The sequence below is a fragment of the Pygocentrus nattereri genome, chromosome 5, assembly GCF_015220715.1.
Source record: "Pygocentrus nattereri isolate fPygNat1 chromosome 5, fPygNat1.pri, whole genome shotgun sequence".
Lineage (NCBI taxonomy): Eukaryota > Metazoa > Chordata > Actinopteri > Characiformes > Serrasalmidae > Pygocentrus > Pygocentrus nattereri.
The window spans coordinates 37861965-37983860 of record NC_051215.1 but is presented as its reverse complement, the minus strand read 5'-3'; the positions used below and the strand labels follow the sequence as shown (position 1 = coordinate 37983860).

At 37.5% G+C, this 121896-nt stretch overlaps 7 protein-coding genes across 8 annotated transcripts; 2 read left to right on the top strand and 5 right to left on the bottom strand.

The window, feature by feature from the left end:
• Positions 1 to 389: 389 nt before the first annotated feature.
• zcchc24 (zinc finger, CCHC domain containing 24) lies at positions 390 to 42078 on the bottom strand. Its single transcript, XM_017723756.2, has 4 exons — positions 41558 to 42078; positions 36168 to 36368; positions 6729 to 6893; positions 390 to 4885 (listed from the first exon to the last, which is right to left on the bottom strand). The coding sequence occupies exons 1-4, from the start codon at positions 41792 to 41794 to the stop codon at positions 4772 to 4774; spliced, it is 717 nt and encodes a 238-aa protein (XP_017579245.1). The 5' UTR covers positions 41795 to 42078; the 3' UTR covers positions 390 to 4771.
• A 3740-nt stretch (positions 42079 to 45818) lies between these two features.
• wu:fj13e08 (putative zinc finger protein 66) lies at positions 45819 to 47676 on the bottom strand. The gene is made up of 2 exons (XM_017722276.2): positions 47506 to 47676; positions 45819 to 47343 (listed from the first exon to the last, which is right to left on the bottom strand). Exon 2 carries the CDS (start codon positions 47136 to 47138, stop codon positions 46170 to 46172), a length of 969 nt encoding a protein of 322 aa, XP_017577765.2. The 5' UTR covers positions 47139 to 47343; positions 47506 to 47676; the 3' UTR covers positions 45819 to 46169.
• Positions 47677 to 49592: 1916 nt separating this feature from the next.
• On the bottom strand, positions 49593 to 54729 carry si:dkey-275b16.2 (peroxisomal N(1)-acetyl-spermine/spermidine oxidase). The gene is made up of 7 exons (XM_017723772.2): positions 54441 to 54729; positions 52775 to 53267; positions 52464 to 52663; positions 52018 to 52273; positions 51826 to 51938; positions 51424 to 51578; positions 49593 to 51055 (listed from the first exon to the last, which is right to left on the bottom strand). Exons 1-7 carry the CDS (start codon positions 54661 to 54663, stop codon positions 50909 to 50911), a joined length of 1587 nt encoding a protein of 528 aa, XP_017579261.1. The 5' UTR covers positions 54664 to 54729; the 3' UTR covers positions 49593 to 50908.
• A 4249-nt stretch (positions 54730 to 58978) lies between these two features.
• Positions 58979 to 90192, bottom strand: rassf4a (Ras association domain family member 4a). Of its 2 annotated transcripts, XM_017723784.2 has the most exons (11): positions 90035 to 90192; positions 78938 to 79020; positions 78773 to 78848; positions 67984 to 68129; positions 65621 to 65700; positions 64878 to 65044; positions 60978 to 61079; positions 60841 to 60892; positions 60635 to 60756; positions 60261 to 60358; positions 58979 to 60047 (listed from the first exon to the last, which is right to left on the bottom strand). In XM_017723784.2, exons 2-11 carry the CDS (start codon positions 78991 to 78993, stop codon positions 59978 to 59980), a joined length of 969 nt encoding a protein of 322 aa, XP_017579273.1. In that variant the 5' UTR covers positions 78994 to 79020; positions 90035 to 90192; the 3' UTR covers positions 58979 to 59977. The 2 variants fall into 2 exon arrangements, with proteins under 2 accessions (XP_017579273.1, XP_017579281.1); XM_017723792.2 differs by lacking the exons at positions 78773 to 78848; positions 78938 to 79020 and having other exon boundaries at positions 90035 to 90189.
• Positions 79584 to 80845, top strand: LOC108443264 (C-X-C motif chemokine 11). The gene is made up of 4 exons (XM_017723817.2): positions 79584 to 79668; positions 79945 to 80074; positions 80170 to 80253; positions 80400 to 80845. The coding sequence occupies exons 1-4, from the start codon at positions 79605 to 79607 to the stop codon at positions 80482 to 80484; spliced, it is 363 nt and encodes a 120-aa protein (XP_017579306.1). The 5' UTR covers positions 79584 to 79604; the 3' UTR covers positions 80485 to 80845.
• On the top strand, positions 85124 to 88793 carry cxcl18a.1 (chemokine (C-X-C motif) ligand 18a, duplicate 1). Its single transcript, XM_017723805.2, has 4 exons — positions 85124 to 85270; positions 85369 to 85501; positions 87240 to 87317; positions 88201 to 88793. Exons 1-4 carry the CDS (start codon positions 85201 to 85203, stop codon positions 88295 to 88297), a joined length of 378 nt encoding a protein of 125 aa, XP_017579294.1. The 5' UTR covers positions 85124 to 85200; the 3' UTR covers positions 88298 to 88793.
• An 832-nt stretch (positions 90193 to 91024) lies between the features above and the next one.
• Positions 91025 to 97731, bottom strand: tmem72 (transmembrane protein 72). Its single transcript, XM_017722287.2, has 5 exons — positions 97526 to 97731; positions 95320 to 95386; positions 94444 to 94515; positions 94202 to 94341; positions 91025 to 92582 (listed from the first exon to the last, which is right to left on the bottom strand). Exons 1-5 carry the CDS (start codon positions 97593 to 97595, stop codon positions 92167 to 92169), a joined length of 765 nt encoding a protein of 254 aa, XP_017577776.2. The 5' UTR covers positions 97596 to 97731; the 3' UTR covers positions 91025 to 92166.
• Positions 97732 to 121896: the final 24165 nt, after the last annotated feature.

The window sequence follows — 121896 nt, the reverse complement described above, 5'->3', positions numbered from 1 at the left end:
AAAAAACCATACATCTGTCTTTTTCACTGTGTGGTGTACGGTAAAGATGAAAATGAATGTGCTTTAGTGAAGTGTGCTTGAAGTAAGATCTAAAGGAAAATCTCTTCCTCTGTATTTTTGGCGATAGAAGAACCTGATGTCAAAATGACAGCCATTCCTGAGGCTTTAAACTTGGATCTCTATTACACAAGCATCACTCCCTAGGACCATATCTAATTAATTAATCAGGACCATACCATACTGCCTCCCAAGCGGAAGATCTGAGATGGCAAAAGTTTCCCGAAACCCAAAGCACATATTGAAATCTTGAAACACCTATAGCTGGATTTAACAGAAAAGAAACACTGCTGTTTAATATAAAGACAATGAAAGAAGAGAAAGCCACTGGATTTAGTTTCAAAGTTTTAATCCAACAAACCCCTAAAAGCACAAAGTATTCGGTTTTCCTAACTAATAAGGCACATATCGGAATGCCGTTTCATGGACGTTGAGCAACAGAGTTGTTCTCTTTTTTATTTTCTAATACAGTCTTGTATCAACTCCTCTCTGTTGCTCTGTCCAATTCAATATGATCTCAGATATGTTACAGACATTACGAACAAGAACATAAACATGAGTATCTAACGTCACAAGAGAGATTCATCAATACATTCAGTAAATATGTATTAATTGGTATACCCTAGTAGTGAATAAAGGCATTTATTGTAACAATCAGTTATTAGTGAGGTGAACTCTATGAAAGATTTTTTTTAACCGAGACATTACATGAACTAATATTAAATAATACATTGCACAAAAGTATACTTCTTAAATCAGTTAAACCACATGCACATGCAAACTCAGCTACAGTTCTTTGTCTCACACAATTTTTAAAGTATATCTTAATTTCCAAAACATATTTTAGAATCATTATTTGCCTTGGCAGTAACTGGTGACATTGAAAAGCTCACAGTTTGATACAGTTTGACTTACAGTGGTGTGAGTCAGTCTTTGACATTAAACGTTTGCTGTTATGACATTATTGCTTTCCTAGAACTGCTATTCCTAACATTTGTGCTATTCAGCAGACACATATGGTGATTTTTTCCCCCCAAAGGCATATTAAAGCACTTGTAATGGGTAAAGTTAATGTATATACTGGTAACATCTATAATAACAAAACACAAATAAAATGGCTTGTAAGGGCATAATAATTATGTACCAACCAATAATATTCTAGTAGACATCAATATTTCCTTCATAGTGTAGTTCTGTTGCATTTTATACAAAAAAAAGAAGAAACCTTAGAAAGACCTTCCATAAATATTTCTGTAGGATACAACCTAAGATCATTGTAAAACAAGGTAAAAACTCCCAGCTCTTTTGTATCTCAGCAATCTGCCCTTTTTCGCATAAACAATTTTAATATTGCATCACATTTCAAAATAGCTAACTTGTAAATGATGGCCGTCGAATATATACACAAAACAAACATAAAATTGTATCTTTGAAAGGGAAAAAAAAAGTCGCATCCGATTTCAAATTGAAAAATTTCAACATCTATACTGGTTTCCAAAATACACATATCTTTCATAGAAAATAAGTTTACACTGAAAGTGAGCTATAAAAGTCAAGTATATGTAATTCAAGACAAACACATGCACGAAAGCACTGTATTGTAAATGCATGTACAATTTATCACTACCTCCGATCGCCCCAGCCTATTAGCCACACTAGCACATCACAGGGCTTACGTTAAAATACCTCCAAAGATGAGCAGAGAAAGCTAACAAGTAATTATCTCAGCTGTAGCAGTCTGTTTTTAAATCTTCTTTTAAATATTAGAAAATAGCAGAGCTCCTCATCAACGACATTACTCTAGTCTGAAAGAGTGCATAAGAGTAGACAATCACTATGTTAAGGAGCCAGGAAACAAGCATAAATGAAGGAACCAGGCAGTATAGCTTTTTCTTTCTCACTCTTAAGGCTACAAAGAATTAATTCAGTTGATCCCAGTGATGTAGGGAAACAGTTTTGTGTTAAGCTTTTAAGAATCGACAGCGGTTACACTTGAAGCCATTGCTTTTTACTGAGAAAAACAGCCTCTGGCTGATCTCCTGCAACGGTGTTAATCAAAACACAGAAGAGCTCCATCCTAAAAGAAGCTGGAAGAGAAGCTTGGCATGTATCATTGTGTGCACAGAGGAGTTATTAGCAACAACAGACCATATAAAACTATATTTATTGAGTAATGAGGGAGCTCTACTAAAAAGCTAACACTCACGAAAGAGGATGGCCTGTTTTGCGGAGAGCAGTTTTTTTTTTTTTTTTTTTTGTGAGACTGATCTCATTTATGTCTCACTGCTGATTCCACAGCAACAGGCTATAGTCTGACTTAATTTACCATCAGGAAATCAAACCTAATGCACCCACAACCCCTAATGCAGGGAGGGAAATATTAGTTGGTTCTCTGTTTTCAGTGCTAATGGGTTCGTTACATTGCCGCCCCATCAATTCACATCTTAGACCAGCATGAGACGCTACCTACCAAAAACCCCAATGCTTCACAACATCATCATCATCATCATCATCATCATCATCATCATCACCTAAAGCATGTTGGACTTATCCCTTCAGGCATGGTTTGCCTCTGAGAGCATCAAACAGTCTGCCTCTACAAATCAGAAAAATACAATTTCAGACAACATAAAATATATGAGGTTATGACTTCCAACGTTTAGTAAACAATTATACACACTCTATATACCAAAAAAATGTGTTTCACTTTATATGTACATCTAGGCTTACAACATGGACAAGACAATATTCTTCTCTCAATAACTTCTGCCAGAAAATGCTTACAAATCTGTCTACAAATGTCCTTCGTTTTACAAAATAAAGCTACATTTAATATCATAAAATATTAAATGCTCTTTGATCACAGTTACGTGTGACCAGTTAGTACTGCAATTTAATTGTATAAGAGCAAATCTTTCAGACCGAGAGGTAAATCCGTAAAACTGTATATCCTTCAGTAATCTTTATATCATCTAAATAATTGCTTTATATCCTTCTTCCATGATAAAATCTCTACACTATACGGCTCTCTTCACATACTTCCACCAATGTCCTGTATCCTATGGGCAAACGTTACCAAAACCACATCTTGTCAGAACTTTCGAAAAACTTTTCAACGTGACATACTTTATTCACTTTTCAGCCAAATGTTACCTTCCCACCTCCCAGTTAGGGCATTCTTCCCTAAAAATCACAGCTTTGATGGGAATAAATCCACCATTTGTCAGTAACGTTGGTAACTCAGAAATCTACATAAACAACAAAACTTTTATACAGCTGTGATGTGAAAAATTTTTCATGGAGAAGAAATATTCTTTTTGTGAGATCACAAAGATATGTAACATCTCTAAATACTCTATACATACCAACATACAGCCATATAAATTCAAAGGAATTGTTTAGACCAAGAAATCTGACAAATTAAATATTCTCAGAGCGGGAAGGCTGCTTTTTAGCGCATAATAGAAATAAATGCTTTTAGATCCACTAATAAATGCTACTCATGCACAATAAAGATCAAGCACTCGAGCTATTTTAAGATTAGGCCAATGTAGAATTGCATAGATAAACATAGGCCAGGAGCCTGCATTTAGCAGGCCTTAAACATCATGTCGTCTAAAGTATAGCGGCACACGTATTAGAAATAATGTAAGGAGAAGAAGAAAAATATATATAATTCCAATGCCGATTTTATCCTGAGGCAAATAAGGGTGTTTGTTCCAGCTGGCTGTGGTCTCATAGTCTTTTGATGGACTCAAATCTCTCATATTGTCATCTGATAGGCTACTGCTCAGTAAAATGACAAAGACTATTGCATAAGCTGTTGACATACTGCACTGTTGCCAACAAAACGAATATGATAACTTCCAGACTTACTTTTAGCCAGCTGTAGCCTTGTCTAAGGTTATCTAGCATGCAGATTATATGCATGTTAAACACACACACACACACACACAAATATATACACACACATATTTTATATATATATATATATATATATATATATATATATATATATATATATATAAACACATACACACACACAGACACACACACACTCACACCCATGTACGTCAAAAGTAGGAACTTGATATTGCTGAATTACATACAAGACAGTTCTAGCCTACAGTAGTTTCTAATGGCAAGAGGTGGAGTTATGCATTACCTGTGCATACAAACACAGGTGGAAATATCCCAGTTTAGTTCAATCAATTGCACGGATATAAAAACAATACAAATAAATATGCAACATAAAAGCTAGGGATGACAAGTACAATATCCCCTGTTAATTCACAGTTACAATGGTGTGCTGTTGCCCCAAAGAACTCTGCAAGGCACACTAAAGGCCCTGTCTAAATGAACTAATAATACCTTTACCATTCAGCACATCCACACAGTTCACTTGGCAGGGAAAATGAAGATAGAGTCTGTAAACACGCAGTCAAAGAGCACAATGTTGAGGTCAGCCATTGTGCCCGGTATGAATATCAATACTGTCAGTGACATACTTCTAAACACATAATAGTCAATTATACACATAAAACAAATACATGTGTTTTTATGATGTTGGTACACAAGGCCATTTTAGAATTAGCAATATTTACAATAATATTTTGGCACATCTTGCTTTTTTTCATGAAGCACTTGGTGGGTATGACAGAGGGGAAGGGGCAAAGGGACAGGAAGGCAGGAGTGGGCAGGGACCTGCTGGTCCTTATTGCACGCGGCGGCAGTAGTAGCCCAGGACTTTGCACTTCTCACACAGGTGCTGCGGGTGCTCCTTGCTCTGGTCAGAGACGTCCAGGCCATCAGGCTTCTCCAGAGGACGCTGTGAGAATGGAAGAAGTTGTCATTAGTACTCAGACCATATCAAAATACATGCTTTTAGTATGTATTTCAGTTTGGACATTTCGGCTCACCACAACATATTCTCAATGCTTGACTAAGGCGGAGAACGTTTGTGATGAGGCCTTGAAGGCTGATATTATTATAGATCATGTGAGTTCAGAGCTCAAACCACAGTCTGGCTCCAACAGCAGGGTGTGTCAAACATTTGTTTAGGACTAGTATCAGATATATACTCTGATCTCTGTAATGCTAAGAAAAAAAGTGTTTCAAAGCCATTGGAAATGCTTTCAGGATCCCATCTCTCTGGTATGCTTATTCCTACAAGGCTTCAAACCAGCGTGACAATCGAGGTGGTGAATCTTTTTCTTGGAAATTATGCAAAAGACCCAGAGAATGGGTGTGAGAGCCAGCACTTTTTGGCTGTTGATCACAAACAATACCTTCACAATCATTTGTTTTCCCACCCACTGTTGTTGCAGGATCTTTTTACAATCCTGTTATTCTTTCCAGTGTGTCTCAGCTGTACTTCATGAAATACGGAAAACTAGGTTAACACGGGCCATTGGGAGGAGACAATGTAGCATTAGGCTGGAGTGTTTACTCAAGAGCAAAGGGCTTTGTGAATGATAATATTAGGGAATATCGGATACCGCAGTGGATTAAGCATTTGGCTGATGTGCTCAATAACTGGAATTAATTCCTGCCAAGCAACAGAAAAGCTCAGTCAAGCAGGAACCTTAGGGGGGACTTTGTGTTGTACCTCTGCGTCTTGTCTGCTCATACTGTAAAGATGTCAGCCATGCTCCCAGAGCCAGGTGTTAAACTGGAGATTGCTGGAAATAGTGCTTACAGCAGTTACCCCTCTAATGCTCTTAGAGTGTGAGTTTCTGGCTGTTTGACTTGATAGCATGGCAAAGGCCACTGCTAAGACACAATCACTTAATCAACCAACAGGAAATACTGCAGACATATAGTATTTTGCAGTTCTAAGCAAAAGCGTTAACAGCTTTCTAGCATAGGAAAACTAATAAAACCATATGCATATACAGTATATTTTATATGATTGCTTGGGTTGCAGGAACAGGCGTCAGCTGCACATCCATAGAGACTCTTTGATATCCACACATCTGCACTACACATCTCAAATGCTGACTGGGGGAAATATGTTAAGTGGGTGATGCTGAAAAGGCAAAGAATTTGCCTGCAAGAGAAGAGCTAACCACAGCACACTCATGGAAAAGAGCATGCTTTTCCCACCAGCTGCCTCCAAACAAATGATGGTTTCTCATGAATTTTAAAGCCACATTTGATGACAATTAGTGTAATGAATGTTTCCCTCTTTTTGCTACTATATTTACCCTTTCATCTGATCCATCCTAAGATGCATGGAACTGAGACTAAACTTAACATTAAGGCTTTAGTGTACGAGGCATGTTTTTTTTTTTGCTTTTTGCAATCACAAAACCTGTAATGCTTCTTACGCTTGCATGAGCTTGTCTATGCAAGAGCATTTCTGTTTTCCGAGTCCATCTATTGCTTTGCTTACGTGTATTTCCTCAGAAAAGAAACACACGGTTCAGGCAGTATTTTGGTTAGGATGGGCCTGGGTTCAAGTATTGAGTTTCAAGGGTAAGCCCATGGGGCTTCAACCACCACAAACATTCCTCCAAAGAATGCACTGCCTATGTGTACATTATACAAGTATGCTTATGGCTGAACATTAGAATAACACACACATACAAATTTGATTCTGGACTTGCACAGTATATATAGAACTACAACATGCTCCAGTATACTAACATGTACTACTTTCTATATTGTACCTGTTTGTGAGGATACACGTTGATGTGACACTTGATACATTCCTGCCCCATGTTGGCCCAGGAGTTTCCACTCATCCACTTCCTTTTGCATTTGGGGCATTTGTACTCTCCGAAGCATCTCTTCTTCCCTTGATAGGGTGTCAGTCCTTCACCCTTGGGTCGGGCCTGAAATGGCATAACGGATACAGTTAGGCAAGCCTATTGCGAAAAAATCTGCAAGCAAACAATTCATCAAGCAGTGCTGATAAACAGTGGATGTGAAAGTAAGCCTGGACTGATGCACTGCCCGCAGTGGAAGAATTTATGTCAGCTGATTCTGTCCTCCCTCAAACGAATTAATATCACCTGTGCTCTTGGCAGGGTGCAGTTACAAACAAATAAGACTTGTCTAACAAGTTGCAAGCTCTCACAACTACAGCCAGTTTTCTTCCTCCAGGCCAGTCCATATGCTTCAACACCAAGGTAATTTTTGGAATACTGCCTAAGAAAAAATAATAAACAGCAAAGCCAGGCTAGGACTGATTTCAAGGTCTGTAAGTAAGCCTTTACAGATAATGCATTGTACTTGTCTTTAGATTTGTAACTACCTGTCATGCCTTCAAATGAGAAGATGTACAAACCTTTGCTTTATGAACCACTGTCAAGGCTTTGTTGGCATTGGAAGTATTGGTTTCATTTGCACTAAGGGGCTTTTTAACACAAGAATTAATTCTCAAACAGGCTTAGGCATGGGTTCTGCCTGGTGAGTCAATGCTGGCTTCAATATCTAGGCTACAATAACTGTGAAAGGGAAAGCTACAAAAAGGGGGATTTCCCTGGTGTGTCACAAACAAGCGTTTTATGTCACCATCATGGTAGATCTCCAAATTCCAAGAAAGTCCAAAACAAACAAATTTAGGAAACCTCTCAAAGTGATAAAACCCTGTCAAGTTGGATATAATTCAACAAGAATACATGATTCTGTCCACTGAAAAAGTAGTATTCCCTAAAACTGGTTAGTTAAGTTAGAATAGCTCTCCTGCTGTTACCACAGTGTTTATCTCACCACTTACTTGTGCTAACTTGAACTGCATACATTGTATGCTACAGCAATACTGTCAGGAGAAAACTGATGCAAGACTCTTTAGATTCCAAACAACGGCTCAAATTTGAGTGCTATGAATGAGGAATCTCAAAGATTTAAATATTTTAAATACAAATAAGGCTTTACAGATGAATGTGGTGTGGTCTCAGCATGTGTTCTGGTCATAAAGTTCAACATGTGTGCATTATTATGTTTCCTTTCAATCACTGTTTTAAAAAAGAGACTTGAAGAGTGGGAGCAAGACTGAGAAAGAGTCAGAAAGAGAAAGTGACAGGCTGAGAGAGAGAGAAAGTGGTAAAAATGCTCATAAGCAGAAAATATTTCACATCCTGAGTCCTTCTAAACAAGTGTGGCTTTTCAAACAGGTGAAAAAAGAGGTCTTCTGAGGCTTTGGTTTACCCATGCAAAATCTATCATATCGAAGTTCGTGTCCCTTGGGTTTGTGCCTCATTGTTGATGGGGAATGAAGCCTAAAGCTGGCTCCAGATTGCAGCGGGGATGAGCGGGGTGGATATGTAACTTTGGTCCCGCATGACTAATGAGAGGTGAAATCATCAGCATCTGCTCCAGTGTGTGTAAAGAGTCCGCAACATGCGTCACAACACACATGCTGCATGCGATAGGCTCTCCTCCTCAACCTTAAACAATATGACTCAACCACTGTCAACAAACCTCCCCAGTTGACGGCAGCTGGAAACCATGACATCTGAGCTTTTTGCTGGCTATGTTTCTAAACTTCAGAAATGGACTGACGCAAGGCTGTGCTAGCGACTGTGCCACTAGTCCACTTTAGGACTGGTGTGGGTGGGGAGCTCTACAATTGGGAAAATAATAAAACCCATAGCACAACTGACTCCATTCGATTCAAAGTTTCCATTGTTGAGCTTCATTAAGCATTAGGTATAACTACCCCCTAATAGAATGAATATACACTAGAAACTCTGGTTAATGTCTTATGTAATGTCCTGCAGCATTTCTGTACCATAAGGTAGTAACTAGTAAATAATGCTACCCAGTTTGGATGAGAAGATGCTGACAGGCTAACAGTTGCTTTTTTTGTGTGGAATGCACTTATTTTGGAACATTGAAATATTATCTGTTTATTGAAAAGTTATGTTTAATAAATGGTAATTAAAAAGGTTAAACCTCAATCATAATGTTCAATCTTTGGTGTTGTACCAATGACTTAAACCAGAGAACGCTCCACCTTCTTGCACACATAAGCAGTCAACATCCTGTAGCATTCTTCAAGCCCTAATAATCTAAACAGCATTTAGTACTGATGGTTTAAGAAACTATTAGTATCATTCTAATACATTTACACAGAAACATACATTTAATGATTCTTTGGCCCAGTATAAAACATCCAGATGCACATTCTTCTGATATGAATTAACTGACTACATACTCCTTATCATACAAAAGCACTTCACGAAAACAAATGTGTAGACAGTGTAAAACTTGGTGCGTTCACAAGTACAATCACTGTATTTTGTAAAACAATTCTGTGCCATGATATACCTTTGAAGGTTTACCACCCAACCTGAAAAAAGTCTAGGGGAAACAGTGCCCTGTGCAGGCCTGGCCTTATAGCTTTAACAATGTTACCGTTAAATAGCCAACTTCTGAGCTTTAACAATGTTAAAGTACCTTTCTAACAGGATATAGGCTCATGTCAATAGCAGTAAAACAGAAAGAACCGTTTTTCTTTCGTCCTCTTTCTTACAATAATAGATATCTGATGTAACAACATATTAAGACTTTAAACTCTGAGGATCCGTCATCGGGTTCAAACCTGCAATCCTCATTATTATAACTACATACTTTATAGTTTCACAGTAGTTACTGAATAACTGAGCTTGTCTTTGACCTTTTATGCATTATTACATTGTTAAGATGTAAACAAAGACCTTTAAAGTGGTTTAATGTAGTTTGTTCTTCATTCTAGAGAAACTTAACTAAGTCAGAACCAGATGTCTGAAGCGTTTTGTCTCTCTAAAGAACCCTCACAAAGTTTTTTTAGGCAAAATGGTTACAAATAAGTTTCCTCATGACCGAGACACTGTTTCAGAGTAGTTTTGAGATTTCTGTTTTTCTTCTTAGCAGAGACGTACATGCAGAGTATTCTAAGGCAAAACTGTCTCCATATAATTTTTATTTATTTAGTTTTTTTTTATGATTAATCACAATTTTGCCATTATCAACATACATATTGTCACAATACAAAAAATTCGTATATATATATATATATATATATATATATATATATATATATATATATATATATATATATATATATATATATGTGTGTGTTTTTTCTTAAAAAAAGATTTTTTTGGAAATCAACAGTAAAAAACTCAGAAGGCACATGTACATTTACAGTTTTTTCTAATAGTAAATAAAATAACTACATCAGCATTGTAGACACTGTGACCCCTGGTCCCTATCACCACCATAAAGAAATCTGATTAGTTTCTCTACACCATTTCACATTAAACCACTCTTGATGACTTTGTTTACATTGTTGTTTACCACTCTTGTTTACAACCATTGAATTATGCAGAAATAAAAAAAATCTGAATTGACAGAATTCCCCTTTAAGTTTGATAACTGAATAAGTCTAAAGTGTAAGTGTTTAAGTATGTATCTATGTATCTTCCACTAGACATGACCAGACAGGACTATTTAGGTTAGTAAGTTAGTGCCTCACTCTGGCAGATATCTAACCAGCAGTACTGGAAAATTCACAACTCTGTCTAATCACATTGCTAAGAATCTGAGGCACTGTGAAAAAAGCCTCTATCTATGCAGCAGCACTCTGCAGCACACCCTGGGCTTCTGCCAGAAGACACACATGATATTCTGTGTACAGCAGCTTGACCTATTTTGGCTGTGTTTTTAATAGATTTCAGACTAATTGAGTGTGGGAGAGGCCTGGTGTGATCAGCACGATGAGACACTGGACCTGTTAAATGAGGAAAGTTTTAAATTCAGAACCCAAATTAGTGACATGACACACTGCAGCAAATCACAAGAGCACATTCATCAGACAGTTACTTATTATGAGCAATAAACACACACCCATAAAAAATGTAACTACCCTTGGATAATATAAATGAAATAGCTCTGGTTAAAAAAAAAACACATTAATTTTAAATGTAAATTACTTTATTCTGTCTGGTTTTGTCTAAATAAAATCTGTCTTTATAAATGAGTAAATATCCTGGTCTTTTCAATCCAATTAGTCAGACAAAAACACGAAATTCTGTGCTCTTGAACTCATGAACTCATGTTCATTGTTTTATTGTTATTTTGGCAGTTTTGTCACAAAAAAAATATTACAACCATCCGAAGCACAACAGAACAGTCTGTTTTCCAAAGGCAAACATTTTAAATGAAATGGGCCTTTTCAGAACATACTTCACTAGCAAACACCACAAAGACTGAATTATAGACTGATGCCAGGGCCTCTGCACTTTAGTTGCACAATTGTTTACATAGTTTTACCCGGTGCATTGCTGTAATAGCAGAGTGACCACTTCAGCCAGAATCTCAGAGAGCTTAAATAGACAACAAGCTCCACAAAGCAGTCTTGGCCTTGCTGGTCAAATGAAAACAGTGCTTAAAGAAATAGAAGTAGTCGATAATGACAGTTCTGGATAAAGAGCTTCTGTTTGCTGCATCACATCTAGTTTGTTTGCATGTGTGTCAGGTCAATGTTTGTTTCTGTGTCAGCAGGCATTAAAGGCCCCATATCCTACATTTCTGCTGTGTTTTTTCCCTGAGGTCGATGTATGATGTTTGTGTAGGAGGTGGGGTCATTTTCCAAACTCTCGTTCTCGCTTAGATTTAAAAAGTCAGTTTTTACTGATATGGATACTTGTTTTTACTGAGACTGATATATTTGTATTTTATTTTATATATCATTTCAACATTGCAGGCACCTTTTATATTGTGTGAAAATTTCATGGCAAATAAACCAGAAAAAATGCTACAGAATTACTTACTTCTAATAATAAAATATCTCTAGTTATCTTGCATTAAAAGTTTAAAATGTTTTGCCTTCTTCTGTAAAGTTACCATTTTGGAGATAAATGTTTTTTGGACAGAAATGATATGTAAATAACCTTTGATCTGATTGCGTGCCCAGAATTGTACCTTGTTCAAGAATCAGTCCAGGCTAAAACACTCCTCATAACTTTAAAGTGAATGGGTGGAGCTAAACTGTAGGCTGAATAGTCAAAGTAAATGCATTCATTTTTGTGACATCACTAAAACACTAAATTCAAAAGAGGCTGTTTTTGTGGCCTATTTTCCAAATATGGAATTTATGGATCAGGGAGTAAATGTACATTCAAATATACATACCAAAGTACGTCAAACTATTTTCTCAAAAAAGTGAGAAACATCCAGTTTTCCAGCCCTTTAAAATAACAAGGAGGTTGCTTTGAAATGATCACAACCACCTCTAGGACAGGCCTATTCTGAGCCACAGAGTCTAGGCAGGACTGTCACACTTCAAAAACACTTTCATTTAAACACAAGCACACAAACACATTAAAAGACGTCATCACTGACTAAGACTAATCTGATGGACCAAACAGAGTCACTTTGTCTTCCTCTCTTGCAGTCAGTGCGCTTCAGCTTTCTCTGAGGCAAACTGCAGAAATAACAGCCAAAGTGCTCAGGAGATCTGCAGTGATGGCTGCTCAGGACATTAGAGATGTGTATCCAGTGACCGTAAGCCGCTGGAGAGGTAAGAGAGGGAACTGAATTTGAGCACCACTAACCCCCCTCCCCTCTCCCTCCAGCTGTGTTCCCTAAGGAGAAAGAAGGGGGCTGGGATCCAGCAGCAGAGCCAACCTCCCTGCAACAGGACAAATACCACAGCACGGCAGTCATCGCTCGCAGCTGGAGAGGGCCCTCCAATCAAGCCCTACAGGACTGAAAGCGGGGGGGAGGAAATCAGAAGCAGATGGGTTCCACACTGGTATAACATGAGAAAACACTAAACCCCCTCGTAAAACCACTGATCTGCTTTGAATTAGGCCTGTAGGTTAGCAAACGAGGGCCGGAGGAAAGTGCTAACCTGAAACATTCACTGTGAGCACAATCGATTCAGTGTATTATCATTGGAAGAGATCTGTCAGATGATTGATAAGTCTCTGGATCAAATGGCAGAGGAATGTTGGGTGTAAAGGGAAAAAAGGAGCTACATCAACCCTCCACCCCTCTAATGACCCCCCCCCCCCCCAAAAAAAAAAAGAAAATATAAGCTTTTTTTGAAAAGCTTTTTTTTAAAGCTTATAATAGCTTTTATTTAGTGTCCTCTTTTGATGAATGCATGCAGCTGATGATTAACAAACTATAGTACTTCAAAGACACATTCAGGAGTCTATCTGTTAGCATGTCGTGATATGACATAAATAATATAGAACAGTAGTCAGTTAAAACCTAATTTTTAAAAAATAATTACTCAATTACTTTTCATGATAACTCAAATATGTGATTACAAATAAGTCACAACAGAATTTTACCTTCTCTATGAGTCAGCATTGATTAGTTGGCAATTTGTACAATGATAATATATAGCACTGTGCAAATCTCCTAAGCAGCCAAGAAAAATACGTATCTTGTAAGTGTTTTGCCTGTAAAACAATTTACAATGTAAATTAGAATAAATACAAATAAACATAAATCCAGCAAAAAGTGTATTTTTTTGTGTAAAACTTTGTGTTTTATTATTAATTAGAAGAACATGCACACCAGTCATTGCAGGGGTTTGTGAGATTCCATCAGCAGTACATCTGATTTAATTTAATGAAGCATTGATTGGCTGAAGCAGGTGCTGGATGGTAACTGTAAATACTTGACTTTCTCAATGTGAGCTTAGGACACTGTTAATATAGCATGAATCAAATCACTATGTACTATCTATGTACCGTCTTTTTTATTTTATTCATTCTTTTATAAGTGCTTTTTTGAACAAATAAATACCTACTACCCAGATGCCCACAATGCTGACAAATTATTTAAGTGGTCCCTCTTACAGTAGCAAACAGAGCCTGATGGACAAATTTATTTGTGTTCCATTTTTGTCAGAAACACTGAAGTGTTCTTAGCTTACCTAATTCAATTGTATAGATTCATATAAAATACATCAACACAAATCCATCCTGTCTTTCTGTTTATTTATTTTGGCAATAATTGTCTTGACATATTTTACTTCTATTAAATTACAAAATATAAAGTACATTTTAATCAATGTTGTGATTTCAATTAAGCATAAGATACTTGATCAATTGGCACAATAATCAGTAGATTAAACGACTGACAGGTGAGGTTTTGTTCCAATAGCAGCGATAACTGTATATATATATATATATATATATATATATATATATATATATATATATATATATATATATATATATACACACACACAAACATCAATGTTTTCCAAAACCCAAGGAAATTGTCTTTATGCTGGCAGCCCTTAGTCTTCACTAATGAATGTTTTTAGCTGCTCCTGTTTAAAGCAATAAGCCTGCTCTGCTGAAGGAATTTTGTGGTTTTGACTAAAGACAACATTTTTGTGTGCAAACATGTTTAGCACATTTAAATATATAATGCAAAAATTGCCAGATGACTTGCATTTTTCATAGAGAAACATTTTTCCATAGTGCCAAAAACAAATGGCACATCTACAACTAAGAAGTTTCATGTTTTTTACAACTACAAAATGTCTTTTGTTCTTCTGTATCTTTATGTTTCTGCACCCCAAAAATATTTGATTTACTTGAGGTATTTATTGGAAGAACAACTGTGCCATTTAAGTGCATTCTTGGTGGTAATAGCAGAAAACCACTTCTCTGGTCCTGTCTGAGGACTTTGTTTTTGTTAGGAAATGCATGTCATCTTTTGAGGCTAAGGATGGAGAAAAGCCTACACAAATCAGAGCACTTTTTTGGCTTGGAGTTGCACAATACATGTGGTGAATGTGGAGTCAACAGAAAGAAGAGCACATATAATCTTTAACTAATCACAAAAACCACTCTTGGTAGCTCCAGACAATAGCTTGAATAGCATGTGTTGAAAATTCTCATGAAAATAATTAAGCTTGTTGATTAGAGGAGAACTGGTGTACAATTATGGTTCAAAGTTCTGCTCAAATTCATTCTGTTTTATTGGAAATAGCTCATAACTCATGCTTTATTGAAATACTTGTCTTACACTTGGACTACATGCTTAAATCTAACAATATAGAGGCGTACAGTAGAAAAAGCAAAGTCTTAGGCATCTGTAAAACTGTTAAAAAATCTCAGCAATGACTTTCTGCCTGTAAACATACTATATAACATTAGATTAAATGCAAATGAATATGAACTACAGTAAAATACAACAAGAACTGTTAGTTAGTATGTGTATATATGTGTTAGTATGTGTGTGTGTGTGTGTGTGTGTGTGTGTGTGTGTGTGTGTGTATATTATATATATATATATATATATATATATATATATATATATATATATATATATATATATATATATATATATATATATATATATATATATATATATCGCTGCTGTCGGAAGAAAACCTTGTATCTCCAAAATAGTAACTTTACAAGAGAAGGAAAAAACATTTTACTTTCAACGTAAGTAAATGGAACCAGAATTTTTCCCATGCCATTTTGGGTAATTTCTTTTAGGCCATTCATCATAAAATTTACAAACAATGTAAAGAGTAACAGATACTTTCAAATTATATATATATTTCAAATTATATATATGCTGTATATAAAAGAACCCAAGTTTTGTTCTCAGCACATTCTAGCCATATTAGATGGTCACTGTAAATACAGACTTCCTTGAGATGAGGTCTGGATATAATCAACACACAACACAAATGCCTGCTGCCCAGATAAACAGATTTACATATTATGTTCTCACACTTCCTTAGACTTTTGCACAGAACGGTATGGTATGGTTTCAGATCAGATAGTAACATTATAATTCACATGTTTAATTTGTGTAAATTCATGTTCAATGTAATTACATCCCTGTTCGCTTAATCCAGAGATCCACATGTGCTTTATACACGTAAACAGAGTGGGAGTACCAGTGTGTGCTCAACAACATGGCTCCATTAGCATCACAATGCGAGGGCCTGATCAAGCAGCGCTCTGTCTGGGCTGGATAGGGAGATTCAGCCAAGGCCAAGGCACAGCCTGCAGATGGCCTTTCCTGGAGTCTCACACACAAGAATGATAGTGTCACCCTCATCAGCTGCGTCTGTGTGTGATTTCCGGAGTGCTCAGCAAAAGGCCTGATTTGAGCTTGCATTCCAGTCAGGTGCGCGTTGGTGTTATTTATTAATTCCCACTAGGGAAGCTAAATGAAGCCAGTGTTTCCTTAGGTCTCCCTGGCTCCTTTTCTTGTGGGTGCAGCTGTCTCTTTTTATGCCTGTGAGGGAGAGACTGCGTCGCAGAGACTGACAAGGAGGAACAGGTGTGCTGTTAAATGATAAATCTGCGCGCTCACAATGCCTCAGTGTTAGCAAAATCAGCCCTCCTGAAACCAAGCGCTCAGGCACACTGAGAGAACTCACAAATAATTAAGTAAGGATCCGACTGAGAAGCAAGTTAAGCTGGCACTGACACAACTTTAGCAGCTGACCTGAGGTCAGTCTAGCAGTTCCACTACTGATGGCATTAGGAGAGCTTGATTCTGGATCTAGTTCCAAGAAGTGAAAGGAAAGGAAGCTGAAAGTAGAAGGTGATGACTACCATGTGAAATCTGACATGACATTAAGTCAACAAATCAGTGAAATTAGTTTAATCTTTTTTTCATCGTTTTTTAACCTGTAAAGCAAAAAATGCAGCATTTTCTTCACCGCATTTGCAATAGTGGAAAAACTACTGAAAACTATTCTTGAATGTTGCTGAAGTGTTATCAGTGCAGAGGGAAACTATTTTAGTGCTCATTCCTCTAAAATAAGAGTTAAACTCAGCAAATAAACAGAAACATGCATTAAAATATGCAGAAATGTACTCTGTGTGGGGGGTTACCTTAATGTCACTTCAACAAAACATGTCATTTGACCAGGGGTACCCAAACATTTGCACACATGTTAACCAATGTGATTTCATTCAGTATGCAGAAAAAAAGGATATCATGTCCTAGAGGTACCTAAGAAAAGACTGTTGTAATAAGTTCAAACAGTAAAGTAAAAGAAGTGCTACACTATACTCAGCATTTTACTCAAAAAATAAGATTGCCAATAAAAAAAAAAAAAAAAAAAAGCAAAACACAAGGTACAAGTACAACACTCAACATCCAAGTATAGCAACTAGTAAATTACATGCAATTACTGAATTTCCACCACTGCCTGGTAGAAAAAAACCTTACTGCCTGTGTTGAGGGTATTTTAAGTGGTAATTAGAGAGAATTTAAGGAAACCGGAGACAAAAGCCTCAAGTTTTGTGCTACGGTTATCTGTTTGATGTGCAAGATAATTAAACATGCAGTTTTTCGGTGTAAAAAGTAATTGCCCGCTTTAGTGAAATCAACCCAGCTACAGGGATAATTACTTCTAAGAGCAACATTACAGAGAAATGTATGGCCATATATCTATGACCTGATGTCAAACCTGGGTCAAATAGTAAAACACAATTAAATTCGCTTCAGAAGGAGAAATGTAGTCTTGAAATAGCCATATGAATGTCCAGACCTTAACTCCATAGAGATGTGAAGACCCACAAATGTCATGAAGTTTTACATGGACGAATGGTACAAAATTCCTCCAGAGTGGTGAGAGACTGATCGATAATTACAGGAAACATCTGCTTGTGGTCAGTGCTGTTAAAGTGGGGTAACCAGTTATCTGTACTTTTCAAGCACAGCAAATATAATTTTGAGGGAACAAAACAATGTGTTACAGTCTAATTTAACATTGATCTGATATAAAAGGGGTCAGTTTAAGGTCTGATAACATTCTCATTCTTTAAAGAGAAAATATGCTAATTGTTTAAGACTGAATTAAAGAAAATACTCTTTTTTCACTGCAGCATATGACTTGAACATAATATTCCTGATTCCTGACATTTTGCATTCTGAGAATTTCTCATTCCAAGTGGTCATTTATAATTAAATGCAGCACAGTTGCATTGCTGTGCTCTGTACTCTTTTCTAGGTTATTACAGAGCTACGCCATGTTTTCCAAGTATTCCAGATAGCACTGGACTGCTTCCTGGTTGCTGGCGCAGGCCCCAGGAGTTTGGCTGCTCCCTCTGCCAGCATCTGGAAACCATCAGCGTAAACAATGGAGGCCTCGGAGCCTGAGCCCCTCAGCCAGCTCCCGTGAGACTCCACTCCACACAGCACTAGAACACCAAACCCACCAGATACAACATGCTCAATTACCCCACAGAGAAGAGCAAGGAAAAACACACACACACACACACACACACACACACACACACACACACACACACACACACACACACACACTTCAACTTTCTCCTAATCTTTGTTTAGCTTGGCCAGGATACAGAAGAGATAGATTTACAGATATTCTAAAGCACACAGATCAAATTTGGTCTCTCCTAAGAGTCCAGTCTCCCATCTTGTGTTTACTTACACAATTAGTCGCTGAATGTTTGATTAGGAACTTTATTTTTCAATTGAGGTTTACTTTGTGTGATTTAAATCAATGCATAAGCATGTAGAGTGGCGTTTTAACCCAGTAATATCCCATGTTCTTGTTTTAGAGTGCAATAAAAGTCTGAAAGGGTTAAAAGGTTAATTAATCAGACTACCATACATGTACAATAGAGGAGGGGCCCTTAATTGCTATTTTCTATCTTATCATTCTGAACCACAATCAGCTGCTTAGTATCTACCTCTTCTCAGTAAATGCTGTAAATGCTGGTGAGACATTTATGAATGTACAGAGTCCTACATGAGCTTATTTGCTTCACTATGTTAAGATAGCTTCCAGTAGGAGTTGGCATTTCATGGATTCCAGACTAATATAGCAGGCATAAACGCATGCACAGTAACGGGTACAGAAAAAGAGGGCACGCAGGCCAAGTGCCTCCAGAGTTAGCCACTAAACATAGCTGAATGAGAAGCTCTCTTTATGCTAAATCAAGCCCTGGATTATTCACCTGTTTATTTATGCTGATTTATTTATGCACTCTGTAAGTCAAGTATCTTTGGCCTCCTCTCAAAAATGAGAGATGTACAAATATATACTGTATGTTCTCTACAGGAAGCTGTAGCTGGACAAAGACAGGCTATGCATGAGTGCTTATTTTGTCCATGGCCAGCTGCTCTTTCTGAAGTGTAACTGCTGAGATAAGCATTCTTATCTTGTACAGTGTTAGCTAAATATAAACATCAGCATTACACAATCACTACATTAAGGCTTCACTGTGTCTCCAAAGGCAGATAAGCAGGGAAATCTGCACTGACATGGTATTAGCCCTAACACCATTGTTTTATTTGCTTGAGCGCAGCTGAAAAGGAATTTCACAGATTTTTCTAAATTTCTGCAAATGACATGTGAACAAAGTCATTCAGAATGGTTTGATGTGAAATGCACAGTTCTGTCTATCTTCAAATCTTGCACAAAAGTACTGAGATAAACCAGATGTCCGAATGCCTCTAAAAGTCACCTAAAAAATGTATTAAATGAAACTGTTACAATTACGCTGTTGTTTTACATTACATTTGTGAGAAGCTTTTGGCATGAAATGTATTATTTTCTTTCATATATTTATGGTAAAGAGGTACATGCAAGGTGCTGTAAGGTAAAATAGTTCTAAAAGAAAACTTCTGTTTTATATTTACCACTATTTTACCATTACTAACATTATATATAAAACTTAGAGACACGTGTAGCTTGACTGGCTGTTTGGGATAGTAAATAAAATGGCTATATTTGTGTTGTAGGCATCGCAACCCCTGGTTCCTATCGCCAACACTGTAAAGAAATCAAGTTTCTAAGTTCCTCTACAATTAGGCATTTCACATTAAACCACTTTGAGTGCCTTTGTTTACATATCAACAATTGAATTATGCAGAAATTTTGAAAAACTGGGTGCAATTTCCCTTTAGGTTTTAAATCAATCTAAGCTCAACACAGATTTTGGCAATGGTACACAATGAAAGTGAGCTGTGTTATATGCATCTGCTCAGGGTAGCACACAGATCAGACCCAGATATGTTAAAACATGGCAAAGCCTTTTTTTCCAATCTTCCTCTCATAAACATATGAAAAAATAAATAAATAATTTGGTTTTCATTTGCAAAATGAGGTGATAATAGACAGCTAAAGGTGAAAGACCTTTGATTCCAAGTATGACACTTACATTTTGTGTGTATGTGGATCATCCAGGGCACTCAGAGACTTGATCCTTACCAAGGGGTGCATTTATGAAACGTGGCCAATAGGAACAGGAATAATGATCCTATAAACCAGCACTGCTTTCCATTCTCCAAATAATCACAACAATGCTTTAGAGCATACTGCGCACAGACCTCAATATTAATGCATGCACTGGAGACTAAATAACATAACACACAATAAATCAGTTCTTGGAAACCCAGCCGTTTTCTGATTTATTGGCAATAAAATTACATTCAGTCACAGTAACAAATGGAGAAGTGATTACGATACCACAGGATTTGCTCAGTCCCTCCCGAGCCCAGTTTTTACAAGGAAAAATGAAAAGGGGCAGGGGGATTAACGAAAGTCCAGTCCAAGTTATATATATTATGTTAAGTGGACATACCGCATCTATTAAAATAAAAGGTCAACATACATAATCCAAAAGACAGGTTACAGGAAATCTGTGTTTCAAGCACACAAATAAATTTTCTCCAACTCAAACATCTGATTCTTCCCACACTATACTGTAGTACAGTATGTATTATAAACATACACTATCTTAAGCTTGGACATTTAATAACTATCAACAGCACTGAAAGAAACACCATCCCAGGCTGAAACAGTCCCTTCATAAGGCAAGGAGTGTAACTGTGAGACCAGATCCACAAACTAGTGTTAGATTCAGTCTGAGGCACTCGTGTCAGTGAGCATTTATCACTTGACTCCTGCTCCTACGGTGACAGGCAAATAGCTGGCAAACCACTGATATTTTTCAAGAGGCCTTACCAAATATAAATGTCATTTGTGGGGCTGTAAACACTGTGTTCAAATATGGAAACACTCAACAGAGCTGTACTGTGTTAAAATGTAACAAGTACTATAGAACTGCTATATAATTAGTTTTCTCTCATAGTCTGTCCAGTGTGTCACTACAGCCAGCTGAAAATCAGCCCATACTTCCATATGTCCACTTAACTAGGCATGCTTGTCATTCCCTTTACAATCAGGAACTCATCATATAGTCAGAGTACAGATGATAGCATCCTGTTAAATCTTACTCTGCTATTCTGATTTGGTTTCACATGCAAGATCCTTTATTTTAGTTCCAGCTGAGAGCAGAATGTAACTTTATAAGCGCTGCAAGAACAACAGCTTTAAAGAAAAGGGCTGGCAAACAAATCATATTTCCCTAATTTTCCACTTACCTCAGATGTAGTCAACTGGCTGAGACATGACTGGAGTCCAATTTTTGCTTTTTTTAGTTTTTAACTGGTGCAGCAAGGCTAATATTGCTAACAAACACAAGAACTCAACAGTCACCTAAACGGGCCAAATTGTTTCTGTAAAAATACACCATCTAAACTTCTTTCAACTGCTCAAACCACACCCAGGTCTTCACTAAGGTGGCATAGACTTGTCAATGTGGTTTAGGACACAGTGTGATTTGATATGAACTATAAAAATGAACAAAACTGCAGGTCGCATCTTTAGACAACAATTGCATACAACCTTAAAAGTAGGAGTGCTGATCTAGAATCAGTATCTAGAATCCAATAAGACCATTGTAAATGCATCTGAAAAAGGAATCTGATTCAAGATCATTCCTACATGAAAACATTCTTGTGTTGAAACAGCTATCCATCATAGTGGGGTTTTGTTCTTTTTTATGTCTCACTGTAAGTCATACTGTGCTCTAAACCACACTGACAAGTTTGTGTGATCTTAATGAAGACCTCGATGTGGTTTGAGTGGGTTGAAAGTTTTGGCATGTATTTGCAGAAAAGATTTAAGTAAGTTCCAGTATTTCTTACCAACGTTAGCCTTGTAGCTTCAGTTCTAAACTAAAGAAGCATATTATGGACTCCGAACATGACTTGGCTGATCGACTACATCTGGGATAAGTGGAAAATTGGGTTAAATTTTTTTTTTTTTTACCAAACTATTCCTGTCTAAGCTCTTATTATTTGATCATGAAACAGTCATGAGCTGAAGTGTTTCAATCCAAAATGTTGCATGTTTACTTGTAACAGTTTTGGAAATGAAGAGCTTTTGACAGTTGAGATCTAATGGAAAACGTATTTCATTCCCTAACAATGGCAGAATTAATCATGATATAACATTATAGTGATGTAAAATGCATTTTGGAACAATGATCAATGATTGAATTATGCAGAAATTTTGGAATGGGTTGAATTCACCTTTACGTTTAAATAAATGAGCTCTACACAGATTCTGGCAATGGTACACCACGCAAGTGAGCTGTGTTATATGCATCTGCTCAGGTTAGCACACAGATCAGACCCAGATATGTTAAAACATGCCAAAATCTTTTTTTCAAATCCTCCTCTCATAAACATATGTGGTTTTCATTTACAAAATGAGGTGATAATAGACAACTAAAGGTGAAAGAACTTTGACTCCAAGTACGACACTTGCATTTTGTGTGTATGTGGATCATCCAGGGCACTCAGAGACTTGATCCTTACCACAACTTTACCTAATTTAATGCCTTAACAATGGCAGAATTATTCATGATATAACACTGATTTTTCTTGTATGTGTGAAGTCTATTTCCAACAAAATATATCAATGAAAAAGAAAATTCTTGAAAGTGGTCTAAAATACATTTCAAAATAATTCTCTTCAAGTATCAGAAACACCCGTTTTAATTTTAGATCCAACCCTATGTTCAACTGAAAAGGTGAAAAGCCGTTAGAAAAGAATAGAAATTAAACTACAAATGAAACTACAGCAAACAGTTTCACTAAAATGAGATGAAAGCCAACCCCAATATACAAACTTAACTTTAATCATTGCATAACTTTTCCTATTTTAGTGAAGCTCCTACCAATTTTGGCATTGCTAAAAGTGTTTACCACTGCACGCACACTAAAATAAGCAGGATTACATTAGCACAGTGTAACAGTGAAAATATAGTCTCCAGTACATTCTGAAAAGTTCCACCAAGTGTTGTAGCACTCATGATAATGACTTTCCAGGGACACATTCTCAAAAAGTAGTTCATAGTTTCAGGTTTTCCTTCTTCTTACCTACTGCAGAAATATTTATCTTAACATCAGAGATACCATCCATGGCCGTGGCCAGCACTGGTGTCAGTCTTTTGCACAAGGTCAGTATTTTTGCTGCTCCCTCTGCTGGATCGGAGACAATATATGAACACAATGACTGTGAGTCCTTTTCCAGTAACACAAGAGGGAAGAGATTGATCTTGGCTGATTATCTGACTGCACTTTATCTGACATTTCTCAGATATTACACTTCCAAACAGACCTGCTTTTTGTGATCCTTTCGAGGAGAGGAATGTAACAGTGAAGTAAACACTCCATTCGCAGTGGACCTGAGAGAAATACACAGTCACTGCTGTTTAGTCTCCTCTCAGACACTGGGCCTAATTACTCGACGTCAGCTCTTCCTGGTCTTTACAGGAAAAAGCGTCACTGAGTAGGATGTGATTGGCTATGCTGAGTTAACACGGCTGATCCCTTGTGAGGCATTTTAAGTGCATTTCCTCACTGCTAAGTCATGTCAATCAAGGCCAAAACCAGAAAGGCAGACAGAGTTTAGAAAAAGAAAATGTCTTGTTGAGTTCAAACAGACACTGTGAACATGGTCTGGGTGGTTTGTTTAATAATGCTGTCCTTGGTCTGTCTGACTTGGTTAGGAAGTACTCAGAGGAAAAAATTCTGATAATGTCATACATTCAAGATGCAACACATCACACAATTAGTGCTTTTCTACTTGTACTGCTGGCAAAGTTCCAACTCAAACTACTAACAACTAATGAAAGTTTTTGTACACATAATTACTCATAGTTATACTCTATTAGTTCCGAGGCCCTTGTAAAGGACAATTTCCATAAAAGAAAATTGCCGGCTTTGTCTGCAGAACTAGATGACACAAAGTGCTTATTACAGAAGTAAATCTTCTATCCATTAAACAAACAAAAGACTGTTTACATGTATAAGCAAACTAATTATCTGACTTAATTGGAGTTCATTTGTCTGGATTATCCTTCAGTTTCTTGTAATAAAATTATAATTACTATCACATGATTAATATAGGAGCTTACGAGTTCAAATTGGTGTTACAGTTAAAAACAGTGCAGGTGGGAACCTTATTTATGAATGGGCACATTGTGTTCTTCAGTTTCTAAGGAGATGGTTTTCTCTTGGCCTGGTGTGTAGATAAATGTTTTCGGTGCATCAGGTTTCACTCGAAAAATGTTGGGTGTTCGCATCAGCATTAGCTGGCATGGCCAAACGACTTCAGACATCTGCAGATAGAGTTGAGTTGACATTTTCAGTAGACATAACTGATCAGATTCTCTGAGCACACTAACATATCGTTGCAGAAAAGCATATGTGCTCCTTCAGAACTGACAGCACATAACATGGGAAGTGATCTACGCTACACGGCAAAAGTAATATAGCCCTGACCAGACATGCTGTCATAGCCCAGAAAATGGGACCCTCTGCTATAATCTAACCACTTCTACAGTCACCACGGCCTTGCTGATATTACTGTGTGTCAGTTTGGTGTTCGCTTAGCTGTTTTCCTTGATTAAATAATTTTGATGTGTAGTAGATCAGGTTGGCTGCTAGTGGCACATTTGCTCTTGGAAGGCTAAGCTCTGCATTAGTCATCCCCAAGTTCACAATCCCAGCTCTGCCTCTACTCACCCTAACGACTCGTACAGCTGCAAATCGGGATTAGGTTACCCTGGCGTTGAATGACATGAGCAGGTTGACTGCCTCAAGTGAAAAAAAAAAAAGAAAATAGAAGTGTTGTAGCGACACGTTTCCATTTTATTTCAGAGGGGAGGATCATTTAGTCTAACAGGGGTCTTACGTTGTTGTTTCCTTACATTTGTTGAGAAAACTGTGTTTTCTGTTTTATTATTTACTTTTAGGAGAAAAGCAGAGATGGTTAAACCCACACTAAAGCAAAATGCTGTTACTTAAATGAAATAATGTCTCAAATTAAGGGGCCTTTCCAAAAAAAAAAAAAAAAAAAAAAAAAAAATTATGTAGAAGCACAAATGTACAAAGTACAGTAACTACTGAGTACCTTGAAGAACTTTCCATCGATCAGCAAAGGAGAAGAAGTTTGTTAAGAGCTATTCTTCTGTTTTTGTTATTGTTTTGGTCTAAAATAAAACTATAAAGTATGAGGTTTGAGCAACAGCAAACCAGTACAGATGATGCTGATGTTATTAACACAGCTTAAAATAATCAAACATTAAAAGGAATTAGCAAATAAATCTTAATGATTACGACTGCTTTTCACAAAATACAATACTTGAATAGCAATACAATTATTATTTGAAAATATTCAAGAAGGTGCAAATCCTTAACATTTTTACTTAAGAAGGCCTACATGTAACTGTAACTTGTTACAGTTACATAACTTGTTACTAATCACCTCTGCAAAAGGTTGAGCAAAAATACTGAACAATACTTAATGGTGAGTAATCCTCACCATTTACTATATGCATCACATTTTTTTCCTGAGGCATGCAAACAAATTGAATCAGACAAAATACACCAGCAAAGTTTGAAACCTTGCATAATAGGCTGACATCTGAAGAGCTTTTCCTACTATGCAGGTAATGTAACTACAATCTTATTAGGAAATGGAGTTTATGTTATAGAGTGTTCAAACAATATATTTAATAATAACATGTTTTAAAAATTATATATATATATTTATAATAATATTTTTAAAATAACAATAACACCCCTACTTTAACATTCCCTGTTACTGTTAATCAGGGAAATTGTAGCTACATGTTACTGTAGTTAATTTTTTGCACAACTTAAAATACACACACATGAACAAATATAACATAATATACAGAGATAACAAAACTAATAGACGTATATAAAGCCTCCATCTAAATAATACTGGCATTATTATGAAAAAAAAAACAACAGAATAATATGTAAAACAATAATTACAATAACTTCAAAATGTGCATTAATGTACTCATACAATGTCTTTTTCTTGAACTGAGCTTTGATAGTAGTAAGTGATCTGTTGTGTGGTAAGTAACCAAGAAGATACAGATCTCGCTGCAATGACATGGCTGAGCAGCAGACTAAATGCCAACTGTCATTTGAAGAGGAAAAAAGCCTTCTGTTATATCTCCAGCATCCCAGATAAGCCATATCTGTTTACATTTCAGCCTGTTTTACTGTTCTCTCTCAGATAACTTCACCAGTGAATCTCTGTCTCCTTGGCATAAACTCTCTCTCTCTCTCTCTGTCTCTCTCTCTCTCTCTCTCACACACACACACACACACACACACACTCTCTCTCTCTCTCTCTCTCTCTCACACACTCTCGCTCTCCCCCTCACACACACACACACACACACACACACACACACACACACACACACACATACTGAGGACATGTATGGGGCTGGGAATCGGACTAACTGGATGTCTGTAGGATTGAGTTAGAATAGAAGGAAGATCTCAGGTCAGACTGTAAAAACATTCCCATACTTCCCCTCCCCCACATTCTCCTCAACTCACTCGCCCCCACCCCCACCTCCCCTTCTTTCCTCCGCCTGAAAACAGGCCTTCCATGACACAGGCGTCTCTCTCTCTCTCTCTCTCTCTCTCTCTCTCTCTCTCTCTCTATATATATATATATATATATATATATATATATATATATATATATATATATATATATATATATATATATATGGATCTACCATGCACTTTTTCTGTTTATTACTGGGGACGTATATGGTCACTCAAGGTGCAAGTATTCTAATACTAAAATCACTCATTCTGTTTCAGAAGACGGGAAAAAATATACAGACTAATAATTCAATGAAACTGCACCTTTACGTTTGAACAAAACTGTAACATATTCTGGTTTTACTTATATTTGTGAGTAAGTATATGTATCATCAAAGTCCTTAAAGGAAAGTGTTCATTCTGCAGCCACCTTGGCAACAACGTCAGGCAGTTATTTCTAGTCAGACAAGACCAGACTACTGTCTCTTTGAACAAGGAGAGACAAAAAACTTGAAACTGAAGGCCAAATTACTGTTTAACCACATATTTCAGATCACTGGTAAAATCAGATAAAAACTTCATAAATGTTCTGTTGCTTTTGTCTCAAACAATGACAAAAATTGTGGGGTTTTTTGGTTTGTTCTGGTTTTGGTTTGTTCTACTGTGCTTTCGCAGATTTCAACAATAATGGGGCTTTTTTCTGCTTGCAGCTTGTTATGAAACAGATGTTATGTTTAACTTTACAAGCTTTCCCATTCATATTTCAACCAGTGACCAGTCTCCTCCTTCATAACGTCTCTGATGTTAGATTGTGAACTCTAACACAAGCACCTAAACACGAGCATTGCCAGGATCAGAACCTGGCAGAACCTGGCCCAGAAACAATAAAAACTAACATGTTGGCACGTTGTCCACTGAAGATAAAAATGACCTTGTGTAGAAGTCCTCATCAGCATCCAGTGTTGTACCTGTTAGCTGTAATTTTAGCTCACGTTTCAGAGAGCCTTAATTCCATATATGAAAACTATGTAACTGATTTCCTTCTGCTTTTAAGAATAATAAAAATCTTTTCAAATGTATTCCTCTGCTTGCAGCTGACCTGTTGTGCTACCTTTTAGGTTCTTAACAGCAGTGCTGTCATCTAGGCTAGAGTAAGCCTTCATCTCTAGCCCCTACGCTAATTTCAGCTGAACCTTTTTTGGTCATTTTTCTTGTTTTTCATTTTCCGTGGTTAACCAGATATCCATTCATCAACTCTTGCGGATACTCAAATATCAAAATTAGCCAAAATGCACAACACTTTCGATTACTCCTTTAATAAACCCTGTTTGACCTGGAAAGTTTTAAAACAATTGACAAGGACATAACCATGATTTCGGTTTCAGAGGTCTGGATGTTCCCTTCAAAATGTGATTTTTAAAAACATTTCCTTCATGTAAACGAGAAGAAAAGCCTAATCCTTCCTGAACATTTCAGAGCAAAGCTCTCAACAACCATTAACTAGCCAAAGATGGACTGTTGACAGAAATGGTACTACAGCCTCACTCAAAACCAACAAACATTCCTCTCTTCAGTCTTCAGTAATAACCCAGATCTCTCATGTTGGCTGGCAGAGGCCTTCTCTGCTGTCCTTTAGGAGTTGGTGATTGTACTGTGATTAAAAAGTGATCTGTAGCCTTAGCAGTGCTGTAGTCAGCATCCCACCGGGCGAACAATATGGGCTGACTTCCTGACCCCTTCGTCTGGGGATCCTGAAGGCAAACAATGGGATCCTTAATTAACATCGGCCATTCCCAGCAGTGCTGAGCTCTTCCCAACAGGCCCGATTGAGGCCTGCACACAAAGCCTGCTGTGTTGTCACTCTGACACCACATACTGTGCCCAAACTGCACTGCTCCACAGCACGATCGCCACTATTCAAGCCTCAGCAATATTGCCTTTCAGCAAAGAGTGGTAATGGTCAAGTCCTTCTCGGCTACAGGTCAAAAATGAGAGATATCTTCGGAGTGCATGAATGCAATTCAATTTATTACTGTACAAGATTCCAAGGCTGTAGAGAGTCTGTGGTTTGCCTGTGACATTATATGAGATCATGTCATAGCAATTGTACTGTAAACATAGCAGCCCCTCTTTAAGTGCATAGTTCACATTTCTTTATTAGATACAATTCTACAATATCCATCCATCCATCCATTTTCTAAGCCGCGTCTCCGTCAACAATATATAGTAGCCCAATTTAAGTAGCTTAATATGCAGACAAATCATGCAAGAGAAAATACTAAGGATGTAGCAATATTTCAATGACAAAACTGACATTTAGCGCACTGCTAGGGCTGATAGACAGTAACCAGTTAGTTTTTTTTTTTGTATTTTAATGCATGTTCACACTATAGTATATACATGAAGTGCAATAAACATTATTTCATGTTGTAACTGTAAACCGCTGCAAATGCTCGTCACATCATATCCTTTTTGCTGTACAAATTTCTGGAATAGTGAGTTTTCAACAAATGAATTAGATTAGAGGTACTGATGTCCCTCTGATGTATCACAGCTGAATATTTCTTGCCAACTGTAATTCTGGATTTCATCAAATCCACCCCAGGTAAAATTAATATCTGGAAACAAACCCAAACCAACAATATGCAGATAATCTCTTAGTTGTTTATATTCACATGATTCATAAATCAAAGATTTTTATGTCAGTTTCATCAGCAGATTATGTAACACTGTCTGTGGACATGAGACACTCTTACTCTGTTTGTTTTCTTTCATTAACTTTTGGGCTTATAAGACCTGTCTTGCCTGAGTCACTTGTTAGTAAATGATTGAAGTATATATGAAACTTTCTACGAAAATAAAACTTAATGGAAAAATAATTACTGTGGGTTTAATAAATAATTGCACTAAAAATCTGCAGGATCTGAGCAGAGGAATGGTGACCTCAGAAAGTAGACTCTCCCTGACCCTCCATCCAAGGAAAACAGACCCTCTGCAGTGTGTCCAAACAACAGTTGCCTTGTTAATCCTGATGTAGGCATTTTAAAAAGCCATCTCTGTAACTGAGAAAGCCATTCTGACAAAACTTTGTTAAGCCCTCCTAAATCACTATTACTCACTCTTTGAAGATAACAGTGAGCCTCAAAAAAGGGAAGAAAAAAAATAGCTTTGAACAAATGGAGCTTCCATTTTTAGGTTGTTTTCCACATTATTACATATCACACAGATAGTATGGTGGTTGTTGTGGTCGTTCTGCTGGGTGCATATCTCTAGCCAGTGACAAAGGGAAGTGCTATGGCTGTTGTATCAGCAAAACCCAAAGGAAGAATTGTATTCCTGTACAGAACACAAACCATCTGGCAGGAAACCTTCTTTTCATTTTCTTTTAACTTTGATTTCCTTTTTAAGGAAGTGTTCTCAGTGTGCTCTGTCTGACACTGACACTTCTCTTCTGGCTCTTTCCAAATCCTGTCAAATTCTTTCTCTCTTGCCCTGAGTTAATTTTTTTCCCAAGCTGTCCCATTGTAAGCTAAAATTGTTCAAACTATCTATGTAAAAACAAAAGCCACCATAATGTAATATAATATAAAGTATCTGTGAAGTTTCAAACTCTAAATCACAACTAAAAAGACAACAGGCTATTTCTGCATTAAGGCTAAAAAGAAAATTCTATTTTTTAGTTACTTCCTTATAACTCACATATAACTATCAATTACAGGACTAACTGACATATGTTTAGCTCTTGTTAGGCCGAAATTGTAATGATTTTTACTTGCTGTGTTTCAGAGCGAAGGGAATTTATCAGGCAAACAGACAAGCTGCGAAGAACATGTAGCAGCTGGTTAGGACATCTAGGAACGCAGACAGATGATTTACTATGTCATATTACACTCAAATTCACAAGGCGTTCAGGGCAATTGTAGTATTGTGACTGAAAAACAAGAGAGAGTTTGCACATTTTTGTTCCCATGATAAATTATTGCAGAATTGTTTGTGCCAAGTTGATCAAAGAACAACACTGGCAATAATCAGAGAACTATGTAAAATACAGTAAGTTGTGCTCATTGGAGAGAGGACAAATATAGCATTTTCAATTAGAGTTATTATTGTGAAGCACTTATCAGGAAATGGGGTGTGCCCAAACTACAGGCACTAATTGTTTTCCAACTGTGGTAAGAAGTCATCTGTGATGTAACACGCTGTAGAACCAAATTGGAAATAAATTGCATGGATATATGTATATTTGAGGATTCGGTCCACCATCTGTAGTACAACAGAAACCTGACTATTACGACTGTGTTTACGCAATTATCTCAGCAAGAGTCTGGAGAGAAGGTGGCTGCCTCCTCAAAGATCTGTGATTGCCTCTTACATCAGAGTGTTTTGCTTTAACAGATGGGTCTAGTTGTAATGGAAGTTCCTTTCAAACAAAGACTTTCTTCTCAAAGAAAATTACACAACCGTAGGGCTGATATTTGCCATTTCAATATATTGCATAATGCAAACGTTTGCGCCAACAACAAGCCATTAAGACTTTATCACCTTGACCACAAGCAAGCGAAACATTTGTCAGAACAAAACATGACTGAGCAAAAAAACTGTTTGCCACAGTCTGAATGAGCTCGTCACATCATGGTGATGGACGGATACGTTTCACTGATGCTCCTGGAGAGGAGTGAGATCTCCAGCTTTGACGCCATTTGTTGCAAATGCCCCAGCGTGTTGGATCTACCGCGTTTGATCAACTGACCTGTGAGAACCACTGCGCTCAAAGGAAGTGAGCCAATACAACATGAGGAAAACATTTGTGGTAGCGCACTGTAAAAACAAAAGAAGCTTTACTCAAACGTTTAAGGGACCAAAATGGCTTGAATCAATAGAGTTCCCTCAACATTTTGTTGTGCACCCAGAAGATAACCAAATCATTTAAAGATTTTTATAGTAAGCCAAGATTACTTCCTAGAAGTAGTCAGTCTGTCAGCATGTACAGATGTTTTGAGTCTTTACTCTGATAGAAACTACTTTCAGCAACAAAACATCCAGTGAATAATTAGTAAAACTAATTCTAAAACTAAAACTAAAAGTAAAACTAAAATAAGTCTAAATGTGTAACACAGTCTTACATTCCTAATAGCTAACATTGTATTCTGTTTAGTATACTGATTAAACTACTTCAGGAGATCCACAGCCATCAGAGGCCTTTGAGTGAGCCTATGCTAATTCCATCGCTACAATCCGGAAACTTGTTACTGAAACACCTACTCAAAAGCAGCAAATTACAGCCGGAGAATTCAGGAGGGAAAATGAAGTTGGAAACATGGCTATATATACACATTCCATTGCCATGATTGCAATTTGAACAAAAGATGCATTATCTCAAAGGAATAAAGGGACCTCTGTATAAAATCAATGGGATTCATGTGTTTTTGATCAACATAAGAGAACCATCATATTGCCCCTTCAAAGATATCAAGTTTCCAGATTTAGTTCAACGCATCTGTTTCAACTTCTTTCAAGCATCATTTCCTTCACTGCCAACCAACAATCATATTACTAGATGATTTACAAACCAAGAGCCTGTAAGAGAAGCAACTGAGTCAAATGCGCATGGCATATCATTAGCACATACTTCAGTGGATGGAAATGCAAGTGGGTGATTTGAATATAATTAGGGCCTTATTATGACCCTACTTAAAACACTACATAGTATTCTGTTCCTAACAAGAGCCACATTGATGATGAGGCTAGCAATAAGAATGCTTGCCGTGAATGACCAGGGGTGTCACTATGAGTGTGTGACACAAAAAAGGGCATTGGCATGAAGGATGCATTGCAGAGTTTGTGACTCACAAGCTGAGCTTACATGTCGAGGCACTCACAGATCTGAAACCTGCATTCCAGCGCGCACACACACACACAAGTATATTTTCCATGAGGAAATCCCACTGCAGGCTAACATGCACTAAAGCTAATCCAACTGTGAGGCACAAATCAAAATTGTAAAGGAATATGGCAATGTTTTCCAAACTCATCACTATCTGTTGCGTTTGTGGCACACAGCTACAAATTACCACAGACAATCATTTCGACATAGTTCCCCACACAAAATGGAAAAAGAGTTTGGCTCAAAACAGATTCATAACAGAGGTCAATTGGCAGATGCTTCAGCGCCTGCTTACTGTCTATTATATGCATGTTCTGTTAATGTTTTTTAAAAGCTACACTATGTAAGTTTTGGGGATTTGGAGACCCCTCTGGTGAAAATGTATAATTGCACACAATGTGTCAAAGAGCAACTTTATGACAACAGTTGTACTTCAGACCTCTTCCCGAACAGATAAATCTGATGATTGCTAGGGAGTTGAAAGAGTATTCCATGAGAATTCAGGCAAAACTTGTTAAAGACACATCTACTGAGGATGACGGTGAATTATATCTTACAGTAATCATATCAGTACAATGTTAATTCTGTAGACCTAAACATTGAGCTGTATCTTCTTTTTGAGACTTTGTGTGTTGATATTAATGCATAAAGGCGAATGGCGCAGTCTTAAAAACTCTCACAAAATCTGACCCCACAACTCCAACTTTTAAATGATTATTTCAGGCTTAACAGGGTGACTCAACAGGGGAAAAGCCAGCACATTTTAGTGTGCTCCTGACTCAGAGGAGCAACTCCTTTTGATTTTTTACCAAACCTTAAAGTGCAGCCTTATGTATAGGGAAATACCACATGTAGGAATATTACTTTAACAACAATAACCTGAAAAGGTGCTCAGATCTAGGAATACATTTTGATAGGATGTTGCTGATAATGAACATCAGACCAAAAGAGGCTTGTTTACATAACCCCCTCTGGCTAGCCCTAGGCAGAGCAGCGTTGGTCAACAGCTGCCAGTGCTATGGTTTTCATTCTTCTAAGTAGCATTCCCTGTAGACCCTCTGCCATGGCCACCATATTTCCACTCACTGACACATGGGACAGTGAGAGTGGCCTGTACTCTGCTGAGTGTGCGTGCTCTATGCACCAGCAGGCTGCAACCAACACACATGCTTCCTGCCCCCCACGCTCTGTTCTTACTGAGCCATGACTTTCACTGATTGCTATCCGGCCTGTGCTTGTCCAGACACCCCCAGACACAGTGTTCTGTAATTTGGTGTCCATGCTGTCTAAAGAGATTGGGCCAGCATGGCTCATGCGCGGGATGGGTGAGTGGGGATGCAGGGTGTGCTTTGGGAGAATACAGGAGAATGTGATTCTCACAGCTGGCCATAGATCATAAGGCCCACTGTGCCCTGTGAAGTAAGATCCCACTGTTTGTATTGGCAGAGCGCTCGTAGTCCTCTGGACATGACTAACCCGTAGTGAGGACCAGCTTATCCTGGAATTTATTTCCTTTCGGAGAACAGGAAGAAAGCTGAGATTCGCCCAAATGCATCATTGTGCAACTGTCCTTTTCTGGGAACATTCACGAGCGAACCTCGCTCATGCTCTGTCTTAGGAATATTGAGAAGAGTGAGTAAGTGTTTGTGTGGCTATGATAAATGGTAAGTAAATCATAAAGAGTAAGACTCAAGGGGGAGCTGAATCGCTGCAGCATTTGAAACGAGTAGGTGTGGACACTGTCTGGGGACTGGTCTTTCTTGTGTTTCCATTGGCATTAACAGGAGCGGCTGAAATTTAAAACAGGACAGATCTGCCTGTGATTTACACTACGCCCCAGCTCCAGAGCTGCTACACATCCACACAACACACACAGAGATTTCCTACCAGCGTGACTGTCAGGGGAGTTTTGTGTTCATAAAACAGAAGAAGCAAACTTTTAGTAACTCTCTTCCTGTACTGCATATAATCAAAAACCCAACTTAGCATTCCTATGCATGATTCTTGATTATGTAAACCGAACCACATTTTATTCAGCTTGACCAGCATGAACACATGCAAAATATCATTTCGTTTGAATTTTCTTAAATAAAATCCATATCTTGATTGCAGATCAGTAATGGCCATTTCACAATATATTGGGGACCGTGATGATGTAACTACAGCTTTTGAGGACTACAAATATCGTTACTAAATGCAAAGCTGATTCAGCACACGATGCAGCAAATGTCAGAGACACTGTCAGTAAATTACCTGAGTCGTGCACAAAAGAGGTGGAGGTATTTTATCACGAGACAGGTCTTTTAGAGGTCTGCAGGGAACCTTCATCATCTTTCATAAAGGGAGGCTTGCCATTTTAATCCCACATCTGGTGTGCATTACCATTCCATGCAGCTCTGACTCAAGTCTGGATCTTAGCAAGTACCTCACCCTCTCTTTGTGTCCAAAGACCATAAAATGCTAACCGCCTGAAAGTAAAGATGACATTGTCTCATTTTCAAAAATCTTGTAGTTGATCTAGAAAAGATTCCAGTTACTGGTATTAGAGTTAAAGAGTGAAGAGGCCTAAGGGATACATATACTATAAATAATGAAATCATTTACAATTGTTCTGTTTTATTATGTAGGATTTGACAACAGAAAACCCTACACAGCTGTGGCAGAGGCATGACTATTGGATGTACAATGTGCAGAATACACACACTGCTGCTGGCATCTTGATAGACATGGCTAAATATTGAATAGCAAGTACTGTGTATATATATATATATATATATATATATATATATATATATATACACACACACATACACACACACACACACACAAGTTGTGCAAAAACATATACCTCTCAAGGTGTGCTTTGAATTTATGTCAAATGGCAAAACTGTTATTTGGTAAAATATTATATATATATATATATATATATATATATATATATATATATATATATATATATATATATATATCCTTGAGCCAATAATTGATATTATCAAAAATCATGATAATTTAAACAACCATCAATGTTGCGCATTACTGTTCTTTAACTCCCTTTGATGTCATATGGAAAGTTTATAACATATATTTGAAACATATATGCAAAGAATGCTGGGCAATATGCAAACAAAACTAAGAAATTCTGGAATATGAGATCTACAGTTAGGTAAGTAAAATGGATGAGCTCGTCCAAAAAAAAAAAGTCAACTAGTCTGGCTATTCCATTTGTAATTGTTGTATGCCAACATTTGTAATAATAATGTAATTATATTGCCAGCACGAAAAATACAAGCTACAGTTTAAAGCTCTGTAAAACTTTCAAAGGTCTCAGTAGCACTGCACAAAACAATACAGCACCTAATTATCTTAAGTAAAAAGACAGAGATGCTTGTTTGACAAGTTCAATGCAACTCTCTCTCTGTCTCTCTCGCTCTCTCTCTCTCGCTCTCTTGCACTCTCTCTCTCTCACTGTCTCTCATATACACATACTGTACATGTGGAATGGTGATTGGTAGGGTCTTACCTGAGGACAGTCTTTGATGTAGTGACCCTTATTGAAGCAGAGATGGCACAAGTAGTTTGGTGGAGGTCTTTTGCTGGGCTTGCGTGGCTCCGAGGACAGGGAGAGGTCAGAGAAGTGGTCCGTTAGAGAGTTCAACCCATCCACTATGTTGTTCAAAGAGCCATACGGGGAGACGCTTTTGTATAAGCCATTATTTAAGGCCTGAACAGAAAAAGAGAACAAAAGGGCACTAGTAAAAATAATTCTATGAAGGAATGAAAGAAGAAACAACCAACATTTAAAGAGTTACATCATAAATCCATAAATCATACTAGTCAACACATTCATAAAACAACAGGAACAGGAAACGTGTAAAAACAGTTTAACCACAAGTGAGTTGGAAAAAGTTGGACTCATATTTGATCAACAGTTCTCTGAATTAACTCTTAATTTAAATGTAGTAAAACTATAAGACATACTGAGTATAGAGCATAAGTTCACAAAGTTTAGCCTGTCCCAAGGTACACTCCAGCTTAAGCCTAATGATCACTGCATCAGACTGTGGTTTGCACATTGGGCTGTATTATAACCACAGTGAGCGCAGGAATGTCAAACACTCATATGTTACACTCTCAGAGGCTTGGAAGTGAAGAAACTACCTAAGCGATGTCTTCCTCCAGAGGAAACAGCTATCCTTTGGAGGACTGCATTTTTTGTTGAGGGCTAATGTTGCATAGTACTAAAACTATATACTTGGCAAGTCCTGACGATTGTTATGCTGCCCTTGGCTACCAAGGACATTAAACAGCTTTCTCATGTCTTCCAGTCCATTCTTTCCTCATCAGTTTGATAAACTCAGGGTACACCAAACATGTTTTATTGAAGCTTTCTCCATAACCCTACATCTGCCATTCATTTTCTGTCCTGCCCACTCAAATCCTGCTTATTCCCTTCCCGAGAGCAACATTAAATAGAAAACAAACACAACCCCAAACTTGCTTTTTTGTAGACTTACATATGGCTACATATAAAAACAAGAATCCCATCTGATAGGACAAATAAATTGGATTTACATTAAGCATAAATAGCCTGCACATGTAGCTGTAATATATGTGTGTGTGTGTGTGTTTGAATCCAGTTATCTTTTACTTTTGTCTGTTATAACTAGAGATTCACTGACTCAACTGTTTTCTCTCTCAATATTAGTTGTCAGGACCAGGGGCAGTTTGTGCATATAAGCAATTAAGCACTAATTAAAACTACACTATGTATGTTTTGGGGATTTTGACATCTGGATGGAAGTACGTAACTGCACTTAACATGCGGAATAACATTTTGTTGCGTCAGCTGTGCTTTGGACCTCCCAAGCAGATGAATATAATAACTGCGTGTGCACTGAAAGGGTATTCAAAAAATGTGGGGAGGGACATGTTGTCCAAGGATGTAAGTTAATGTTTCGTATGACATGATCTGAAAAAACCCCACAAAATCTGACCCTTCTCCTGACTCAGTAATGCTACTTATTTTCATTTTAACAAATGATATTCACAAATCTTATGTAGTGCAGCTTTAATAAAACTGAAATAGAAAAAAAAGTACTTCTTTTATAATCGCATCTTATTCATTATATTTTCTCTTTCTCTATTTTTGTTGGGCCTAAATGCCCTCCCATCCACTTCCTGTATTTTGTTCATATATTACAGTGCTTAATACCCAAACCTAACCACCAGACGCCACGGTACTGTACCATAAAGCAGACGATCATGCATCAAAATGTATTTTTAGGATTATGCACATTCTTAAATTATATTGTTACAGATTTGTACAACTGCACTGTTACGATTGTATAAGGACCATGACTAAGAAACGGCATTGAATGTGGATTGGTGACATCAGACTAGAACTGTGTTCAAAATACTGATAGGGCTAAACATCACCATTGAGATGGCTCTATACACATTTATGAAGTCACTTGTGTGTGCCCCACTGAAAAAGATACTGCTTTTGACAATTATGACATCCAGTGTGTGGCAAACATGCTCTAATAGTTATGCAAATTTTTATTTATTAAAATGATTTATTTTTAGAAAAGTTTTGTAGGTTTAGTTACACTTGCACAGACATACCTTAGTTTGTGGTTGTGAAGTATAAGTGTAGTCTGCCGTGGGAAGCTCTCAGCTATTAGCATTTTGGTTACATGTTTGTAGCATTAGCTTCATGTTGCAGTGCTGTTAAAAACTAAACAGATGATGCTACTGTGGTGTATGTGATCTGTGGCACATGCTTGGGAACATTTTGTTGTTCACTGATAATTTTACAGCCACAAACTCTCGCAGAAAGGTGTACATGTCTAAACATCGATTACTGCCTCCGTGATGCTGACCTGGTGATTACAAGTGCAGAGGGGTCTTCTGCCTTTCAGCGTTCTAATCACATTTTATAATGTAGTTAACAAAATGGCATTATTATCATCCTCCCCAGCTTGACTAATTTATTTATTAATTATTATTACAATGTTTGCGCTTTTTTTAAAAAAGTTGTTGTACATCTTGTGTGTTTTGTCATTATATCGCATCGTGATGTTTGTATTGTGATACATATCACATCGTAAAGTTGCTGGCAATGTAGGCAATGTGAGTGCCCTGGTTTCAAAGACTTGGTTTTATGCTTCAACAAGAATCTGACCCATAATATGCAAATTTGATTCCACAGTAAGTTCTCTAAAGACATAAATTTGACTAGCACATATTCTGACTAGCACAAGGACAGCAGCGCCAATTGCACTGTTGTATACATTCTTTAAAAAAATGTTTTTTTCAAGGGTTCTATGGTAAAGGGAATTGTTTCTATTTGGTACCATGGGTTGGAGAATGTGTTATATAAGGTTCTATATAGAACCTGCTTGAAAATGGTTCTATATAGCACCAAAAAGGGTTTTGCTATTGTTAAATGCTAGACATCGTAACAGTAGGAAAGCTCTTTTCGGTGCTATATAGAACCATTTCTAAAAAGATTCTATATAGGACCACATACAACACATTCCATCAATCAAAAAGAACCCTTTCACCATGCAAAGAAACATTTATGCCTGCAAATGGCTCTATATAGAACTCACTCCCTTTACTGAGGAACCCTTGAAGAACCAGCTTTTTTAGAGTACAATAAAGTTTGTTACATATGTTTACATTGTCTAAAATATTTCTTTAATAAAAACTGAAATCACATTTAACAAACCAGATAAGGGAAGGCTATTGTAAATGCTAATTAATGCATTTAGCATTTAATGCTAATTCATTTTTAACATTTTATTCTAATTATAACACAACAAAATGATGTCGTAAGACGTTTTAAGAGTCAGAGAGAGCAGCAGGTGCTGAAGTGGCTGGCTGAGAGCAGATGGTCACTGCACACTTTGCGGAGAAGATCTCTCCTTTCTGCTCTCTCACTCAACAGGAGAGCCTCTCAGGGGGTTATTCCTGCCCTGCAGTGCCCTGATCCCAATACTTATAGACACACACACACACACACACATTCATACAGATGTGTTAATTCACAGACACTCACATCAACACACGTGCCCATACAAAATATCTATGCACACACATGTAGACCCCCCCCAATACACACACACACACACACACACATTCATACAGATGTGTTAATTCACAGACACTCACATCAACACACGTGCCCATACAAAATATCTATGCACACACATGTAGACCCCCCACCCCCCAATACACACACAGACAGACACACACACACAAGAACACCTAGGCAGCTGTTGCTGTTATTCAGCCTTTGATTGGGTGAGTGCTTTCTTGGGCAAGATGTTGTGCACTGTGTACCTCTCTGAGTGAGTGCTTTTAAAGAGCTGCAAATGGCATTTAACACTTCGAGCTCCCATCTAGAGCAATTACACAGCAGATTAGCCTTAGCAGATTGACACCTAATATGGGGAGAAAAGAGTGTGAAAGTGATACACACTAAATTGAAGCATACTCAAACTACCACTTATACAGTATATAGTGCTAAGTAAGCCAACAATGTCATTTCATACTACATCCTTGGAGTGTACAGACAGTACTTTTTTTCAGTTAAAATCAACAGATATTGGTACGTTTGTAAATGTGCAACCCATTTGTGCATCACAAATAATAACAATAATAAAATAAGTAATAAAGCACAATGTTATGTCAAAATACATTTTAAACATTAATACTCCTCTCTCATAGCTGATGTGATGGGAAATCATAAAGAAAACATTATTTTAAAAAACAAGTGTTTAATGATCTACTCATACCTCTGGAAACAATTATTGTGCTGAGTAGTGCAGTCCAGTCAAAATCTCTTCAAAATCTTATTACTCTAGTCAGAGTCACGATTCAATGCTTTTCTCAAAACTTGGCTATTCACAGTCCCAGCTGCAAATGATGGATCAGGTAGCCACACCCATCTTCTGAGGTCCTAACTCTTGTTTTATTCTGACAATTGCTTTTCTTCCACCATACATTTATACATATTTATGAATGCATTTCTAATAGTACTTAACTATAACTTTTTTACTCCCTACCTAGGTTCACACTTCCCCTATATATATCAATCAGCAGATCATTAATATGATTGGTGACTTTATGTTAATACAGAAAACACTGTATTCAGTTTTGGCTGAAACCAACGTCTGGTCAGTCTGAAAGTTCATCATCAAATATTTCATAACATTTATTCTTTTTTAGCAGGCCATAACCCTCTGACCCTTACTGCATCATTATGTATGCCTCAAACCGAGACGTTTAGCTTATAAAGCACTTGGGGTTCTGTGAACATCTAGAAATCTGGCCTATAGTACCAACAAAAACGCAGGTTTATTGACCAGTCCCATGTACAGAGCTAATTAGAGTAATTTATCATTTATTATCATTTATCAACTAGCTAATAAAAAGGCGATCACAAATCTAAATAGACCTAAATATATAACAGGTACACCCGCGTTTTGTGCGTCTATAATCCAAACCATTAATAAACAGCCCATAAATCAATCAGTCTCAGTATGCTAGCTAACTTAGGTTCACGTCTAATTCCTCAGTGAAGGTAAACTTTCGAAGCAGTTCGTAAAACTAGCCAATGCGTAAAGGAAGTCAACAACAAATCTGAACATGCTAACATTACATTTCACTCACAGAAAGTCATACCCCTGTGCACTATTTACCTACAGAAAAAGCGACTTGTCGTGCAGACACCAAATGTCATGGCGGTTATGTGGACTACAAGAATAGGCTCTCATACTCAAGCCCAAACATCCACACTAGCTTTACACGCTGGGCAAAAGATTCACGAACTAACACGCACAATCCTGTCAGTGGACAAAACAGCAGGTATTTCACGAAGCTCAGACAGTATGTTCGGCCTACCTCGTTTCTCGGGAGCTGAAAGAAATTGCTGAGATAGTTGGAAGTGAGAGAGGAGCTGAGGTCGGCAGCGGGAGCCTTGCTGTAGCTCAGGTCCGGATGGGAAGCATTGGGCTCGGGTCGAAAGGCATCGAAAGCACTGGTCTGGTGGGTGTCTTGTAAAGAGAGATAAACCCAGTTTAGGAGTTGTGCAGGCTGGTACACTGAGGTACTACTGTCTATGGCAGACAACAAGCTCATCTTTTGCGGATAACTTTCTCTCTCCCACAGTCACTTTCAGACAAGTCTCAACTTCGAGGACTTGTTCTAAGTTTATTGAATGCGCCGTCCGCTTTTCCACACCCCAGAAGTGGAAAGTTTTCGCTCTTCGTTCCCGCTCCAACCCTGTTCCTCTCCTGGGATCCCCGTCCCAGGTTTGCGATCACGCCCAAGTTATTCCTCTAACATGACATTATATTACAGAAAAAGTTTTAGCCCGCTTTCCGCGGCCCGTTATCTCTCTTTATTTGCACTCTTACAGCGAGGGGCTTATTGCATATTCAGTAAGCCAGAGTGTGCGTCATCTCTAACAAGAGCCAATCAGCGCGCGGCCCAAAATATATGCATTATGCGTTTCGGTGGGACCTGTTGATGATTGGTTGCCATGTAAGATTGATTAGAATATTCATTTAGGCTACGTCCCAGGCCATGTCAACACACACAGACACACACACAGACACACACTTTCTAAGCCCCTTCTCCCTCAGGGTGCCATGTCAACAGATAATCTGAAATTTACAAGCCAGGGTCTGTGCTAAATGACTTCGCGGGCATCATAACAAAAAAGACAAAACATTATATTTAAAGCTTCAGGCTATGTGACATATATACACTAGCACTCACAAGTTTGGAATCACTTGTCACATTAATAAATGCATTTATTGTATTCAATTTTAACTCATACAGTGTAGATCTTTTGTTTTGTTTTATTCAATGTTTTAACTGTTTTCTTGGTGGGGACACCAAAAAGTTATTGACTGATCACCCTGAGTTTTGATCACTATATTTTTAATTCAAGACATTCTGGGTATTCAGTTTAATCTTGTTAGTTTTACAGCTTTCTCAGTCATAATGGATCATCTACAGCTCCCTTCATCATTCTGGAAACATCTAAAATATCTTCCTACTAACTGTTAATCTGCTGATGTTTAATCAGCTGAAATCCACACAGGCAGCTTAGAGAGGTAAAGAGTTGTACACAAGGTCTACCCATTTATACTTTGTATTCTAACTGAAAGAGGCATCCCTCCCCCAAAGCATAATTAGCTGTAATCACTGCTTCATAACAGCCCTGATAGCTGGCTCTCTTAAAGGCTGAAGGTGTGTAGTTTCACATATTCCACTAAACAGGAAAATCGGATGATGTAAAACAAATGGCTCTGTTTATTTAGCTAGAGGTGAGATTCTGCAGCGATGCCCAAACAGTTCCTGAGTGAGTATCCACCAGCTGCTTTTTGTCTTCTTCAGCCACAGGATAAATACACATGAAACTTGTTTTCTTAAACTGGAATAACTACACATCATGGTAAACTATGCTCAAAAAGCCAACCTAAATTGCGTCCTCAGTTTAAAATTGTAAATGAGCTCAGTGAAGGTTAGTCACTCACCTTCATACATTTTAGGTAACAGTCATGTTAGGTTTTGAAGAAACATTTTCTTTAGTTGATCCCGTTTTTAAGTTTAGAGTAGAAGATTTGTGTTAACTTGTCTACACAGATAACATCAACAGAACAGTTAAATACTACCCCGCAAACATCGGATACAAAACAGAACAAGATGGGGAATATGGCATTGTTACACTTCAGGGAGGGTTCAGCTACCTTCTAATGGCAAAATACAAACTACAGTCAAATTTAATATAGTTTCGACATGTTCTGTGAGGCTCAATAGAAAAAATATAAACAAGTATAAATAAGAGACACCAAGAAACTTTTCTGATTCAGCTGCATGCAGTTCTCCACACACTAGTTTATGAAACACTTAACAGGCATGCCACCTAGTGGTGTACTGGAGAAACTTATTTCTGCAGTCAGACATAAAGGATGAATGAATGCATATTGTTTAGTTATATCTTTAACGAATTATACAGCTAATTGTACTAAATAACTTCTTACAGAACCTTACATTCGATCTTCTAGGAAGGAAGAATCAGCTGGTGATGCCATCTGTAGAATTACTGCCACCCTCTGGTTGAATTGAGGATTTGGCTGATGAACTGCCACTTGCCTCTTGTAAAGGCAACACACTGAAATACATAAAACTAATGTAATAAAAGCATCCTACAATACAATGTTCCGTTTACTTTTTTCATTTTATTTGCTCTCCTTTTACCACACATATTTATAGTGAAATGTTTCCCGTCTTACACTGAACACAGCAGCACAGTACATTAGTTTATCTCAGGTTCCTTGGCACCATCATATCCCGGGACTCGAAGTGGGAGAGGCACACGGTATTCAACCCCAAGAAAGCCCAGCAAAGAATGAGGCAGCTGAAGAAAATCATCGTTGAGTCCATCCTCATGTCATCCATAACCACCTGGTTTGGCTCCTCCACCTCAAAAAAATGAGCCAAACTCCAGAGCATAATCAAGACAGCAATGAGGGTCATTGGCTTTGGTCATTGGTCATTAAGTTTGTACAGAGAAACTGTACTAAAGTGCCCAAACTTTTTGCATTCACCTGCATCATGTGGTGGTTATCATTTAGATACTTTATCAGTCTTAACAGGACTACCTCTAGTGTATATTCTCATGTAATGTTCCTCTCCACATTGGTTTTGCTTTTACAACCCTGTTTCCAAAAATGTTGGAACACTGCAAAATGTAAATAAAAAACAGAATGCAATTATTTTATATTTGCCCGTTTTGAATTTGATGCCAGCAATACATTTCCAAACAATATTGCAAAAATTAAAGAATAACTTCTCAATTTAAAATATCAAAGAAGATATTTTAAGTAAAAGATTCAGAGAATACAGAGATATGTAAGGGACAGGGCTGAAAATCAATACTGGCTGGTCGTGACCTTCGGGCCCACAGGCGGCAATGCATTGAAAACAGACAAGATTCTGTAGTGGAAATCACTGCATGGGCCCAAGAACTCTTCTGAAGACCACAGTCTACAAACACAGCTCATCATTGCATCCAATAATGAAAAATAAAACTCTACCATGCAAAGAAGAAACCATGTATAAACTGGATCTGCAAATGCCATCATCTACTCTAGGCCTGAGCTTATTTAAAATGGACTGAGGCCAAGTGGAAAAGTGTCCTGTGGTCCACTGAATGAAATTCTTTTTGGACATCAGGGAAGCTGCATCAACTGCGCTACAGCGCAGAATAACCATCTGGCTTGCCATCATTACAGTTTAAATTCCAGCTTCTCTGATGGTATAAGGGGGCATTAGTGCATATGACATGGGTGACTTGTCCAACTGTGAGAGGACACCAATAATTTACCAATAATGCTGAATGATACATACAGGTTTTGGAGCAACATATGCAGCCATCCAGACGAAGTCTAATTCAGGGAAGGCCTTCAGCAAAACAATCCCAAACCACATTCTGCTCACATTACAACACCGTAGCTCTACAGTAAAGTCTGGGTACTAGTCTGGCATGCCTGAAGTCCAGACCAGTCACATTATGGAACAAAAAATTCGACAAAGGAGACTCGAACTGTTAAGCAGCTGAAATCCTATGTCAAGCAAGAACAGGAAAATGTTTCACTTTTAAAACTATGGCAATTGGTCTTCTCAGTTCCCAAATGCTTAAATAGTATTGTTAAAAAAAAAAAAGGTGGTGATGCAACACTGCAGCAAACATGCCACTGTGCCAACATCTTTGAAATTTGTTGCTGGCATCAAACACAAAAGGTGTATATATAAAAAATAAATAAACAAACAAAATGAAACTGTCCTATTTCAACATTGGTATGTTATCTTTGTACTGATGTCAATTAAATATAGGGTTTAAATGATTTGCACATCATTTTATATTTGTGTCCCAACTTCTTTGAAAATGGGGTAGTAACTGTTCCTCATTGCTTATTTACATAACAAATACATTTTATAATTCTGTGATTGTACGTTCACTTGGGTCTCATTTCACTTTCTTTGGCGTGCTCTGTAGCAACACTGAGTCTCATAATAGCTTGATATAGGACACGTTTACCCCACAAAGTACAGCATGATTTGAATAGTTATTCAGAAAATGTTACTTGAATATTGTGTCATCCTTTTATTTCACTCTGCTACACTATCATTATGTGCATGACAAACAGGCTGTATTGATATTACAAGAGTATCTAGATTTCAGCACTCTACACAAGTAATCACATAGTTTCATAGTCATACATGCTTAGAAATCAAAGTTAAAACTGAACTAAGCATTACAGCAGCTGTTTATATTTTCACTAAATAATGACAGATGGCATTCTGGATCAAGTTATACACAGGCCAAGAGCAATAACTTAAAAGTCCAAAATAAATAGAAAATTTTGCATCCTTAAACGAGATTAATTTATTGTTTTCATACATTCATCTGTTTACAAGCAGCTGTATAATCACATGAAATCTAGGCAGAATGGTCCTTCATGTGCAACCTATAACTATAAACATATCTGTAGGCCTTTCCACAGACATTACACTGAAAAGGTTTTTCTTTTGAATGAGTCCTCTTGTGTTTGTTCAGTATATAAATACGCTTGAAGCCCTTTCCACACTCTGGACACACATATGGTCTCTCTCCTGTGTGATCTCGTAGATGCACGTTTAAGTCATACTTATCAAAAAACCTCTTCTCACACTGGTCACAAGTGAAAGTCCTCTCTCCAGCATGTCTGCGCAGGTGAATCTTTAGATAAGCAGGTTTGGCAAACATCATTCCACACTCATCACAAGGGTATGGTCTCTTTCGCTTGTGCACCTTCACATGGTCTGTGAGAAGGTCCGAACGTTTGAAATCTTTCCCACAAGTTTCACATCTGAATGCTTCTCCGTGCTCCTTTGTTTGCATTTTCAGCGTTGTCCTGCCATCACTGGCTTTGCCACAGCAATGGCTCTTATGTTTTTGTGCCTTCCTCAGTTTGCCTTTATATCTCTTTCTTGGATCTGATGCACCATGTTTTACTTTTGCTGTATTTCCTTTTTTCTTGAAAGGTTTGTCCAAACATTTGTTTGACTTCTCAGCCCATGTTATGTCACCTTCCTCATCATCTATTTCAACTGGAGGAATAAGGCCTGCTGGTAGGTCATCTTCACACTGCTGAGCCATTCTGATGACTAAGCTTCGGTCCACAAGTCTTTCTTTTTCATCTATCAGTTCACCAAACTTATTAGACTCTTCCTTAAACTTCTCAAGTTGAAGACAAGGGAAAGACTCTGAGCGACTTAGATGAGACCCCTTTTTAGTTCGACCAAGGGAGACAGATGCTGTGAAATTTATTTGCAATGTCAATTTGAAGTAATTTTCAGACTCTGCGTTTTGATTATCCAGGTGTGGTGAGATGGCATATAACATATTCAGTGCTTGAATATTTCTCATTTCATTTGCCCAGTGGACTGGTGTGTTTTTGTCTTGACATCAGGCCCCTTACTGCAGGCAAAACCGTCATTTTTTTCAACAAACTAACGCGTGGATTTCATCTTTGCACTTTTGCTTTAAGGTCCTCACCTTTCACGTTTCCAGCACAGGGAAAACATGGAGGTTTATTGCACAGTCAAACCTCTGCTTTACAGCCGTTTAACACCTGTGGCAAAAATAAGAAAAACATAGCTTGAAGCTAGATATACATTAGTCTAACTCAGCATTAAGATAAATAAATCACTTCAGACGAGTGTAGTATGGAAATTGTGGGGCACCAGAGAAAAAGATGGTAACCTAAAACTAGCTTGAAAACCTTTACACTTACCGTTTCAGTTAGTTGTGCAGGAAAACGCTGGCCATGTCGAAACTGTTATTTCTTTAATAGCGGAAAATCAGAGAATATTTTTAATCACTTATCAGTGATTTAGGCTCTGTGTTTTTATAAAGCGCACCATTTCACCGCAGCTTCCTGTGTCCAAGTATTTCTCAGTGAGCGTTCGACTCACCGACCGTTCAGCCGAGTTTATATCGCCATCTAGTGTTGTGGAGGTGATAAGACTAAAGCAAAGACGGGCGCTGTTTTTCCATTAGCACCTTTTAGCATTGCCGTTTGATTTGATTTGATTTGATTTAGTACAAATACATAAATAATGAATAATATATACATTAATAAATCATTTAATGCTATTTTTGACTTCATTTCCTTTGACTTCTTCCGTGGGTTTCCTACATCCAACTTTTCAGTCCTCAAATCACAAATTACATTACACCAAAACAGCTAGGGGGCACCAGAAAGAGAGAAATAAATAAGAGGAAAAGAAGAAAGTCCTGCCAGCCACTTTATTCACACAGCAAGTGTAAATCTTTGGTGAGTAGCCTAAAGTTCGCTTCAGTGGAAAAAAAGGTTTTGTGTAACAATTCTTTGCCAGCAGGGCTTTAAGCCTTATGGCATCTTCAATGACCGAAGGACCTGTATTATTATTATTATTATTATTACTATAACCTAATATAACCTAAACAAAGAAGTCTCATTAATGCAGATTAGCATGAAAAGTTTTAAAAATCAATAATGACATAAGTCTGCTGATTAAACACAACAGCAAAAAACATGTAGAATAGATTTCAGTTCAGAGTTACAGAAAGTGCATTGCGGTGTTCCCTTAATATGATATTTCTGAAGATAAGCATATCATGGATAAATTCTGTAAAGTATCTGGAGATGGGTTACTTATTGTGAAGTGTCCCTGTTCACAGCTTGCCAGGAAAACGGAAAGAAAATCCCATTTCCATTTCAGGATTCCATTAGGAGAACAGCTCTGATTCACCCTTTCTGATATGCATGTTGTTGCATCTCTGATTTAAAAGATTAATACCTTTAGTTTTAAGCTTTGGGATTTCACCTGGTAATGAAATATACAGTATCTACACTGAGCCTTGATAAAATGAGGTGATTCAGGTTATACACTTTCACAAACAGTATTATAATATCCCTCCACAAATTACACCCCACCACACGTATGAGTTCCTTACATGATACAGTTTCATATTTACATTAAGCAAGTTAGTGACAAACACCAAACCCTTTTATCATACCAATCTTTTTAAAATATAGACTTATTTTTATGTACATGTTGAATATTTAATAAAATAGAAGAGAAAGGAGTAAAGTTATGTTTAAAGGTCATTTTCCATGCTTCTAGTGCCTACTAACATAATTCAATCACATTTTTTTCAAAAATTGAATTGGGTTCATAAAACCAAATTGAACAAAGTTTAGTCGAATTAATCTTAAAAATGTAATTAACACTGTTGAAATCCAAAACGTTGAACTGTCTTTTTAACATCTAATCATTGTCTTTTGCTTTATATATTCTTATTTTTCTATAGAAATTTAAATATCACTGAGTGTGTAGTTGCATGTTTTGGGGTCAACAGACAGGGACAAAAGGAGATACAGCACTCTAGAAATACCTTTCCTTGAAGAGTCAAGTTTTTCTGTAACCAACACCCAAAAATAGTTTTAGCTTTATGAATCTGTGAAAACTGTTCTCATTACATATTAACATTTCAATAGATTCCTTAATCTTAATGCTTAATGCTAATCTTAATCTTAATCATTAATGCTTCTATCATGTACAGTCATTATTTCAGATCTACTTTGATTCACTGACAGCCTGACACTGCTTCAGAGAACTAGTGTTTGTAGAGCACTAGCAACCTGACTGTCTTCCTTACTTTAGAAATACACCAGTGTTGTCTGCTGGCTGGCTAATAACATACCCCAGTTCTGATATTTTGATAGCCTCTATAGTGGAACAGTGCTGGATATCAAGCTCAGATACTAACAAAAACAGAAAAGAGGAGACTGGACATGCTTGTCTGCTGCTGGAGATGCCATTAAATAAGGAAACATTAGGGTTAACATTTTTATAAAAGCTTGAATAACATAAAATTTACAACCAAAATCAAAGTAACAGATCAGAAATAGAAATATTTCACTGTATCAAATGCATTATAAAAATCCAGAAATAAACAGCTTCTTCATTTCCCAACTCTGAATAATCCAGAATATCCTAAATAAGGTGGATATTATTTGATATATGTCTACCTTTCATAAAAGTAGATTGATAACAGATATTTCCTCCAAACAGCATTTGAATCCGTTGGAATTTAAAGTAACTTATAATCAGAATTGAGCATTTTTACAGAATATCGTAGGGATCGTTGAGGGACCTTCACAACCTTAGGGAAATAAGACGGTTTGAGAGGAGGAATGGACCAAAACTCACAACGCTGCAAAAAGCTAATTGCTTCTTTTCTGAAAACATCTGAAAGTTGTTGGCAATTACAACAATAGCTTTGCAACAAAGTACTAAAGTTATTCATTTTTAGTGTCTGAATACTATTTAACTTATCAATTTTATTTTTAAACATAGTGTTGTTTATGCTTATGACTTACGACAGATCAGAATAAAAACATTTCACCACACTATAAATTAATTCTTAAAACAAAGGCCTACAGTATTCTGTCTAAAGGCCTAGCTTCTCCCTAATGTTGGTCTCATTAAAATTCATTCTTATTAAAAGTAAGCAAACAAACACATACTCCCTAGGCTCATGCCATTCATTTCTCTTGTGGGGAAAAAAGGCGAACTATATATTTTCCTGCTTTGTTTTTTTATGGTTGGTTGTGACTGCATGGGACATAACAAATGATGTAGCAGCTGGCTACAACAATGCAAAGAGGCACTAGTTTTTGGAGCCTTCACAAAAACCAAACCATCTCACAGAATAACTTATTACAGTGGAAACATCCAGGGTCCTCAGGAACTTGCACAATCTCTTTGGATTTAAATGAAAATCAGCTTTCGATGACATTTATTTTATCAACAAATTACAGGTAGTGTGCAAAATAGAATTTTAAAGCTACTAATTTCACTATTTTCAATATTCAATTTGTCATTCTGCCTTATATTATGCAGAACAACACACCATGCAAAGACATCCAGTGCTTCCGCAACGTCTAACAGTTCATAAAATTGGGAAAAAAAAGAACGTTTGGATTGGACAGCCTGTCCATCAATTACAGATGGATAAAAATCACAAGTCACAATGTAAATAATTGTTCCAGATTTCATCTCTTCATTACATTCAGTGTCCAGAGTTGGAGGGAACAAGCCATTGCAATTGGCCAGTTAAGTACACCTCATAAGTGCACGGTCCACTCTTTACAGTTTTGAAATCATCTGTCCTGACAGGGTAGTGTAGTGAGTATGGAGACGGTCTGCTTCTCTCCAGCCTGTAATCAGGGCTCCGTGGACAGTAGAGAAGAAGGATCTGTGTGTGGCCTCTCCAGCAAACATCACCTGTAATGGCTGAAGAGAAAAGCTGATCTATATCATTCTAAGAAAAACAAGCTCTGACAGGTGTTAATCGCATCAGATGGCACACTTTTGCTGCGCAGCTAACCCCCATATATGGGCGCAGACAATCATGTAATATTTTTACAAATAAAAGGCAGTCAAATTATCTGTTAGGTAAGCTTCTCAGCTAAGAGATGAATCACACTGCCAGAGGCAATTTTAGCCAAAAACTCAGTTGCTGTAATTACTCCTTCTTAAATATTATAATTGTCTCAAAATCCATGACTGTGGCTTTAATAGTTACTTTTCAGAGGAGTCACTCGCAATCAAAATAATGCAGTGCCATTGTGCAACCAGAAGGTAGTGATGCTCTAATTTACCTGAGAATTTGAACCTGGCAGGGGAAGAGGCTCTGCAAGGTTATCTATGTCATAACCTGAGCACCCTTTGGCCACGTAGGTGTAGGATCCATAAGTGTAGGGCTCATGAAACCACTGGGACCGTAGAAGCTTCTTTGGTGCAATTGTTGGATTTCCTGGAAATTACAGTTAAGAATTAAAACTACATAAGGTGAATGTAAGTTACTGAATATCTTACTTTGTCATTCATAACATCAAAAACTGTTGAGAGGGATTTTTTCCATATAGGTTTTAAAAGTTAAATTCCTGCTGTAGTACGTATAAACTTACTGTTTTGGTACAGTCAGTATAGCATATCAATCTATATATCTCTCAGCAGAGAAAGGGCCTCCAAAGGGCCCCTAGTTGGAGCTCAAATGTTACCTGTAAACCTGCGGATGAGCTGAGTAACTGCTTGCAGCACTTCAAATTCTGTCAGAGTTTCCATGTACTCAGATTCATGCCCAGCAATCCAACCACAAAGAACATGGCCAAACCTTGTCAGAGAGAGTAATCAAATCTCACATACAGCCTAAAGTGCAGTGGTAGATCTGGATTAGACCGAACTCTGCCTACCTTTCCATGGGCTTCAGAACAGTGAACCCAAACAGCTTTTTGATCCAGGCCGTCTTCACATCAGAAACAACATCCACAAGATCAGGCTCATCGTCCCATACAAGGTAGATAACTTCACAATCTTCACTCCAGAATGGCTTCTCAAACTCAAGGAAAATCTTATTGTTGGTCCCAAAACCCATTCTCTGGATGGAATGCAATTTGTGTAGTGGCAGAGGAGGATGTAGGAGTGTGTCCTGATGCTTCTTCAAGTAGCCTTTACAGTGGAACATATTTATAAAGAAAGGCACACTCAATAAACATAATATTCTAGTTCTGCAAAGTTGTCAAAGATAATATACAGAAAGGAGTGAAAAGAAATCTGTAATTTGTGATGTGCAATACGATTTGTATTGAGCAATGTACAAATAAAAGAAATAATGGATGGTGTAACCCACAAAACATACCAAGTGGAATGGTAACAATGACATGATCTGCTTCAAAAGTCTCTCCATTAACACACTCTACAGTAACAGGGTATGTCCTTCCTTTTGAGCTTGACTGCTTGTAGGTGTTATTCCAGTGAACGCACTTAACTGGTTTATTGTACAAGACAATGTCCGCAGGAAGCTCATTCATCATGTGTTTAATTAGGCCATCATAACCTCTGAAAAAGAAAAAAATATATAAATTCATACACACTACTCAGTTATGCACTACATTTCTACAACACCTTATATGTATAAGCTAAAGAAAAACTGTCTTTCTAAAAGCTCACCCTGGGAAGGTGCAGTCCAGTCCTGGAAGTGTCTTGTACATGCCAAAAGCTCCAAGGCCCACATCATCCATAGTGTGTGTTCCACTAACACAGCACTCTAGCTTTAGCATTGTGCTCAGAAGAGCAAGCTTCAGATCTTTGGTAGCCTGGTCCTCCTCCCACTCCTCATGGGCTATCCGGAGGGCCTCTCTCTTAAGAAACTCCCCCACAGTAGGCATGGGTTCTTCACCACTGGCATGGAACTCCTGGCACTTCTCGAATAATGTCATGAAGAGCTCCACTGCAGGTCCCATCACATCAGGATCAAGTTTCCTGCCGGAGCTGGAAAACCAGTTAGGTACAAAAGGTGGGTGACCACCAATGTCCGCTGATTGATTCTCCTCAGACATGGACTCTTTGCTGAGTAATTGGTAGTGGCAGGCCAGCTGAAACACTGGATTCTCCTGTGATGGGCCATGGATCCAGTTGGCACCTACTTCTACAATATTACTGCCTGGAGAAAAGTGAAATTATGGATTATGAAGGAGATTAGCTACACCAAAGCAATGTTATTGATTACAACTCGAAACACTAAGATATCACATTTCTATCAAGTTAATTATTACGATTGATGTCTTGAACTTCTTACATAATGCTGACATGTATGTGCACCTAAGGTTATATATCAGTGATGGTTCAAAGTTCCTATAGTGCAAAGATATAGGTCATAAAGTCGCTACATTAAAACATTAGGTTAACCAGTAAACTGAGGCTCAAAGCAGAGGAAACGACCTAGCCACAGTATTGCCAAAGTTCGGAGTAAGAGGCTCTACAGCCCATGTGTCAAACACAAGTGAGGCCCATGACACACTGCTATTCGCCCTGGAAATGATTTTAATTTTCTATTATTACTAGCCCAATTAACCTACTAGCCCAAGTTACACTACAATCCCCAGCATGCACTGCCAACATAATGTGACTATGGGACAGCAACATAAAAAGAAAAGGCCAGGGGACTAGTGCAAACAGGCAGGTTTAAAAACCTTTCCATACATTGGGGACAGTTAAAGAGTCTATACTACTGTATTATATAAAGTCTGTTGTTTTCATCAAACCGGTTTAACTTTAATAAACAGTGTCAATACACTTGATTTTTTTTTCCTGCAAGCTTCCTGGTCGTCACACTTCGCGCTTGCAGGACTAGAAACAGAATTTGTGGGGCGATTAAGAAAACTTAAGGATAAACGTGACGAACAAACCTCAACCCGGAGATTTTGTGTTCGTTGGGCTTTCAGGGTCACTTTGGATACAAAAGTACAGAAGGTTCATGAACCTGAACTTTGTGAAGTCATGACTGTTTTCCTTCGAGCTCTGGGCTCCGCTCGTTTGACACTGTCGTTATTTTTATACTAATGCTGTTTACACGCTACCAGCTTCAACCGTCACGTCTACATGCCAGCTTCTTAATTTACTATATCAACCGAAAGCAACACAGGCATGAGAATATGAATAACCGTGTCCCTTTGTTCTGCAGATTTGTCTAGCGAGAGCAAACGTGTCATAAAGCCATTATCGTGAGCCTGTCTAGGTTAGCGGTCCTCCAGCTCTTTCGCTGCAGGCTAACGGCGCTCCAGTTACGTGCAGTGTGTGTCGGAACCAGCAAACAGGCCTTACGGTACACACTTACCGAGCCTGCCTGTCTTGATCCTTCCGCCGCTTCTGGACGTGGCTTCAATAATACGGACATTGCTAAAGCCGTGCTGTATTAACCGCTGTGCAGCGCCGATCCCTGAAATCCCGCAACCGACAATGAGTATTTTCGCATCTACAGCTGGACGGAGAGCCATCGCGTTCTTTCTCTGCGCTTTATCATGTAGAGAGCACCGAGACGGCGAGACCGCTGTAATCATCCAGCTGACAGACCGTCTCTTCCGGCAAGTTACACTTTAACTCGAGCACCGCTGAGAGCAGTGATCACTTACATAATCTTCCTCAGTCAGCCTCTCACAGTTGAACGAAGGAAGCCATTTCCCTAATTTTGATTGAATAATACATTTACATGTATGGCATTTGGCAGACGCTCTTATCCAGAGCGACTTCACAATTTGATCATTTTTTACACAGGTAGGTGGTGTTAGGGGTTTTGCCCAAGGACACTTATTAGTATAGTGTAGGGTGCTTGCCCTGGTGGGGGATTGAACCCCAGTCTACAGTGTAGAAGGCAAAGGTGTTACCCACTACACTACCCCAACATTGAATACATTGAATAAAGGAGGTTCTTTTTAATACCTGGTAATATCGTATTTGAACACACATTATTTATTTATTTATTTAGTTATGTGGGAAGTATTACCAGGGCAGTTTAAGGGGGGCCCGGCCACTTCCTATTTCCACCGTTAAATCAAAACATGACTGCAAAACGACAGAGGGCGCCAGCGAGCGAGTTTCCAATGAATAGGGGTGAATGGAGCTGAATGGTTTACAACGAAACTAGTTTCTAACCACTTACCCAGTCTTCCTTAATAGTTTCACTTAGTTCTTTTTTTCTGCAGTATGACACTAGCAGTACTGCTACTGAGTGCTGACTGGCTATTTATTACTGCTGATAAGTGCTGATTGGGTAGTATTACTGCTGATGAGTGCTGATTGGGTAGTATTACTGCTGATGAGTGCTGATTGGTTGGCAAGCTCATTGTCTGAGTGAAGCGGTTCGCGCTGCCTGAGGTCATGAACATACATGAGGCGCAGTTATAAACAGTGGTGGATGAAGTACACAAATCATGTACTTGACTTAAAGTGGAGATACCCAAGGTAAAATATTGCTCCAGTAAAAGTCCTCCATTTAGACCTCCACATGAGTAAAAGTACAAAAGTTTTTAGCCTCAAATATACATAAGTATCAAAAGTAAAATTACTAAAAGAGTAATTATGACTCAAATATCCTGTCATTATTTTTGTAACAAGACTTCATTAACTAATTTTAGGTGAAAATACTCCAGTGTCTCTCTTGCTAAACCAGTCTTTTCATAAAATGTCATTAATTAGTGACGCTGACGTCAATTAAAATGATCATAAGCACAGAACACTGAAGGAAAACAGTTTCCATCAGGTAGAACCGAGTGGGTCTGAAAGAACTTTTTGCAAACAGGCAAAGTTTAAGGTTGATTTGCAACTTAGTTACAAGTTTACGTTTAATAAAAACTTGCTTTAAACTCAGGATCACAAATGAGTTTCCTTTGCTATATTGATCTGTAGGTCTCAGGTTCATGAACATAAACTAGGAAAAATACATTTACTATGAAATGAAATAGTTTTTTGTACAAATTCGGAAAAAAGACGTCAATCACAACTGCTGGAAAAAGTAAGATATTTGACTTTGAAATGTAGTGGAGTGAAAGTAAAAGGTCGCCCAAAATGGAAAAACATCAGTACAGATACACGAAAAAACTACTTAAGTACACTAACCAACTATATTTACTTAGTTACTGTCCACAACTGGTTATAAAGTCCTAAGTACAAAAGCACTCAAAATATTGCAGCAGTGTTGAAATGTGTAATGCTGTTCTGTGTTCAGGAAATGGTGCAAACTTCCATATAAAATGTTTGAGCTTTTACAAACTAGGATTCTGTTCAAATGCTCCATATTAATCCATTCATTCTGGACTCCCTAGCGTTTGACAGATCCAAAGAACATTGCTGGTTGTCCCCACTGCAGATCCTCTGTTATTACTCTGGATATGTATATGATTCTAAATAACTGGCAAAAAGTTAAGTCAGAAGGGGGCGATATGAGACAATGTGGCGTCACATTTGCACACAAAGCACCTCTGAGAGGTGAACAGTGCAGGCCAAATTGACGGAATTTACAGAGAATTTATAAAATCCCATGTAGGCCAGTTACTAATATTAATATCCAGATATCTGGATAATTGAGTATTAACAAAGCTAATAAAGGAAAATTCATTATTTTGTTCTTTCTATTGAAGAGTGTCTCGTCGTCTTGGCCTAAGAAGTCCCCTTGTTGATTTCCCCCTCTGCATCTTCTCTAGTGTTTCAATGAATACACCATTGATCATACTCACATTCCTCTAGTCCTGGATTTTTATTTTTTATTGTGGAACTTTTTAAATAACAACCTTTCTACAAATGGTGTATTGAAACACTCAGTTTCAGTATGAAACAGCTGTGGAAAACTGTATATGAAAAAGGCATGTTTGTGTTGTACATAGCTAATTAAACAAAGACACTTGTAGACCCCAGAAATCATGTAGAACTGTTATCCAGAATCCCTTTGCAGTTCAGATGATTGATCTTTATTCAGTGCAGTTCACACATATTTAGAAATAAAAGACAGAAATAAATAATAATATTGAGATGGGTTAAGGTAGGTGGTCATTTTAATGTCTAACATTGTTGCTGGAAATTTCAAATTTATTTGTATTTTGTTATGTTCATGCCTGCTATACACACTAATGTTGTGAACATCTCATTGCAGACACATGGAGGTGTGACCAATACAGCAGGTCATTGTTGTGGTAAAAAAAAAAAAAAAAACAATCCTTGTGTTCTTTCAGTTTCCCTGAAGCCAGTGACCACAGACTACTGTTTCATTTCCCAAGAAAAGATAAATAAAGCATTGTCCCAAAATAACAATAGCTATGATACAGATATAATAGATATAATAGATATAATACAGTTGGGTACCCAGTGCATACCTCAAGAGAAATAGCATTAAATAAAAAGGAGAGAACAGATACCTACGGCCTAGATAAAAATGATAATACGTTTTCACAGCAACAAAACTGAGAAGACTCTTGGATGAGAAATGGAGTTGAGAATGTTGAATTCAATAGGAGGCACATGAGATCAGGGGATTTTTTACTCAGGAGAAATATTTGAGCAGTATTAGACTAATGAATAACATCTCATTTGTCTTTCCATCTGATCTTAACGTTGTCTAGAAGGAACTACAGAGGTATTAAGGAGATTTCCAAACATATCAGTGGCATTCAGATACAGTCATATGCAAAAGCTTGGGTATCTGGTCAAACTGCATGTTTGTCTGATCTTCTAAGTGAAAATAAGACTACAGAGAACACACATCTGCTCATTTTAATACACAATTGCTATTTGCAACCCTGAAGGATAAGCAGCTTAGAAAATGTGTGTGTGTGTGTGTGTGTGCATGCGTGTTTGCTGAATTTAACATATTGAGGAAAAAATAAATAAAATATGGCCTGCGAAAAAGTCATGGCACATTTTATATTTTGTTGTTTTCCCCTAGTATCGCTGCTGTTGGAACCAAACTTTGTATGTCCATTTTTGTTTTTAAGTTTTTGACATAATTTTAAAGTACCCATGGTCCTTATGATGAATTGGCCAACAAATGATCCATATTTACTTGGAAAAAAGTCTGGTTCCATTGATTTATATTAAAAGAAGAGTATGTATTTTATTTCTCATGTAAAGTTCTCATTTTGGAGATATGATGTTTTGGTCTGACAGCAGCTATATGTTAAACAAAACAAAACAAACAAAATAGATTGTACACTAAAATCTCATAGTTCAGTGTGTTCTCTGTAGAGGGTGTGTTATTACATGACTGGGGGCGTTTAAACTTTTGCATACAGCTGCACCACACTATAGACTGACCTGAGAATAGTAAAAAAAAGCAAACACACCATTTTCCTTAGCTGTGCTACTTCTGTGGGGAAAACAAAGCCAGCTATAGTGCGCGTTTCTCAGGGCGCTATTGTGTAACACTGGCACTCAGGCCAGTAGGCACTGATTTCTTGTCTTGCACTCAACAAAACAGGCCCTGGGATAAATCGTGGGAACTGGTTCACTCCATAGGTCACTCACAGAACAATGAGAAACTGTGTTTGACTCATTGTGATCATGCAGGAAACAGAAATGACTGCTTTTTCTTCTCAAGGAAAACAGCCTAGTAATAATGGCGTTAATCATCTCAGAAAACAAAACATGCTGCTAAAAGAGGCATGACATCTAAGTCAACTGACTGCATTTTTAAACTGACATTTAAAAACAATGTGTGAAAATCGAGAATCTAATTTGTAGTGTTGAAATATTTTCTAAACACTATGTTTGGTGAATATCTATTGAACATCTATTGAATATCTATTGAACAAATGTTTAATGAATAACTGACAGTAAGAACCAAGGGTCAGATGCATAAACAATCATTAAGTGGGCTCACACATAAGGTCCATATATGAAAATTTATTTTACATAAAAAAAGTCAACAATAATGTTTGACATCATTTTCACCTAAATACATTCAGTGTAAAACTATAATGATATGTTGTTAATTACAAAGTGTCCCATTCACAGTGTTGTTTTTCAGCTGATTTTGCACATTTGTACAAATCATGCAGGCACACATAACAGTTTATACAGCCAGTACAACAGACTTTATGCCTCATAAAACATTACATCCAATATTATGTTACATTGATTTTCTGGATCACTGTTTGGCTGCTAATGTTATCAGAATGTTAAACTTTCAGTCAATTTAACTAACCACCTGTGGTTAATGTAGCTTATATGCATTATAGTACACTACAATTTATACTATGATAGTACTGATAATATTTCAGCAGAGATATTGTGTAATAGCTGATTTGATTTAGTATATGCAGTTTTTTTTTATTCCATAAGTATTACATTTATTCCAAATAACTCACCCCCTTTTTCCCCTGACTTTACTTATGATAGGCATGATGTGTTGATCAAAATATGTGAAAAATGTGAAAACTGATGTAATGCGATTTGGTTTTAATTTCATAAAAATTAACTGGCTTCAATTTTTAATACAAACAATTACTAAATTTATTCTGTCTTGAATTTGCATGTTGTTGCAGTTTCATTTTTTACATTCTATACATCTTTTTAGGAAACACAGTGTTCTGGTGCTGAATTGATTTTAGATTTATTAATACATATATTTTAATCAGAGCAAAAGAAATGTATTATTGGACATACAGCAGAACTTCCACACTCTGAATTCACGCTGCTGTATAAACTGTTTTGGAGTGGAATGGGTTTGCAGAAAGGTGCTAAATCAACTGAGAAAAATTGCAAAATGCTTAATGCCTCATAAAGCAGTTTAACAGCAGTATTGTGCATCACGCCTGAGTATTTCTTATAAATATATGACTAGAAACATTACTGCATCTTTAGTCAAATAACTCTCTTTTGATCTTCTCACACACTGTCTGCACTCTCAGAAAGCTCCCCCAGCTGCTCCAGTATCATTGACCTCAGTGCACTGTATCTTTAAAAGAGAGATGAAATCTTACTTAAGTTATTAAGAAAAACTAAACACATTGGAAATTTCTCTTCATATTGTCCATGTGAAAGTAATCAAATCATGTAGTATTTATTATTAATATAGCACATAGATTAATACAAAAAAGCCATTAAAAAGGAATAATTTGAGGATAAAACTATAACAATAACAATATTGTATTTGTGTAATATGACATACTTTCTTGTCAGTTTTAAAATTTCCCTCTCTTCTTCTTCCCTCAACTTTTTGACAAAGCTATCCAAAACAGGCATTTCAAACTTGATGTACTGTGCAACCTGAAAAAAAGACACACTGAAGTTACTGTTTGTTTAATTCTGTGACTTATTCCACTTACAGAAGTAATACTCTGTCATTTTAATTTTTAAAAAAAAGGCCTGTCTCACTGTTAAATCCCCTAAACAGAAAAGTGATACAAACTAAAATTAGGCCTGACAAGGAGACGTAACATCTACAGATACAGCATCTGTTATCTGTTTACTGTGCCAAATAGTGAGCACTACTCAAAACATTTCATCAGTTGTGTTTTTTCTTCCAGAAGCAGAAAGACTCACATCATATGTAACCTCTTCTCCTAGATCACCTTCCATAATGAAAATCTTAGCAATTTTTTCACATGGGCCATGCAGCACACGCAATACCAACGGATATTCAGTGTCTTTAAGCTTTGTCCTCTCTGAAAAAAAACATACATAAAACACACCATAGTGGCAGTAACAACAAGTCAAAAATCACTATAAGAGAAAGCACATAAAGCTACCTCCTGACTCATGGACGGCATAGAGGGCGAATTCATCAGTGTTATTCTCAACCTGTAGGAGTATGAGTAAAAGATATTAAACAATGAGAACAATGAGAGCCCATTTAGTTATGTAAATCTCGATGTGTGTTACTTACCCGAAATTTATGAAGTAACAGACTGAGTACTTGCTGTGTTGTCATTTTGCTGTTCACGCGAACATTAGTCACTGATCCATATGCTGGGGTAAAGACTGATGTCTGTGAAAGCAAAAAAAAAAAAAAAATCATAATAAATTGCTAAAGTTACTGTTGTCTCTAGATACAATTTTGTAGAGATTCCTTCTTTCCAATTTGCAGTTCATTATTATATTAGAAATGCATGTGCGATATTACACGTTGTGGTGAAACTGTGTACCCACAAAAACTCCAGTACATATACTGTACTGCACCAAAGTCAGAGCCCATCCTTTCAAATACCCATTAAGTACATTAAATATATTGTACATTACTTTATCTGACATGTTATTCATTTTTCAGCATTAGGGAAAGAAAACTACACAACAGAAACATACATAACAGAAAATTACACAAAACCCTCAACAAAATATCATAACCTTTTCCAGTACATAGGCCTTTATTACAGCGTCCATTCTTTTCAGGAGACTTGCTTTCAGAGTTTCAAAGAAATCTGCAGATGTTTTTTCACACTTCAGTCTTAGAAGTGCGTTGCTTTTTCTCTCTCTCGTGATCCAAACATGATCCAAACAATCCCAAACACATTCAGTGATGTTGAGGTCTGGACTCTTCTGCAGCTTTTTTGTTTGATTTGCAATTTTTTTTGTCTATTTTCTTTATAGTAATAGCTTCTTGACAGCTACACATAGTGCCGAGTGTCTGTTTTCTGTACCTCAAAGATGAAAGCTTATTAGTTTTAGTGGTCTTCCAGCACTTGCACCATTCTTAGGTGGCCCATTTTCTCTATATGTTTTGTGGATTTTTACATCTTAAGTAGCATACTTTTGAGCATTAATGTTTGTAGTAGCATACTTTTAACCATTAATATCAGAAAGCATTAACTCGCACTTAGCATTAAAGAGTTATGACATTTGCATGGCAGGGCAGGCTACAACAGGCAGTATGTGACAAACATGCATGTACGCAACAGGAAACTGGACAAGGCCACAAACTGAAGTAGGTCTGCGCTTAACCGTTAAAACGTGAGGTTTTCGTTAGAACATGAGGTTTTCGCATCCATATATGGTAAACTATATGTCCATTGCACCCACTAAACAGGAACATGTACACATTTAGGTTTAGCTTATACGCACACACACATTCAGCTTCAGGGTATAAAAGGAGTCAGAACACATTGGGAGGTCAGAGCTTACTTGGGAGATACATGATGCATGTTCTCGGTTTGTAACCTCTCAGGAATTCTGTAATAAAACTTCATTTGTTTCACTTCAGTCTGATCTACTTGTCTCAATTTTTTTGCATCAACGAACATGCAGGACTGGTTTCGTCCACAGTTTTAATCATTTTTTGAACTCCAGTTATGGAAACTCCTGTCTTGTTCATTTATTTTAATTTGACTCTCCTGTTCTTTATTAGATTATCTTACATCTGATGTTCTCAGAAATGTCTCCTTTAACCATTTTAGATCTACCTGAGAAAGAACCCTGCAAGGCAGACTGAACTATACTCGACTCTGTTCTACTTCTCTGAAGTGGAAAATGAAAAAGTTACATATAGGCAAGGGATAAGAAAATGAACCTGCAGGGTCTTATGTTGTCCTACTTTTCCAAGTTGGCATGTCTTGGCACTTGTGAGAGTATCATAGTAAGCAGATGTTCATGTGGCAAAAAACATTTCCTTTGCATGTGTTTACATTAAGGCTCTGGAGGGCAGCATACCCATCACCATCCACCCCTAAGACAAAGCAATTAAACAGCAAGTTTTCCTTCCAGTTTCTCCACATCTGCAGAAAGACCTTTTTGACCAGGCTGATCCATAACCTTGAGGAGCGTTGATGAGAAGAGCAGGTGATGAGCCATTGTGGAGAGCAGTGCTTCTGCCAGGGGAACGCCTGCACAGGAAGAGCACTGCCTCTCAACACCTGCATCCATCTTACAGTGCTCTGACCTGCAGGACACTCGCACAACGGACACTTCCCCTCACACATGCTGCTACAGCCATTAGCGAGAGCTCCAGGGACCTCTGCCAGTCACAGGGCATGACAGCACTTCATGAAGCTCTATTGTCCTGTGGACAATCTGTTCTCATCTCTGCCCAGTGACTCAAGATCTTCCCTTATACTCAAATAATAGTGCCAAAAAACCTTCTTTGGAGCAATACCACAGAGAAAAGCCATTTTCAACGGATTGTTCTTCAAAAAAAGTGACATACAAATAATTGATTCTAATAAATGAGGACTTGCAACAAGAAACAGTATATGTGACTTTTTGTAAAATCATAAAAGCATGGTATGGCATAGTTTGATGCCCTGTGTTTAAAATAAAAGGGTCACTAAAATGTAAATAAAGCATAGTTAGGCTCTTTAGTGTAAAAGCATGCACAAAATAAAATACAAAACAAAATAACTGATAATCCAAAAAGAGGGAATGGTTAAAATGTTTGTTTGTTGTTGTTGTTGCGGTTGTTGGAGGGGCTCAATTAATGCCTTACATTATAAGGTCACATCTATACACTGATTAGCCAAAACATCGCCACTCAACAACTAACAACAAGACACGGTCTGGAATGTCAGACCGCAAGCAGCTGGTTCTCGTAGTCAAAGTGTTGGATGTGGGAGAAATGCAAAGGCGTGAAGACCAAGCCAAATAGTTATGGCCAGATATCAGGGTTGGAGCATCTCCAAAAGGAGCTACATTTGTGGGGTGCTCCAAGAAGACTACCTTGCCTGATGAGTCCTGATTTCTTTTACCTCACGTGGATGGCCAGGTAGGTGTGCACTGTTTATCTGGGGAAGGGATGGCACTAGGTTGCACTGTGGGAAGAAGTAAAGTCAGTGGAGGGAGTGTGATGCTTTAGGAAATGTTCTGCTGGGAAACTATGGGTCCAGGAATTCATGTAGACATCAATTTGAACCGTGCCACCTTGTTGCAGACGAGGTAGACCCTTTCATGGTGATATTCCCCAATTCCCTCTTTTAGCGGGATAATGCACCCTACCACCTTGCACAAATTGTTTGGGAATTGTTTGAGGAACATGAAGTTCAAGGTGTTGCCCTGGCCTCCAAATTCCCCAGATCTCAATCTGATCAAGCATTTGTGGGATGTGTGGGAACAACAAGGTACTGGTTACCTTCAGAGGTCATGTACAGTCCATGCCTCAGCAAGTCAGAACTACTGTTTTGGCAGCACATGGAGGACCAACACCATATTATGTAGTGAGTTATAATGTTTTGGCTCATCAGTGTATAATAGGGGTCCAAATTATGATTATTTAAGTTAAAAAGTATATTTTCACCGGTTAATAATGATGAACTAAGCTTTAAGGAAAAGTGTGCGCATCACAAAGTAGCAAGATATTAAATAACTATTAATCATTTAAAACAGGCCAAATAATTTATAAGTATGAACCGATAAATAATTAATATGTAATGTATGAGCCAAGAGTATAAAAATAGCTAATTCATTATCAGTAAATCTGTTACTTATTAAGTTTCAACAAATACAAAAAATAATAACTGATGCAGGACACTAAGTAAAGGGTTAATAATTCTAAATTCAAACAATACCATTTATTAATGTATTTTTAACTATTATATAAATATTAACAGTCATTAACAAATGATTAGATAATGATTAAGCTGCAGTCTATTGGGGCCTGCTATTATAAAGTGTTACCAACCATTCTGAGAAAGGAGAGCATAAAGAACCTTTTCAAAAGGTTAAGGAACCTTTTGGGAACCTTTTATTAGACTTATTAGATTTATTAGTGTAGACATCCCTTCTCTGGGTTATTTCAGAATAAAAAGTGACACCTGGACACTCATTTGGAAGAAGTAATAACAATCCAATAAAAAAATATCACCTTGTGGTTGTAAAAATGACCATTTATGGAGAAGCGATGTCTTCTAACCCGCTGTAAATCTCCTGTGCTGCGCATTTTGGATCTCCTCTGAATGTTCATGAAGCTGGCATCACTTCTTGTTCTTAGGAGTTGAGGGGCTTCCTCCTCGGGGCCAAGGCTATCTACACCTTCGGACAGAACATCAGCAGTGGATACATAAGCAGTAGTAGATTAAACCGGACATCTCATCATCTAAACAGGGAATCTCTTTTGAGTTCTGCCACGTCTCATTATAGAACACTCACAGGAGTAATAGTAGTAGTCTTATGCAAAATTTAGTATCACAAATATTCCCACCCTGATACAATCTAATGTTCCAGGACAGTGCAAACAAAACAGGTAGTATAAACACCGCTCTGTATGTAGGGTGTGTAGGGTATGTGGAAAAGTTCTCTCATGGGGGAAAAACGAGTAGAAAAAATATGATAAAAACAAACAATACAATTAAAAACTGTTTAGAGTCAGAGCCAGTGAGAGGGTTATGAACAAATATACTCATTAATCATAATTTTTCTGTGGAAACTGCACGTGGCAACTTCTAATCCCTGTAATTAGATTATCCATGTAAGATTATTACACACACATGTGACAAAGGGATTTCACAGCAGCCCATTCACATGCAAACTAGTACGGCATAAATCTTTTTGTTATTGTTAGTTGTATACAGAGAACATAATGTAACAGCAATACATTTCAGTACTTACTGGTTAATGCTGGTACTGCAACATTGTTGTTGTTGGACTCAACTGAGAACTGACTTGGACTTTCTTGGCTGTTTTCATTCCTGTCAACGGGTAAATAGTTGATTTTACTATGAATCCATATTGACCATAAAATCTCCCAAGACTGACATCTGTATTTAACCCTTAAATGTATATAACTGGTATAGCACAAAAAAATCTACATAAATTCTATTATCTACATAAATGTTTGCCAGTTTCTAAATGGATATTGGCCTGAACGTACAGTTACAGGTTAAATATTTTAATTGGTGTAGAACCTTCACATAACGTAATTGCCCTATAAAGGGTCCATATCATGAAACTAATTTCCTTACTTTATTAAAATAAAAGAGTATGTAAACATTGTTAAATGTTGTTTCAACATCTACTGTTCACTTCCCAGTTCAAACAGTCCATATATGGAAAATTAACTGTGAACACAGCTTATTTAAAATTTACTGTTTTTGGTGATGTCATGAAAACCAACACATTTACATGTCAACCTATTCCGCATGAAGCAGTTTAGCTCTGTCCATTTATGTTGAAGTTATGAGAAATGTGTCAGCCTGCTTTTTGAATAAGGCACAAGACAAGGCCGCCAATCAGAACAGAGCTCATTTACATACTTCAGTCACAATACCCAATACACAATAAAAAACACTTACAAATAAAATGCAAAAAAAATGTAGGATATGGGCCCTTAACCAAGGTTCTACAGATCTCATTTACAGAAAAGAAAGATCATTCCAAAGAACCCTTTTTGTCATCTTTATTTTGAAGAGTGTAACATTATCTGCTTTAATAGGCCTGTTATTGCTATGGTTTGAAACTGTACTCCTCTCTGTCACTGGAGTCTTGGACTTATGCTGACTGAGGCTCAATATTTCCATGAGTGAAGAGGATGCTACACGTGAGGCAGAGCACGGAGGTGGCTGAGCTCTTGGTCAGCCCTTTCCTTTTGCGGCGAGAGTAGAACAACACACAACACACGTACACCCACCAAACAGATGCCAGGAAGAGCCCCCCACAGTGCAATGCTCCAATAATCATGTGGTCTATTTTAAGCTATCATCACACTGGAAAAAATACGTTTTTAGCTGCGTGCACATCTGCACGCTTGCATCCACAGATCATGGACTGACAGAACATCCTTTGCGCATACAAAAATGAGAAATCTATGGTTGGAAAAAGACATTAAATTAAACAAACAAAAAAAGTAAAACTTCAAAACTGCGTGTGCCTAAAAGCTATTGGTCAAATTCACATATACTGCACTAGAGAAGGTTCTGTGGGTGATGGGGCTGCCAATTGTGTTTAACTGGTATTACATACATATATATATATATATAGTAAACAGAAAAAATATTTAAATATTTTAAACATGGATAAAGTGTCCTTTACTTAAAAGCCTACAGCACTTAGAAAGCAGTTTTTTACCTGTTCCCACAGACTATAACAACAACTTACATGGAAATATTGCACAATATTTAAAATACTTTAAAAAATCTTTTTTTGAGTTAATATATTAATAATGTAATTAATCTTAATGGGAAGTTATGTAATCAAACTTTCCTGAAGATCATGCAAAGAACAGTTCTCTCTTTTTTTTTCCTTTATTTTCAATGAAATTGTGATTTTGACTGATGAGGTCACATACTACTTAGTTACAGACTAAAAGTAAATTATTGATTTAAAAAAAAAAATTAATATAATGTCCTTACTCTCCTCATTCCAATAGACTAGATACTAGTTAACCACTTGTTGTGTATTTGCTAATTTTATGCTAAAAAAAAAAAACTTAAAAAAATTATGTAATGAGACCTTGTAAAATCTATTTATAATAGCTATATGATGGATGATGGATATACTTGTTTCTTAGATTTAACATTTAAACATTATTAAAGAAATGTATAAAATAAGATTATATGACTTGTAACAATAGTGAAACCTTTTTTTTATGCTGTAAATATATTTTAAATGTCCTTTAAAATAATCATATACAACAAGTACTATACCATTATACACAATTTCACTGCAAAGAATCACCTAAGTCAAAAGATTTGAGTGGTTATATTTCATTCTTGAAGAGCTGCTTTTGTAAGAGTGTAGTTCACTTTTCCTAATGACTAATGTGTCTAATCTGAAATGTAACAAGTGATTAAACTTACCGCCTTAAATACATAAAATGAAACAATGAGTCCCACCTGTAACAAATCTGTTATATGTATTAATATGACTAACACAGTGAGACCATGATAAGAGTAAAAAATGGGAAAATACTTTAATGAAGGCCAAAGGTAAAAATGGGTGGCGCAGCTCAGCATAGCTAAGGTTGTCCCACCCACCTGCTAGAGCTTGTGTTCTCCAACCTCCATGATTCTGCACATGCAAAGTGGAACCGTTCATTATCATCCTGCATTTGCAGTCTGATTGGCCTCTTCAGGCCCCAGGAGATGTTGAGTAAACCCTCCATGATCAACTCGCCCTCTTCCTGCAGTCATACAAGAAATAATAATAATAATCATTAATTCTTCTATCAAGTGGAGGAAATCCTGTTGGCTTGTGGCCATCCCAGCTCTGTTTCAAGTCTACGTGCTAGAACACAGTTACAGGCCCCACTCTTCTGCTTTGAGACAGCAATGGAAAGTCACATTGGGTGGCGTTCCCTGAAGGCAACCTGCTTTAGGTCATGTCTTAGAGTGTGAGTTTGAGTCATGCTGTGGCCTCCACAGAGCTGTGCAGAGTCACGTACACATTCCTTTGTAAATGTGCAACCTGGAGGATGAATTTTATGTTACTGGATTCTTCTAAATACACATGGGAGACATACCTGATGCTTTTTCCAATTGAGATCAACACATGACTTGCTGCTCGTTTAATACAGAATAGGCTTTAAAGACCTTTTATTTGTTTTGAAAGCCATTATTAGGCCAGCACTTTATTCTTAACTGAATATGATTCACAACTTGAAACAGATGTTTGTACTTTTGTACAAAGTATCTTTGTAGTTTTTCTCTAGTTTTATTTATTTTTTTGGACATTTTTATCAGCAATTATTTAATTATTATTATTTTATCTTGCATATTTCTTTCTGAGAACTTTTTCCCATGTTATTATTATTGTCTTTTATATGTTTGTGATTATTTTTCAAATGCTTTATTTTAAAATGACATTTCTTTATTGTTCTTTCTGTCTTCTTTATTTTCTGTTTCTTTTGTTTTGCTAGTTTATATTCACCTTCCTTGTTGCAAAGTAAATTGAGCTGCAATCTAATATCTAAATCTATCCTAAATGAAGTTTACTATTATCAAAATGTCATGATATGCTGTAACACCAGTATGATCATTTAAATCTAGGCACATCTGAAAAGTTAGTATTAAGACTGCTTCTGTAACTCCCTTCAAAAGTGACATTATTACAACATTTTGCAACAGATTTTCACAGTTCAAGCTCCTGCTTTTCATGTTGCTTGTCTTATATGGTCATTTCAGGCTGATATACATTCACATTAAAAAGTCAAGTGCAGTACAGGAGGGCCTAAAGAGAGAAACACGTGCCAAATGAGCCCAAGTCTAATCCTATCAGGAATGGATAAGACTCTTCCGTTCCCATGGACAACACCATCTGAACGCTGCACTTCACATGACCAAAACTGCAACGCTGACCTGGACAGATTAAGAAACAGCACTAAAATTAGTTCTGTGTGTAAGATGTCATTGTTCTGGATCCTGTTTAGCAACTCTAAAGATAATGGCTAACGGTTATAACCAGTTTTGAACTTTGAGTTACTTATCTTGATCGGATAACATTTGGATATACACCTGCAACCGACTATTGTAGTTTCAATTTCGTTAAAAAAAACACATCTTCCATCACATCTGAGACATAAATGCAATGAATAACAAAAACTTAAATTAGCTCAGATGAATTTTATGTTAACAGGACCTTTCACATTAGTTAAAATGGCTCTGTTCTTTGTTTTTAAGCTTATAATTTGCCTGGTGAATAAAAATGTACATGACTTCTTTAACCGCTTACACACTAGACTTATAACTTAGTTATTAGTTTTAAGGTTTAACGTTAAATGGGTCATATGCTCAGCTGAAACAACATTCTGTATGTGTGTATTTACAAGACTGAGGAATGAGAAATCTGACCCACTAGCAGGTTCTTGGAGTTTAGGGAATTAATCTATGATGCAAAAGCAATGAACATCATTTTTAACCCAACAGATAGAAAGAAAATGCAAAAAAACAAAAGCTTTCATAAATTGGAGATCAATCAATTAGTAACCAAATATAAAGAAAATGGGACCCTTCACAGCCAGACCCCAAAAACTGCCACCGTCAGATAAACAGTGCTTAAAGCTTACATCTTTCATAGATAAGACAAAATCAAACTCTAGTTTTGCCATTATTGAGAAAAGAAAATAAATAAAAAAAGAAGAGCATTTGCACTAGAGCACTGGACTTCTGAGATGTGGAGTCTAAATTTGTAATTTTTTGGTACATGAGAAGCAGAAAATGCAACCAAATTCTAAGAATGAACTTTGCAGGTGTGAAAAACTATCCATACAGATTTATTTAAAAACTGAAAGCCAATCTTCTGAATGAATGGAAGTCTAAACACACTAAATACTAAAAAAAATATATTTAGTTATGATTGACCCCTTTTTTTTTAACTCATGTTAAAAATGAATAACTCATACTTAATGGCTGTTTTGACCGGGAATGAAATAAGTAAAGGGTGGATTCTGATTTTTACACAGTACTTCATTTTACATATACAAGAATGCTCAGTTGAGAATATAATCTTAAACTCTCCGGACAAAAAGCTACCGTCACTGGGGTGGTGCTATCAAGGGTACGTCTTTGATGCCTTTATTTTGGGAACATCATTGTACCATAATCTATTGCAATTATATATTTTTTTCAGTTGCACAGCTGCAAAGTACCTTTGTTTCTGACAGTGTATTATAACTAAGAAGTACAAAGTAAACTACAGACTACAAAGTATAAATTGGCTGTGCTATTACAGCTCAGAACAAGTCCATGTGCAGGAGATCAACACCTCTTTAGCTATAGTTCTTTGTAGCTCAGCCATGGTTAGGAATGATCTCACGCAGCGTAGCATAAAACCGAATGTAGCTGCAGTGTAGATTGTGATAATCACTCAACAGTGTGAATATAAAGCAGATGATTGAGGGGCTGAAACTATCCAAGATCTTGACCGAATGGATCCCTGAGGGTCCACGAGCCCAAAGGGAATGAGACAGTTGATATGTTGCTGGCAGTAGACTGAGTGTACTCCTCTGTGTGGGCTAGGTGGAGGGCTTGAGTGCTCCCAGGGCCTCATTGTTTCTGAAATGTAAACAATGAGGGCAGCTGCAGCAGTGAACTGTGGTCAGCTGCCACGCCACAGCTTCCTCCACCCTCTTGGCCCAGCACACACACACTTCCTCCAGAGAGAGCGAGGTCAGCAGGCAGCTAAATTTAGCGTCATGAGCCTTGGCTTACACCCAGCAGCAGTATAAAAGGCAGTGCCTGTGCATGTAGAGCAGATTAGAACCAGCTCACAGACTGAGAACAAGCAACAGCTACAACTGACAGCAAGAAAGCCTCAGCACTACATCACCTCTCAAGTAACTCTACACATAACATCAGACATTACTAACAGGTGAGTTTGTGATTTATCCCAAGTTTCTGTAGAAAAAGGCTCTTGCATGTTTTTGTACTTCAGAGCTTTTATGCAACATGAAAGTTCCACATTCTATTTGTGACATTAACGTCCATGAAGTGCTTCTTCCTTATGCTCCTCAACAATGAAAACAAAAGAGAATGCAAAGATGACTAAACCTAAATTTCCTTCAATCTTTCTTCAGCATGAAGCCCAGAAGACTGCTCTTGTCCATCGCTCCTCTGCCCACCATAACAGAGACTCATGAAGATTCCTCTCAGGTGGGATGTCAGTCCAGCCCTTCACAATCTCTGGAGGACTACGTCAACTCCATCAAAGAGTTGGCCCAGCCAGCCTGTGGCCCAGTGAGGGTAACTCGGACACCGAGGCCTCGCATGTTTGCCAAGCCTCTGGGCAAACACTCAGTCACCAGCTCGCCCCGCTGCTCCTCCAGGACCCCACGGACTCGTACGGCTTCTCTGGTCTTGGATGAGCTCACACAACACTTCAGTATTCAGAAAGACTCGTGCAGTAGGGACCCGCTGGACTGGCTCTTTGCACAGACTCAAGACGAGCTGCACAGGACTGATGGTGCACCGGCTGCTTTAAGGTTAATCTAATAACCTGCAGCCACGAAAGCAGACACACTGCAAAGGAGCTAATGTGTTATTGTGGACTGAGGAACCAAACCAGGATAATGTGACCTGGAATAATAATATAATAATAATAATAATAAAAATAATTTATTATAATAATAATTTATTTATTTCCTTGATCAGGGTCTTTGTCCCCTGTGTGCTTATGTTTACACTCTGAAGATCTTTTTTTATTCCTTTTTTTAAAATAAAGTACAAAACATTTCAGAATCTTGGTCTTTCTTATTTCAAATGTATTGGTTTTGTAAGCAAATATTTATTAAGGACTAATCAAGCTTAACGTTGTACTAAATTTATTTAAGGTTGAATCAAAAATGTGTAAATGGCCCAGGTTAATAACTACAGTGGAGAATTATTCTAGCCATCATCTGGTATAACATTATTATTAAGATTTATAAGCAAAGAAGTGTTAAACTGTGCAATGTTATTAGGCAAAATAATAAGCACACTAAAATCTGTGTAATCTGTGTCTCTAACTAAAGTCCACACATTTTCATTCTAACTCATACATGTCAAGGATTTACACGACTTATTCTGTCTTATTTTTTTGTATAGGCTTGACTCTTGAGCACTGCGAATATCTGAGCACTGAGTAGCTCACTACATGAATATTAGTCTCAGACAACACATATCTGTGGCTGGTCAGTTGTCATTATGTGACTGCAGCAGCATTATAAAAACCATGCTTTCTATATATTATTAGAAACAATTAAACTATACAGTTTTTAAGTAGCTGAAAAACAAAGTTCTTTCAGTGCCTCCCACCTGTCCTCATAGCCTTACTCACTAGAGTGATACACCCTCTGGCACCCATCAAGTTAATGACCATCTTGACCAGTTAGATCACGTGAATGCTGAAAAAAGGCAGAGGCTTTATAAAAGAATATGTAAAGCAATCTAAAAAAATAACAATGGGCAATATGGCAAAAATACTCCATCACAATAATTCAAATATCTTCATGTTATATAATATGCATCACAATATCTATTTTTTTGATGTTTGTTAAGTTGGAAATGACAAAAAGAACCAGTGGTGTTATTTTTGAATGTAGCAAACAATATGAATGTAATAAATAATGTGAATACTATTAATTTAAGTCAAATGTTTCATATACTGCACTGCACTAAATCCAGTTAAACAGAACTAATTATGCACTCTCCGCAATGAAACAGGTATTGTTCATAAAAGCTGATAATATGCAGGATAAAAAAGCCTGTAGTGATATAACATATCGCAATACTGAGTAGTATTATTATAATGGTCACCCCTACATAAAAAGTTTTTAAAATATGTGGCTATCATGTTCAAGGTTGCCTGATATGGACAAAACATATTTTATTCCATTTCTATCTAAAGATTTTCCTTAAAAAATCTATTAGCAGCATAACTTGAATGAAACATAGAATCTTCAAAATTTTAATGTGAATTTTATAATTTCTTATGCATTAATTTCTTCATTTCTAATGCACTCAAGCTGGCATGGCCACGAGCTGGCATGGACTCCATAAGTTTGTGCAAAAGCCTTTGATGACTAGATCAAATCCTCCCGAGAGTTATTCTAAAAGGAGCTTCAATGGAAGAGAAGACCATTAGAATGATTATGAGTGCTCAGAATAGAAATTTTAGTAATAGGGAAAATAGATATAGATGCTGGAAATCACCCTGATTACAAGTGTTATTTTGCCATCTCTTTATATAAGCATAGTCTACTCAACTCAGTGTTTCCATGCTTAGGCAGTCTGATTTTCAACATTAGGCCCAAGTCTCACCACATTCTCTGGTGTGAACCAGGAGCTCTCTGCTGGTTAAAAGTCCATATAGCAGTTTGTGCTTTAAACTTGTTCACCCCCCAACAGAGGGTGCTGCAGCCTTGTCAGTGCCGTGCCTTTGTCAGTTCCGTGCCTTCTCAGTTTGCTGCCTTTAAGAGTTTGGCCTTTTCAAAACATTTTTGTCTATGCTACATAAACATCTCTGTATTCTGAAGAACTGTGCCTTACAAGCAGACCCACCCAACAAAAAATTCCACACAATCAAAAAGAAACAAACAGATCACTGCACATGCATGCTCTGTATAATTACTAAAGGCCTCCAGGTAGAAAAGAAAACTTTTCTCTTGTCAAGGCAAGCCAAATGCACACACCAAACAGCATTATTCACCAGTATTGGCGTCATATTCCTTCATTAAATGTGCTTAGATCAAGAGCTGAACACTTCTTACAGTCCAGTTAACGTTAACCATGGCCTCTACTTGGTGACTGCCAGTTTTCACTTTTGAAGTGATCATTACATCACATATAGAATTCAAATTTATCTACTCTAAGATATCTATGATTCTTTTACAAAATTATTTTTAAAAATTAATTTTTCTAGCGTTCTAATTTTCTGTTAAGCAGATTGAAGACTTCTTTCACTTATATTACCTCTTCCAAGAATAAGTGATGCAAGCAACTGATGCAGTTTGCACATTCAGACCATTCATACATCACAGAGGTAGCATCTGTGACAGAGGCCCTGGACTCTTGGGGCAGTTACTAAGCAAAACTGGGCTTGATGTGAATCAACTGAATGAGTTGTATCTGGCATTAACTTTTGGTATAACCTCTTTCTAAAGGCCCCCTAGCGGTCATACTGCCACTGGACTGAAAATCAACTCAATTTTCAATACATATAATTAAATAAAACATTTTCCTCAATAAGATATCAAATATTAAAAATAATGTGCAGCTGTGTAAACACAATAGAAACATTTAAAAGATAAAAAAACAGGTTCTTCTATTGTTACAAGCTTGATGCTGTAACAATAGCAGAACCCTCTATGTACAACCACATACAACACATTCTCCATCAAATCTGAACAGTTTTATGGTGCCAAAAAACCTTTAAGCATGCAAATGCTTCTCTGAGTGCTCATGGTTCTATATAGAACCACTGTATTTACTGAGGAAACCTTGAATAATCATCTTTTTTTTTTTTTAAGAGTGTAAGCTTAATCATTGTCTGGGAAACTGGCCCAAAAGGTTACAAGGCATTGAAAGGCTTGACAATTAATTGAAAAATGAACCTGCAACAAATAAGCACCTGAAGCTGAAGTTTTCCCCTTTCAAATGCTCTTCAACAGACCAGATGACATGTTTATCAAAGGAACAGTACAGAGGGTTAGGTTACTGTCTCCTGTTGGTTATATATAGTTATGCAACATGCTTTTTGCTTATATTAAATAAGCACTCTCTTTTCTTTTGCTTCTGGGCAATAAAATGAGGGAAAGTGATACGGCATGTTGAACACTGGACTGAATTTGTTCAGCATAGTCACATGTGCAGCATAGTTTTGGTCAGTTTCCCTTTTAGTTCTTGACACTAGTCATTTTTGAGATGCCATGTTCTGCTCTCTGCTCTCCTTTTCTGCCTCTGGTTCTGTCTGAGACATGACAGGTAATTCTACGTTATATTCACTAGAAACATTTGGAACCTCTTCCCATGCCTTATCCACTCAACACCTCCTCAGCTGCACATCTAACCTCTGCTCTAATTACATGTGAGCATTGATAGACCAAACAAAAGGAGACATACAACATTTTTGCTTTAGCATCTGGGCTCAGCACACAAAGGGGCCAAGGTTTTAACATCTCTGAGGTGATTATAGAGGACATGAAAATCACAAAAGCATATATGCCACAGATTATGCCACAGGGTTCATTTCCTTTTGTTCCCAGCCTCATTCTTTTTCCTTAGGGTACACAGACTACCATTCACTTTGTTGAACAGTCATTTGTTTAACTTTAACACCGTGCCGTTTTCAGCACCTGCGCAAGACCATTGCAACAGACAAGATTTACTGGTAAAGCGTGCAGAATGTTCCCACACAAGCCCTACAGTAGCAATACCACAAAAAAGTCTGTCTGAACTATCATCCACTCCATAATAATTCACACATATATGCATAACTTTCAATATTTCTTCAGTTAACAGTAGCAAATTAGCATGATTAAATTCTTTAGTTTATGGAGAGGAATTTGTGCCAAATTGAAATGCCATCACTACAGTGGAAAAAACATGAAATGCAATACACATGATATTACCTTTCCTTAGTGTCATGCAGAATAAGTGCCAAAATGAAAAACTAAATCTCTCACATTGTTTTTCACATCGCGTCATGTCTTTTCTGAAAAACAATGCTGAATTCATATCAGAACTGAATACAATTTGCCACAAAATCTAATAAAGGCATGGCCTTTCTACTGTGCAATACTTTAAACAATGTTAAATTAATGTAATGAATCTTTTCCTTTTCATTTTGGCACATTTTCTGCATGTTACTGTTCAAATGCAATCTCGTGTACATTGCATTTCACTGTTTTGGTTGCACTTCAATAACTCTTACATTTGAACTACCAAAACACAAGCAAGAGCCCTGAAAACAGTGTAGTAGAGATTTTGCTTTTCATTTTGGTGCAAATTCTGCATGTCATGTCTGTGGAAAAGTAATGTCATGTGTGCACTGAATTTCACTCTTTTCACTGTTCTGATTGCATTTCAATGAGAAAAATCTGTTTAAATGACTGCACAGTGGGAAGCAATATAGCTGTGACTTCATTACGTTTGAAAGTACATTTAAAATTCACACATGAATTCAGCATTTTGTTTAAAAAAAAATGCAAACCCTCATGTATTGCTTTTTAATAAAGAGCCAAGTGATGCGATAACAATGTAATAAAGGGTTTGCTTTTCATTTTGGCACTTATTTTGCATGATTAATGTCATGTGCGCAGTGCATTTCACGTTTGACCAATGTGGTGACAGCTGTTGAATTTGGCAGGAATTCCTCTCTATATTAGTGAGCTTAAAGTACTTCAGCTACAAACTCAAAGAATTTAATGTGGAACGATTATCAGGAACCATTCATTTAGTCAACAAAGTCAAAACACACAGATGCACAGATAGCAGTATAATGTATGTTTACATACATACATGCATCTCTTCCCATGCTTACTAGATAGCTTTTTGCAAAAGATTTTGTTTGGGCTTGCCTGACATAAAGAAATAAAATGTTCCCATGTCCCTGAAGTGTCATCCTCAATCCGAGAATGTTATTACATCTGACTCACATCCTGTTGATTAAACCTCCACACAACTGTTGAACACAACTGCAATAATACAAACTACAGCAACTTGTCCATTCAATGTGAATACATTTGTTAAAGAGGGTTAACCTTGATTAAAATGCCTGAACTGACCACAAGTTCACTAAACCCATGAACATTAACTGAAAATAGCAGCCTCAGTGTTTCATCAGTGGAAAAATAACCTAGAGTTTTTAGCTCATTGCTTCATTATGACAAACTCCTCAGCATATGTTTATGGTTAGTCTTACTGGAGCAGCTCTGCCTATTGGGAACTTCCCAAAAGTCTGACCCAGTATAACGGATCCAAATAATATGTCAGCGTGCAACTTCCCTGATCTTCAATCCTGAAAGCTCTTGGAAAATATATTTGTCTTCTTTAATGCCCACAGCAAAAGACGAGAGAAGCATGCAAGCCTTCAACATTCACTGATCCTCCATTCTGAAAGTACTTGAAAAACAGATGTCTCTATTATCCACAGCAAACAAGTGAAGGAAAAATATCTTATGTTAATCTTCATAATGATCCTTCAACTCTTAGTAGCAAATCACAAACATTTAGCAATAAATATCAAATGCAGAGACTAAATTTCTCTAGAACAGCATTTCTCAACACCCAGTCCCCATGTCCAACCAAAAGGTTTACATTTTTGTTCTAACCCTCCTCCTTACACACCATTAAAACACTATAAACATACTGAGAGCTAGGTCAGAGCAAAAATGTCAACTGTATGGTGGACTAGTTTGAGAGCTACTGCTAAGCACTAATGTGAACACTAGTAAATGCTAGTAAACCATTTAAAAGGCCTTGGAGAAAGTATTATTTTTATGTCACTGCTTTGGAAGACTAGGCCTGTCACAATCATGAAATTTTAACTGATGATTAATCTTAACATCATATAAATAATAGTGATTAACTATTTGTGTTTGCTTTACTTCACTGTATTAAAGTAAGCAATAAAAGTACAAATATTAAGTAGGCTGATTAGTTATCTTGTTTCCTAGCTAGAAATACTTAGTAGCTTGTGACGAACAACAGACACAGCTCAAGCTCAAGTAAACAAACATCATTGACTGCTGCCCTCTAAAAGTGTTATAGCACTAAGACATAAGCTAGAACTTCTGTTGTTTTTATAAGATCCATGATATATCTTAATAATTGTGTTTTCTGCTTTTTATTTACATGTATTTGCATCAACCCAACAATCTACAATCTCTTAGTTGCACTGCAATCATATGATTGGGAAAGCTATAAACTCTGGAAAATAACTGTGGTGAGCTTAACAACCACCAGCTCAAATAATCGTGACCAGTCTGCTGAAGACTGACTACATGTATCTATAGCTAAAATGAATTCCTTCATTAATTTTGAGCAAAGTTTCTTTCACTGTGAAGTAATATAACAAACTTGCAATGCAATGCCAAGTTTTTTATTATTGCATGGGCCTTGTAGAGTTCAATAATGACAGACAGGTCTTTGTGTTGATGCAATCACCATGTTTAAAGAAAAAAATACTTCCTGAACCTTATCTACTGTTCAAATAACATCACAAGGCCTTTCAATAACCACCCACAGAACTCTCAGCCCTGAGGACAACTCAATAATCATTAATAAGCTAAATGCAAGAGAAACGTTTAAATCTGCAGTATTGTACATTTTAGTTTTCTGGGTTTCTGCATACCTCCCGGATGCGAAGCTGAAAACTCTTTCCTTCATGGTAGCAGTTATAGGTTTTCAACAGAGACAAAACGTCTGATCTAAGAAGAGGGCAGAAAAAAATGGGTCAGTTTTGGAGATCACATTTTTTAATGTTTTAAAGGAAGAACAGAAGTAGAGCTGCACTCACTTTACTATGACTTTCTCATCATTCAGTCTTACAAAGGGTGCTTGAGGTTTATCCATGGTGGGAGCTTTCTAGCAGCTTCTCAGCTGCAGAGAGACAAAGAAAGAGAGATAGCAAAGTTTCATGCTTGTGAGAAAAAACTATGGAATCATGTCAGGTTCGGGATTACTCATTCAGCGGCACTGTACCTTACAGAGCTAAATCTAGTGAAAAAAAGTTCTTCAGATTAGGAGAAGTCATGTGGAAGTTTACTCAGTGAGTCAACCGCACACACTTGTCTTGGCATGTCAAGTGAACCTTAAGAAAAGATAATTATCATCTTATTACACTTAAATCGCCAGTCTCTCAAGGTATTTTCTGACTTCTGAACCCACAATAATTTTCACATAAAAACCAAATCTTGCGAAGACAAAATCATCTTTTTATTCACGTATATTTATGTCTTGTTGCTTAAGGCTGTGTCCACAATGTATTTGCATTCCTCTGCTCATGTCCAAAACACTTTCACTTTCCACTTTTCAAGGTTGGCAGGAGGAATCTCGTGGAAAGTCCACTTCAGAAAAGTCCTACAGAGCAGCGACAATGGGCGGGAATTTCCAGGGAGAGAGAGGGTAAGCCCCGGCTGCAGCATTTATAAGCCATCAATGAAACTAGGACACACACTTTCACAATGAAGTCCACACTACATACCCTCTCTGCTCTACTGGCTGTGGGCCTCTATATTCTTCTTACTGGTGAGTAATACAGGATCAGTTATTATAGAGTAGATCTTCCTACAGAACTTGTAGAACTTTATTTCTAAAGAGTGTTTAGTCTTGCAACTTCAAAACAACTCCACTTCTAAAATAATTTTAAAATGTATCTTGGATGTAATGTAACCATAAACATAAGCAAAAAATGCATTTTTTAATATTTTTATTTTTACATTCTATTTCTTATAGTTGTTGAGTGAAAAAAATGAGTTAAGAGCGAAATGTCATTTATTTGTTTTGCTTGTTCCTTTAACGCAGCTCAGGTGGGAGACAGTCAACATGTTCCGACACGCTGCGAGTGTCAAAAATCCATGAGAGCAGTCCGAGGACCATTTTCAGATATTAAAGTCTCATTAAAAGGACATGGTTGTGATAAAGATGAGATCATGTAAGTAGCACTCAGTTTACTTCATTGACAGCATACATCCATAATCATTAACTGATTTCTGAATCTAAATCTGTGGCTGTTAATCTGCTTTTTAGAGTAACGCTGAAGAGTAACAACAAGCAAATGTGTCTAAGTCCTAAGGAACGTCAAGGAAAAAGACTGCTGAAATGCTGGCTCAAGTAAGAAAACAACAATTATAAATAACCATATTAAATATCACCGTTTAACACAACATTGTGTTAGGAATGATTGTAGTGTTTCATGAGACCTTTGCATTGTGCAAGTTACTGTTTCTATTGATTTATTGACTTCATTTCTTTTACAGGATGCAAAAAAAGGGGGAAGATGTAAAGAAATGCATTCAAAGACTGAGACCTCAGAAAAGACGTCGACAGAAGAAGCGCACTTGATCCAAGAAGCTCGTATCATGTGAAGCCTGGCGGAATCGCTGCTAACAATCTTCAAGAAACACTAATGCAAGTGTCCACACAGTGAAAGATCACAACTGCTTCTCCATGTATGGTCTGGACAATGGACTAATCATGGTCTATATAAGCTTCTAGAGAGGGCTGGCCCCACTCAAAAGGCATGAAGACAATGATGAAGATGGAACACTAGAAAGTAAACAGTTTACATTACAATGTAATGTTTTGGCCAGTTCAATTTGCATGCCGCTACTGATGCTATATGTTTGTCAAACTGTTCATTTTTATGATAATGTGTATTTTAGTATATCAGAAATCTATATAATAAATGAAAACAAAAAACACATTTTCCATTCTTCTTATTTACATAAATACTGGTTGCACATACCAACACACAAACCTCTATGATAATGCTAATTTCTATTCTATGGGATTCCAGTACTATGTTAGCGTTAGCTAATACTGATTCACATTAACATTTTTTTGCCATTGTATTTGAAACAAGGACTTTCAAAGTTTTAAATAACATGCTCTGGTTTATTTGAAGCTTGTGTAAAACATATTGGGTTGTTGAGCATGTCTGTGCCCTGTTTGTTTAAAAATATCAGAGTTAGTTTGTTATTAACATCTTCAAGCATGCTAAGATGGGGTTATTTAGTTCATTAGAAAGACTCATCCTAAGGTTCTTCTGCATGGTTTCTTATTTTGGGCAATGCTGTGTGTGTGCTAGCAACGCCCCCAAGGCAGAGTTGTGAACAAAGGAGTAGCCTAGCGAGCTACTTAGCGTGAGACTGACCTGCAAACATTATGGGCTGGCTTGAGTGCGGTCATTCCCCTGTTGTATTGTATGCCATTGCAGAGTTTTTTCATGGAAGCCAAGACCAGAACCTTAACATGTCAGAGTTTCTTCTGAGAACCCCTTATGCTACATCAACATCAACACATATTTCATCTTGTATGTAGCAGGTTAACAGTAACTCCCTCAGTAAACAACAGAGATGTCACTGCTTTTTTCCATCTGGCTGAAATGCATTGGTTAGGCTACCACTCATATTCACAGTATGATATATGTAGGGATTCCAAAAGGAAATCAAAATTAAAAATCAACTGTGAGTGGTTGATTACTATATCAGCTCCTAATAATGTTAGTGGTTAATCTAATGCCTTTGGCCTTAGGCTTCAGCTCCTGAAGTCCTATATACTGAGACTACTCAGTATAAACTGGGCTACCACAAAAATCCTGACTGGATCATTTTCCTTTGCGTGTTTCAGGAATTTTATTTAATTTAATTTCCAACCAAAGCTTAAAAATAAGACTATTACTATAATACTTTTGATACTACATTTTTAAAAGATTAAAATAATATATTAAATAAAAATCAACTAAAAGTGATAATGTATTTTCTTCCCACAGAATTCATTAGGCCTAGAAGGTCCTAAGAGCTGTATATTACTGGTCATACACTATATTGCCAAAAGTATTCACTCACCCACCCAAAACATTGAATTCAGGTGTTCCAATCACTTCCATGGCCACAAGTGTATAAAACCAAGCACCTAGGCCTGCAGACTGTTTCTACAAACATTAGTGAAAGAATGGGTCGCTCTCACAGTCAACTGTCAGTGGTATTATAACAAAGTGAAAGCGATCGGAAATGACAGCAACGAAGTGGTAGGCCATGTAAAATGACAGCGGATGCTGAGGTGCATAGTGCGTAGAGGTCGCCAACTTTCTGCAGAGTCAATCGCTACAGACCTCCAAACTTCATGTGGCCTTTAGATTAGCTCATGAGCAGTGTGTAAAGAGCTTCATGGAATGGGTTTCCATGGCCAAGCAGCTGCATCCAAGCCTAGACTGCGAGTCAGGCCTTTTTGTCCAACATCAGTGGTCAAAAATTCCTAAAAACACAGTCCTAGACCTTGTGGAAAGCCTTCCCAGAAAAGTTGAAGCTGTTATAGCTGCAAAGGGTGGGCCGACATCATATTAAACCCTTTGGATTAAGAATGGGATGTCACTCAAGTTAATATGCATGTGAAAGCAGATGAATGAATACTTTTGGCAATATAGTGTCTACTCTCAATGTCTACTCCAGACCTTCTCATACAGCTGGTGATTGAGGAGATGATGCAAAGTATTTGATGTCACCTTGGTGTTCATCATGTGGTCATTATCATCTTGGAATATGGGATTTCCTGAGAGAACAGTCACTGGATTAACAGGGTGCACCTGGTATTCTAAAAGAGCATCATAACCTTTGGCCATTAGATGACCATGCAGAGTAATAATCTGACAAAAACGTCTGCCCAAACCATTACAGATCCACCACCATGTAACAACTGGTAACAGACATTGACCTGTGAAGGCTTCCTTTAGCTTTCTCCAAACATAAGCATGTCAAGATAAATAGTTTTATAGTGTCCTGTTCAGACTATGCCAAAGCAGTTTGCATGATTTTTGAAATTATATCTCACGACTCGTAATAAATATGCATCTTCTGTTACCGATGCACTTGCAGGTAAGGCACTCTGTTAGTTGTCTCCTGTTTAAAGCTTTTCCATTTATTGATGATTATAGAGAAAGCTTTTCATTAAATCAACAAGTAAAAGAAACCTAAAGACTATGGATGTGTCATTTTCTGAACAAAAACAAAGATGAATAAGAAAATGTGTTATATAAGTCTTATATCCTAGGATCATTATGAAAGAACAGTGTTTGGTCCAACAGGGTGCACCTAGTCCTCTAAAATAGTTCCATTTCCACATATCATCTAGCCATTAAACCATCGTGCAAAGCAGGCATGTGACATAATATATGACGTCTGCCCATATCATTAGGGGTTCACCACCATGTAACAGTTTGCAACAAATATTCATTTAGCTTTCTCCAAAAGAACATACAACACAAAGTATGTAAGATGGTTTTTGTACCCATTGATCTCAGACATTTTGCTCAGTTGTTTCATATTTAAAGCAGGTGCCACTTGTTGATGTACCAGCAATTACAGACAAGTACAGACAAGTAGGCTGAAGAATGTGGATATATATCTTTTCTGATCAAAAAACAGAAGCAATAATATTTATTTATTTTTTTTTACATAAGAAAGTGACAAGGTTTTGTCAACCAAATTCATATTACACACAAAAACAACATAGCTTTTTGGTTTATCTTTGAGTCAACTTACGTTATTGAGCAAAGTTTTCGATAAATTATATTTTTTTCATTTTAGTTCACTGCAAAAAAAAAAAAAAAAATACTAGCCATATAAAATCTTAAATCTATTCAATATATTGAATATTTTTTCATCAGGCTGCTATAAGAATATTTTAATATGATGTATCTTATTTGTAGACATTTTTACTTGTTTAAGTCATTTTATCCAGTGAAATGATCTCAGTACATTAGTAGATGATTTTGTCTGTTTTGAGCATTTTTCTTCAAACAGGCAAAATGATCTGCAAATATACAGTCGTCTGCAAAAATCTGGGCTTTTTACATGTTTACTAACTGGACAAAAATTTATATGTTCTACAAAGTTCTTTTTTTATTTCAAATTTAATACACAATTAATATTTAATTGTTCTATTTAACATACTGGGGGGGTCTGTGAAAAAGTTATGATACATTTTATATGTAATTTTTTTCCAATGTGTTAAACTCACACTAAAATTTGCAATTGACTGCAGTTAGATAATTTTACTTGATAAAATTTATCAAAATGAGTAATGGGTGCAAGTTAAATAATCTTATTCTCACAATAGTCTCTCAAATATAGAAATATTAGACAAATCAACTAGATTTCAGAAGATTTCATTTGCAAAGATTCTTTTTTGCAGTGTTGAATGCTTTGTCATTGTGACTGTTATGCCCTCTGGTGCAAATGTAAACTATCCCAGACATACTGAAATTGAATTGTAAAACACCTGTAGTTTATAAGTAGTAGTAGTAGTAATAATAATAATAATAATAATAATAATAATAACACTACCACCACCAACAACAATAATAATAATAATAATAATAATAATAATAATAATGATGATGATGATGATGATAACAACAATAACAACAACAAAAAGAATAAACCCACATTTAAATGTGATAATGTTGCTTTGCAAACTCATATCACACAACTCTTTTGTAAAACTAACACACAGAGCTAATCTGCTATGAGTAATATACATGGATGGCTTCGTAATTGTTACTTAGTTTGACATTGAGCTGCTTGCTTTACTAGGAGTTATTGTGTCTCTCGTGAATAAGTATAGTGTCACTCATTGTTTTACACAAAAGTCTATGATGACCCTGTTATGTGTTGTCTTTTGTCCAACAGAGCAGTGATTGTTAATCGGGACCCAACTGCACTGCACAGTTTCTGCCAACCATACCTGATCCAGCTCTTAATGATAAATACCTGATGATTTGGATCAGGTGTGTCAGGACAGGAGATTTGAAAACATGTGGTTGGTAAAGCACATGTTCTTTCTCAAGATGAGTGCCGAGTAAATAATCCTGAGAGCACGTAGGATCCTTATTACTGCCTGAAGGGTTACTAGAAATCATGTGACACTGGTCTGGCTAAATATGGGCATGCAGGAAGAAGAGGAGGATAAGAGGACAGGATACTGCCACACACACACAAACACACAAACCTCTGCAGGCACAACAAGGTTAATATTGTCTCACTGCAGCTCACAGCTGACATGGCTTTCAGGACAGTGCAAGCTACTCTAAGTCTTCTGTCACTCTTCCTCTTCTTAAACATCCTCACAGGTACAGTTCTGATGCATTTTTGCTCTCAGTGCACATCTATAAACCTTTTAAATAGTTTGCAAATGTTATTTCTTTCTATTTTTTTCCTTTGTTTCCAGATAATGTGGCTGTTGCGATGTCCATTCGAGAAAAATGTGAGTGTGTCAAAGAGACTGGTTTTGTGCATTGGAGACGAATCACTGACTTTGAAATCAAAATGGCAGACGCTCTTTGCAATAAAGTTCAAATTATGTAAGTATCTGCTACTCTTGATAAATTGTTATATAAGAAGTCAGACAGTGAAACAACACATGCATTTAAAAAACATACATGACATATGATTCATGATTTAATACCTTGTGGCCTACATGTGTGCAAAGAAGTGGACTTGCTTCTAGATGCATTGATGCACTTATGAGCTTTGACTGAGGCACTGGTTCATTAAGGGCCATTTTCTGCACAACCTGTTTTGCCTGCTCTAGCACATTTGATTAATCAACGATAAAGAGCACGAAGATCAGATGATGAGCTCAGATTAAAGAAAATACAAAAATGAGCAGAGCAAGCACACTCTGAGATCTGAAATGGTAAAATACTTAAATGACAGTCCAGTCCTTTGTGAAGTCTTTTACTGACAAATTGCTATGAATGAGAAAAATGGCTTTCAGTGGCATCATAAAACATAAAACAAAATGTTATGTAACAAATTCAAGCTTACATAACTTGGAGTTCTAGTTACTTTTAAAGTACTTGCTTCAGTCACAATTTCTTGAATTGGCAGTAAGTCAAATCTCTTCTGTCTCTCACCACAGATAACTTTCACTACAGACTGACAGTCTTGCAAGAACAAACTTTAGACTTTACACTAAATCAGTACCAGCCGAACTTTTCCAGAGCACAGAAACTCCAGTTTTTCTGCGAATTGTCCTATAAACCTCAAGCTGCTTCTTCGAGATGCGTGTTTACTTCTGCTTGAGATGTTTGGGTTTGAGCATAACTTTGAGATAATGAACCCACAACTCCAACAAATGCTGGCAAATTGCAACACACTTCATGCTGTTGCCAACTCTAATTCCTCAACACAGGTAGTCACATATTTCTGACATGTTTGAGTGAAATCCATTCATTAAAGACCTGCCAAGACAAGAGTGGGCGAGACACACTATACCAGATAATTCAACTGAAAATTAGAGTGACTCTAAGCCAAATCCTAAAGAACACAACTACCCACAAGAGGTACTTGCCAGAGGGGGTAACTGTCACAGACAGAAGTCACTTTTCTCAGCTGCCAGAAATGCCTCGTTGAAATTTCAGTCTTTTTTCTTTGTTATAAGATGACGCAATCTCGTAGCACAATCCTTATTGCCCACCTACTGGCAAAAGTGGCACACCTTCACACATTAGACAGCAACTACTGGAGGCCAGGAGGAGTTCAGTTGTTGAGAAGACACTGACCTGACCTCGATTGGACACTGGTCCAAACTGATATGGCAGAACTGACGCTATTGAAAAGCAGCCACACTGGTGCTTACAGCTGCTGAGGAGCAAAAGGCCTGTCTGCAGTTTGCAAGACAGGGACGGAACTTGTACGACCAATCAGAGCATACTGGACTTATCAGGAGACAGGACTTAGACACAGGAGCTCTAACAGAGGGGTTCAGATAGAGGGGTGAATAGAGATGTACAGGATGAGAAAAATAACATATTTTTGGAACATTGAAGCATGTAAATCTATTCTAGTAGACCACAAAAATAAAACAGTCAACTGAAAATGAGCATAATAAGTCCATTTCTGTTCTTGCGTTCAAACTCCAACATAGCGATCCTAAACAGGCTCAAACAAAATGAAAAATGTTGAATTTCGAGGTGAAAACAAGTTGACATGTCCTCTACAAGGAACAAACTAAAATATAGCATTGTGGCATATTTCTATTTATTTGCTGAACACTGGAAAAAAAAAAAACTAATAATACTTTAATCTGATCCCTAGCATCAAACTGGGAAATAAATTGTCCTGCCTGAACCCAGATTCCAATCAAGGCAAGAAACTGAGGATGTGCTGGACATGGTAAGTAGTCCACATCTGCCTTCCTAGGAATTGCATTACGTGTGTATAAACTACATCATGACATTTTTTCACTCCTCCTAGTCCATCCTGATCAATTATAGCATGTCCGTGCTGAGAATAGTCAACCACTCAAATAAAATCTGGTCTGAGGTGGTCCTATGGTGGTCTCTTTCCACTAATGAATGGGGTAGAGGGTGTCTGATAAGTTGTGCAGCATCAATGGGCTGTTATCAGTAATTGTTAACCAAGTAAATACACTCTCACTGTAGGCATTTCTGATGAAATGAGCAATGATTGTAACTACAAAGTACCTAATAAACTAGCAATTCAGTGTTTAAATGTCTAATTGTTATTTATTACCATCTAATTGATCCATTCTATAAAAAGGTGCTTTGTGAAACACCAATCATGCCAGGGTAAACATAAAATGTGTATGATATTAACAATGGGATTTACTACATTTATGACCTGTCTAATAGGTCTTTTACGTCAGTGTACAGAACTTAATGGACAATGCCACCTAGGGGTGGAAGTGCGGACTGCACTCACTCTTTTCTCTTTAAGCATGAATTGCCTGCTGAAACTGAGAATTTACCCAGTTAAACAGTAAATGCTACATGATGAACACAAAGTAAGGCATTACTGATGTCACGTGCATAAGAGCAAAAATATAAAGAATGTCACTGTGTTGTAATATGTGAGAGCTGTGATGTAGTGGTGGATCTGAGATTTGGCATAATGTTATCATACAACAATGCCTATATTAGATTAAGATCATGTGTAGTCAGGTCACAAATGCCATTAATAGCACACATTGATTTATGTCAGTAAGCTGTAAGACCAGCACACTAAGGCTGAACTCTTCTTTTACTGATTTCTGCAGGATTAAGTTCAATGAAAGAAAGAAGATCGTCTGCATGCAACCAAAAGCCAAAAACAGAGGAAAAGGAAGACAGAAGAAAAGGCAGAAGAAGCAGTAACTGCTGGCAAGGAATATATATATATACTACACAAAGAACCTTGCTTTCAACATACAAGTAACGCACACTATATATGTAGCCCTTTGTCTGCTGCTAAGACACTTTGTACTGCTATTTTCTAATGCATAGAACTGTTTTATACTCATTTTGTAATGTTTTTATACAATAAATTACTAATCAATACATTTTAGAATGACCTGAAATGCAGAAAAAGTGCACAGGAGTAAGAGATGGAGAAGAAGAAAAGAAGAAGACAAAGAAGAATAATGCAGTAACTCATTACTGTTCATGTCTGAATTTTTATATGAATTTCTGAATGTACATGAATGTATATGGATTCATATTCATTTCTGAATATGTTCTTTGAGCTTGTCTGAAACAAATCTGAAAAAGAAAACCTGATGCTGTGAAGCATTTTTTTCTCCACTCCTAATGGTTACTGCTAGTACTTTTCTCAAATGTACTGTCTGAATTAAATCCAGTGGCAAAAGTCAAAGCACTGTGCAGTCCTGTTGCTTCCTATTTCCTAGAGAAAATTCAATCTCCACTGAAGCTGGCAAGAGAAATGTTCATGGCAACAAACAAATGTCTGCCAGTCACACTACAAAAACACACACGTATAACCGGCAAAACTATTTGAAAAAAACGGATAAAAAGTAGATACTGTTAGAGGTTGTTTTCCCTGCTCTAAAAGACCAACTTCAAATTGGGAAGAGCTCACTAATAACCTGCTTAGTTGGATCAGGAGTGATGTGAGAGGAGAAATCTCCACAAAGTGCAGGGCAGAGTTGAGGACCACTGCTTTAGACCAATCAGAACAAGTGCTGTAGCATCGTCTTCATCTGTAGGACGTGGATGGTTGAATGTAAGTCAGCAAAAGTGCTGGCATTGCTTTAAACAAGTGCGATCTGTTTTAAGGGCTCCCTGAAACGAAAATGATATTTGTGAAGAGAATCTAATTATAAACAGAACTAAACATGCTGTGACATGACCCCGCCTCTGTCTAGGACTGTAAATTATTCAAAGCGTCCTCGTGGGGTTTATCTGAGGGAAAGCACCTGAATGGCTGCCATATGAAACAGTAAATTATGAACAAGTTAGTGTCTCTACCAGACAAAAGGGCACCAATCAAACCAGTCTTGTTCAGGGATGCGCTCCAGTTTGAATCACAGTGTGACCCTGCAACTAATCACCCGGCCCCAGCAGCTGGGACTCTTCATTACAGCCTAAGTGAATCTCCCTCAGTGTTATGGTGCAGCTGCAGAGCTCCTCACCCACAGCACATGTAGCATTTAGCATGTGAAGACCATGACTAACATGAAGGGAAACTGCCTATTTTGCAGAAGTTACAAGTCCAGGGAAAGAACAGTAGCTGTGGAGAGTAGTGTTTACAACAGAAAAAAATCCACCATGATTAATATACATAGATATAGCATGAAAATAGCCCATGAATTGAGTTCAGTGGGAGTTAAACGTTGTCCTTTAGTCTAACACAGTATATAAGAATAAACCATCAATAAACCAACCAGCTGTTTCAAAACTACAAGAAGGAATGCCACTTGAAAAGCTCTTATCGTAGACTATGCAAGGTCCTGCCTACAATTCACCTGCAGGTCCATCAGACAGTGGATATTACCTCAACCGTCCGAGCTCTCTCACACTTCAGCCCTGTTCACACTCTAACATTTCTACAATTTCTGTTAGCTTATGCTTTTGAAGAGAAACAGACAACCTTACCGATCGCCTCGTACATCGCCTTCTGTGCCAGCGCCAACAAAACACGGACATCCACTTGATCGGAAAGGTTTTTTCAGTCGATCCTACTCAAGTCTACTTGACCCTGCCGGCTCAGGGGAGAAGCGTTTTACACGCTGTGGTGAGTGATGTCTTTGCCAGCCAATCACAGAGTCCACTAACAGGCTGAGCCAATCAAAGCGGCAGGTAGGCGGTCCCACTTGGTTGCCCAGGGAAACGTCTGGAGCGGCTTCGTGGTCTGGCTTATCAGTTTGTCTATCGCTTTATCGAAGTGTACCAGCTCGTATCTCACACATGTGGGAAACTTGCATTAAAGAAAAATAAGCTCTGCATACACTGGGCTATACGTTTAACTTATAAGTCATAAGTAATGGAAAATGCAATGTCAGTGAACAGCTCTGTTGTATTCCTTTGTAAGATTCCTTTGCAAGCCATGGATCTCGCTGTTCAGTTCAGACTTGGGTTTCCTGTTTTTTTTAGCTTAGTCTGAGAATCCCATCTAGGAAAATATGACACCAGGAGACCTGAAAAATATTTGAGGAAGCTGATCCTTTGAGCTGCCAAGACACTTCCCCCACGGGAAGTCAGCTTTGTCTAAAAAGGATGTGATTATTACAAGGAGAAGGCCAAATAAGGAACCTCATTCAGAAAACGACAGAATGCAGAAATAAATATAAACATATGCCTACCATCAGTTTCAGATTAGACACGTCCCATTATCTCAATGAATCTTTTTTGCTCATATATGCAGACTTATTGTGGAGGCCATCACGGTTTCACCCTGTTTTTCTCTGATTTTTCACTCCAGTTCTTTTGAACAGAGCCACTTGTGCTCTGCTGCCAAAGGCCTGTTTGTGGGTGGATCGCATAGCTGTAGGTTTTCTGACCATGAAACTGTAATAACCAAGAGTTTAATAGATGTTTACTCTGAAACATACAAACAAACAAAAACAAAAAAACAGTAATGTCTTGAAGAGAACCCCCTCCAGCAATCTTTAATCCTTTATTCTCAGCAGGTTTGAAGCAATGGAGACTGTCTATCAAGGTTAGACAGGGAGCAGAGTGTTAGCCCAGATGGGACTGCAGCAGTCCGTTCTTGATGGAAAAAGCTCTTTTCAGGATCTGACCAGCAAGAAACCAGATGATGAATGGAGACTTAGGCTTGTATTGATTTATGATGCCTTGATGTAGTAGATGAGGTCTTGAGGCAAGACTCCCTAAATGCACTTAGGAATACAGCCACAGAGTGAACTCCCTTAAAGAACAGCAGTATTGCCTCAAACATAGTTCAGTCAATTGAACGATTGTGGAAAAAACTCATTGTTGCAACATTTAAAAGATTCATCCTTTTCATTGTTTGCTACTTGAAGCATTTGGAAAATTACACCTAGCAAAAATTAGACCTAGCGCAGTCCAACAATACAGTAGTGTTTGCTCTTGTGTGGCGGCTCTTTCTTATTAAAATGTCTGATGAAGATCACCATGGTCACATCTTGGAGGCATTATATAAGAGCACTGTCTATTTCAGGCTCTAGCTCACTCTAATAAAACACACAGCTGACAGTATCAGTCAGTACTGATAAATATGAGGATAAGGCAAATAGGTATGACCAGATGTTAGATTCATGTAACAGTGTTCTAGCTAATTTAACTGCAAATGAGTCCAAACACAGACTGCAAACCTCATAATCAAAGCAGAAGAGAATGGTTAAATAGGAATTTAGATTATAATCAAGATGCTGTGTGTATTTACTATGTAGGCTAATTGTGATTTAATATGTCTATTTTATAAAATGTGTAAAATATGTTATGAAAGACCGGTGTTAATATATTCTGATCCTATTTAAGAAGAGCACAAATGATCAGCATGCTGTACAGAATGTCACGGTGCTGAGAAAGCTTCGGAAAATCAACATGTCCATTTAAAAAGACTGGTTCGGAAAACTGCACACTCTGGGCATTAATAGTAACTCATCTACTGCTCTTTGGAAAAATGACCATATTCCAGCATGAGGTAATTGCATGTCAGTTGCTTTGTAATTATGTGACCTCAGCTGGACATTGCAAACCATAAATAATTTGCTGTGCATTCTTCACTTTCCCACAGCCACCAATTACACTTTAATAATTGGTGCTTTATCCGAGGTGGTCTCCTCTGGTTCTATGTCATACTCCTCCATCTCAGTCTCATCTTGTCTGAAACTCTCTATCAAGTGCACATTTCTTCCATCAGCTTTCCTCATTTGTCTGTGGTCATGCTGTGAAGGATGGTCTGGCCCAAGCATGGCCTGAGAACTGTCTGAGAAGGCCAGAGAAGGACTTTGCAATCTGCCGTTGGTGGGTAGGAAGGAAACCTTCCTGCCTGAGATGATATGGAAGAAAGAAAATGTTTGCTCCGTCTCTCCCGACTCATTGACGCAGACAGACGAAAGTGCTGGGTCTCCATAAGATTCGCCTGAATTTTTGGCGGAGCTTGTCTTTTTTTTGCTCAAAATAAAATTGAACAATCCTGTGAGCAGCAGCATAGTTCCTAGAGATGAATAAAGATTGATTAAAGAAATGTACATAATATTCAACCATTTGTAACTCAAAGCAATGTCTACTCTGCAAAATATCATGGCAAGTAAAATCTAGTGATTAAGGCTAGTGAATATGAAGCCATGAGAGTCAGGAATCCCTCACTCATGGTAAAATCACTGTAATGCACTGCCTTAAGTGGTTTATTGCTTTTGCAACAGCATAAAACATGATAATAATCCACCAATTTTCAGTAAATACTTTGCTATACTAAACAAAAACAATAAACAATTCTTTCACCAATGTAGTGTTATGTTCTTGTTGCCAAGCAACAATGGACCACTGATGGAGGACAAGAACTCTGTTGCCAATCGATGTAAATTGCAGTCATTTCATGAACTTAATTTTTTTTTGTCATTTTTTGTGTTGAAACGTGTTTACAGAAGCAGAAACCGTACACACAGATTTTCTTTACCATATTACCACAGCAGGGATAATGCTACATTCCACTAGCCCCTGTATGCCATGTCCAGTATTATGTTACCATCAAGCTAATTAAAGCAAAATGTTTCATTCTGATGCCTGATAGAAAATAATTCATGGAGAAACATCTTTTATCATGTTTAGCTTTCTATCTTGTATTCTTACTACTAAAAAAACAAACTGTCAGCTCCTCATTTTTATATGGAAAGGAAAGAAATTTGCAAAATTGAAATGCAAGCACTACAGTGACAGAACCAAATGTCATTTCTTTTCCATAGCAGCATGCAGAAATGCTGAATTTAAGCCACATCTGAAATTGCATTTAAACAGTGATGCAGAAAATGTTCCAAAATGAAAAGTAAAAGATCTGTTGCAATGTTTTGTTTGAAGTACTGCACAATGCATGAAAGTAATATAGTTATGCGCTGATTACATTTCAAGGTGAGATGTATTCAATTTTGACTCTAACTCAGCACTTTGATTTTGCAAATCTTCTTTTTTTTTCAGTAAAGAGGTCAAGCAGCATGAAAACGATGCAACTGAGGTTTTGCTTTTCATTTTGGCACATATTTCACATGCCTTTCTGGGAAAGTAACCTCATGTGTACATTGCGTTTGTTGTTATTTCTGTTCTGTCTTGATTGCATATTAATTTGACAAAAATTCCTCTCCATACTCTTTAACAAAGCCATTTTTTCTTTATATGTCAAATCAGTTTTAGATGTGCATATGTGAAGATTTTACAATGGCTTCAAAAGCAATTCAGCCAATCAGATTTTATGACTGGAGTTATCTGGTTTAAAAAAAATCTAATTTTTATGTTGTGTGAAAAACATGAGATTGTTTAGATGTTTAGACAATTGTTCAGACGTCATTTAAAATTATGTTAGACAATATTGCTCGTTTCAACCATTTCTTATGACATTACTTCTCAAAAAAAGCTTAACAATCTGCCAATGGAATATGATTATTTCACAAAATAAAATTACTTCAAATAAGAAAAAATGTCTAGAAGTAGGGTAAACATTCAAAGCATTAAGATAATATTGACTCGATTTGAGAAAATTTCACTTGCCAAGATATACTTGTTTTTTGCAATGGTGATCCCAAATAAACACAATGTAGTGTATTAGTCAGAAGTATGTTCCACCTGGTATGACAGCATGCCAGACTAACACTGGATGCAGGAAACACACCACTGACATCATTGTGTAGTAGAGGAACTTCTGGAAACCTCCAACATTAGCCATCTTCTTCCAAACAATGAAGAACTTAAAAGTAGGGGGACAACTATGATAAAGAAAAGAAGACTTTTCAGAGTAAAGTTTATATCATTTGTATGGACTTACCAATAGTGTGGGCTTAAAACTGGCCATATCTTACAGAACTTACGGAAAGCACGTTGCCAAAAGAGCATCAGTGAAATATGCCAATTCAAAGATCATCATTCCAGCAGAGGACACCCTTCACAGATTGATAGTAGGAGTCAAATACATATCCAATTCATTTAAAAAATCTAATAAAAAGCAAATTAGATGATGTTTGACAAAAGATCAAAAAACTGATATAGATAACAAAACATACAATGACACAAATTCTTGTAGCTGAAGCCTTAGTGTAAACCAACACCCAAGTTTAAGTCAATGTTAAGTGTTCAGTAATGTATTTCCCATGTTCTTGCATGTCCTAACAGCTCTTTTTTCTTTCTTAGGGACATTTCTCCTGTCCATTCATGCAGATCCTCTTAGAGCTGGCAGCAAGCCCAGACTGATAAAATCATCAAGAACTAGATATCTTCTCTTTTATCTCAGTAAACATTTCAAAATGGGCTCTTGTGCTGACCATAAACTGGATATGGAGTGAAAGGTAGCTTCAGTATCATGGAATATAAAATGTATTAATTGACCTTGTTTTCTAGCAAAAATATGTTGAAATAAACATCAAATCTAAAATGTTCTGAGGGGTTCATAAAACAACATTTACAAAGTCATCATTATCAAATTGTTCACTGATCTTTCAAAATACTGTTTATTGCACAGAAATGAATAATATGGTCTATTATAACCCAGTGCTGGTGTAGTGGTGGAAAGCCAAGACGCTCATTATAAACAATGACCCACAAAGACATACATACACATACAGACAATCCACATACGTCCACAAAATCTGAGACATTCAAATATTTAAAAGAAGGAGCAACAGTTCACTTAAACTGAGTGTGTAGTTTTCATTGCCAAATTGCAATAAGGGGTCAACTAGCATACTCACAGGAGGTAGACAGCCAGGCTGTGGAAGTCTGCTTGATGCAGCGTTTCTACTCCTACTGCACACAACACTGAGACACATGCATCAGGGAGAATAGTTTAGCACATAAACAGAAACCACAGAGACTACAAGAACAATGGCTATTGTATTCTTGTTTTTGTTATTATCACTATGATTATTATTAGGAGTAGTAGTAATAGTAGCAGTAGTGATAGTAATAGAAAAGGTAGTTGAAGATCCAGCAGTCGATTTATCCGAAATGATGGACTGAATATGATGGATTGAAATGAATGGTTTTTGGTCCGACACAATAGAATGTTTTAAAATGATCTATTTTCATAACCCAGGGAATGCTTGGGTACATTTGTCAAGGCCTCTTGCAATCTGTTTGGTTAGTTGAATCCTGTGCTATAATTGTATAATTCTATAATTTGATTGGCTGGTTGAATTCTGCACTCTGGCTAACTGAATCCTGCAATCCTGCTATGATTAGCTATTGTAATCATGCAGTCTGACTGACCGATTGAATTCTGTGATCTGATTGCCTAGTGTAGTCTCATGTTCTGATTGGCTAGCTGAAACCTGCTATCTGATTGGCTAGTTGAAACATGAGCTCTGATTAACTACTTAAATAATAATTGGCTCATTGAAATTCCCCTTTTGCCATCAGGTGGCTTGTTAAATTTTGACTGAATGTAATCAAAAGCTAGTTGTTTCTTTCCTGCAATGTGATTAACCCGAAATGAGCCCGTGAACTCCCAATGGGTACATGCAAACAGACACATGCTGAAATAGTGTAGCGTAGCCAATGTATGTATTACTTTTGATTTGGGACTAAGCAAAGAAATCTGAATACCCAGGGAATGCCCCTGTGAATACATTTGGCATAAACATGAAAGCTCATGCAGACGGGACTTGAACCCGCAACCCCAACACTAAGAGGCAATGCAAGATACACTGAGGTATTTCACAGACTCTTTTTAACAGACTATATTAAGCACGCCCCCCTATTGCCCACCTATAGCATGCAGGTTGAGTAGTGGTAATAGTAGAAGGTGTCATATGTATGCAGGACTTCATTGACCAAAATATGTCACTGTGTGCTGTGGTCAGTGTTTGAGTAGGGGTTTCCTACAACCACTAGATGTCAGATTTGACACACAAATGGAAGGCAAACTGCCTCAAACGTACTTTGCCAGCACAGCATTATTTCATGAAATGAATTAACTTTGTGAAACAAAATATTATAACAAAATATTATAATGCTTCCAAAATATAACGCTTGCAATATGTTATGTCTGAACATCACTGTAAAATTATTTTTAAAAATGCTTTTCTGCTTTTAAGTTACTAACTATGCCCCCCTTTTGTCTTGTACATCTTGTATGCTCAACTTATTTTTATTTTCTGTACCAACTTTCAGCGAATCCTGAATGCTCTTATTCAGATACATTATAAAAACTGTCTATAGGAGGTAAACTTTCAAGTCAGGAGTCAGAAGTTCATAACCTCTCAGACATTTCTGGCAACAAAACTGACAGATAAATGAGAGAACACGATCAGTCCATTATCTGTTAGAACAAAAATAACCCGTTTCAAAATAGAACTAAAAATGACTTGATTTATTACTTTTAATGGTTACAAAAAGTCCCAAAAGAAATGTGTTTGAAATCATAGGTCATGGGGATGTAAATCGTCGTCATGAAGGGACAATGACCTCTCCTGCGAGATTGTTTAGGGAGGCACGCATGAGTAATGCGGCCATTCCTCTCAATGATTTAAATGAGCCACTCTCAACAGTGAAATGTTTGGAAAAGCAATGTGGTGGATGGGGATTCTCCATGGAGGAGTAACATGTAGTAAACCCAAATTAATGATACATTATGTGTTTAAGTGTCTGCATCCAAAATCGACCTCATTTTGACCTTAGTGGGACATTTTCGTAAATGTCTGGGGAAACAGACAAAACAGAGGTCTGCTAAGCCTTAATTTGGACATGATGTCCAGAAATCTTCATTGCGGATTTTTTAATACAGTCTCATTAACAAAAAATAACTTTTGACCATATGGGTATACTGATGCAGCCATTATTTGAAACAAACAAAGCTTAGGCTGTATTGAACTACAGGTCTCAACAACACGAACGATCATGAGAAAATCCAGTCAGTGATTACGTCAAAAAAAGCAGCACCATATTGCAAAGTCCTACCTGCAGCAGTTGAGATGCCAAGAACTCTACATGCACATTCCACCACAACCCACCAAACTGAGCCCCCCATTGCCAAAGTCAGATACCTGATCCACTCAGTGTCCTGTTAATGTAATAGAATGATACAATTCCAATGTTAAGAGCAACTTGAAGCTGTAGCTGTGTTTGTAGGTAGTAGCACCATGGCAGCACGGGCCCTTGGCTGATAATCCCTCTGCCTGAGCTGGAGGGTGCCATAGGCTGGGTACAACTAAGGGTTTTACCCTGCTAATCTGCCTAATATAACAGCGGCAACATTCACACTGGCCACCCCCAGCTGGTTTTTGATGCATTCCACCTCCATTTATGGTGAGGGTTAAAACACAATAAGAAGTTTCCCTTAAAGATTAGAAGTATTGCAGATGAGGCAACCATGTCTTACAGATATCATACATGCACACATGGTAATACACACACACACACACACAAGCAAGTCGTATTGACTTATCTGACCTTCATAGGAAAGTCTTTCATCTCTCTCGCAGAGCTGCTGAGGGATATAAGGGATAAATGACCTAGCACCAATCAGGCTATTCATCAAAACTGTCCATACTAGAAGACCAAGGTATTTTTCTGAAGAGGACGTGCATTGAGAGACTCACGTACGTCTGGCCGATAAGCTAGTCTAAACAAGATGATTAATGGTGGTTGGAGTAGGTCTGCAACCCATGCACATATTCAGAGAGACTAGGTCTGACATGAGGCAGACGGTCATCAGTGCAGAGCAGACACTGTATCTACCAGCTTATAGGTACCAGTGTCAGAGGTCAGCCATGCAGTCCCTCTCTGTCATAACACATTACAACAGATTCTAACCACAACAGCATGACAGCATAGTGTGGGCAGACATGAAAGAAAGTGGCTTCAGCAAGATAGCAGTTACTATAAAACATGTATATATAGAATTACAGTATATTAAACAGAATGTTCAAAAGTATCCAGACATATCTTCTAATTAGTGAAATTGTAGAAGTGCAACCATGGCTGACACTGGCATTTAGTTGCACATAGCTTGTTTAATCTTCATTGAAAAGCATGAGCAATAGAATGGGACACTTTGGAGCAGCTGCACAAGAGTCCAGTGCCAAATATTGGCTGGAGGGGTATGAAGCCCCCAGCATTGAGATGTGGAGCAGCAAAACAGAAATCATTGTAATGAAGTGCCAGTGAATACCTTTGGGATGAGATGGAAAGGCGTTTGTGATCTAATCATCCAACCTCAGTTCCTGACCTTACTAATGCCCTTGTGGCTGAATTCAATCAAATGCTCGAAAGTTTCCAACGTCTGATATAAAGCTTTCCTAGGAGAGTGGAGAACCTATTAATACATATGATTTTGGACAAATCGCTGGATGAATGTGTCTACAAACTTTATTTTAATTGACTGGCAATACAATTTAGTGAGGTTTGACTCTGGAGCAGTGGAAATTCCATGGCGTGATAAAACATGATTCTGTATCTGGCAATCTGAAGGACGAGTCTGGGTTTAGTGAATGTCAAGAGAATGTTACCTGCCTGACTGCATTGTGCCAACTGTAAAGTTTAGTGGGATAATGTTATGGGGTTGTTTTTCAGGGGTTGGCCTAGGCCCATTAGCTCCAGTGAAGAGAAATTCTAATGCTTCAGCATACTAAGACATTTTGGACATTTGTATGCTTCCAATTTTGTGGAAACAGTTTGGAGAATACAATTTTCTGTGTTTCTGTTCACATGAATGTGCCTCAGTGCACAAAGCAAGGCCATAAAGGCATATGAGTCTGGTGTGAAAGAACGTGACTATCCCGCACAAAGCCCTGACCTCAACCCCTTCAAACACCTTTGGGATGATCCAGAAAGGACATTGCGAGCCAGGCCCTCTTGTCCAACATCAGCGCCTGACTTCACAAATGCTCCTCTGGATGAATGAGTAAAAATTTCCACAGATACACTCCACAATCTTGTAATGTGTAGGTGCCCCAGTACTTTTGTCAGTGCAATGTATATTACTCATGTGAAAAATTAATTGCCCCTCCAATTGTTTGTGCGACCTGTAGCAGCAACAACTGCAACCAAATGCAAAGGAATTTTGGCCCACTCTTCTTTGTAGAATTGCTTTAATTCAGCCACATTAAAGGGCTTTCAAGCATGAACTGCCTGTGTAAGGTTCTGCCCAGGTCTCTCAATGGGCTCAGAACTTTCACTTGGCCACACCAAAACTTTAATGTTGTTTTATTTTTGACACATTCAGAGGTGGTTCAGATTGTTGTCTTGTAGCAGAACCCAATTGCACTTGACCTTCAGGATAATAGAAAGTTTGATTTATACATAGTTCTACTTAAGTGATTCATTAGGGCTGGCAGTAATCAAGCCTGGGTGTGTCTAGTTTAATTGTTCCCACTTATCAACTAAATTTGCTAAATGAAATGATAATTTAAAAACTATTTTGTGTAGGTTGTCTTTGCCTTATATTAAATTTTGTTTGCAGATCTGAAACAAGTGTGACAAATAAGCAAACATTAGAGCAAGTCAGACACTGTAGACTGAATAGAAGGCAAAACACATTTTAAAATAAGTGAGGAACATAAATTCTCAGAGTTTACTTGGTGTATGGAAAATCTATGCACTAGAGGAGCTACAGAGCCATTAAAGAGCTCTTGGCATGTGAGGCCTCATGGAAAACACAGTATGGGCTTCAGGTAAATGGGTCCAGAGTTAAGGTTGTTTTGCACTGGCCTGGCAATAGTCCTGCTCTGCTTTAATTTATAGCTGATACCCAGGTTGACTCCTGTTGTGAGGAAAAATGTAAATCTTCTTACACTGCACACAAGGCTACCTTTGTTTTTGGCCTGGGTTAAGTCATTTGCAGATTAGCAGGCATGCTGTATTATTTCAGGTATGTGTGTGTGTTCCTGACTCAAACTGAGAGGCCAGTCAGCAGGCGTAAACAAGTGCAGAACATTAATGAAAGCAAGGGTACTATTTCTTGAATTTCATGAGTAACACTTTAAAATACAATCACTTTTACCAGAAGAATGAGTCACAGAGTATCTAAATTCTTCAACCAATTTATTTTATATCTAATGTTTTAAAGGAAGTTGGTGATTAGACATTCTTAACTGAGTTGATCCCTGGATTTCCACAGCATTAAACATTAGTGCAAGTGCTCGGGTACTTAGACTGTTTTGACTTGATATCCGAGTCTCTGTCTGTATGACTCAGAGGGGTTCATTTTCTCTCCCACCCACTACAGGTCTCTGGACCTCCATCAGTGCAGTGTGTCTCTCCAGCTTTGAGTTTGGCCCTCTTTTACTTGAGTTCAGCAGACCATCATGTCTGTGGATCCAGATGCAAGAAAATGGAGTTTAATGCACTACAGCCAGAGACCTTTTGGATGGGTTTGCATATGTAGCTTATGTATACTATGTATTGTGATGCAAATATTCATGTATAGTTTAAATAAAATTAAAAATACCCCATTTTTTATATTTACCTACAGTATATATTTCTTCAACAAAAAGAAGCAAAACACCAGATTTCACTAGCTGACTTTGTATCTGGTTTATCTTCAAATGTAAATATCTCAGCACAGGTAAAAAGTGTGACCAAAAAGTATCATTGGATAATGCAGCTCTTGTTTTATTGGCAAAACACGCTTTCAGTAAAAGACTGAATGCTTAGTGGTTAGCCTTAGAACTAGAGCAGCTAGGACGTCTGACCCCACCAGACTCCTGCTGATGGCAAATGGCATGGACAACCAGGAAACATATGCCTGTGCTGACATTATTCTAACAAAATTGAGACATTTAGTAACCAGAAAAACAGGAAGGGGGGCTCACGGTTATGTAAATTAGAAGCGCAGTAAATAATAATAATAATAATAATAATAATAATAATAAATTTTATTTAAAGCGCCTTTCAAACACCCAAGGACACTGTACAGATAAAATGGGAAAAAGGGTCAGATAAAGCAGAAAATATAAAACAATTAAGAGTTATTAAAAGCAGTCCGAAACAGGTGTGTTTTCAGTTCAGATTTAAAAGTCTTGAGTGATGTGCAGGAACGCAGGGAAATGGGGAGCGAGTTCCATAACTTTGGGCCAACAACGCTGAAGGCTCGTTCACCGAACCCTTGTAGTCGAACTGGAGGAACAACCAACAGGTGAGCATCAGCGGAACGGAGAGAGCGAGCAGGACAGTATAGTGAAACTAAGGAGGACAAGTAAGGGGGGGCCAGGTTCTGTAGTGAACGGAAGACCAAGAGTAATGTCTTGTACTGAATGCGGTATTGGATGGGTAGCCAGTGAAGGGATATCAGTTTTGGGGTGATGTGCTCAGAAAATTTTGACCGTGTCAGGACCCTGGCAGCAGAATTCTGCACATGCTGGAGCTTCTTTATTCTACTTGCAGGCAGTCCGGCCAGCAGAGCATTGCAGTAGTCCAGTCGACACGTAACAAAGGCATGAACAAGAGTTTCAGCCGCAGAGTCAGTGAGTGAAGGGCGGAGTTTAGCAATGCATAATATAATATAATATAATATAATATAATATAATATAATATAATATAATATAATATAATATAATATAATATAATATAAGTTCCATTTATTCACATGAGTCCAACTATTACTACAGAGAGTAATACTCTGGTATAAAGTTCAAATAACAGACAATACTGATTTCTCATCTTTTTGGGAGCCATAATGGAGCTACTGCACTGAAAAAAGTAATTTTGTCACTTTCGCTGGATAAAATGAAATTAATCATGGCAGACGTGATAGGATCCCTAATTGTTCAGTCTAGTTGGTTCAGTAATAAGTTGTGTTAGGGACAGGTTTCCTTGCGTAATTGGGTGCATTAGTCAACCAGTTAAGATTAAAATCACCTCGGATCAACGTTTCTGAGTCAGTGTGTAGAGATAAAAGCCCAGTTAAGTCATCAACTGCATCAAAGGGAACAGAAGAAGACCTGTAGATCCCTGCTAAAATAAAAGAGCTCTTCTGCGCTGAGCACTCACAGAGGGCTAGAAATCCAAAACATTTCTCTTTAGAGACAGCATTAAAAGTTTTAGCTTGGATATTATATCGAATGTAAATTGCTACACATCCACCCCTCATTTTCCTGTCAGATCTATAAAGATTATAACCACTTAGGGCTACTTCAGAATCACTTCCAGACTGTCTAAGCCAGGTTTCCATTAACACCACAATATCTGAGTGAGACAGTGAGATCAAAATTTTGAGATGCTTCCATTTACTGCGTTGAGGTGGGCTTCTAATGTGAGTACGTGAATTATGCCTACAGGCCTTTTCTGAGTTTGTTTTAGGCCTAGATTTTGAGATCAGTGAGTCAGTGAGACAGTGTCACACTCTGATGCTCTGACAATGTAACAGCACTTATGAAAAGTAACAGCACTTTTCATGCACTTATAGTCTTATATTTTCATCTTTTATTATCAAAAAGGTCTTCAAACATTTTCAGGGTGTGAATGACAATGCATGAAATTGGTGTCATGCTCACACGACAAGCAGTGCATTTTCAGTCAAGTGAGAGAATGCCTTATCTATAGTGAGGTATATATATCACTTGTGGCACCAAGAACATTAATCTTGCTGCTACACAGATGACAGACTTAAATAAAACAGAGTACTAAGTAGTGACAGACTGACAAAAACATGGCACATCTTAGAGGCACTGCACTCAGCAGGCAGGCTCATTTACTTTAGTCATTTCTGACAATCTTACAGCCATAATATATCTCAATTAATCACACAGCTAATAGTGTAATGGTGTTAATGACCACATGTTAGTGACAGGCAACATGTTGAAGCCACCTTGCCTGCTGCTGAAATAATAAAGGTGAGTTCAGGCTGGGGCACGGCTGAGAGCACAGATTTCATCATGATCATAAACCAGAGGGAGTTTGCTGAAGTAGCCAGTGCAGTTACGAAAACAAACTTGCAAATGTGCATTGGGAAAATTAAAGACAAAAAAAAAAAAATCACTGCAAGGAAGCATATCGTATTACAGTAAGGCGCAGTTCCTTGTTTTTCTATGCTTGTTTGAGCTGCAGAGGGATGATTAAGCATGTCCACAGAACACGTTTATGATAACAAAGCAGCAGAAGCTGTGAATAGAGTCCAGCTTTTATCTGAGTTTTGAACCCAGGCCACAGCCAAATTAAAGTTGCACTTTGTTGTTCATCTACCATTTAATCTCACCCCATTTGGACTTGTTATTCATCACAGCCTGATCCATATTTAATCTTGATTACAACGGCAACTTTATCTGGATGCATAAACACCAGACTTGATGATTCTGGGTCTGCACTAATCTTTTAATCATCAAGGTACACTGTATCCTATTGAAAAAATGCTTTAAAAAATGAGAAGGTCATATTTCTTCAAATACACCATATCAAAATGACTGATCACATAAATATACATCTTGATATCACCATTATGTCATATGCACTAGACTGAAAGCAGACCCATTCCATTTCCTGCATTTGCTGACTTTTTAACCTTGACATTTCAAACTCTCCCGATTGTTTAATGGAATCTGTAACGAGTGAATATGGTTCTTGATAAGATTCTTGAAAAGAGTCCTTTATTGTAAGAAGCAGAGTTACAAATTGCTCTTAAATGTACACGTCAAATAAGCAATAAGTTATGTACCTCATAAAAAAGATTATATGTGAGACAACCAGAGGGGCAATTTATTTAGTACTTTACTTTGTTAGGTAGTAAGGTGAGGCTAGATATGGACTGAGTGGAGGCACTTTTAAAGGAGTCATATCCTACATCTTTACCCTGAGGTCCATTTACAATGTTAGTGTGGGATTATGTGCTAAAAAGGCATAATTCAGAATCCACCCTCTCTTTATCTCTTACAATTAATCAATGAGTTTTTTTGTTACTTTGCCTTTAAGACTGGTATATGTAAATTAACTGTCTTCTGATTGGCTGGCCTGTATTGTGTCTCATTCAGAAAGCAGACTGGGCTGAAACATTCCTTAACCCGAATGTGAACTGCTGTAGGCTGAATAGGTGAATTCTTGTAAATGCGTCCCACAAACTGGTGAAATAGGTGGTTTATGAAGCTTCAATTTCATATGTTGGATTTATGGACAGTGCTATTAATGAGAAGCTTAGAATTCTTTAAAAATTGGCCACCTAGCCCCAGAGGAATACCAAATCTGGCTGAAGAGACAATGGTACCTGGTTGCCTAAAGGACAACTGTCCCTGCACTGCTTAACAGCTACTAAACAGAGCACAGCTCTGATAATATAAATGGTGCAGAGCCCCTGTGTGGTTGAAGTTGGTATTACACATCAAGGCTAATGGTATTTCAGATGATTATTTAATTACTTCACCCTTTTACAAACTTTTTATCGCTCATCTATTCAGATTGGCTGCCATATATTGGGCCTTATTAAAAAAAACACAGTCCAGGCTGAAACACTCCTTATAACTGTCATGAGAATGAGACCGTCCTGATACCACAGTGCATTCAAATGAGACCACAGTGGGAGGGTGGGGGATGCAGCTTAGTTTCCATATATGGCTGAATGAACTGGGGTATGAAATGTTTTGGTACTTTAATTTAAGAAGTGAAGAAAATCCTTTTTTCCTTGATTGTGGACCCTTTAATTGCTTTATATAATAGCTTAAGTTTAACATTATTACCAGGTGAACGTGTGTACCTCACAGAGAGAGTGTACCACTGTGTGTAACACACAGAGAGAGTACAAGAATAGGACTGACCTGAGCTTTCATCAGCAGATGATGATTGATGATAAATGAGCATTGGCATTAGCCCTTGAAAGGGCTGACTGGAAGACTGTCAGCTGAAGCTGCATGTTGAGTCTTCTAGGAGAGACAGCTGTGTAACTTCAATACTGAGTCAGACCCCCCACAGTACAGAACCACAGAACCACAAGTGTTCAGTACTGCTTATACACTTCTAATACAGAGTATTTGTCAAGTCTAAGGGCTCTTCAGTGAATAAATCAGTACAAATGGCCACAAAAGACCCAGACAAAGACGACCAACTCAAATCTGCCACTACTGTCCATTCTAACTGTCTTCAGTTCCTTCAGTGTTTTTGGTTATTCAGTTATTGAGATGGCTGAATAAGGTATAACGTCCCTGAAGGAAGCAGTGAGCCTCACTATAAATGCCAGAAAAAACTTAGACGACAGTAGCAAATCCTGCCTTGCTATGTATCTTGGATTATTAGTATTATTTATTTATTTTTTTTGTTAGATGAAAATAGCAGGACTTTATTTGAAACATGATCTTCTTCTTTTCCCACAGGGAGATTCTGAATTCTCTAAAGTGGGGCAACGTCTCCGGCTGAACTGCTGCCTGGAAACCCAGGACACTCTGACATTGATGTTACAGAGCAAAAGTTCCTAGGAGGCTGCTAATAAGGGTTTCTATATCTTCTCTCTGGAAGTGCTTATCTGGTGAATCAATATGAGCTGTAGAAACGAAACTACTTCTGCGATGTGTCTGTTGAGAGCACAGGCCGTGAGAACACAATGGCCATGTATTAAAGTCATACTAAAGTAATGAAACATTGCGATCCAGATGTCACTCACTTGCCCCAGTACAAATAAATCAAAAGCAGATACAGCCTGACTAAGCACATTAGAGTAATAAAAACGGAAAAGGATTTATTTATTTATCAAATGCTAAATATGTGAAAAATATGGGAAAAAAAGAGGAACAGAAACATGAACACACATGGCCAGAATTTCACAACATTTAAAGGGGAATTCTACTGATTATAAAAAAGGCATAATGCAACCATTGAGATGTAAACAAGTGGTTCAGGATGAAATGCTTCACTGTACAGAAACATACTGATTTAGAAACAGTGGTGAGGATGACAGGAACCAGGGTCTTAATGATTATAATGGATGTATAACCATTTCATTTACGATCCCAAAGCCCCAGTGAATCTACACAGCTTTTTCGTTTTTATAGGTAATATTAATAAATCAAAAAAAATGTTTTTCTTTGGAGACTATTTGGCCTTATAACTCCTTGTATGCACCAAGTTCAGGTGACTGTGGAAGTTAAAGTGTACAGTTGCTGTTATACTGTTCTTTACTGTTAAAATGGTAGTAGCCAGTAGTAGCCAGTAATTTACTGTAAGTTTAGCGTGAATTATTTTACCTAAAATTTGGACTGACCTGACATTTCAGTCAACAGAACAAACACCACAAATCGACAGTGTAAAAGTATGTGTAGAACCTGTGTGTAACATAGCCTTAAGGATAAAACCCCTGCTGTTCCTCGTTGACTGATTTACAGATTTATAATGTATAATTGGCCAGAGCCACTCTCATTATTTATAATTTCTGTGTTATTATTCCCATAGAGTACATTACCATTTCAAGTGGAAGGGGAGTGAAAGGGGAGGCTAATGGTCCTGGTTGGTTTTACTGGGCTTTTTCAGCACTTTTACTGGATCAGAAATATCCATTCATGAGTGACCTATGTCTTTAACGCTGACCCATAAGTGATGAATGTATCCTTACAGCATGAGTGCAGAGTTTCTGCAGGCCACTGTGGAGACACTTTCCTCAGCAAAGCAAACAATGATCCAGAGTAAAGTTAACAAATGTGTGGGGGGAAGAAATCAAATTCAAATCTAAACTTACACGGCTACCTAGCAATGATGCACTGTCAGCAAAAATACAGGTAATGAAATAACTGTTCAACACAAGCACATATCCTATAGGTTCAGGTTGAACAATGTTATTTTCTTTAAATCTTACATTACAAACTTAAAAACTTTACATGCAGTTGGTATTCAAATTGAAACATTTAAGTAGTCAAGGACTGTGATCATTTGTTGAGCTCGTTGTACACTATCCATATTTTATTCATTATAAAAGAGCTGATTTGTTCAGCTCATAAATATACAGTACAGAGAGTCATTGATTTAAGTCGGTCGACTGTAGGTGTAAATAAAAATAGACACCTCTAAGCTGCTGTAAACAGTGAAATACATGAAAAAGATGCTAATATCTAATTTATTATCTATATGACCTGCTTAATCTTATGTTTATTTATCCATCTGCACATATGGACACCTTGTTGCACATATTGCACTTTCTACATACCTTATTGCACATCTTGCACGTCTGGACACTCCACACTAGACATTTTATATTGGAACAATATCTGCACATATTTATTCATTCAGAATGGTCATTATATGCAGTTACCTGTACCTCCTTGTACAGTCATTGTTGCACTGCGTCTTCTACCTTAGGATATAGATCTTATTACAGATTGTTGTATTTTTCTATTTGTATATATACCTGTAGATAGGATCTTTTTATATTTATTCTTCCTGTTACTGTATATTGTTTACATCCTTATTATTATTACTGTACTGTGTTGTGTATCTGCTACTGGCTGCTAAATTTACTTGAGGATCAATAAAGTATCTATCTATCTATCTATCTATCTATCTATCTATCTATCTATCTATCTATCTATCTATCTATCTATCTATCTATCTATCTATCTATCTTATGAGTGTTGTGAGTGTATCAGAACAAGATAGCCTTCAGAAATGTTACTTTAGTGAAGAATGTCAATGTTTTATAGATTTAACATACTGAAAAAAATCAGTTTGTTGTTACAATCATGCAGATTAACAATAATGGATGGACTTGATTCAAATCATTGACAGACTGTCCACCAAGTACCCAAGAAATTAATACCTTCTCTGTTATAAATAACAATAAGAGATAATAAACGTCTTTTAGAATTTGCTTTCCGAATTCCAAAACTCACATTTGGTTTGGACCAGAGTTTTGCACAGCTGTTATTACACGCCCCTAAACTGGAACATGTTCATAACTGAACGATTTCAACTCGATTTACATTGATCTAAGGAGGTGTTTAATGATGATTCTCTATTGCGACATGTTTTACTTCAGTCTTGTTAAAGATATCAGTGATAAATGACTTAATTAGGAAGTACTTTAAGAGTTGTAGTCTGAGGTATGAAAAAGCAGAAGTTGGAATGACCAGTGCTGCTGCCACTGAGTTGATTCGTCAGCTCAGGGAATGCTCAGCGAGGGAGAAAGCAATAGCTCTTTTCATCTCTGCTGCCATCACACACAAAGATTAGGAGCACTGTTTTCACAGACTAGAAACATGAATTCGATGGAATGTATTGGATAATGTGTCCCCGAATGAAACACTGATGTCTTTTTAATGAAGGTTGAACATCACGTAACTATATCAGTCACAAAAGTCTTGTGTCTGCTAACATGATAATCAAGAGCTGCTGAAATTTCAGCAGGGGGTAGACTAGGGACCTTATAATTGGCCAAGATATTCATTATGGTTGTTTGTGTTTTTCTTTAAAGCTTGTGCCCCAGAGAGAGAGAGAGCAACTTTTATTAAAACCAGGTGAGAGAAAAATCTGCTTAAGAGAGATTAATCGAGTTGATTGTACATGATTTCACACGTACCTGTATCATCACATATTTTAACAAACGTGAAACAGTACAAGATAAGAAATCAAATGGTGTCACATATTACAGTGTTACAACAAATTTTAAATACTTTAAAGTGGCCATATTACATAAAACCCAATTTCCTTGCTCTTTTGAAATAAAACAGTTCAATGAAGTATGCAAATATTGCTAAAGATTTAAAATGGACTGTTAACTCCATATATAGCAACTAAGCTGCAAAAACAGGGTGTTTTGAATGTTGCTACTGTGACATCACAAAAAAACACATTTCTGCATATTTGTTCTACAACAATTTAGCCCTGCCAGTTTACGCTGATGTTGTGAAGAAGTTGTTTCAGCCTGGAAAGGCATAATGTAAGGCAGTCTTTGTATATATATATATATATATATATATATATATATATATATATATATATATATATATATATATATATAAAATAGTCTTGCAAAAATTATTTGTGATTTTTGGTACATAATTCCAGATGTTATAAGCAGACCTCAGAGGGGAATTTTATAGACCTTTTTAGAGTTATGGTTCCTTAATTGTTATTGTACTTGTAATTTTAAGTGTTTGTTTTCTTTTGAGCTCAGTCATGTCTGAACATTATTGTTTTTATCCCACAGATTAAAAGCCCATAGAGAAAGGGCTCCTGGACTTCACTGCAGAATTCATGAAATCTTGGATGCAGACTATCATATAATGCCAGGTCTTAAATGTGCAGGCTTTAAAATAATTACAATGGTACATTATCCAGTAAGAACTTCCCACATAGCAAAGTGTAGGAGCAAAAACCCCAAGACATGTGTGACTCATATAACCTTAGAATGACATCCTCGTAAAAGAAGAGTGATGGCCAGTCTTGGTCCATTTTTACCCGGTGCACTTGGCTTGAAACTGTGAATTTTATGGATCATGTATTACCCGTGCCAGAGCCTGCCAAAGTCAGCCACAGCTGAGATCTCCCAGCACCGTCATTCTCCCAGTATGGCCGTCTTCTTCAGACTTAAGCAAGCACGGAGGAGACCACGGTGCTTGCACAAGCCATTGGCAAGCCTCCACATTTGTCATGATGTCTGTTACGTTAATTCCCATTCCCAAACTTTAAATTCAATCCAGCCATGTAAGATTTAATGCTGTGTACTTTATTAGTAAGTGCTGATGTCAGGAAATCACACCAATTTTCACAAAATCACACAAAAGCTCTAGAGTCTCTAATAAAAGTTTAATGTCGAAGATTGAGAAAGATTGTTTTTGAACAGAACAGTGTACCAGAATATGAAGGGGACCTTATTCAGTAATGTCAATCAGAATTTACCTAACTATACTTCACCCTCAAAAGTGTACTTTTGTAGCAACTGTTGCAACATTGGACAAGCGATACAGAACACTGGCAAAAATCTCCTTGAGACTAATGAGAATTAATAGCCCATGCATCAGTTTTTGTATTAGCATGCTAACTTCAGCATGGTGGCAAATTGCCACTAATTGTACCATAGCTAATAAAAACCTGCTTAGTTTCAATTAGTTACAATAACATAACCCACTTCAATGGCATAGCATTTGAACCCTTTCTCAAGAAAGTGCAGAACATCTCCAGTCCACCCAGGGTAAGTTCTTTTAACATGCTTGTAGCTGCTGTAGCATCAATGGAAAACTACAGGAATCAGTGGGCATTGTTTTCATGTAAAATTATATGGATCTGATAAATGCAAAGCATTTTTGAATAAAAGTGCAACGTAATGAAAAAAGTATGCTAATAATTAGCACTGAGTTGACTTTATTTTTGCCAGAATTCCATAAAAACTACAAATGAGTAAATGAACATTCTCAAGAATGACAGTGAGGTGAAGAGTGATAGTATCTCGTGTTAAACACAGCTTTATGGAAAAAGCATGAGGTGGTACAGACAAGTTAGAGTGGTGACACTGTGATGTCAGAGTCCTGTCCTCTCATTGGTCAACTAAAACAGAAGTGACACAGTCATACTTATTGATTACCCCACTCTGAGCTTAGGTTGCTGTCAGTGACCTTCTGGATTACCTCACACAGGGAGCTGGACAGAGGGGTCATGGCCACAACTTAGCCTCTTTCTTGCCCTCTTTCCTTTTTTGCTTCTACTAGTGTATACTGCAAAGGGAATGGAATGTCTGATGTCACAGCTGGACTGAAGGTGTCTAATGTAAATATATCAGTCAGAATTAAGGTGACTGCTTAGAAGTCTACTTCCTGGGCATAAAATGTTCCTTCTGGGCAAATATTAATGCAGGACCTTCACTGAATAAAGGGCATCATTTCTAGGGGGAATCATTTGTTGCTTAAAAAATTAGATATGACATGAACCAAAAAAACTTTTTTTTTTTGAAGCAAAGAACTGAACTATGAAAATGTTCTGGACAAAGTCTCAGAGTTTCCTGGGGTGATCATTACCCCCTATACAGCTCTAATGGGTTTCTTGGTACTTGCAAATTGCTGATTTAATTATGTGTGATGTTTGCTTTTTGAAAGTATGCATTTCATGGGCAAGCTCTAAGTGTTAGCAATTGAAAATGTGGATGAGACAAGAACATATAATTCTGTTCAAAAGACAGAGACAAGCTTTTGTTCATTTCATTTTTAATCAAAACAAAAACCCAAAAAGGAGTCATTTTTTAGCTTCAGATAAAAAAAGCAGGAAACATTTTGTCATATGCATGTCCATTTTTTGGCTGTTTTTATATTTCTGCATCATTTCAACACTGTCTTTTACATTGTGAATGGATCATTAGAAATGACTCACATTACAAATGAAAAAAATGTTCTGCCTTCTTCAGTAAAGCTACTATTTTGGAGATACTTGTTTGTTTGTTTTTTGGACAGCAACAAAGTGCTAAGTATAATATAAAATATATCATATTTAATTCATCCACTCTCTACTTTTAAGTGATTTTAAGTGATACTTTTTTTTTGATCCCACAACCGGGGAAATTCCACCTCCGCATTTAACCCATCCATGAAGTGAAACACCACATACACACTAGTGAACACATACACTAGGGGGCAGTGAGCACACACTTGCCCGGAGCGGTGGGCAGCCCTATCCACAGCGCCTGGGGAGCAGTTGGGGGTTAGGTGTCTTGCTCAAAGACACCTCAGTCATGCACTGTCGACCCTGGGGATCGAACAGGCAACCTTTCGGTCACAGGGCCAGATCCCTAACCTCCAGCCCACAACTGCCCCAAAGAAACTGTCTTCGACGAAGGTGGGATTTTATGCACCTACTGCCACTTCAACTCTTCTATCCTTCCATGTTACAACCTATCCTTCTATCTTAAAATCAACGAGTTATAGCTGTGTCCTCGTAACAAAAGCAGTTCCCAAAGGAGTCACTGACATTATGCCCATCATACAGACACAAACATTCACACAAGCAGCCACCCAAACACACCTTGGCTGCCTCTTTCTCATGTGCATTTGAAGTGTTGAAATGAGCAAAAATGTCAACTTCATTGCTCAGTACAAGCAGAAGGCAGTGAAAAGCAGTTAGAATCTACACTACATGGATGAAAGTATTGAGACACACCCCTTAATCACTGAGTTTCATTCTGTCCCACTGCCACATGTGTATTAAGCTCGTAGCCATGCATTCTGCCTTCACAAACATTTGTGCACGAATGGGTCATTCTAAAGAGTTCACTGAAATCAAGCATGGTAATGTAATAGTATGCCACTATTGCAAAAGTCAGTGTGTGAAATTTCTTCCTTTCTAAATATTCCATGATCATGAGTGGTGTTACTGAAAAGTGGAAGTGTTAATGTAGCACAGCAACACAGCTACAATGTGGCAGACCACATAAAATTACAGAGCGGGGTCACAGAATGCTGAGGCATATAGTGCTCAAAAGTTGTCAATGCTCTGCTGATTGAATAACTGCAGAGTTCCAAACCTCCCCTGGCATTAACGTCAACACACAAACTGTGCCAGGAGCTTCATGGCATGGGTTTCCATAGCTGAGCATTTCCATGCCAGGCTTACATAACCAAGCAAAAATTCAAGCACTAGATGGAGTTGTGTAAAGCATGCCACCTCTGGACTCCTGGGTGGACGAGTCTGGGTTTGGTGAACACCAGGAGAATGTTACCTACCTGACTGCATTGTGCCAACTGTAAAGTTTGGTGGTGGAGGGATAATGCTATGGGGTTGTTTTTCAGGGGTTGGCCTAGGCCATTTTTAATGCTTCAACTGACCAAGACGTTTTGAACAATTGCATGCTTCCAACTTTGTGATAACAGTTTGGGGAAGGCCCTTTTCTATTCCAGCATGACTGAGCCCCATTGCACAAAGCAAGGTCCATAAATGCATGGTTGGGTGAATTTGGTGTGAAAGAACATGACTGGCCCGCATAAAGCCCTGACCTGAACCCCATCAAACCTTTGGGATGAATTAGAAACTAGAGATTGAAAGTCAGACCTACTCATCAAACATCAGTGCTATTCTGAATGAATGAAAATATACAGTACTGTGCGAAGGTTTTAGGCATCTAAGCAATTTTTTTAACTATTTACCTCAGCAGTGAGTTTATCACAATATACATTAGAATAAAGTCATATTCAATTCAAATAAACATAAAATAATAAAAAAGTAACAAGAATTTGGGTCCATATTTTTCCTTGACACCTTCACAGCTGCCAGAAAGACTTGTTAATATTATCAATGACATCATGAGCTCAATTTAATGAAGCACTGATTGTTCAAACCAGGAGTTTGCTATTATCTACGTATAATACTGGGCTTCCTCAAGGACAGTTTTGAAAATGGTTAAACAAAAATACTAACATTGATAAAATCACTATTTATTATTTTGTTTATTCAAATATTAACACTTTTCTCAGCAAATAAACACATACTACACAAATAAATAGATTTTGAAAATGTGCATTGGGTGCCTAAGACTTTTATACAGTTCTCTCTCTCTCTCTCTCTCTCTCTCTCTCTCTCTCTCTCTCTCTCTCTCTCTCTCTCTCTCTCTCTCTCTCTCTCTCTATATATATATATATATATATATATATATATATATATATATATATATATATATATATATATATATATATATATATAGAGAGAGAGAGAGAGATAGATAGATAGATAGATAGATAGATAGATAGATAGATAGATAGATAGATAGATAATGTCTGTTTGTATTCAAAATAAATGAAATAGTGGTGCCTGTTGTTGCGTTGTATATTACTTACACTGAGACACAGCAGTGTGCTTTTAATAAACAGTCCCACAGAACTTTAGAACTATTTGTGCAAGACAAGGCACCACATGAATAGAGAGTGCTCATGTAGTGGTCATACATGTTAAGGATGTGGGTCTGCAGATTTACAGTGTGCTGCACTGTAACTGCTTTCATCTCTGTCTGGAGGCATGGATGGGGGGGGTGTCTTGAAACAGGCCTGAATAAACAATGTAGAAGACTGTGCGGACTGTATGCAGCTGAGCATTAATTCCTCATTGTCACAGAATACCCACAGTTCATCACTGTGAAAGGATAGTGTGCATAAACATGCCTGAGAGGGACCTGTCCTCATGTTTGGTAAATTAGGTGTTAATATGATGGTATTGCTGATGACCCTGAGACTTGCTGTATCTGAAGTAATCAGTTTCAGTGCCTCTTAGTCTAAATATGTCTTAAATAAGGCTCTAAAGGAAAAGCACTTCACCCCACATACACTATATCACTTTGCCTGCATAAGGAAAAGCACTGCAGATGCATCTGGCACTACTGGCACTTTGTAATGCACGTTGTCCTTAATGTGTCTTTTGTACTGATTGTATGTTTACCCAGCGATTGCAGATGGAATTTAGCTAGTTTGCTAACTCTGGCGCAAAACATCATTTCTCATTTACAATAAATGTTTTTAGTACATGGACCCTGACAAAATAAACATAGTAAACCAAACATTAAACCATTATGCTTGATTGAAAACAAAAAGCTCTCACAACAACCCAAGTGTGACTGTTAAGGAAACAAGTTTATGCATCTCAAATTTTACCAGGATTTTATTCATTCTGATTATTTTATTATAATTCTAGATAAAAAAAATCTGTGAAATCAAAATCCATCTGGATGGGAGTTAATTCCCACAAAAGAGAAAAAAAATCACCTGTTTTTTCTCCTTCTCTGTTTTTTTGTGGCAGTATGTCAAACTAACGACTTATTTTATCAAAATACTGATTTAGCATTTCAAATAATGACTTTCTTACTCAAAATACTAACTTAGCATCTCAAAATAATGACTTTCTTTCTTGAAATGTTGACTAAGTATCCCCAAATAATTATTTTCTGTAAATATTGACTTTCTTTCTTGAAATTTTATAACGCTAATTATAATAATGAAAACTATAATAAAATTATTTATTTCAAAATATTAAGTCAATAATTCAAGCAATTAAGTAATTATTGCAGGATATTTATTCAGAATTTTGATGAAGTATGTCATTAATTTGAGATACTAATTCAATCTTTTGAGAAAATATATCATTATGACAGACTGCTGAAAACAGAGAAGGAGAAAAACAACCTGTTTTCTATCTGGGTGAAATTGGCTTGCAAAGAATGACCTATGGATGCATTGATACTGATGCTGGTGATGGCTATTGAGCCGATGGTGTTGTGACGATGCTTCGCCGAACTCCGTGAGGAGACACGAAGTCACCGGGTAGGTTGTACCTGAATGGGTTTGAGGACTGGAGATGCAGGCTGAAGATGGACCGACTCTCCAGTCTCTGCGGAGGCGTGGGTTCGAATCCCACCGCTGCCACCATAATGTGACGATGCTTCGCCGAACTCCGTGAGGAGACACGAAGTCACCGGGTAGGTTGTAGCTGAATGGGTTTGAGGACTGGAGATGCAGGCTGAAGACGGACCGACTCGGAATGATTCTTTGCAAACACTGGCGTGATTTATTTACAAAAGTGAAAACACAAAAGAAAACTGTACAAACACAAAATAAACGATGGTTAAAATGTTGACCTGACTCAATAGCAGCACAGGTAAGTATAAGTGGTCTTAGGCCGCAAGGCCATAAGACTAAATTGTCTAGCTTTGCTCTACTCCTCAATCTCCTCACAATCTGAGGTGAGTATCTGAGCTAGCCTCCTCCCAGAACCTTTCCCTCACTTCTTATAGGGTTAGCCCCGCCCCTGCATTACCTGAGCTCTTCCATTCTCCACAGCAGGGGTGTTGCTGTCCTACAAGAGTGGATTAAAAACAAGGATAAATAAAAGCACAACCGATATTACAAGGTCTCAAGATCACATTACCGATAAAAGTGTCAAGCTGCAATATACACATTTGCTACGCTGTCTTACTCCACTTTCTGTGACATAGGCTACAGACATCACCACTCTCATGAGCTAGCCGTGGGCCCTTCGGCACATTCATGAGTGAGCTCTATCTGCTTGGCCTCCCTTTTACTGCCTCTGCAAGGTAACTGTCAGCAGGTGAGTATCACAGGTAGGTGTTCAGGTAAGTATTGCACACACACACAATCTCTGGTGATGGGCAACGCATCTGCCTCATCACAGGTGTGCTTGTTTTTTTATGCTCGTATAAAAATTTACTGATACCAACATTCCGATATCTACTGATATGGTGTGATGTAAGCCAAGTGTAGCCATGCTAAAGAAGAAATGCAGTGAAGGATGCTGTGCTCACACAGAGATGAGTTACTGACTGAGTCACAGTTGGACACAAAGCCATTAGTCAGTTTAAACATTCCGCCTTGGCAGATTCCCACCAGGAATACACTGTGTGATTTCAGACCGTTTTTGAACACACAATCACAGCCACTTCCCCAGTACGTGTGGAAACATGCAGGCCCACTAAATGGAGACGGAAAAGGCGACACAAGTCTGTATGTGCCAACTTTACTCTGCTTCACTGAACAGAATAGGGAGGTATGAATGTTAATATGGTGAATTATTAAACTGTCTTTGTAAAATAGGCTGTAGAGAGACTGGATTGTCACATATAAGCCAGACAAAAAGGATGCCTGGCTTTTAGCTTCTTAGCAGAGATGTAGCTCAGTTTCTCTTTGCTCAGCACTCTGTGCTTTGTGTGTTAGTTTGAGTGAAATGGCTTTGTTTGAAATTGGTCATGGACAGCATGTTTCAGGAAGCGTGGACCAAGTGTTCAGATGTACAGTGTGAATCACCAAATAACAGGATTTCCAACATCACACAGTGTATGTCTGACTTTAGAGGACACTCAGCTACAGCTCAATCAGCCAGGCAAAATACTAAGACATAAAACTCCACAAGTGAGCTCATCTGACGCATTAGTCTCCGATGTGATTCCTGTTGTCCTGTTGATTCCTGTTGTCACAGAGATTGATGTTTATTCACATCCATGCAGAAGTGCTTTTCTGAAAGCCCACCAGATTTTCGTATTTACAAATAACATGAGAATTTCATTTTAGTGAAAAAATGAGTTCATATCAATTATAATATCCCAAACAGACATGCTGATCTCAAGGTAGCAATGCAACTGCATTTAAAAATATTAATAGTAAAACTAGTAATTAAACATAAAACTGACATAGCCTGTTAGTGTCAATATAGTATCCGAAGTGTAGCCATAGTTCATGCATGGCATCACTTTGAAAATGACTTATTAGGGGTTTTATTTTTCAGACCAAGAGGACATTAAGAAAACATGAATGATCTGTTTCATGTTCAAAACAATCTAATAATAAAATGAGGTGAGTGACCTATTGAATGTGGCATGTTTCTGACCCCAGAGTGGCAGTGAACTTTGCGTGCAGCTGCGGAGATGAAGTGTAGAAAAAGCATAGCTCTCAGCATTAACATACTGAGGGGTCAAAAGATAATGTTTGCTTTGAGATGAGGTCTCAGAGACCCCTGCTTCCGCTGTTATGTTTTTGTAGAAAGACCGGGGTTATCACTAAGCAAAAAACCCACATCCTGGAACCAGAACCATCAAAACCATCAGGTCAACACAAAGTGCAAAGGTGAACATGAAGAAATTTTCCTCAATAAAAGCCTCAGATTTGATTGTCTGTGTCTATGAAAATATCTGGAGCGAAACCTAAGCTCTCGTATGGGCAATGACCACTGAATAAATGACATTCAGAAAAACATTGTGCTTGGCATGAACACTGTTGCCCCTTTCATTGCATTCATTGTTGCAACCTTTCAGAGATTTCACAATGGAGAAGTGACTTAAACAAAACAGAATGAATGAAGGCTATAATCTAATCCATACTGTGAATATGCAAAATTCACAGACAGCATCTGTTCTTGCATATTTTATTTAAAATAGCAAGGATGGAGAGAATAAATGTGTAGGAAGCCAAGAGAAATAAATAGGAGAGTAGAGACATGTGGAGCCAAGGCTCATCTCTCACACCCCTGCAGAGGCAGGCCGAGCTGGATGAAAGATGTTCATGCTGCCAGGGCAGTAAGCCTGTTATTACACGTAATACAAATAAACACGAGCCATGCTCACCTGCTATCAAAACGCCAGACTGCTGGAGGTTTTTTCTCCAGCTTATGGACTGTGGTTTTCACAGGAGGCTAATTTCTTACCTCAGAGGAGTGTGTGGTCATGTCAAGAATGCAACAAGGCCAGGAAGTTCTGACTAAGATTAAGCACCCTGGACAGGTGTTCATGTGCAAGCACCGACTGACAACCAGATGACTTTAGGCCACTAAGAAGCTTAAATCTATTTCCATTGTAAACTTAATTAGCCAGCTATAAATCTTTGTTTCCCAATTCCTTTGACATTTCAGTCATGCCTTCTAATTTTTGCTAATATGATTTACAATTGTTTCTAAGAAGTGATTTACAGTGATTTAGAGTCATTTTAACAACACATTTTGTTTATTTTTCATTATTTTTCAAAATGCTTTAAAACACTAATTCTGGGTAGAGTAATAATGTTCCAGTCTTTCATGTACATGATTTGTCATTAAATTCTACAGCAGCTATTATAAACATTAAATCTCAATAATTAAACACAATACAATTGCGGAAAAAACGTTACTCTGCTCTTTCTTCCTGACAAATGTTTTCTATCCATCTTATCCGGGATGACAGTGGACACATTTTTGCCAGGAGTCCAAACATTTTTCAGGCAAATCAGGCATTACATGGCTTTTCTTCACTTTCATGGGAAAGGCTGCTCAGTTTTCAGGCATCTGCACTGAGTCCTGCTAGACTGTGATAATGTAATAATCAGCCTGCCACACTCAATGAATGAAGAAACAGAAGGGCTTCGTGCTTCCATTGTGTAGACAAGCTTCTGACTGACAGCCTGCACTTCTCATTACCCTCTTCATATGCTGTGTAAAACTACACTGGATGATAATCTGCAGCTTGCCAGATTTCTGGCCAGTGTTCACTTGTTTTCAGGCTTGGTGTAGTGCTGCTTTAGACCCAGTGGCAGAATCTGACAACATCCAAGTTGTCAAAGTGACCACCCAAAGTTGCATTCTTCAAATCCAGGGGTCAGAGTCTTTACCTTTGATTATGTAGCTGATATGTAAAATAAATGAGGTACTGATGGTCTTTACTAGTGTCTTTATATCAGTGCTCCTCTTACTCAAAGCCCCAGGTGGCTGCTGGCCTGTGCACTGGCCATGTGGACCTGGGGCCCCTTTGAGTAATGTCCACAGCTCCTATGAGGATGTGAGATCACACTCCACAGGAAGTGAGTTATTAACATAAAACCTCCAGCGTCACTTGGCCTTGGGGAGCAGCCCTAATTGTTTTTCACTCACTCAGTCTCGGTACAAATGTACAGCTGGTTTATACACACATACATACACACTGCACAATAAATGACTCCACCAATGCTGATTGTAAATTGGACAAAACCAACAGCTTTCATTTTTCCGCTTCGTTTGTTTTTTTTTAAGGTGAAGTGAAGGTCAGTAGTGAGCAGGACGCTGCATGTACACGTTCAGTTATGGTACTGAAACAACTGCCAATCCATATCATAATGATGTCTTCATTAATGATGTCTTTATTAAAACAGTGAAAACAAGGTGTAAAATGTACGCTGTATATAATTATATTATCGTGTTTAAGTTGTGCGTTTTGTAGAATGAAATTTTCAGTACTTTGTGAAAGTTATGAATTCAATTCCCAGTCAAAACGAATTGTGTGGCTGTCAAGAAGTCCTTATTCAGAAAGGAAAATAGATAGAAAAGAAAGAACATTTGGACTGGAGCACCTACACTGGAGATCTAAGGTTTTATGGATGAGTCTGCATGTGAGATCTTTGGAAGTAGGATGACAGGATATGTACCACCAAAGCAATAAGAAAAACCCTTCAAACCATGTCTACAACCATCAGTAAACTTTCAGGTGTGTAAAAATACCCCTGCAATTTTTCTTTAAACAATGAAAACATTTGATGCTTCATTTAGTTCTTGATGCTTTTGTGTAACAAATGAATAACCTGTACTCAGTGGTTAGAAATAAAATAAACAAAAGGTGGTCTTCGAATTTTGCACAGATTGGTATATATATTAATACTTACTGCGAAATGTGGGGTACTGTAATATACAGGGATTGATCATTTATTTACATCTTAGATACTTTCATTTATTAATGGCTTATATATATGATTAAATACTTTAAAAGTAGCAATTAGTTTGCTAGCATTAAAAGACTTGTATAAGAGTCAAATCTAGTACATCAAGGTTATCTTAAACTTGCTACTTTATCAATACACAAGTAATTAATAGTAAATAACAAAATAGTTCACCGTATAAATGCTGTGAGAAACTTTCAAAAACCTGATGAAAAGAGTAGAGCAGTAGCAACAGTTCAAAAAGGCTTAACTGAGGCAGTCCAGCTGTTGGTTATCTGCCAATCAACATTTCAACTATTGAGGGAAACCCACTGCACTATTGAATAAATGAGCGGAATAGTTGTATATAGGCCGTTTACTTTCTGAACAGTGGCTAAAATTGGAGCTGTTACATTAAAGGCATTTAAATGACCCTGTAGAGTCTAAAATAGGCATTGTTTGTCAGGTACAGAAGTGTAGAGTAAGCAATTCTAATTCTAAAGCAATTATATTTGATTATAAAGAGTAATTCTACATCACAGAGAAAGCTGTAAAATGTGACACAGTCAGGTATTTCTGCTGTCAGATCAAAACCTCATACTCCATTTTTGTCATCTTTTAAAGCTTTTAAAATAATTTCAAAACTCTAGCTAGTCTTACACTGGTGGAAAAAAATCATGATGGATGGAATAAATAGTCCAAAATTACTTGAAATAAAATCTTGCTCCATGAAATTACACTAAAATACATTAAAAGAATGTTTTCCGTTTCCTGACATATTACAACTTTGGAGTTGAAAGAGATGATATAATAAACAAAAACAAAATGAATAAGATAAAGTATTTTTAAAGTAGTAAACACACAATGGCCTTCATTTGTTTTTATGAACATGCCTGTTTATACTAAGGGGAGAGCTGGTTTGGTTGGCACAGATTTCACTCTCTGCTGCAATTCCCAGGCACGCCATACATAGAACAGCTAGCAGCAAGTGAAAGCGGAACATCTTCAGTGAAAGAGACACTTTCAATCTCTAAAAATATTTCCTGGGAATAGAACATTTATAAGTAAATTTATGTTATGCACTAGTGCCAACCAGCACCAACACAGAGCATACTATGGGAGTGGTTGGCACAACATTTAAGAGGTTGTGAATTTCAAAGAATGAAGCAATAAATAGGAACTAAATCAAATCACCAATATAAACTTTCGGGAGTAACCAAATAAAGCTTTTGAGTCAAATATTATCATAAGCTTGTACTG

Bases quoted from the DNA above. Each gene is read 5' to 3' on its own strand.
- si:dkey-275b16.2 (XM_017723772.2), bottom strand. From the start codon at position 54,663: ATGATTACAGCGGTCTCGCCGTCTCGGTGCTCTCTACATGATAAAGCG. The intron at 52,274-52,463 runs GTATGTTTTGTG...TCCACTGTAAAG, and splicing joins CATTGTTACCATTCCACTTG to GCTACTTGAAGAAGCATCAG. The intron at 51,579-51,825 runs GTAACATTTGAG...TGTAATTTCCAG, and splicing joins GCTCATCCGCAGGTTTACAG to GAAATCCAACAATTGCACCA.
- wu:fj13e08 (XM_017722276.2), bottom strand. From the start codon at position 47,138: ATGAGAAATATTCAAGCACTGAATATGTTATATGCCATCTCACCACAC.
- LOC108443264 (XM_017723817.2), top strand. From the start codon at position 79,605: ATGAAGTCCACACTACATACCCTCTCTGCTCTACTGGCTGTGGGCCTC. The intron at 79,669-79,944 runs GTGAGTAATACA...CCTTTAACGCAG, and splicing joins CCTCTATATTCTTCTTACTG to CTCAGGTGGGAGACAGTCAA. The intron at 80,254-80,399 runs GTAAGAAAACAA...TTTCTTTTACAG, and splicing joins CTGCTGAAATGCTGGCTCAA to GATGCAAAAAAAGGGGGAAG.
- cxcl18a.1 (XM_017723805.2), top strand. From the start codon at position 85,201: ATGGCTTTCAGGACAGTGCAAGCTACTCTAAGTCTTCTGTCACTCTTC. The intron at 85,271-85,368 runs GTACAGTTCTGA...CTTTGTTTCCAG, and splicing joins CTTCTTAAACATCCTCACAG to ATAATGTGGCTGTTGCGATG. The intron at 87,318-88,200 runs GTAAGTAGTCCA...TGATTTCTGCAG, and splicing joins CTGAGGATGTGCTGGACATG to GATTAAGTTCAATGAAAGAA.
- tmem72 (XM_017722287.2), bottom strand. From the start codon at position 97,595: ATGGGGGGCTCAGTTTGGTGGGTTGTGGTGGAATGTGCATGTAGAGTT. The intron at 95,387-97,525 runs GTAGGACTTTGC...CATGTGTCTCAG, and splicing joins TGGCATCTCAACTGCTGCAG to TGTTGTGTGCAGTAGGAGTA. The intron at 94,342-94,443 runs GTAAGTTCTGTA...TCTTTATCATAG, and splicing joins CTTTTGGCAACGTGCTTTCC to TTGTCCCCCTACTTTTAAGT.
- zcchc24 (XM_017723756.2), bottom strand. From the start codon at position 41,794: ATGAGCTTGTTGTCTGCCATAGACAGTAGTACCTCAGTGTACCAGCCT. The intron at 36,369-41,557 runs GTAGGCCGAACA...TTTTCTGTTCAG, and splicing joins TTCAGCTCCCGAGAAACGAG to GCCTTAAATAATGGCTTATA. The intron at 4,886-6,728 runs GTACAATATAGA...CCATTCTCACAG, and splicing joins ACGTGTATCCTCACAAACAG to CGTCCTCTGGAGAAGCCTGA.
- rassf4a (XM_017723784.2), bottom strand. From the start codon at position 78,993: ATGGATAAACCTCAAGCACCCTTTGTAAGACTGAATGATGAGAAAGTC. The intron at 60,757-60,840 runs GTAGCTTTATGT...GTTTTTTTTCAG, and splicing joins TGCCGTCCATGAGTCAGGAG to AGAGGACAAAGCTTAAAGAC. The intron at 60,048-60,260 runs GTATGTCATATT...TCTCTTTTAAAG, and splicing joins ATTTTAAAACTGACAAGAAA to ATACAGTGCACTGAGGTCAA.